The sequence below is a fragment of the Hyla sarda genome, chromosome 13 (genome assembly GCF_029499605.1).
Source record: "Hyla sarda isolate aHylSar1 chromosome 13, aHylSar1.hap1, whole genome shotgun sequence".
In the NCBI taxonomy this organism is placed as follows: domain Eukaryota; kingdom Metazoa; phylum Chordata; class Amphibia; order Anura; family Hylidae; genus Hyla; species Hyla sarda.
In genome coordinates, this window is record NC_079201.1 from 27,657,816 (window position 1) to 27,800,359 (window position 142,544).

The 142,544-nt window shown below is 44.2% G+C and overlaps 3 protein-coding genes across 4 annotated transcripts in view; 1 reads left to right on the forward strand and 2 right to left on the reverse strand.

Moving 5' to 3' along the window:
* Positions 1-23,428, reverse strand: part of LRRC45 (leucine rich repeat containing 45) — a 38,106-nt gene extending 14,678 nt beyond the window's left edge. Inside the window, exons 1-14 of one of the 2 annotated variants that reach the window (XM_056549919.1) lie at positions 23,239-23,428; positions 20,891-21,187; positions 19,055-19,116; positions 18,355-18,425; positions 16,630-16,808; positions 15,921-16,049; positions 8,601-8,713; positions 8,470-8,528; positions 8,184-8,261; positions 5,600-5,735; positions 3,550-3,627; positions 319-430; positions 161-231; positions 1-82 (exon numbers count right to left, since the gene is read on the reverse strand). The exon at positions 1-82 is cut by the window's left edge and continues 11 nt beyond it. In XM_056549919.1, coding sequence (XP_056405894.1) covers positions 1-82; positions 161-231; positions 319-430; positions 3,550-3,627; positions 5,600-5,735; positions 8,184-8,261; positions 8,470-8,528; positions 8,601-8,713; positions 15,921-16,049; positions 16,630-16,808; positions 18,355-18,425; positions 19,055-19,116; positions 20,891-21,122 — 1,402 coding nt within the window. In that variant the 5' untranslated portion in view covers positions 21,123-21,187; positions 23,239-23,428. The other variant, XM_056549920.1, reaches the window with a different exon arrangement.
* A 128-nt stretch (positions 23,429-23,556) lies between these two features.
* CENPX (centromere protein X) lies at positions 23,557-45,636 on the forward strand. The gene is made up of 5 exons (XM_056549921.1): positions 23,557-23,666; positions 26,746-26,794; positions 26,913-26,966; positions 44,459-44,547; positions 45,104-45,636. The coding sequence occupies exons 1-5, from the start codon at positions 23,631-23,633 to the stop codon at positions 45,116-45,118; spliced, it is 243 nt and encodes an 80-aa protein (XP_056405896.1). The 5' UTR covers positions 23,557-23,630; the 3' UTR covers positions 45,119-45,636.
* A 6,566-nt stretch (positions 45,637-52,202) lies between these two features.
* ASPSCR1 (ASPSCR1 tether for SLC2A4, UBX domain containing) lies at positions 52,203-115,740 on the reverse strand. Its single transcript, XM_056549789.1, has 16 exons — positions 115,499-115,740; positions 105,436-105,491; positions 101,910-102,024; positions 98,328-98,431; positions 94,368-94,428; positions 92,134-92,207; positions 90,430-90,913; positions 86,472-86,605; positions 85,175-85,256; positions 73,000-73,066; positions 72,851-72,913; positions 71,035-71,087; positions 56,447-56,498; positions 53,908-53,977; positions 53,646-53,824; positions 52,203-53,542 (listed from the first exon to the last, which is right to left on the reverse strand). The coding sequence occupies exons 1-16, from the start codon at positions 115,586-115,588 to the stop codon at positions 53,532-53,534; spliced, it is 1,695 nt and encodes a 564-aa protein (XP_056405764.1). The 5' UTR covers positions 115,589-115,740; the 3' UTR covers positions 52,203-53,531.
* Between the last annotated feature and the right edge of the window lie 26,804 nt (positions 115,741-142,544).

Genomic DNA, 142,544 nt, shown 5'->3' on the forward strand with positions numbered 1-142,544 from the left:
CCAGTTTTGTAGCTTCAAGACGTTGCATCCGTTCCTGCGCCACCCTCTCACTGTCCTCCATGTGACGTGTCATGTGCTCTACCTGTGATTATATAAGGGGTTAAGACCAGACATAAGGTGGTATCAGCCAACATTATTAATGGTGAGTCTATCTTCTTACTTCTTTCTGACGCAGCACGCTGGCTTCATCCTGTGTCTGCCGGAATCTTCTTTTCTCTGCTTCTAAGCGTTCTGTGAACAAGATCTCATGAGGACAAATACTAGTAATGGATGCCTGTATGTCATCCAGTGTAAGCTGCGAGATGGCTCAGTCCATACCTTCTGCCTGCACAGCCCGCAGCTTCAGCTCTGCACTCGTATTTGTGAGTTCTTGCTTCACATCAAACAGCTGCTCCTGCTGCATCTTACACTTTCTCTCCAGCTCATCCACCTTTAGGGTAGAAAGCAAAGGGAAGGAAAAAATTATATATATAACATACAAGTACTGAACACAGTGCTACAATATATAAGAGCCTTAAAGGGGTATTCCGGGCAAAAACATCTTATCCCCTATCGAAAGGATAGGGGATAAGATGTCTGATCACGGGGGGCCCGCTGCTGGGGGACCCCCCTCGCCCCCCGATCTCCCTGCAGCAGCCCGAAACTGCTACATCTGCAGTTTCGGAAACCGCCGGGCTTCCAAGACGGGGACGTCACGCCACGCCCCCTCCATTCATGTCTGTGGGAGGGGGTGTTGCGGCCGTTACGCCCCCTCCCATAGAAATTAATGGAGGGAGCATGGCGTGACGTCACATCCCCGTCTCGGAAGCCCGGCGGTTTCCGAAACTGCAGATGCCGCTACGCCGAGCTGCTGCAGGGAGATTGCGGGGGGGGGGGGGCTTTCCCAGCGGCGGGCCCCCCGCGATCAGACATCTTATCCCCTATCCTTTCGATAGGGGATAAGATGTTTTTGCCCGGAATACCCCTTTAATTTATTGCATTTCAACCTTTCAATTAACTGTGTAGAATAAATGGGGTACTCAAACAATGATTGCGGTGATACCCGGTGTTAACCCTTCAGACGCAGCGATCAAAGTTGACTGCCGCGTCTGAAGTGAAACCGAAAGCATCTCAGCAGCTCAGCCGGGCTGTTCGGGACCGCCACGGTCCTGAACAGCTTGCAGGACACCAAGACTACCTGCCTCCTGCTTGTCCGATCGTCGAATGACTGCTCCGTGCCTGAGATCCGGGCAGGAGCAGTCGAGCGGCAATAACACTGATCAATGGCATGTTAATGCATGGCAGTGATCAGTGTAGGAAACCATTGAGTGCAGTGTTATAGTCCCCTATGGTGGCTATAACATTGCAAAAAAAGGGGGAAAAAAAGTTAATAAACATGATTTAACCCTTCCCTAATAAAAGTCAGAACCACCCCCCTTTTCGAATAAAAAAAAAACCGATGTAAATAAAAATAAATATAAACATATGTGATATTACCGCGTGCGTAAAGGTCCAAACTAGAGATGAGCGAACTTACAGTAAATTCGATTCGTCACGAACTTCTCGGCTCGGCGGTTGCTGCCTTTTCCTGCATAAATTAGTTCAGCTTTCAGGTGCTCCGGTGGGCTGGAAAAGGTGGATACAGTCCTAGAAAAGAGTCTCCTAGGACTGTATCCACCTTTTCCAGCCCACTGGAGCACCTGAAAGCTGAACTCATTTATGCAGGAAAAGTCATCAACTGCCGAGCCGAGAAGTTCGTGACGAATCGAATTTACTGTAAGTTCGCTCATCTCTAGTCCAAACTATAAAAATATATAGTTAATTAAACCGCACGGTCAACGGCGTACACGTCAAAAAAATTCCAAAGTCCAAAATAGCGTATATTTGGTCACCTATTATACCATAAAAAAAATGAATAAAAAGCGATCAAAAAGTCCAATCAAAACAAAAATGGTACCGATAAAAACTTCAGATCACGGCGCAAAAAATGAGTCCTCATACCGCCCTGTATGTGGCAAAATTAAAAAGTTATAGGGGTCAGAAGATGACATTTTTAAACGTATAAATTTTCCTGCATGTAGTTATGATTTTTTCCAGAAGTGCGACAAAATCAAACCTATATAAGTAGGAGATCATTTTAACCGTATGGACCTACAGAATAATGATAAGTTGTCATTTTTACCGAAAAATTTACTGCATAGAAACGGAAACCCCCAAAAATTACAACATGGCGTTTTTTCTTCAATTTTGTTGCACAATGATTTTTTTTTTGGGTGAAATGACTAATGTCGCTGCAAAGTAGAATTGGTGGCGCAAAAAATAAGCCATAATATGGAATTTTAGGTTGAAAATTGAAAGAATTATGATTTTGAAAAGGTGAGGAGGAAAAAAGCGAAAATGCTAAAAGTGAAAAACCCTGAGTCCTTAAGGGGTTAAGCAACTTGCCCCTTATGTTAGTTTCTTGTAGCTTCCCATGGGAGACACAAAGTGGACCAATGATCTAGTGGGAAAACCTCTAACTACTGGGACCTGTTGGCCATGTGTCTCAGAACACATTTCAGCAATTTCCTATCACTAGAAATAGATCAGGTTTAAATGTGCTTTATATTTGACTTTGTTCCCCTCTTGTATGGAGCCACATTCTTCTATGAGACAGCAAAAGTAAATGCAGCTTTTATATCAATACAGGGCTTTAAAGGGGTACTCCGGTAGAAAACTTTTTTTTTTAATCAACTGATGCCAGACAGTTAAACAGATTTGTAAATGACTACTATTAAAACATCTTAATCCTTCCAGTACTTATTAGCACTGTATGCTTCTTTTTAATTTTGTTTTTGTCTTGTCCCCAGTGTTCTCTGCTGACACCTCTGTCCATGTCAGGAACGGTCTAGAGCAGCATAGGTTTGCTATGGGGATTTTCTCCTGCTCTGGACAGTTCCTGATATGGACAGAGGTAAAATGTAAAAAGAAAATAATTTCCTCTGTAGCATACAGCTACTAAAAAGTACGGGAAGGGTAAAGATTTTTTAATAGAAGTAATTAACAAATCTGTTTAACTTTCTGGCACCAGTTGTTTCAAAAAAAAAAAAAAAAGTTTTCCACCAGAGTACCCCTTTAAAGGGTTACTCCGCTCCCCAGCGTCTGGAACATTGTGTTTCTGAACGCTGTGTGCGGGCTTCCGTGGGGCTCACGAGGGGGCGGGCGTGAACACGGAAGTCTGCACACAGCGTTCAGGAACTCAATGTTCCGGACGCTGGGTATCGGAGTAACCCTTTAAGGGTTATTCTCACTTTTTCTGAGCCCGGCAGTGTTTAGAAGCCAAATAGAGAATGAAAGGAGTGGGGGCAGCGCATGCGCTTTCATTCAGGGGCACAATTTACCAGTGTTTTTGAGAAATGGAGGGGTGTCAGCAGTCGGCCCCACCAATTACATAGTTATCTAATTAGTCAGACGTTACTATATTAACACCTACACCAGTGTTTCCCAACCAGTGCGCCTCCAGCTGTTGCAAAACTACAACTCCCAGCATCCTAGACTTTGAGTACATTACAGAAGCTGACATAGTGATACCTTATTGCGGTACAGCAGAACTTTCTCATTAGACGCGGACAGTTCTTGTCTGAGTTTCGCTTCCCGCATTGCAGATTCCTAAAGTCAAGAAACAATTTAGAAAGATTAAATGTCATGAAAGGCAATTTGCCTGTTTCCTGCGACTAAACATATTTTACTACATGACCCCTGTCTAACTATGTACAAAGCCTTTAAAGGGGGACTCCACTGGAAAAAAAATTTTTTTAATCAAGTGGTTTAAAAATCTTAATCCTCCCAGTACTTATCAGCTGCTGTATACTACAGAGGAAGTTATATCCTTTTTGAATTTCCTTTCTGTCTGACCACAGTGCTCTCTGCTGACACCTCTGTCCATTTTAGGAAACCATAGCAAACCTCTCCTGCTCTGGACAGTTTCTGACATAGACAGAGTTGTCAGCAGAGAGCACTGTGGTCAGACAGAAATGGAATTCAAAAAGAAAACAACTTCCTCTGTAACATACAGCTGCTAATAAGTACTGAACGGATTAAGATTTTTTAATAGAAGTAATTTGCAAATCTGTTTAACTTTCTGGCACCAGTTGATTTAAAAGAAAATGTTTTTCCAGTGGAGTACCCCTTTAACAATGGAAGCCACTGCAGTGATCAGCTGATCGCAGGGAGATTCAAAGCAGGAGGACCCCACTCTATGACTCCACATTCCTGACTATGGGAAATGGACAAGGTTGTTCTGATCAGTGTCCTAGGACCCTCATGAACAAAACACACTGCTCTTCACAAACAGAGTACCGTCAGCACACGGCTTTATTTTCTTATCTGTTCATAAAAAATGATAGCTTGAATCTAAATAAAGCACCAAACTTGGCAGGACTGGCTATCTATCTATGTGAATGGGGGTCTTCTTGAAATAAACCACGTCAGTAGGTGTCTGGCCGCAGATTTTTGCCATGAAGAACACTTGTATCCTCGGCACTAAACTGTGTATGTGGAAATCGGACAGAATAGCATTTAGCTGACAGCTACTGAATGTGTATGAGCACATTAAAGGGGTATTCCAGGAAAAAAAAATGTTTTTTATATCAACTGGCTCCAGAAAGTTAAACAGATTTGTAAATTACTTCTATTAAAAAAATCTTAATCCTTCCAATAATTATCAGTTGCTGAAGTTGAGTTGTTCTTTTTTTGTCTGGCAACAGTGCTCTCTGCTGACATCTCTGCTTGTCTTGGGAACTGCACAGAATAGAAGAGGTTTGCTATGGGAATTTGCTTCTACTCTGGACAGTTCCCGAGACAGGTGTATTCAGAAAGTATTCAGAAAGCACAGAAAAGAACAACTCAACTTCAGCAGCTCATAAGTACTGAAAAGATTAAGATTTTTTAAATAGAAGTAATTTACAAATCTGTATAACTTTCTGGAGCCAGTTTATATATATATAAATATATATATATATATGTGTAAAAACTTTTCCTGGATAACCCCTTTAACATAAATGTGGGATATGGTGAGAGACAAGCTACTGCTGCTCCTATGGCACCACTCTTGTAGGGTTGCGGTGCACAGGCACTCCAAGGTGCAGATACAGAGTTGCGCCTTACAATTGTAGGATGCCAAATAGCTCCTAAGAATTGCCCATGTATCCTAACCCAAGGGGTATGTCGGGTTTATACATCTCATTCCCTATCTAAAGTATAAGTGATAAGATGTATGTTCACAGGGGTCCCGCCACTGGGGACCCCGAAATCTCAGTGCAGCCCCGGCATCCTGTGCCAGGCGCTGCCTCCGGGACAGGACGTGACTTCATGGCCACGCCCCCTACATTCATGTCTATGGGAGAGGGCGTGACGGCCATCACGCCCCCTTCCATAGACATGGAGGGGGCGTGACATTACTAGTGGCGTGGCCGTGACATCACAGCACTGCACTGAGATCCACAGGATAAGGGATAAGATGTATAAACCTGGAATACCCCTTTAAATGTACCTTTCTCCTACATAACAGTACCTGCTATCCACAATTCTGCCTGTCCTACAGCTCCCTTGATGCGCACCCTCCCCTCACACCTCTCCTGACCTCCTTCTCCCTCCTCAGTTCTTTGGCATGCAGTTCTCTCATGCTGGAGCTATCTCGCTTTGTTTGAGTCAGGATCACCCCAAGGTCTTGCACTTTCTGCTGTGATAAAGCCAAGGCCGCATCAGTCATGTGTAACCTGCAGAGAGATGGAAAGTGGAACAAAGTTGGGTATACAACATATCAGTCATGGTATGGATCACCAAATAAGCAATTTTGTAAATCTGCTTTATTGGAAAGTGAATTAAAGGGTTACTCCACTGCCGCAGCGTTCGGAAAATTTTGCTCCCAACGCTGGGTGCGGGTGTCGTGATGTCCCACCACGCCCCATCAATGCAAGTCTATGGGAGGGGGTGTGGCGGTCGCCACACCCCCTCCCATAGACTTGCATTGAGGGAGCGTGGTGTGACATCACAACCCCCGGTGCCTGCACCCATCGTTCTAAACAAATCGGGTGCTGCACAGAGATTGCGGGGGTCCCAGTGGCAGGACCCCCGCAATCCGACATCTTATCCCCTATACTTTGGATAGGGGATAAGATGTCTAGGGGCAAAGTACCCCTTTAAGCTGTACAAACAACAGTACACGAGAACCGTAACACATAATATACAAAAGTAAAACAGCATAAGACCTAGAATCACATAAAGGAGTAAGATAAGAATATGAAAGGTCAAAAGGTCAAGGAGAAAAGAGCAAGATAATAGTGAGGTGAAGGATGATGGAGAATATATAGTAGAGAAAGAACCACACCATCCCCCCCCCCCCTCCCCCCAACCTTTTCAAATTAAATGGGGCATTTCCTATATCCTAATATCCTAACCTCATGTTACTTTTTTGGGACACTGTGCGTCCAGTACAGGACCCTGAAGAAGCTCCTGTCCTCTACATTTCTTACTTTTATATGTAAGGATTTGCTTTATCTATATTAGTTATCTACTTATTTTTCTTTAATCCTCACTTTTTCCAATTTTTGGATGACATTTTGAGGCTTCAGAACCAAGTACCAGGTTTCCAGAGTTATGGTCCCAACATACAATGGTTTTAATATACAATGGTCGTCCTGGAACAGATAACTATTGTAACTTGAGGGACCCCTTGTATATAGAATAGACACAATTGCTCTTGGCCCTTGAGACCCCAATTAGTGGATTATCAGAAATAGGGGGCCTTGGGGAGGGGAACTGAGAATGCAGTGCATGGTGCGGTTGTAGGTAGAAAGACTCGCGCGCAAAGCAAAGTCAGCTTGCAGTTGTGAAATGGATCACCCCCCCACAGTGTGATTGCAGGGGGGCGGCTGGGGGGTGATTCACTGCTGAGGTAGCCTGAGGGCTTACCTCTCCTTCAATGTGGGCTCCTGCGCTGGGAATGATAAAGCCTGGTCCGTTAAGTGCAGAGCACACAGATCAATGTGGTTCTATGAAACTGCATTGATCTGTATGAGGAATCAAATGATTCCTCCTAACAGTCCCCTGACTAAAAGTGTTAACAAAATAGGTAAAAAAAAGTTTAAAAACACACTCATTAACCCCTTCCTTATTAAAAGTTTAAATCACCCCACTTTTCCCAAATTCAATATTAAAAATATATAAACCTTATAAAAATAAACGTGTGGTATCGCCACGTGCGTAAATGTCCGAAATATAAAAATATATTGTTAAAGTGTACCTCTCATCAAAAAAACTTTTGATATATTATAGATTAATGTATGCAGAATAACTTTACAATTGCATGTTATTAAAAAATATGCTTCTTTCTATTTAATTTTCCACTTTGAAGAAATGACCACTAGGGGTCTCCCTACCAGTCCAGGCAGCAAGCATTTCAGACTCATGCTGGAGTCCTAAACACTACGAGCTGCCAGTCTGCTTTGTTCACAAAGGAGAACACTCAGAGCTGCCAGCCTGCTTTGTTCACAGCCTGTTTGGCTGTGAACAAAGCAGGCTGGCAGCTCTGAGTGTTTAGGACTCCAGCATGAGTCTGAAATGCTTGCTGACAGGACTGATCGGGAAAAATACAATAGAAAGAAGCATATTTTTCATTTACATGCTATTGGAAAGTTATTCAACATTCATTAATCTAAAAGATATCAAAAGTTTATTTGATGAGAGGTACCTTTTAATTAAACCGCACGTTCAATGGTGTACGCGCAAAAAAATATTCCAAAGTCCAAAATAACGTCTTTTTTTTGTAAAAATGAAAAAATAATCAAAAAAAGTCTGATCAAAACAAAAATGGTACCGATAAAAACTTCAGATCATACAGCCCCGTATGCGAAAAAATTAAAAAGTTATAGGGGTCAGAAGAGGACAATTTTAAATGTATTAATTTTCGTGCATGTAGTTATGATTTTTTTCCCAGAAGTACGACAAAATCAAATCTATATAAGTAGGGTATCATTTTAACCGTATGGACCTACAGAATAAAGATAAGGTGTCATTTTTACCGAAAAATGTACTGCGTGGAAACGGAAGCCCCCAAAATTTACAAAATTAATTTTTTTCTTCAATTTTGTTGTACAATGGTACTGGTCAGTAAGAGTAAGATATTACAAAATTAATTACAAAATAAAGTAAAAATGACTCCTTACTTGGCGGTCAGTGAATTAACAACCGATTTCTTGTCATCCAACGCGTCTTGAAGTTTGCTGACTTGCAAAGTCGTAGTCCTGGTATAATGGAAGGGGAAGAATAAAACAAGATAAAAAACAGAGCAAAAAAATAGTTGAAGCTATCCTGTAGGTCGGTGTATCCTAACCATGGTTGCAAAACTACAACTCCCAGCATGCCCGGACAGCCTTCGGCTGTCCGGGCATGCTGGGAGTTGTAGTTTTGCAGCAACTAGAGGTTGGGAAACACTGCTGTAGGCTGACCAACCTGGTGCTGCGGCTGATCTCCTCCCTCTGTTTATCAATGGTTCCCATCAGGTCCAGGAACTATAGGAGAACCCACATAAGTTATCAAGAACCCAGACAGAAAACAGGAAGAAGCCTTTACAAATCACCTACCTGCTTATTCTTTTCTTGTGTTATATTCTGGACTTCCCTGGTAAGGATCTGCCTCTGATTCAGGTTGTCCGTCTTCACCGTCTTTCTATCCAGGTTATAATCTATGGCCTGTTCTGTAACACATAGATACAAAATACAGTTATTATTATTATTATTAATAAAATACAAAAATGTATGTTTAACTTGGAGGTTAAAAAGTACCTGTCACCAAACTAAACTTTTAATATATCGTTCCTTATGTAATTATAAGACACTTTGCTATTTACCTGCAGTTAAAATTCTCAACCTTTATATGTTTTTAATGTGATTGAAAAATTTGCCACTAGGTGGCTCTGTTCTGTTCCCTGCCATAAGTCAAATAGTTAGTTTGGTCTCCTCCCGGCCAGGCAGGAGACCAAACTCGGGAAGTGGGTGCAGGGCATGGCGAGGCACAGCTCTCGCAGGCTTCAGTGACGTCGCCCCTGCTGGGGAACACCCACTTTCTCCTGCCGGGAGCTCACACAATGTGAACAAGGGGAAAGGTATGATACACAGCTTTTTAAAGTTCGGAATTTTTTTTTAGGGCAGGAGGAGTGTTAGGAGTAGTTAGGAAATACGATCTGAGTTAGTTTAGAAAATATGGTTTGATGACAGGTACTCTTTAAAGGGGTACTTCTCCCCTAGACATCTTATCCCCTATCCAAGGATACGGGATAAGATGTCTGATCGCAGGGGTCCCGCTGCTGGGATCCCCCACGATCTCTCCTGCAGCCCCCCCCCCGAGTCAGCAGCTCTCCGGAGCTAGGTTTGCTCCATGGCTGATGACTCACGATACAGGGATCGGCGGTTTGTGACGTCAACAGCCCCGCCCCCTCATGACATCACACCCCGTACCCTTAATGCAGGTCTATGGGACTCTGCTGCACCAGAATGTACAAAAGTATTTCCTACGCGGAATTACACTCGGAAATTCTGTAGTATGAACCTATATAAATATCAATAGCATATACGGCTAACATTACTAGTACATTTTTATTTTCTGTTGGAACCACTGTCTATGGGATAATAAGGCTGCGGTGACCATCTTTGTTCATCATAAAGATTGTTGGCATTTTCCTTTTTCCATCACACAAGGCTGGTTCTAGGGTTACAATGCTGTAGCTCCAATGTTTGCATCTCATCATGGTATTCTAGTCCATCTTGGTTTAGAATCACATATATACCACGTAACAGGTAATTATATGGAGTTAGCACATGCAGCATTTTAATTGTAAACAGTCGCTGATGGATCAACATTTTAATATAGGACTTTTCCTTTTTAAATTATTTTTTGTTACATACAATGTTAATCCCTGAGGAACCGTAATTTTTAGCTACGAAGAAACACGTTGTATAGGATTTGCTGTATATCTTGGTTGTGTATTATATCAGAACACTACTAACATATTAATTGAATATGTATAGAGATATATATATATATATATGTATGTAACAAATGGATTTGCACTCATATTGTAATCATAATGGATTTGGTCATATTGTAGTCAGTCAGAGAGGATACTCTGTGAGACCTCTGTCTGACATATGAGGGTCAGCTCATTCTTACCTTATTACTAGGTGTTTTAACAAGTATCAGTAAAGATTATGCTTTAGGGTTTTTTTTTTTTTTTAGATTTTTAAGTAGTGTGAACCTAGCCTTTAACCCCTTAAGGACTCAGCGTTTTTCCATTTTTTTTCCTCATCACCTTCTAAAAATCATAACGATTTCAATTTTGCACATAAAATGCCATATGATGGATAATTTTTTGCGCCACCAATTCTACTTTGCAGTGACATCAGTCATTTTACCAAAAAATCCACGGCAAAATGGAAAAAAAAATTCATTGTGCAACAAAATTGACGAAAAAATGCAATTTTGTAAATTTTGGGGGCTTCTGTTTCTACAAAGTGTAAAAAATGACACCTTATCATTATTCTGTAGGTCCATACAATTAAAATGATACCCTACTTATATAGGTTTGATTTTGTTGGACTTCTGAAAAAAATCATAACTACATACAGGAAAATTTATACGTTTAAAATTGTCATCTTCTGACCACTATAACTTTTTTATTTTTCCGCGTACGGGGCGGTATGAGGGCTAATTTTTTTGTGCCGTGATCTGAAGTTTTTATCGGTACCATTTTTGTATTGATTTGACTTTTTGATAGCTTTTTATTCATTTTTTCATGATATAAAAAGTGACCAAAAATACACTATTTTGGGCTTTGGAATTTTTTTTGCGCGTACGCCGTTGACCGAGCGGTTTAATTAACGATATATTTTTATAATTCGGACATTTCCGCACGTGGTGATACCACATGTTTATTTTATTTACACTGTTGTTTTATTTTTATGGGAAAAGGGGGGTGATTCAAACCTTTATTAGTGAAGGGGTTAAGGACCTTTACTAAACTTTTTTTTTCCAATGTTATAGGTCCCATAGGGACCTATAACACTGCACACACTGATCTTATACACTGTTCACTGCAAAGCCATAGCGATTAGACATCTTATCCCCTATCCTTTGGAAAGAGAATAAGATGTCTAGAGGAGGAGTACCCCTTTAAGGGTAAGTTCTACAGTGAAATATCTGTGACAATTGCCAACCAGCAGATCTGACGATAAGCATCAAGGCCTGAATTCAGCTACATGTGGATGGGGTAGCAGTCTATTGATATTTGCACCAAAAGTCTGTGACATGTGAACTGACCCTAAATGTGTTCGGCATTTCTCTGAGATAGTGTGGTCAGCGAGTTTTCAATATGTTTGAACTCTAGATCCACTTCTCAGCTAGAAGTGTATAAGATAGCAGGTCTGGATGGAAGCATTGGTGTATTATAATAGTAAGGCTGGGGAATGGAGCAGAAGAGGAAATGACCCTGGCAGGAAGTGAGTACCGGTGAGTGCACAGTAGTCATCCTCGAGACCCCCTCCCTTTAAAGGGGTACTCCTGTGGGGAAAACTTTTTTATTTTAAATCAACTGGTGCCAGAAAGTTAAACAGATTTGTAAATTACTTCTATTAAAAAATCTTAATCCTTCCAGTAGTTATTAGCTGCTGGATACTACAGAGGAAATTATTTTCTTTTTGGAACACAGTGCTCTCTGCTGACATCACGAGCACAGTGCTCTCTGCTGACATCTCTGTCCATTTTAAGAACTGTCCAGAGTAGGAGAAAATCCCCATAGCAAACATATGCTGCTCTGGACAGTTCCTATAATGGACAGAGATGTCAGCAGAGAGCACTGTGGTCATGATGTCAGCAGAGAGCATTGTGTTCCAAAAAGAAAAGAATTTCCTCTGTAGTATGCAGCAGCTAATAAGTACTGGAAGGATAAATATTTTTTTAATAAAAGTAATTTACAAATCTGTTTAACTTTCTGGCACCAGTTGATTTAAAAATAAATAAATAAAAAAGTTTTCCTCCGGAGTACCCCCTTAACAAGAAAGAATTTCCAAGCAGAGTCTGGTAGAAAAATTCCGCAAGAAAATTCCATTGCAGCATGAACCCTTTAGAATTTCCTGGATTTCTGCATTGATTATTAATAAAATGTGGTCTGATTGTTCGCTATGACACAAGTTTAAATAAACACAATGTAACTGTTCATGTCCTTATCATTTTCAATGGGATTCTGCTGCACTGTGCACACGGCGGAATTTCTGCAGCAGATGTTGGTCTCCGCCAAAAGGATGAACGTGTTCATCCTTTCGTCAGAATATGCTCGGAAATGCATTGCCATCTATGGAGGTGGTGCATTTCCGAGTGGTCCTAGCACTAGCGGAACATGCTATTAGAATGTCTGCCCGTGTTTTTTCAGGCGGACATTCTGCAAAATTTCCGCCATGTGAACATGGCCTTATGCTTCTAATGGATTGAAAATTAATTAGTCCCCAATGTCTTTTTCTCACCAGCTGTTCGATGTATTTAGCTGTAAAGCATAACAACCCACAAGGGTGAGCGAGACATCTGACGCCTTCCACCAATTCCCATGTTTATGTATGGGACATGACATCTGATCCTGCTTCACCTAGTGGCACAATTATACAGAAACAGGAACCAGACCTATGGTCTATCCACATTTATATTCTATTATTATTGTGGTTGTTAAAGGGGTACTCTTTTTTTTTTTAAATCAACTGGTGCCAAAAAGGTAAACAGATTTGTAAATTACTTCCATTAAAAAATCTTAATCCTTCCAGTAACTATTAGCTGCTGTATACTAGAAAGGAAATTCTTTTCTTTTTGGATTTCTTTTCTGTCTGTCCACAGTGCTCTCTGCTGACACCTCGGTTCATTTTAGGAACTGTCCAGAGCAGCATATGTTTGCTATGGAGATTTTATCCTCCTCTGGACAGTTACAGACATGGACAGAGGTGTCAGCAGAGAGCACTGTGGTCAGACAGAAAAGAAATCCAAAAAGAAAAGTATTTTCTCTGTAGTTTACAGCAGCTGATAAGTACTGGAAGGATTAAGATTCTATTAAAAGAAACAGATTTGTAAATCACTTAACTTTCTGGAACCAGTTGATTTAAAAAAATAAAATAAAATAATAATAATAATTCCACCGGAGTACCAATTTAATATTATTATTATTAATAATAACAATAATAATAATAGTAATAAAAAAATATATAATAATAACAGTAATAATAATAATAATAATCAAAAATAAAAGAATTTGTAAATATTTAAAGAATGTGTATACAAGTAACATGATGTTAAAGGGGTACTCCGCCCCTAGACATCTTATCCCATATCCAAAGGATAGGGGATAAGATGTCAGATCGGCGCGGTCCCGCTGCTGGGGAGCCCCGGGATCCCTGCTGCAGCACCCCGCTTTCATTACAGCACAGAGCGAGTTCACTCTGCACGTAATGACGGGCAATACAGGGGCCGGAGCATCGTTACGTCACGGTTCCGCCCCTCGTGACGTCACGGCCCGCCCCTTTCAATACAAGTCTATGGGAGGGGGCGTGGCGGTTGTCACGCCCCCTGCCATAGACTTGCATTAAGGGGACGGGCCGTGATGTCATGAGGGGCGGGGCCATGACGTCACGCTGCTCCGTACCCTGTATTGCCCGTCATTACGCACAGAGCGAACTCACTCTGTGCTGTAATGATAGCGGGGTGCCGCAGTGGCGATCCCCGGGGTCCCCAGAAGCGGGACCGCGGTGATCTAACATCTTATCCCCTATCCTTTGGATATGGGATAAGATGTCTAGGGGCGCAGTACCCCTTTAATTACAACACAGTAAAATATATAAAAACAAATATAAGAGTATCCAAAAAGAAAAGAATTTCCTCTGCAGTATACAGCAGCTGATAAGAAGTAATTTACTAATCTGTTTAACTTTCTGGCACCAGTTGATTTAAAAAAAAAAATTTCCACTGGAGTACCCCTTTAACATTATTATTATTAATAATAATAATAACAATAATAAAACAAATTATATAATAATAATAATAAAAATTAAAGAATTTGTAAATATTTAAAGAATGTGAATACAAGTAACATGATGTTAATTACAAGACAGTAAAATATAGAAAAACAAATAAAAGCATAATGCTTCACAGACAAGCGTCACCAGTGGGATCTTTTGTATCCTCAAGGGATTGTACGTGATATTAGTAGACGATTAAACACACTACAGTATCAAGTGACAAGCCACCCCGACCCTGGGGATGAGGCAGTGCCATCATTTCATCATGACTCCACCATGTACCTCTAAAGCTACACTGCAGAAAATAGAAGGAAAATGCTCAAATCCCAATTTCCTTTTTGGGCCTTATTGCTTCTGATCTCTCAACAAGCCACAGCCCTAATTACTCTGCAAATTCATATATATATATATATATATATATATATATATATATATATATTTATCAATCATAGAAGGGGGTCATCACTAGGAGTGCCCTCCTGTAAGGCTGGGTTCACACCACACTTTTGCAATACAGTTCCCGTATGAGGTTTTAAAAAAAAATGGATTCCTCAAAACCAGACTAAACTGTATCAAAACGTGTGTAAAAATTATAATCCGTATACGGTTTGAAAATTGATGTCCGGTTGCATCAGTTTTTTTAAGAAAAAAAAAGTATACGTTTTTAAGTTTTCACTCCATTATGAATAAAGTTTCACTTGTTTGATTGAAATTCCAAGAAAAAAAAAAAAAAACTGTGTAAAGTTAAAAACTGTATGGTGAAAACCGGATGGAACCGTACGCACATATGGTTCTTTACGGTTCCTATTGACTCCCATGTTAAAAAAAAAAAGGTATACGGTTTCAATATGGTTTTTCACCTGGACCAAAAACCGTGGTAGGCTATGGTTTTGGGTACGGGAAAAAAAAAATGATAAAAACCGTACAAGACGCAAAACGGACACAACCTGATGCATCTTTTGACATACGGTTTTCAATGGAGAGTCAATGCAGACGGTTTTCAATACGGTTCCGTACGGTTTTCAAATTGAGAACGTATACGGGAACTGTATTGTAAAAACATGGTGTGAACCCGGCCTAAGGCTGCATTCACACCACGACTGCAGTCTCCAGTTACCGGATCCGGCTGGGGGAGGAGATAACCAGGCGCTCCCGTACCCTAGCAGGACCGGCGCTTTAATGAGCCGGTTGTAGTCAAACAGTGACTCCGGTTGGCTTATTTCTGCCCCGTATCCGGTTTTGTGACCGGACAATAGTATACTATGGTTTTAGGTCAGGTCACAAAACCGGATACGGGGCAGAAATGAGGCGACCAGTCGTTGTTTGACTCCGGTCGGCTCATTAAAGTGAATGGATTTCAGCGCGGTCCGGCTGGGGTACGGGAGCGCCTGGTTTTCCCCTCCCCCAGCTGGATCCGGCACTAATAGGCTGCAATCGTGGTGTGAATGCAGCCTAAGCCAGAGATAAGAGCAGCTGCAAACATTAAGGGCCCATTCACACTACAGAATTTCCGAGCAGAGAAATTCCGCTCAGAAATTCCATGTAGCACCCTCCCATTGTTTTCAATGGCATTCTGCAGAATGTCCGTAGTGTGAATGGGCCCTATCTCGCATTCTGGAGGGTGCGGAGCAGCAATGTATCCCATGATCTCTCGGGGTACATGTGTAGGCCGGTGTTCCTCCGCACGTAGCTGCGGCAAAACTACAATTCCCATCATGCCCGGACAGCCGAAGGCTGTCCGGGCATGATGGGAGTTGTAGTTTTGCAAGAGCTAAAGAGGAAATATGGAGTCACCCGCAAGGGTCAAGGGTCACTCAGGGTCAAACTCTGTACCATGGCTTGATGTGCTTTTCTTACCAATAGCCTTTAAGATGTCACTGGGGATGTTGTTTCCGGACAGATCCATCTTCATGATGATTTTATTGCTTTGAAGACAATCAAGAAGGGCTCGACCTCCCAGAAGACCAATGTTATTCCATCGCAGGTCTGTGGGAAGTTACACCAAGGAATCATAGATTGTCCGCAATGCAAAAAGTATAAGAGGACAGATGATAATCTACAGGATATATACAGAGACAATTGAATGTTGCATCATAAGGTCATATATACCAGGCTAAGGCTGGGTTCACACCACATTTTGTACTTACGGTTCCCGTATACGGCTGGGAGGAGGGGTGGGCGGGGTTTAATCGCGGCGCCCACACTCCGTATAGGGGAACCGTATTTAATGCATGTCTATGAGCCGACCGGAGTGAACCGCAGCCTCCGGTCGGCTGCGTTTTCGGCCGTATGCGGTTTCCCGACCGCAGGCAAAAACGTCGTCGACCGCGTTTTTGCCTACGGTCGGGAAACCGCATACGGCCGAAAACGCAGCCGACCGGAGGCTGCGGTTCACTCCGGTCGGCTCATAGACATGCATTAAATACGGTTCCCCTATACAGCTGAGTGCGGGCGCCGCGATTAAGCCCCGCCCCCCTCCTCCCAGTATGGGGGAACCGTAAGTACAAAACGTGGTGTGAACCCAGCCTTATTCTGGCACATCTGCTCACATTACTTAGATCCGTACCTAATTCTCGCAGGCCGAGGTTGTGTTTCAGCACAGTGGACAATTCTTCTGCTCCTTTATGGCTGATCTGGTTGTTGCGTAGGTCCAGTCTTTGAAGAGTTTGGTTGCAGCTAAGGCCATCACACAGATTAGAGAATCCGTCTTCCCACATGCCAAGGTTGTTCCACTCCAAGGTCAGACTGCAACGAGGAGTATACATTAACCATTCCTGCGGTAGATCACGGCAGTACATACAGTCTGTGGCATTGTGTAAAGAATTTGCTTATACAGGTTACTGTACCCTGTCACCCTCCCCCAGTACCCAACGTGCTGGAGCAGCTAAGTAGCAGGCCTTCCCCCAGATCACAAGGCCATACAAGGCCATTATGACTTTGCCTGCATCGATGTCACTACGTCATGCTGGGCTGGGGTGCAGTGTCAGTAGTGTGCAGCAGTGTAAGCAGCATCCTAGAGTAGCAGATGCAGGCAGGTAACCACAAGCCAGCCAGGAAGAGGAGAAGCAATGCTGTGGACTGTGCGGGATCTGACAGGGGAAGGCGAGTATGAATGTTTTTGATTTTTTTTGTTTTTTTAAATCATGGTGAGGGGCAACTATCTTCAGGGGACTACCTAAAGGGAGCTACTGTCTACAGGGGGCTACTACCTAAAGGGGTAGCTATCTACAGGCGACCTACTTGCAGGGACTACTACCTACAGGGGATACTATCTACAGGGCACTATTACCTAGAGGGGGGCTAATATCTACAGGGGACCCACCTACAGTGGGCTATGATCTACAGGGGACCTACTTGCAGGGACTATTACCTACAGGGGACCCATCTACAGGGGACTATTACCTAGAGGGGGGCAATTATCTACAGGGGACCCATCTACAGTGGACTACTACCTAAAGGAGTAGCTATCTACAGGGGACCCACTTGCAGGGATTACTATCTACAAGGGGATACTATCTACAGGAGACTCATCTACAGGGGACTATTACCTAGAGAGGGGCTACTATCTACAGGGGACCCATTTACAGTGGACTCCTACCTAAAGGGGCAGCTATCTACAGGGGACCCACCTGCGGGGACTACTACCTACAGAGGACCCATCTACAGGAGACTACTATCTAAAGGGGGGCTACTATCTACAGGAGACCCATCTACATGGGACTACTACCTAAAGGGGTAGCTATCTACAGGGGGCATACTTGCAGGGACTACTACCTACAGAGGACCCACCTGCGGGGACTACTACCTACAGGGGACCCATCTACAGGGGACTATTACCTACAGGGGGCTACTATCTGCAGGGGACCGCTATCTACAGAGGACCCATCTACCGGAGACTAATACCTAAAGGGGGGGGGGGCTACTTTCTACAGGGGACACAAATACAGAGGAAAGCTATCTACAGTGGGTAACTATCTACAAGGGAAACTACCTATAGGAGGGCAAATGTCTACGCGGGGGCAACTAACGATGGAAACTACCTGACCTGGTCTGAGGTGTTTATTTATATTACTTAGGGTAAGTGGTTTAGAGTTAGCGTTGTACTAGCTGTGTAAAATATAACTGGGAAAATAATGAAAAAACATATTTAAACAACCACATCTTAAAAACTGAAAAGTCGTGCTGATTGTCTAAACTATTTTTGCTGGCTCCTCCATTCATGTCCTGGTTTATAACATTAGGACACAATTACACGTCCCAATGATGACAGACAGAATAGGACATCACAGACCTGACCAGAGAGGTGTTGTGTCTCAAGAGTTTCCCCAATGCTTCTGCACCTTCACCACGCAGATTATTGCCCTGTAAGAATAAAGGCTATCTTACTCCAAGAGTATTTTCGTTTACTCATTAAAGGGGTACTCCGCTGGATAAATCAACTGGTGCCAGAAAGTTATACAGATTTGTAAATTACTTCTATTAAAAAAATCTTAATCCTTCCAGTACTTATTATCTGCTGAATACTACAGAGGAAATTCTTTTCTTTTTGGAACACAGAGCTGTCTGCTGAGATCACGAGCACAGTGCTCTCTGCTGACATCTCTGTCCATTTTAGGAACTGACCAGAGCAGCATATGTTTGCTATGGGGATTTTCTCCTACTCTGGACAGTTCTTAAAATGGACAGAGATGTCAGCAGAGAGCACTGTGCTCGTGATTCAGCAGAGAGCACTGTGTTCCAAAAAGAAAAGAATTTCCTCTTTAGTATTCAGCAGGTAATAAGTACTGGAAGGATTAAGATTTTTTTTTTATAGAAGTAATTTACAAATGTGTTTAACTTTCTGGCACCAGTTCATTAAAAAAAAAAAAAAAAAAAAAAAAAGGTTTCCACCGGAGTACCCCTGATGGCGCTAACATATTCCACAGCGCGTACAGGAGACATTGCTCCCATCACTACCTGTCACCTTTAAAAACATGTGAATTCACACTGACCTTCAAGTCCAGGTACTTTGCTACAGCGTTATTGCGGAGGCCTTGCAATATATGCTTCAAACCTGTCAACAGATAAGAGGACTATTATCTCTAAATTATCACCCCAAGACATAAGTGTATGGGCCAGTGTTTCCTAACCAGGGGGCCTCCAGCTGTTGCTAAACTACAACTCCCAGCATTGTAGTTTTGCAACAACTGGAGGCACTGTGGTTGGAAAAAACTGGCATAGGCACTAGTGGCCCAATCAACATACACTAACAAGGTAAGAATTAAAAAATATAGCCTTTATTAACACAAATTCAAAATATAAAATAATTCCAAATATACACATAAGTGGCACCAGCACACGTTGTGGACAATATACGTAAGTGGCACAGGCACACATTGTGCAGTAATGATCGCGCGGAGCCGCATCAGCGATCCCGGGGGTCCCCAGCAGCAGGACCGCAGCAATCTGTCATCTTATCCTCTATCCTTTGGATAGGGGATAAGATGTCTAGGGGCGGAGTACCCCTTTACGCAAACAATCGAGTTTGCAAGTTTTTATAGCCTTAGCTGTATGGCAGCAGTTTTTCCAATGGTTTACAGCTTCAGTCTTAAACTATTGACCCTCCATTCCCTTCACTTATACAAGCGTCTCTAGTCCCTTTATTTAAAGGGGTATTCCAGGCCAAAACTTTTTTTTTATATATATATATATATATCAACTGGCTCCGGAAAGTTAAACAGATTTGTAAATTACTTCTATTAAAAAATCTTAATCCTTCCAATAGTTATTAGCTTCTGAAGTTGAGTTGTTGTTTTCTGTCTAACTGCTCTCTGATGACTCACGTCCCGGGAGCTGTGCAGTTCCTATGGGGATATTCTCCCATCATGCACAGCTCCCGGGACGTGACATCATCATTGAGCAGTTAGACAGAAAACTTCAGAAGCTAATAACTATTGGAAGGATTAAGATTTTTTAATAGAAGTAATTTACAAGTCTGTTTAACTTTCCGGAGGCAGTTGATATATATAAAAAAAAGGTTTTGCCTGGAATACCCCTTTAATCCCTTATCAGTGAGAGGCTCGGTTACCCATGGGTTCCCTGTAACAGCAGAACACAACACTATGGAAAGTATAAGTATTGCCGCTCCTAATTGTGCGTTGCGTGCCATATAGTGAAGCACATGAAAAGCTTCTTCACGGTCACTTAACGTGTTCGTTTTGCGGTTACGTGAGGCACTGCATACATTGGTCTTTATTCTTAGGGTGTGTTACGGGCGGGAAAAATTATTTTATTTCCGCGTGAAATTTGCATGCAATTTGCGCGGAATTGTGCGCGGAAATGGGGGCGAAAGAAGTGAAGGGTTTTTCAGCCATTTCCGTGCGAATTCCGCGCGAAAACGATGTCGGGCGGAATTTTTTATTTACCATTGACGTCAATTGATTTCTACTTGCGGATTCCACTTGAAGAATGAACATGCTCATTCTTCAAGCGGAACGGAATTCAGCGTCGGAATTCCGCTAGCAGAATTTCCGCAGTGTGAACAGGACAGCGGAAATAACATTAAAGTCAATGGGCAGAGGAGATGAGTATTAATTTGGAGCGGAGAATTCAAGAGGAATTACTCGAGTAAATTCCTCTTGAATTACTCAATGTGAACGCGCCCTTACAGTAGAGAAGTCATTAATTATAACTTTTTGTGAATTGGGACATTTAAACTTGATTTTTTTTATTTTTTTATTCCAATCTAAACTTAGTAGGAGTCGGAGTCGGAGTCGGTGCATTGTTTGCCGACTCCAGGTACCAAAAATTTCGTCCGACTCCACAGCCCTGCACATGGTGGCACGTACCGTCTTCGCTGAGCATGCAGTCGCTGAGGATGACGTGGGAGAAAGTGACATCATTCTGCAGGAGGAGGCCCAGGACCTGACAGGACTCTATGGAAAGATTCTGGGTGGATAAATCCAGTTTCCCCTTTCCAGAAGACTCTCTCATCGCCTGTAGCTCCTTTAGCACTGCATCCTGGGGTTCTGCCCCCTTCTCCTGGCACAACCGGACATATAACCGTTTTAGCTCCTCCATCACTTGCGGGCCAAAAAGAGACGTTCCTCAGTGCCCAAATGCTGCCACCCACTGGAAGGTGGAATCTGAAAGAGAGAGAATATGTTTAAAGGGTACCTTTCATGAAAAAAACTTTTGATATATTATAGATTAATGTATGCAGAATAACTTTCCAATAGCATGTTATTAAAAAAATATGCTTCTTTCTATTTAATTTTCCACTTTAAAAAATGACCACTAGGGGTCTCCCTACCAGTCCTTTTTTTTTTTATAGATTTCAGACTCATGCAGGAGTCCTAAATCTCAGACTGCAGCCGGGACACAGACAAGCTCAGCACTGCTCACTGCCAGGGAGCAGTGGTGAGTTTTTCTGTATTCCAGCTGCAGTCTGAGGTTTAGGACTCCTGCATGAGTCTGAAATCTATAAAAAAGGACTGGTAGGGAGACCCCTAGTGGTCTTTTTTTAAATTGGAAAATTAAATAGAAAGAAGCATATTTTTTTATAACATGCAATTGGAAAGTTATTCTGCATACATTAATCTATAATATATCAAAAGTTTTTTTTCATGAAAGGTACCCTTTAAAACTGTTGCCCAAAGATGACTTTTACGATTTCTTTGTATGCATACCATACTAAATACAGTGCACAGTCCTCCCCTATCCAGTACATGCCCTGGGTGAAAGCTTTTTCTACCAGGATGCCCGCACCAGAGCTTAAAGGGGTACTCCGCTGGAAAACATTTTTTTTTTTTTAATCAACTGGTGCCAGAAAGTTAAACAGATTTGTAAATTATTTCTATTTGAAAATCCAAATCCTTCCAGTACTTATCAGCTGCTGTAGGCTCCACAGGAAGTTCTTTTCTTTTTTTAATTTATTTTCTGTCTGACCACAGTGCTCTCTGCTGACACCTCTGTCCACGTCAGGAACTGTCCAGAGTAGGAGCAAATCCCCATAGAAAACCTCTCCTGCTCTGGACAGTTCCTGATATGGACAGAGGTGTCAGTAGAGAGCAGTGCGGTCAGACTAGAATGGAAATTAAAAAAGAAAAGAACTTCCTGTGGTGCATACAGCAACGGATAAGTACTGGAAGGATTAAGATTTTTAAATAGAAGTAATTTACAAATCTGTTTTACTTTCTGTAGCTAGTTGATAAAAAAAAAAAAAAAAATTATATATATATGTTTTCCATTGGAGTACCCCTTTAAAAATATATATTAACACGCTTCACAAGAGCATGAAGATCCAGTGTGGGCACCTGATCTGCCCACTAGTTCAACTTTTACAGTGTTGTTACCCAGCTTTCCCAGAATCCTGGATTGCGCACCTATCTGGTGCGGACAAAACCAAAAACAATTTGTTTTTTTGGACTGTTCATACATCAGTGCTTCATGTGACATGTGGCATTCATGTCTATAGGTTAGATCAGTGTTTTCTAAACGGTGTGCCTCCAGCTGTTGCAAAATTACAACTCCGGGCATGCTGGAAGTTGTAGTTTTGCAACAGCTAGAGACACACAGGTTGGGGAGCACTGCTTTGAGACAAAGGGGTACCCTTTAAAGTAAGAATGGCGCACTCTACACCACAATGTGGAACACAAGTGTGAACTTGACCAGACAATGTACAACAGACAGTATGAATTATGCAATGACAGGTAGTCAGCCACTCACCTCTACCAGCTGCTTGTTTCTCCATGTACACTATGAACTATACAATGACAGGTAGTCAGCCACTCACCTCTACCAGCTGCTTGTTTCTCCATGTACACTATGAACTATACAATGACAGGTAGTCAGCCACTAACCTCTACCAGCTGCTTGTTTCTCCATGTACACTATGAACTATACAATGACAGGTAGTCAGCCACTCACCTCTATCAGCTGCTTGTTTCTCCATGTACACTATGAACTATACAATGACAGGTAGTCAGCCACTCATCTCTACCAGCTGCTTGTTACTCCATGTACACTATGAACTATACAATGACAGGTAGTCAGCCACTCACCTCTACCAGCTGCTTGTTTCTCCATGTACACTATGAACTATACAATGACATGTAGTCAGCCACTCACCTCTACCAGCTGCTTGTTTCTCCACGTACACTATGAACTATACAATGACAGGTAGTCAGCCACTCACCTCTACCAGCTGCTTGTTTCTCCATGTACACACAACACGTAACTAGGAACACACTGGGACCAATCGGTCATACCCCAGAAGAATGTACAAAATGGAAAAAAAAAATCACGTCCCGATCATAGGCGCCATTTTAGCAGAGCCACATGATAAAATTGAGAAGCCTTTTTGTCGTCGGAAAAATGGCCGCCCTCAGTGATGTCATATGGAGAACTGGAGACAAACTGCCATGACTGACTGTGGGCTCTTGTGTTTAGAATCTAGTTTTGAGAGCGCTTCATGGGCTCGCGTCCATGATTGACAGTCCCGTCCACCAATCAGAGGCCAGTATGGTGCCTTACCTTGAGTAGGGGCGGGAGGAGAGGAGGAGCGGAGCGGAGCGGCAGATAGGAAGGATGGAGCGGGAAGAGGAGTCGGTGGAGTTCAAAAAGGTGAGTGCCCAGCTGTGTGTGGCCCTAAGGGGTGTGGGACAGCGATAGCCACGACCCCCCCATAATAGTGACAGCCACAGATCCTCCCCCATAACAGTGACAGCCACAAATCCTCCCCCCATAATAGTGACAGCCACAAATCCTCCCCCCATAATAGTGACAGACACAAATCCTTCCCCATAACAGTGACAGCCACAAATCCTCCCCCCATAATAGTGACAGCCACAGATCCTCCCCCATAACAGTGACAGCCACAGATCCTCCCCCATAACAGTGACAGCCACAAATCCTTCCCCATAACAGTGACAGCCACAAATCCTCCCCCCATAATAGTGACAGACACAAATCCTTCCCCATAACAGTGACAGCCACAAATCCTCCCCCCATAATAGTGACAGCCACAAATCCTTCCCCATAACAGTGACAGCCACAAATCCTCCCCCCATAATAGTGACAGCCACAAATCCTCCCCCCATAATAGTGAAAGCCACATATCCTTCCCCCATAATAGTGACAGCCACAAATCCTTCCCCCATAATAGTGTCAGCCACATATCCTTCCCCATAATAGTGTCAGCCACATATCCTTCCCCATAATAGTGTCAGCCACATATCCTTCCCCATAATAGTGACAGCCACAGATCCTCCCCCATAACAGTGACAGACACAAATCCTTCCCCATAACAGTGACAGCCACAAATCCTCCCCCCATAATAGTGACAGCCACAGATCCTCCCCCATAACAGTGACAGCCACAAATCCTTCCCCATAACAGTGACAGCCACAAATCCTCCCCCCATAATAGTGACAGACACAAATCCTTCCCCATAACAGTGACAGCCACAAATCCTCCCCCCATAATAGTGACAGCCACAAATCCTTCCCCATAACAGTGACAGCCACAAATCCTCCCCCCATAATAGTGACAGCCACAAATCCTCCCCCCATAATAGTGAAAGCCACATATCCTTCCCCCATAATAGTGACAGCCACAAATCCTTCCCCCATAATAGTGTCAGCCACATATCCTTCCCCATAATAGTGTCAGCCACATATCCTTCCCCATAATAGTGTCAGCCACATATCCTTCCCCATAATAGTGACAGCCACAGATCCTTCCCCATAATAGTGACAGCCACAGATCCCTCCCCCATAATAGTGACAGCCACAGATCCCTCCCCCATAATAGTGACAGCCACAGATCCCTCCCCCATAATAGTGACAGCCACAGATCCCTCCCCCATAATAGTGACAGCCACAGATTCCTCCCCCATAATAGTGACAGCCACAGATTCCTCCCCCATAATAGTGACAGCCACAGATCCTTCCCCATAACAGTGACAGCCACAGATCCTTCCCCATAATAGTGACAGCCACAGATCCCTGCCCCCCCTAACAGTGACAGCCACAGATCCCTCCTACATAAGTAACAGCTACAGATCCCTCCCCACAACAGTGACGGCCACAGATCCCTCCCACATAAAGTAACAGCCACAGATCCCTGCCCCCCATAACAGTGACAGCCACAGATCCCTGCCCCCCATAACAGTGACAGCCACAGATCCCTGCCCCCCATAACAGTGACAGCCACAGATCCCTGCCCCCCCCCCATAACAGTGACGGCCACAGATCCCTGCCCCCCCATAACAGTGACGGCCACAGATCCCTGCCCCCCATAACAGTGACAGCCACAGATCCCTGCCTCCCATAACAGTGACAGCCACAGATCCCTGCCCCCCCCCATAACAGTGACGGCCACAGATCCCTGCCCCCCCCCCATAACAGTGAGGGCCACAGATCCCTGCCCCCCCCATAACAGTGAGGCCCACAGATCCCTGCCCCCCCCCCCCCCATAACAGTGAGGGCCACAGATCCCTGCCCCCCCCCCCATAACAGGGATGGCCACAGATCCCTGCCCCTCCCCCATAACAGGGACGGCCACAGATCCCTGCCCCCCCCCCCCCATAACAGGGACGGCCACAGATCCCTGCCCCCCCCATAACAGGGACGGCCACAGATCCCTGCCCCCCCCCCATAACAGGGACGGCCACAGATCCCTGCCCCCCCCCCATAACAGTGACGGCCACAGATCCCTGCCCCCCATAACAGTGACGGCCACAGATCCCTCCTACATAAGTAACAGCCAAAGATCCCTGCCCCCCCCATAACAGTGACGGCCACAGATCCCTGCCCCCCCCCCCATAACAGTGACGGCCACAGATCCCTGCCCCCCCCCCCATAACAGTGACGGCCACAGATCCCTGCCCCCCCCCCCCCATAACAGTGACTGCCACAGATCCCTGCCCCCCATAACAGTGACGGCCACAGATCCCTGCCCCCCCCCCATAACAGTGACGGCCACAGATCCCTGCCCCCCATAACAGTGACGGCCACAGTTCCCTGCCCCAAGAAGATATGTCCCTACATGTCGGACACAGTTATTCATTAGATCATTTCCAGGAGGAGTAATAGAACAGAGCTAGACAAATTCTAGGTGCCAGGTTACCATGGTGACTGAGATTCTTGCGCCTGTTATTTTGTCAGACTTGTGACCTGTGTGCGCCTGCAATGAAATTCATAAATATTTAAAGGCGGGCAGCACGCTCGACAGGCAGGATGACAGCGGGTACTCGTGCCCCACTAAACATGGAGGATTTTCTCTTGTGTCATCGGATTCAGCCAAAGGGCACTAGGTCATGTGTGAAGGGCGAGAGTCCAGAGAACTGGTACAGGAAGAGAGAGCCTGTGTCATACCTGGTGGGTACCGGCTGCTATCTGCAGCTGATACCTGCTGGTAATGACGTACATAGGATATCATTACAGTGTCCATCTTTTAACTGTTTAAAGGCCATTTAAACAGTTCTGGCACATGTACCTGGTGTGTGTGTGTGTGTGTGTATGTATGTGTTTATGTGTATATGTGTGTGTGTGTATATATATATATGTAGTGTGTGTGTGTGTGTGTGTGTGTGTGTATATATATATATATATATATATATATATATATATATATATATATATTATATTATATAAAGTGCATGATATTGCTGGTTTATTCACGGGAGCTTCTTGTCTTATAGGACCTGGTCTCCAAACTGCTGCGTATGCATCTGGAAGAGAAGACTAGAGGTGAGGCCCCTGCACTACATCTAATGGGGGAGCATATACCCCCTTTATTGTAGACTTACGTGGCTGTATAGGATGATACTGCACTTTATGTAACATGTTGTCTCTTCTTGTATTTCAGTCAGGGGTGATGCCTTACTGCTTCTAATGGAGCTGCTCAAAGTGTTTGTCCATGGTGAGTACAATGGCGACTACTCGTGAGGCTGGAGGGGAGCTTTTTTTTTTATATATTTTTTTTTTTTCATAAACTGGTGCCAGAAAGTTAAACAGATATGTAAATTACTTCTATTAAATAATCTTTACCCTTCCAGTACTTTTTAGTAGCTGTATACTACAGAGGAAATTTTTTTCTGTATGAATTTCTTTTTTGTCTTGTCCACAGTGCCTCTCTGCTGACACCTGATGCCCGTATCAGGAACTGTCCAGAGAAGGAGAAGATACCCATTGCAAACCTATGCTGCTCTGGACAGTTCCTGACATGGACAGAGGTGTCAGCAGAGAGCACTGTGGACAAGACAAAAAAGTAAGCATTTCCTCTGTAGTATATAGCCGCTAAAAAGTACTGGAAGGGTTAAGATTTTTTTAATAGAACTAATTTACAAATCTGTTTAACTTTCTGTCACCAGTTGATTTAAAAAAAAATAATTTCACCTGAATACCCCTTTAACCCCCTTCATGACCCAGCCCATTTTCACCTTCAGGACCTGGGCATTTTTTGAAAATAACCACTGTCACTTTAAACATTAATAACTCTGGGATGCTTTTACCTTTCATTCTGATTCCGAGATTGTTTTTTGGTGACATATTCTACTTTATGTTATTGGTAAAATCTCACTGATATTTGTATCCTTTCTTGGAAAAAAAATCTAAAAATTTCATGAAAATTTTGAAAATGTAGCATTTTTCTAACTTTGAAAGTCTCTGCTTGAAAGGAAAATGGATATTCCAAATAAATTACATATTGATTCACATATACAATATGTCTACTTTGTGTTTGCATTAAAAAATTGACAAGTTTTTACTTTTGGAAGACACCAGAGGGCTTCAAAGTTCCGCAGCAATTTTCCAATTTTTCTCAAGATTTTCAAAATTGTAATTTTTCAGGGACCAGTTCAGGTTGGAAGTGGATTTTAAGGGTCTTCATATTAGAAATACCCCATAAATGACCCCATTATAAAAACTGCACCCCCCAAAGTATACAAAATGACATTCAGTAAGTGTTTTAACCCTTTAGGTGTTTCACAGGAATAGCAGCAAAGTGAAGGAGAAAATTCTAAATCTTCATTTTTTACACTCTCATGTTCTTGAAGACCCAATTTTTGAATTTTTACAAGGGGTAAAAGGAGAGAAATCCCCCTAAAATTTGTAACCCAATTTCTCTCGAGTAAGGAAATACCTCATATGCGTATGTAAAGTGTTCGGCGGGCGCAGTAGAGGGCTCAGAAGGGAAGGAGCGACAATGGGATTTTGGAGAGTGAGTTTTTCTGAAAGGGTTTTTGGGGGCATGTCCCATTTAGGAAGCCCCTATGGTGCCAGAACAGTGGACCCCCCCACATGTTACCCCATTTTGGAAACTACACCCCTCATGGAATTTAATAAGAGGTGCATTGAGCATTTACACCCCACTGGCGTTTGACAGATATTTGAAACAGTGGACTGTGCAAATCAAAAATGTTATTTTTCATAATTAAATTCCCTGAGGGGTGTAGTTTCCAAAATGGGGTCACATATGGATATTTATTGTTTTGCGTTTATGTCAGAACCGCTGTAACAATCAGCCACCCCTGTGCAAATCGCCTCAAATGTACATGGTGCACTCTCCCTTCTGGGCCTTGTTGTGCGCCCCCAGAGGACTTTGCGCCCACATATGGGGTATCTCCGTACTCGGGAGAAATTGCATTACAAATTTACAGGGTATTTTTTCCCCTTTTACCTCTTGTGAAAATGAAAAGTAAAGGGCAACACCAGCATGTCAGTGTAAAAAAATAATTTTAACATGCTGGTGTAGACCCAAACTTCACCTTTTCATAAGGGGTTAAAGAAGAAAAAGCCCCCCAAAATTTGTTAGGCAATTTCTCCAGAGTACGGCGATACCCCGTATGTGTCCCAAAACTGTTGCCCTGAAATACGACAGGGCTCCAAAGTGAGAGAGCGCCATGCGCATTTGAGGCCTGAATTAGGGATTTGCATAGGGGTGGACATAGGGGTATTCTATGCCAATGATTCCCAAACAGGGTGCCTCCAGCTGTTGCAAAACTCCCAGCATGCCTGGACAGTCAATGGCTGTCCGGCAATACTGGGAGTTATTATTTTGCAACAGCTGGAGGCTCCGTTTTGGAAACAGTAGCGTACCAGACGTTTTTCATTTATTTGGGGAGGGGGGGGCTGTGTAGGGGTATGTGTATATGTAGTGTTTTTTACTTTTTATTTTAGGTTAGTGTTAGTGTAGTGTAGTGTTTTTAGGGTACAGTCACATGGGCAGAGGTTCACAGCAAGTTTGCCGCTGGGAGTTTGAGCTGCAGCGCAAAATTTGCGCCATCTCAAACTTGCAGCACTCACTGTAAACCTCCGCCCATGTGAGTGTACCCTGTACATTCACATTGGGGGGAGGGGGCAAACATCCAGCTGTTGCAAACTCCGAGCATGCCCTTTGGCTGTCCGTGCATGCTGGGAGTTGTAGTTTTGCAACAGCTGGAGGCACACTGGTTGGAAACACTAAGTTAAGTAATAAACTTTCAAGTGTTTTGCAACCAAACTTAGTGTTTCCAAACCAGTGTGCCTCCAGCTGTTGCAAAACTACAACTCCCAACATGCATGGTCTGTCAGTGCATGCTGGGAGTTATAGTTTTGCAACAATTGCAACAGCTGGAGGCACTGAGGTAGGAAACGGACAATGTTTCCCAACTAGTGTGCCTCCAGTTGTTGCAAAACTACAACTCCCAGCATGCCCAGACTACCCAGGCATGCTGGAAGTTGTAGTTCGGCAATATCTGAAGGATCAGATGTTGCCGAACTACAACTTCCAGCATGCTTGGGCAGTCTGGGCATGCTGGGAGTTGTAGTTTTGCAACATCTGGAGGTCCACAGTTTGGAGACCACTGTATAATGGTCTCCAATCTGTGCTGTTCCAGATGTTAGAGAACTACAACTTCCAGCATGCCTGGACAGACTGAGCATGCTGGGAGTTGTAGTTTTGCAACATCTGGAAGAGCACAGATTGGAGACCATTATACAGTGGTCTCCAAACTGTGGACCTCCAGATGTTGCAAAACTACAACTCCCAGCATGCCCAGAAAGCCAAAGGCTGTCTGGGCATGCTGGGAGTTGCCGTTTTGAAACTCCCAGAGGCAGCAGTGAGATCGCTTTACGGCGATCTCACTGCTGCCAATGAAGATGCCGCACTGCTGCTGGAAACTCACCTCCGGGACGCAGCGCCGCTGGGACCGCCTGGAGGACGTCGCTCGCGCCGGGACCGCTCGGGACACCGCATGGCCGGGTAAGTGACGCCGGGGGAAGGGTCAGGGACACTTAGCAGAGCGGTGTGTGTCCCGATCCCCGTGATCGGGACTCACACACCGCGCTGCTATCAGCTAGTCAGATTTGACCAGCTGATAGCAGCGATCGCTGGGGGGGGGGATGAAACCCCCCCGTGGTCGCATGGTAAGATGGCTGGCTATCAGTGATAGCCACCATCTTACCGGGCGCTGCGGGATGCCGCGAGTAGCTGCAAAAATGTTCATGACGTACCTGTATGTCATGGGTCGGGAACACCTTGCCACCCATGACGTACAGGTATGTCATAGGTCGGGAAGGGGTTAAAGGGGTACTCCGGTGAAAAACTTTATTTTAAATCAACTGGTGCCAGAAAGTTAAAAAGATTTGTAAATTACTTCTATTAAAAAATCTTAATCCTTCCAGTACTTATTAGCTGCTGAATACTACAGAAGAAATTATTTTCTTTTTGGAACACAGAGCTCTCGGCTGACATCACGAGCACAGTGCTCTCTGCTGCCATCTCTGTCCATTTTAGGAACCGTCCAGAGCAGGATATGTTTGCTAAGGAGATTTTCTCCTACTCTGGACAGTTCTTAAACTGGACAGAGATGCAAGCAGAGAGCACTGTGGTCATGATGTCAGCAGAGAGCTCTGTGTGCCAAAAAGAAAATAATTTTCTTCTGTAGTATTCAGCCGCTAATAAGTACTGGAAAGATTAAGATCTTTTTAATAGAAGTAATTTACAAATCTAAAAGTAAACAAGAAACAACAGTGGCACCGATACCTTAGGCCTCCTAAGACCACGAGATGGAGACGGCGTCCCGCTAGTCTGGAAATCCACCCTGGCAACGGAGGTGCTAGGACAATAAAGACCGTAGTCACCAAATAGTAGTAAATAAAGAACAAAGGTGTCCTGCACTCACCGACTCAGTCCAGGTAATCCTGCTCCCATCTCGGGTCACGACTCGAACACGGAGGACATGGATAGTGGAGCGCTCAGAGGCGACTGCCGGCGGTTTCACGCATAGGAATGCGCTTCATCCGGCCTCGTTAACGTCATCGCGCTGTGCGAATTATAAAGGTGCAGCTGGTGAGTCACATGATTCCAGGTGAACTCTCACCCCGTGTTGTATTAAGAAATACACGGAACAAAAACCACATAAGGAAGCAAAAAGCAAGTTAGGTAAGTACATCAATACTAATAGACCTAGAAATGCCCTGAACAAAGAGAAATTTATAAAAAAGGGGAAAAATCTAGTTTATCATTTAACCCTAACGGCCCCTGCGCGTCAAGGCGCAATATCCATCGCGCCTCAGCACGCAGGAGCAGACGGCGTCTATCTCCTCCAGAAGGGTGACAAGGGATTGTTTCAAGACCTCCAAATTTTAACGTGGTGCAATTTCCACCATGTATGGATTGCATATGCTGAACAAATCTTGGGGATCCGCCTCCTTTTCGAACTGAGTACATATGCTCTCGTACTCGGGCCCGGAGCTGTCTCTCGGTCTGAGGACGCTATCAGTTGGAGGACGCTGGAGCGTTTTTTTCATCCTGCAATTTGCAGGATGAATTGCAGCTTATTAGCACACGAGCACTTGAGCACAGAATTGTTTCACTCACTGAAAAGGAAGCAAGATCTTTTTGGTCTATTAATTCTTTGCAGGCTTATGTTGACTCAGGTAGAGCTCCTAGGGGTTTAAGGAATTCCCATCCCAATTTTTGGAAAGTAATGAGTTCATGCATGCTTGGAAATCTGCACATATGCAACATGCTTTGAAATTGGTAGAAATAGTCCTGGAACAACATCAGAGAGACTATGTTAAAATTACTGAAGATTTGGAAAAGTCTAAAAGCGAATTTCGCAAACGAGTATCTGAAATACAAGCAACCACTTTTTTTAAAAATCTTGAGAAAAAGATTGCCCTCCTCCAGATTGAGATAAAAGAAGTAAAACGCGACAAATTTGTGCGCGATAAGCGCGATTATGATAACGACAATGTATTTTCTTGGAGTACCAACAATAACAAAAATGGTAGACGAAATGCAGGTAGAAGATTTAGAAGAAGAAACTTCAAGGGTCGCAGAAGTCAAGACTTCTGGACCACTGAATCAGACACAAGCGCCTCAGATGAGGGTAATAGAGATTCTAGTCAGGGAAACTCCTCTACTCAGCAACCCCCTTTAGAAAGAAGACCAGAAGGGGGGGCAGAAAGAGGCACGCTCAGAGGAAAGTGGGCACAGAAACGCAAAGAGGTCACTTGGAGAGATTAGCAGGTGAGACTCTGGTGGAGAACCTGACAGATGTTGTCCTCCCCCAGAGTACTCTGACTGCTTTGTCTAAAGGTCTCAATTTTGGATTGGTTGAAGGTTTTGATTTTGTTTCCTTTGAAGTTGATTTGTTTAGGGCTGTTCGTAAAATTAACCTCAATAAGTTTTTTTCCAGCTCCATAAAAAAACCTCCTGTATTAATTGATTGCAATACACCTTGCCATATAGGCCCTTTAGGCTTTATTCCTGTTAAAGGTTTTGATGCTAATGACATGGAGTTTACGAACATGTTAGCTGACTTAGCGTCAGATGATACCACTCGGGTTCAGTGTGGAGGAGACTCCCCCCCTTTTTTTGGGGGGGTCCCCTCCACATTCAACCCCCCCTTAGCACCGGGTGGTCCTATTGATTTGTTCATGAAGGCAGTAAAAAATGACATGAAGGCACTCATTTACCCCCATCCACTGAGTAATTTATCTAACGATGAATTTGAAGGTCTGAGTTGGTTAGTTAAGAGAGAGGATCTTGTCACCTCAAGAGCAGATAAGGGAGGAAGTATTGTTGTTTGGTCTAGAGCTGACTATAACCAAGAGGCTCAGCGTCAATTATCGATGGTAGATACCTATGAAAAGTTGTCAGAGAATCCTACGGGCCGTATTAAAGAGAAGTTGAGATCGTTCCTCCGCCACTATGTAGAGGTTGGAGTGTTGGATTTAAAATTAGCAGAACGTCTTATACCTGTGGCCCCCAGTGACCCCAAGTGGTATTTGTTGCCCAAAGTTCATAAGTCCCGCACCCACCCCCCTGGGCGACCTATTGTAGCGGGGGTGGGTTCGGTGACCGAGTACTTATCTAAATATGTAGATTGGGCCCTTAGACCCCTCCTTACCTCCATTCCAACGTATCTTAAAGATACAGGAGATGTACTAAGGTTCATCCACGACTTTCATTGGGAACCCTCTTTCTCTCTGGCATCTATAGATGTTGAGGCGTTGTACACCCGCATTCCCCATAATGCGGGTGTGCAGGCCATCCAAAACATCCTGAGTAGGACTGACAAGTCACTTGGTTTTGTACAATTTATCTGTGATGCCCTCATGTTCATTCTTAACAACAATACTTTTCAACTCGACAATCAATGGTTCCGACAGAAAGTCGGAACCGCAATGGGGAGTCCCACCTCCTGTTCATACGCGAATCTGTTCTTAGCCGCGTTTGAACAGGAATACGTCTTCAGTACCTCCAATCTATTTTCTAGTCACATTCGGGCATTTTGGAGGTATATGGATGATATTCTGGTGGTGTGGGATGGGCCCCCCAGTGTGTTCGAGGATTTTGTAGCCTATCTTAATGTCAATGCCATGAACATGGTGTTTACGAGTGTCTTTGGGGGAGATAGTCTCGAATTTCTGGATCTTAAATTATACGTCGAGAATAACCAGCTTCTGGCACGAGGCTATAGGAAAGAAGTGGCAAGAAATACTCTTTTGCACTATAAGAGCTCCCACCCTATTGAAACTAAAAATTCTATTCCGTATAGCCAGCTTCTACGTCTAAAAAGAAATAATAGCAAGCAGTCTGATTATGAGGAACAAGCAGGACACTTACTTACACGCTTTAGACAGCGTCAGTATCCTAATGAAGTATTGGCACGAGCTTACAGGAGAGCTGCAACTAAAAACAGAGAGGATTTACTTATACATTCAAAAAATAAGAAAAAAGATTTTCAGTCTACTACTGAACAGAATTCAAGATTCATGTTTGCTTTTAAAAACAGCCCTTTGAATCATGTCATTAAATCTGCCATCACCAAGAACTGGCATCTACTCATGGCAGATCCAGATATTGTGAATACAGCCCAGAATAGACCCATAGTTACCTTCAGAAAAAACAAGACGATCGCTGATTTATTGAAGGGTCAGAAGTTTAATAGAGAAGCACATCCCAAGGAGACTTGGTTGTCTGGTATAGCCCCGAAAGGGAATAAGAAGTGCGGTTTCTGTCCTCAATGCCCTCACAACATTAATGCGATTTCTATTAAATTAGGGAGTTATGTTTTTGAAATAAAACACCTTCTTTTATATTGGAAAAACCGAGAGACAGCTCCGGGCCCGAGTACGAGAGCATATGTACTCAGTTCGAAAAGGAGGCGGATCCCCAAGATTTGTTCAGCATATGCAATCCATACATGGTGGAAATTGTACCTCTCTAAAATTTGGAGGTCTTGAAACAATCCCTTGTCACCCTTCTGGAGGAGATAGACGTCGTCTGCTCCTGCGTGCTGAGGCGCGATGGATATTGCGCCTTGACGCGCAGGGGCCGTTAGGGTTAAATGATAAACTAGATTTTTCCCCTTTTTTTATAAATTTCTCTTTGTTCAGGGCATTTCTAGGTCTATTAGTATTGATGTACTTACCTAACTTGCTTTTTGCTTCCTTATGTGGTTTTTGTTCCGTGTATTTCTTAATACAACACGGGGTGAGAGTTCACCTGGAATCATGTGACTCACCAGCTGCACCTTTATAATTCGCACAGCGCGATGACGTTAACGAGGCCGGATGAAGCGCATTCCTATGCGTGAAACCGCCGGCAGTCGCCTCTGAGCGCTCCACTATCCATGTCCTCCGTGTTCGAGTCGTGACCCAAGATGGGAGCAGGATTACCTGGACTGAGGCGGTGAGTGCAGGACACCTTTGTTCTTCATTTACTACTAATTTACAAATCTGTTTGACTTTCTGGCACCAGTTGATAAAAAAAAAAAATAAAAAAAGTTTTCCATCGGAGTACCCTTTTAAGACTGTCACCGTGACCATCACTAATCTTTTATAACCATATGGCAGTGTTTCCTAACCAGGGTGCCTCCAGCTGCTGCAAAACTACAACTCCCAGCATGCCCGGACAGCCGAAGGCTGTCCGGGCATGCTGGGAGTTGTAGTTTTGCAACAGCTGGAGGCCCCCTGGTTAGGAAACACTGGCCTATACACTTATGTCTTGGTTTGATAATTTAGAGATAATAGTCCTTTTATCTGTTGACAGGTTTGAAGCATATATCGCAATAACGCTGTAGCAAAGTACGGCTGTCCGGGCATGCTGGGAGTTGTAGTTTTGCAACAGCTGGAGGCACCCTGGTTGGGAAACACTGCCATATGGTATTAGCTGAGTGATCATGGCAGACACACACATTGGGGTTTATTTACTAACGTGATCCCGACTTTTGTCGGGTTTTGCGCCCAAATTGTGTCGCACGTTCCATACGATACAATTTGCAACCCCAAAAAACGAAAACCCTCCATTTTTCAAGAAAACCTGAAAAGGGGGCATGGAAAACTTAAAGGGGTATTCCAGGCAAAACCTTTTTTTATATATATATATATATATATATATATATATATATATAATATCAACTGGCTCCGGAAAGTTAAACAGATTTGTAAATTACTTCTATTAAAAAATCTTAATCCTTCCAATAGTTATTAGCTTCTGAAGTTTTCTGTCTAACTGCTCAATGATGATGTCACGTCCCGGGAGCTGTGCATGATGGGAGAATATCCCCATAGGAGCTGGACAGCTCCCGGGACGTGAGTCACCAGAGAGCAGTTAGACAGAAAACAGCAACTAAACTTCAGAAGCTAATAACTATTGGAAGGATTAACATTTTTTAATAGAAGTAATTTACAAATCTGTTTAACTTTCCGGAGCCAGTTGATATATATAAAAAAAAAGTTTTGGCCTGGAATACCTCTTTAATAAGTCCCTTGGGAAAATACCTGTCAGAAATCAAAACCCACAAAGAAAACTACATAACACTCTAAGTAAATTACCCCAATGTGAATTGTGAATGCTGCAATTCCATTATGCACCTTCCAGCAGGGGGCAGTATGTCACCATTAAAGGCAAAGTAATCTAGAGAGAAATTCATCATTTGCTCTTTTTATTTATTTATTTATTTTTATTCCACTTTTTCCGATTTACACTTTTTCTACAAAATATTCCAATATCAAATACACCAATTTTTTTGCGCGCTGTATGATGAATTTGGCGCACTCTTTTGCCTCTTGCATTTCTATGCCTCCGATCGAACTTAGTAAAGTCGCAGTGAATAAATTTGGCATGCGCTTTACTCCTGTCAGATCATGTGCCAAAACTGGTCGTGCAAAAATAAGAAAACAAGGTGCAGAAAATAAGGGAATGAGGTGTCGAGAGGTGCAACCGAAAAAATGTGGCACGGCGTAAAGCCACTCAAAAGAAATGGTAGATCCCCCTCTTGTTTATACGGCTGAATAAAGACGTTCTCCAAAATACTAATATATACATATATATATATATATATATATATATATATATATATATATATATATACGGAAAGGTCAATTTGGAATTTAGATTGTGAGCAACATTGGGGACAGTGACCCATGTGACTATCTCCATACAGTGCTGCAGAATATGTTGTTATTATTATTATATCATCCCTGTTTAGCCTATGACCCTGCAGTGCTGATCCAGAAGAAGGTGATATCAAACCCAATGAGGAAGAAGCCAAAAAAAAGATCCCTTCCTGATGTCAAAATAAATCCCTGGTTCAGCTTCCAACCTCCAGAATCTACTGACTATATCCTGTAATATTATTATCCTCCAGAATATACTGACTATATCCTGTAATATTATTACCCTCCAGAATATACTGACTATACCTTGTAATATTATTATCCTCCAGAATATACTGACTATACCCTGTAACATTATTATCCTCCAGAATCTACTGACTATACCGTGTAATATTATTACTCTCCAGAATCCACTGACTATACCCTGTAATATTATTACTCTCCAGAATATACTGATTATACCCTGTAATATTATTATCCTCTAGAATATACTGACTATATCCTGTAATATTATTACCCTCCAGAATATACTGACTATACCCTGTAATATTATTACCCTCCAGAATATACTGACTATACCCTGTAATATTATTACCCTCCAGAATCCACTGACTATACCCTGTAATATTATTACTCTCCAGAATATACTGACTATACCCTGTAATATTATTATCCTCTAGAATATACTGACTATATCCTGTAATATTATTACCCTCCAGAATATACTGACTATACCCTGTAATATTATTACCCTCCAGAATATACTGACTATACCCTGTAATATTATTACTCTACAGAATATACTGACTATACCCTGTAATATTATTACCCTCCAGAATATACTGACTATACCCTGTAATATTATTACTCTCCAGAATATACTGACTATACCCTGTAATATTATTACTCTCCAGAATATACTGACTATACCCTGTAATATTATTATCCTCCAGAATATACTGACTATACCCTGTAATATTATTATCCTCCAGAATATACTGACAATACCCTGTAATACTATTATCCTCCAGAATATACTGACTATACCCTGTAATATTATTACTCTCCAGAATATACTGACTATACCCTGTAATATTATTATCCTCCAGAATATACTGACAATACCCTGTAATACTATTATCCTCCAGAATATACTGACTATACTCTGTAATATTATTACTCTCCAGAATCTACTGACTATACCCTGTAATATAATTATCCTCCAGAATATAATTACTATACCCTGTAGTATTATTACCCTCCAGAATATACTGACTATATCCTGTAATATTATTACCCTCCAGAATATACTGACTATACCCTGTAATATTATTATCCTCTAGAATATACTGACTATACCCTGTAATATTATTATCCTCCAGAATCTACTGACTATACCCTGTAATATTATTATCCTCTAGAATATACTGACTATACCTTGTAATATTATTACCCTCCAGAATATACTGACTATACCCTGTAATATTATTACCCACCAGAATATACTGACTATATCCTGTAATATTATTACCCTCCAGAATATACTGACTATACCCTGTAATATTATTATCCTCTAGAATATACTGACTATACCCTGTAATATTATTATCCTCCAGAATATACTGACTATACCCTGTAGTATTATTACCCTCCAGAATATACAGACTATACCCTGTAACATTATTATCCTCCAGAATATACTGACTATACCGTGTAGTAGTATTACCCTCCAGAATATACTGACTATACCCTGTAATATTATTACTCTCCAGAATATACTGACTATACCCTGTAATATTATTATCCTCCAGAATCTACTGACTATACCGTGTAGTAGTATTACCCTCCAGAATATACTGACTATACCGTGTAGTAGTATTACCCTCCAGAATATACTGACTATACTCTGTAATATTATTACTCTCCAGAATATACTGACTATACCCTGTAATATTATTACTCTCCAGAATATACTGACTATACACTGTAATATTATTTTCCTCCAGAATATACTGAATATACCCTGTAATATTATTACCCTCCAGAATATACTGACTATACCCTGTAATATTATTACCCCCCCCAGAATATACTGACTATACCCTGTAATATTATTACCCTCCAGAATATACTGACTATACCCTGTAATATTATTACCCCCCCCCCAGAGTATACTGACTATACCCTGTAATATTATTACCCTCCAGAATATACTGACTATACCCTGTAATATTATTACCCTCCAGAATATACTGACTATACCCTGTAATATTATTACTCTCCAGAATATACTGACTATACCCTGTAATATTATTCCCCTCCAGAATATACTGACTATACCCTGTAATATTATTACTCTCCAGAATATACTGATTATACCCTGTAATATAATTATCCTCCAGAATATAATTACTATACCCTGTAGTATTATTACCCTCCAGAATATACTGACTATATCCTGTAATATTATTACCCTCCAGAATATACTGACTATACCCTGTAATATTATTATCCTCTAGAATATACTGACTATACCTTGTAATATTATTACCCTCCAGAATATACTGACTATACCCTGTAATATTATTACTCTCCAGAATATACTGACTATACACTGTAATATTATTTTCCTCCAGAATATACTGAATATACCCTGTAATATTATTACCCTCCAGAATATACTGACTATACCCTGTAATATTATTACCCCCCCCAGAATATACTGACTATACCCTGTAATATTATTACCCTCCAGAATATACTGACTATACCCTGTAATATTATTACCCCCCCCCCCAGAGTATACTGACTATACCCTGTAATATTATTACCCTCCAGAATATACTGACTATACCCTGTAATATTATTACCCTCCAGAATATACTGACTATACCCTGTAATATTATTCCCCTCCAGAATATACTGACTATACCCTGTAATATTATTACTCTCCAGAATATACTGATTATACCCTGTAATATAATTATCCTCCAGAATATAATTACTATACCCTGTAGTATTATTACTCTCCAGAATATACTGACTATACCCTGTAATATTATTATCCTCTAGAATATACTAACTATATCCTGTAATATTATTACCCTCCAGAATATACTGACTATACCCTGTAGTATTATTACCCTCCAGAATATACTGACTATACCTTGTAATATTATTACCCTCCAGAATATACTGACTATACCCTGTAATATTATTACCCTCCAGAATATACTGACTATACCCTGTAATATTATTACCCTCCAGAATCTACTGACTATATCCTGTAATATTATTACCCTCCAGAATATACTGACTATACCCTGTAATATTATTACTCTCCAGAATATACTGATTATACCCTGTAATATAATTATCCTCCAGAATATAATTACTATACCCTGTAGTATTATTACCCTCCAGAATATACTGACTATATCCTGTAATATTATTACCCTCCAGAATATACTGACTATACCCTGTAATATTATTACTCTCCAGAATATACTGATTATACCCTGTAATATAATTATCCTCCAGAATATAATTACTATACCCTGTAGTATTATTACCCTCCAGAATATACTGACTATATCCTGTAATATTATTACCCTCCAGAATATACTGACTATACCCTGTAATATTATTACTCTCCAGAATATACTGATTATACCCTGTAATATAATTATCCTCCAGAATATAATTACTATACCCTGTAGTATTATTACCCTCCAGAATATACTGACTATACCCTGTAGTATTATTACCCTCCAGAATATACTGACTATATCCTGTAATATTATTACCCTCCAGAATATACTGACTATACCTTGTAATATTATTACCCTCCAGAATATACTGACTATACCTTGTAATATTATTACCCTCCAGAATATACTGACTATATCCTGTAATATTATTACCCTCCAGAATATACTGACTATACCTTGTAATATTATTACCCTCCAGAATATACTGACTATACCTTGTAATATTATTACCCTCCAGAATATACTGACTATACCCTGTAATATTATTACCCACCAGAATATACTGACTATATCCTGTAATATTATTACCCTCCAGAATATACTGACTATACCCTGTAATATTATTACTCTCCAGAATATACTGATTATACCCTGTAATATAATTATCCTCCAGAATATAATTACTATACCCTGTAGTATTATTACCCTCCAGAATATACTGACTATACCCTGTAATATTATTATCCTCTAGAATATACTGACTATACCCTGTAATATTATTATCCTCCAGATTCTACTGACTATACCCTGTAATATTATTATCCTCTAGAATATACTGACTATACCTTGTAATATTATTACCCTCCAGAATATACTGACTATACCCTGTAATATTATTACCCACCAGAATATACTGACTATATCCTGTAATATTATTACCCTCCAGAATATACTGACTATACCCTGTAATATTATTATCCTCCAGAATATACTGACTATACCCTGTAGTATTATTACCCTCCAGAATATACTGACTATACCCTGTAACATTATTATCCTCCAGAATATACTGACTATACCGTGTAGTAGTATTACCCTCCAGAATATACTGACTATACCCTGTAATATTATTACTCTCCAGAATATACTGACTATACCCTGTAATATTATTATCCTCTAGAATATACTGACTATACCCTGTAATATTATTACCCACCAGAATATACTGACTATATCCTGTAATATTATTACCCTCCAGAATATACTGACTATACTCTGTAATATTATTATCCTCCAGAATATACTGACTATACCCTGTAATATTATTACCCTCCAGAATATACTGACTATACCCTGTAATATTATTACCCACCAGAATATACTGACTATATCCTGTAATATTATTACCCTCCAGAATATACTGACTATACCCTGTAATATTATTACCCTCCAGAATATACTGACTATACTCTGTAATTTTATTACCCTCCAGAATATACTGACTATACCCTGTAATATTATTACTCTCCAGAATATACTGGCCATACCCTGTAATATTATTACCCCCCCCCCCCCCCAGAATATACTGACTATATCCTGTAATATTATTACCATTACTATTATTACTAAATTATCTAATATTACTATTATCTAAATGCATCCAGTCCCCTCCTGACTGTTTTACAGAGATCACCTCCTCAGGCAGAGAATTCCACAGTCTCACTGCTTTTACAGTAAAGAACCCCCATCTGTGCTGGTGTAGAAACCTTCTTTCCTCTAGAAGTAGAGGATGCCCCCTTGTTATAGATACAGTCCTCGGTATAAATAGGTCATGGGAGCGATCTCTGTACTGTCCCCTGATGTACGGGTTGGGCCATTTATATGGATACACCTTAATAAAATGGGAATGGTTGGTGATATTAACTTCCTGTTTGTGGCACATTAGTATATGTGAGGGGGGGAAACTTTTCAAGATGGGTGGTGACCATGGCAGCCATTTTGAAGTCGGCCATTTTGAATCCAACTTTAGTTTTTTCAATTGGAAGAGGGTCATGTGACACATCAAACTTATTGGGAATTTCACAAGAAAAACTATGATGTGCTTGGTTTTATCTTTATTATTAACACTTTTCTGACCACTTATAAAATGTGTTCAATGTGCTGCCCATTGTGTTGGATTGTCAATGCAGCCCTCTTCTCCCACTCTTCACACACTGATAGCAACACCGCAGGAGAAATGCTAGCACAAGCTTCAAGTATCCGTATACACTGCTATATACTACTACATACACCGCAGGAGAAATGCTAGCACAGGCTTCCAGTATCCATATACACTGCTATATACTACTATATACACCGCAGGAGAAATGCTAGCACAGGCTTCCAGTATCTGTATACACTGCTATATACTACTATATACACCGCAGAAGAAATGCTAGCACAGGCTGCCAGTATCTGTATACACTGCTATATACTACTATATACACCGCAGGAGAAATGCTAGCACAGGCTTCCAGTATCCGTATACACTGCTATACACTGCTATATACACTGCAGGAGAAATGCTAGCACAGGCTTCCAGTATCCATATACACTGCTATATACTACTATATACACCGCAGGAGAAATGCTAGCACAGGCTTCCAGTATCCGTATATACTACTATATACACCGCAGGAGAAATGCTAGCACAGGCTTCCAGTATCCGTATACACTGCTATATACTACTATATACACCGCAGGAGAAATGCTAGCACAGGCTGCCAGTATCTGTATACACTGCAATATACTACTATATACACCGCAGGAGAAATGCTAGCACAGGCTTCCAGTATCCATAGTTTCATGTGCTGCACATCTCGTATCTTCACAGCATACAATTTATTTTCCATGGTATTTACTAAGGTTTCCCTACACTTTGCTTTTTTTCCACATGCTCTGATCTGTGGGGTTTTCATCAGCTCAAACCCACCACATTTTTTGTGGAAACCTTAGGAAATATGTAGTTTTTTTGTGAAAATGTCAGGGACACGCCCCCTTTCCAGACAGACACACCCTTTTTCTGTGACCCCATCCCTTTCACCCTGTGGCCACACCCCCTTTCCATGTTTTCACAGTAAATGGAGAGTTGGTCTGATTTTTTTCCATTTCTGGCGCAATGAGACAGAATTTTGGCGCACAACCCAACCAAACATGTCGGCTTTACAATAGTAAATCAGGGCCAGTAAGTGTGTGTATAGTTGGAACCTCAGGACTATTGTCTTTTTTTCAGCCTTGCTAACTATGTAACATAGAATACGAAGCCATAAAGTGGTATATCCTACGCATATGTGTGTATATAGTGCAGTGTTTCCCAACCAGGGTGCCTCCAGCTGTTGCAAAACTAAAACTCCCAGCATGCCTGGACAGCCTTCGGCTGTCCAGGCATGCTGGGAGTTGTAGTTTTGCAACAGCTGGAGGCACCCTGGTTGGGAAACATTGTCATAGTGAATGTACTGGTGATGTACTGCAGTATTACTTTATCCTTAAAGGGGTACTCCACTTTTATCAACTGGTGCCAGGGTGTTAAACAGATTTGTAAATTGCTTCTATTTAAAAATCTTAATCCTTCCAGTACTTATTAGCTTCTGTATGAGATGTATAAGTTCTTTTCTTTTTTTAATTTCCTTTCTGTCTGACCACAGTGCTCTCTGGTGACACCTCTGTTCATTTTAGGAACTGTCCAGAGTAAAAGCAAATCCCCATAGAAAACCTCTCCTGTTCTGGACAGTTCCTGATATGAACAGAGGTGTCTGCAGAGAGCACTGTGGTCAGACAGGAAGGAAATTCATAAGGAAAAGAACTTCCTGTTGAACATACAGAAGCTGATAAGTACTGGAAGGATTAAGTTATTGAGGCCTAAAAAATGTGAACCAGCCCATTACATTCCCTATAGATCTTTCCTTTTGTAAATAGGGGACATTAAATAGGAGATTTCTGTCTCCGGACCCTCTGTAATGACTGTTCTCTGTTCTCATTGGTTTTCCAGAGACGGCTCACCGAGCAGCACGTCAGGCCCAGTCTGAAGATGTGTCTGTGGTGAACATAGAACATGTAGAGAAGATCCTGCCTCAGCTGGTAAGTCACACCCCTTTAAAAGGGTATTCCAGGAAAAACCTTAATTGTTTAATATCTACTGGCTCCAGAAATTTAAACAGATTTGTAAGTAACTTCTATTAAAAAAATATTAATCCTTCCAGTAGTTGAGTTGTTCTTTTCTGTCTGACCACAGTGCTCTCTGCTGTCACCTCTGTCTGTCTCAGGAACTGTCCAGAGTAGAAGCAAATCCTCATAGCAAACCTCTAATGCTTCGGACAGTTCCTGAGACAAGCAGAGGTGTCAGCAGAGAGCACTGTTGTGAGAAAAAAAAAAGAACAACTCTACTTCAGCAGCTGGTAAGTACTAGAAGGATTAAGATATATATATATATATATATATATATATATATATATATATATATATATATATATATATATATATATATAATATAAAAATGTTTTAATAGAAGTAATTTACAAATCTGTTTAACTTTATGGAGCCAGTATAAAAAGTTTTTTTTTCCTGGAATACCCCTTTAAAACGCCTCGGAAGGTTGGTACCCAGCATCCTTACAGTATCCTCTTCCTCCTTCTAGCTGCTGGACTTCTAACCTGGACCCCCCGTGCCATCCTTGTGTACTGGGCGGCCATCCAAGATTTCTCTACAGTCCAACATGCCACTGAAGAAGCCACCAAGCCCGATCCTATTTTCTACAGGGCATAGACGTGTATATTCAGTTAAAGGGGTACTCTGCTGCTCAACGCTGGAGTTGGCAGCTCGTGACGTCATAGCCACGCCCCCTCCCATAAACTTGCATTGAGGGGACGGGGCATTATGTCATGAGGGGGCGAGGCTATGGCGTCACAAGCTGCCAACTCCAGCGTTCATAACTGCTTGCTCCAAACGCTGAGCAGCGGAGTACCCCTTTAAGAACAAGGCATGGGCAGAGGTGAAAAAGCTTTTCAAGAAAAACCCTTAACCAAGTGTCGTTCCAATTTTCTGGAAACCGCAAACCTTTGAAATGTATCTATTAAACCTGACAGCCAAAAGCTAATACCTTGTCATAAGTTTTCCCAGCTCCTCACAAACACCACCCTGGATCTAGTTAATAAACACACCATTACTGTGTCTGTGCCTCTTCCTTCAGCTCATCCCCGCTGCTGCCAAGACCAACATCCCCGGAGAAGTGTGGTTGTCACCCCCTGTGACTACCTTCTGAGCACCAGTCTGCTGGAGCTTGTCCTGGTAACTCCTTACCTGCCAGACATAAGGACTGACACACTTGGAGTCTCAATGTTTTCCTATAGTTATGTGCATTCTACATTCCCACCATTAGATGGCGATATTCTATTGTATTACTGAAGGAGCTCTACCTATTACCACAATACCGGTGCTGTAAGGTGGGCACTACTGACTTAACATAAGTGAAAATCCACTATAAATAAAAAATAATTTTTGCGTGTTATACATCTATGTGGAACTTTATCGGGACAATAATCTGGTAAGCATGTATCCTCTGGTCTGACAAAACATTAAAGGGTTACTCCGGTGAAAACCTTTTTTTCTTTTAAATCAACTGGTGGCAGAAAGTTAAACATATTTGTAAATTACTTTTATTAAAAAAATCTTAATCCTTCCAGTACTTATTAGCTACTGAATGCTACAGAGGAAATTCCTTTCTTTTTGGAACACTGATGACATCACGAGCACAGTGCTCTCTGCTGACATCTCTGTCCATTTTAGCAACCATGAATAGCAGATGTATGCTAAGGGCAGCATGGTGGCTCAGTAGTTAGCACTGCTGCCTTGCAGTGCTGGGGACTTGGGTTCAAATCCCACTAAGGCAACAATAAATTAAGCGTTGTTATTATTATTATAATAACGTCAGCAGAGAGAACTGTGCTCGTGATGTCATCAGAGACCATTCCAAAAAGAAAAGAATTTCCTCTGTAGTATTCAGCAGCTAAGTAGTACAGGAAGGATTAAGATTTTGTAATAGAAGTAATTTACAAATATGTTTAACTTTCTGCCACCAGTTGATTTAAAAGAAAAAAGGTTTTCACCGGAGTACCCCTTTAAAGTACCCCTTTTTAATCAACTGGTGCCAGAAAGTTAAACAGATTTGTAAATTACTTCTATTAAAAAATCTTAATCCTTCCAGTACTTAGCTGCTGTATGCTCCACAGGAATTTCTTTTCTGTCTGACCACAGTGCTCTCTGCTGACACCTCTGTCCATGTCAGGAACTGTCCAGAGCAGGAGAAAATCCCCAAAGCAAACCTATTCTGCTCTGGACAGTTCCTGACATGGACAGATGTGTCAGCAGAGAGCACTGTGGTCAGACTGAAAGAAATTCAAAACGAAAAGAACTTCCTGTGGAGCATATAGCAGCTGATAAGTAATGGAAGGATTACGAGTTTTAATTAGAAGTAATTTACAAATCTGTTTAACTGGCACCAGGTGGTTTAAAAAATAAGATTTCCAGTGAAGAACCCCTTTAAATTTTGTAGCGTGCATGGGCCCTAAGTTTCTGAGTCAGTGTAATTGCGTCCCAACTGTGATGTCAAGAGGATAGGGCATCTCCAAAACAGCAGATCTTGTGCGGTGTTCGTGGTTCTTACCTACCAAAGGACAACTGATAATGGGGTTCTAGGCTCACTGGTGCCCATGGGAAGTGAAGGCTAGGGCTTGTTCACACTATGGAAATTCAATGTGGAATATCCTTGCAGAAGCTTACCATTTATTTAATTAGGATTCTGCTGCTCAGTTTACACGTCGGAAGTAATTGGATTCCATGTTCAATCTTACAGTGGAGTCCGCAATAGAAGTCCCGTCTGTCAATGAGTCAGTGCTTATGTCCTTAGCAGATTGCGGCAGATATTAAAGGGGCACTGCAGCCAAAATGAACTTTTCCCCTATCCAGCTGGGACCCCCTGTGCTTAACAGGAACAGGACCCCATCTCGCTTAGTGAGGAGCGTGTGTCGTCTACCGCTAGACAGTACGCACTCCATTTCCATGGGAGTGCCGATGATGCCAGAGTGCTGGACCAGGGTCTCTTCGGAGCTCCCATAGAAATCAATGGAGTGCTCACCGCAGGGCCAGACTGGCCATCGGGCCGGTAGGCTGGGCCGTCCCCACAGCAGGCCGCTGCCGGTGTAATGAAGAAAACTATGGCACTCTGTTTGACAGAGTGAAGAGTAACCGGCTCTTCACCCTGTCAATCACTCTTGTGGCCGCCTGCAGGCAGACCCAAGAGGCAGAGTGTCTCATTCTCTCTGCTCCGGTACAGATGACTGACGTCATTGTGCGCTAAAGTGCAGAGGAGAGAAGGGGAGATGAGTGGCCGCACTGTGGATCTGTGCCGGATCCTCAATAAACGGTGAGTATAGGTGTCTTTTTTTTTTTTCTTTTGAATGGGGGCACTGTGTACAGGGGCGGAACCAGGGGAGGTGGGGGGTTTGGCAGATTGAGAGATGGGTTTTGGTCCACTTATCTGCTACTATATTTCTTTATATAGCGGCTATTCAGGGGGCTACTTACTACCTACAAGGGGGAGCAGCTGTATACAGGGGTGGGATTATTACCACGGGGGGGGGCTACTGTATACAGAGGGAGTGGCTGTATAGAGGGGGCTACTATATACAGGGGGTACTACTGTATACAGGGGTCTACTATATAAAAGGGGTCTACATACTACCTACATGGGTACTACTTTATACGGGGGCTGCTAATACAGCATGTGAAGGGACTACTGAATCACCCTAGCTACGTAATGTATGGGACCTACCTACTCTTCCCCAACCAGCTTATCGACCCACCCTACTGACACCAAGGAGGTTATTATTACTGTTTGAAAGATAGATGCTCGAGAAGTGCAGAGCCCAAAATGTTTGTCTTTCAGGTTCTATGGAGACAAGTTGTGGCTGGAAGAAATTGTCAAGACGGTCTGGGCAATATGGAGAAGAAAAAAGAAAGTGAATGACTCCAATCAGAGAAGACATCACCTGATGTAACTGTATGGAATCACTTATATAGTCTGCAGATCCTGTGAACAGCTGATATCTAACACTATATGGCCCATCAGGGGGGGGGGCGTGAATATTGGTATTTATTGGTAATATAGTTCTTGGTAAACAGGATTTGGTCAGTCATACAACAATATGATGGTAATATGTATGGTCACCATTGATACACAACTATGATACTGTTGCTGACCAAATCCTGTATACTGAGACCAATAATATCAGTATACAAGGTGGAATATTATCACTATACTATGATGAAAATATTCCTCCTTGTACAGTGGTCCCGCAGCATACGATGGTAATTGGTTCCAGGCGGACCATCATTTGTTGAGGGATTCATACCAATGATATGCGCAATGATACTCGCGTGTCCCCGCCGCTCCGGCCTGTCAGTGCGCCGCTCCTCTACTGCCCTGCGCCTTTGCTTTCCGTCGCCGTCATTACGTCGCTGTTCACGACACCCCTATTGGACGACGGGGCGGCGTGATCGGTGATGTGATGAGAGCAACAGCAGAGGAGTGACAGGGTCATGTAAATATCATTCAGCGGGGCACATTAAACAGCTATTCGGCAGCAGCTGAAGCAGTCATCGCTGCTAGATAGCTGTTTTTGCGATGGCCCCAACACACAGCAGCATCGTATATTGATGCTGACTTCAACATATGATAGCCTCTGAGAGGTCAGCATATGTTGAAATGACCACTGTATACTTGTATTATTGGTCTCTGTATACAAGATTTAGTCAGTAACAGTATGATGATATGTATGGTGATAATTTTCCTCCTTGTATTCTAGTGTTATTGGTCTCAGTATATAGTATTTGGTCAGTAACAGTATGGTGTGATGGTAATATGTATGGTACGGCGGTCAGACCCCCACGATCAGCTACTTATGACCTATCCTGTGGATAGGAAATAAGTTAAAGGGGTATTTTGATTTGAGAGTTGGTTGTTGGGGTTGAAGATGCATTTTACTGCAGCCAACGACATTAGATGTATTCCCGAGTAGTGAGTATACACAAAGAAATGGGGGCTCAATCTAAATACCAATTATGGGTGCTGATCAGTGTACCAAACAACATGCATCAAAGAAAAAAAGAAAGAAAAGGGGAACACTGAAAAAATATATCAGCACACCAATGTGTAATATAGCAACATGACAATTCTTTATTGAGTACATATAACTAAGTAGACAACTACACAAAGAATGGGGAGAAAGGACAATAAAACCATTTAAAAATAGTGGGCTGAAGAAATGTAAGCCCAAGCACAACCCTAGGGAGGGGCCATGAACCCCCTCTCCTAGATACAAGCACCCGTCCTACTTGAGTTAATATAATATCACTCCATACAGATCAAAATGATTTAAGTAATAGGCATACAGACTATGCAACAATGTAAATAATACTCTATGTACAACAATAAAGATGACTATAGATAACCATTGCATAACCCCTGTATACTTGCAAATACTAAGTGTGTGAAACAAGTGTTGCAAGACTGGAGGAAAAGACCAGTAGGATAGGAGTCAGCAAGAGGACGGGGCCACAGACGACCCCACGCGTTCCGTCGCTCCCAAGGCGACTTCCTCAGGGAACCAGTTATCCATATAGGACCCTGTCAGTCTGTTCCATAACGTTTCGTTCCTCATAGTTCACTATTTCTTAGTTACAGTAAAGCAACCAACCTTTTTAAAGGGGTATTCCGGGTTTATACATCTTATCCCCTATCTAAAGGATAGGGGATAAGACGTATGTTCGCAGGGGTCCCGCTGCTGGGGACCTCCGCGATCTTGGTGCAGCCCCTGGCATTCTGGGCCGGGCACTGCCTCCGAGACGGGGACGTGACACAACACCCCTGAGGAAGTCACCTTGGAGTGACGGAACGCGTGGGGTCCTGTCCTCCATCTGTGGTTTGCTACTATTGTATTATTTATTGTTTGATTATCATTTTCCATGCACTTTAGGTATTATTATAATGCTTTTTATGTATTGTTTGCACTGTGCACTTTGGAGTAGCAGCTTTATTGCAATTATTATATTGTAGGACAGGTTTGGGGTTAGGGGGGGTTCATGGCCCCTCCCCATGTTGTGCTTTGGTCTTCTATTAGCTTTTTTAATTGTGTTTATATCTCCTTGTTGTCACATAGATTTATACATGTGCCTGTTTCTATAATAAAGATATATTGTTCATTGATTCCTTTTTGGGTGTGCACTTCTTGCAGCGATCCTTTCTCTTGTGCTATATTACATGCTTTTGCGTCTAGTAGCCCCCCTATCATAATTATTGATAGGTCAAGCCCCCTTCTTCTTCTGTGAAGAATGAAACTCTAGCGTTGCAGAAGTTGACAGTCTAGTAGTATTGTCCTGGTATTTATCATGGTGGCTTTACTGTAACTAAGAATTAGTGAACTAACCTTTTAAAGGGGTATTCCGGGTTTATACATCTTATCCCCTCTCTAAAGAATCGGGGATAAAATGTATGATCGCAGGGGTCCCGCCGCTGGGGACCTCCGCAATCTCTGTGCAGCCCCCGGCATTCTGTGCCTGGCGCTGCCTCCAAGACAGGGACGTGACGTCACGGCCGCACCCAGGGGATAATATGTATGATCACTGTGACCTCCACGATCTCGGTACAGCCCCCGGCATTCTGTGCCAGGCTCTGCCTCTGAGACTGGGACGTCACGGCTGCGCCCCCTCCATTCATGTCTATGGGAGGGGCCGTGAATGGATAGGGTAATATGTATGATCACTGTGACCTCCACGATCTTGGTGCAGCCCCCGGCATTCTGTGCCAGGCGCTGCCTCTGAGACGGGGACGTGATGTCACGGCCGCGCCCCCTCCATTCATGTCTATTGGAAGGGGCGTGACTCATAGACATGAATGGATGGGGTGCGGCCGTGACGTCACGTCCCCTCTCGGAGGCAGCGCCCAGCACAGGGCTACACCAAGATTGCGAGGTCCCCAGTGATCATACATATTACCCTATCCATTCACGCTCCTTCCCATAGACATGAATGGAGGGGGTGTAACCGTAACGTCACGTCCCCTCTCTGAGGCAGCGCCCGGCGCAGGGCTGCACCGAGAGCGGAGGTCTCGAGCGATCATACATAACATCCCTATCCTTTAAATAGGGGATAAGATGTATAAACCCGGAATACCCCTTTAACATAATAGAAGGGAAGGACTGAAAAAGCTATTAGCATATTGCAGATTTGACCGTTCTTTGAGCTCTGCGTTGGCTGTCTGTCCCGGCAGATCACACTTACAGAACGAGCAGAGACACAATCCAGCCACATGGATTCATTCTCCTCTGATGAATCTGCAGCCGGATCACAAGTTGCTTATCTCATGTCCTAGAACATACTGCTCGTCATTTGCAATTTTGGCCGCTCTTCAAAGAATTTTATGGAGCAAATTGGGAAATGGGGGAGAAAAAAGAAAAAAAAACAACAAAACTTGTTTTCACGAGCATCTTGAGTAACACTTCCGAAAACAAACTGCGTCCTTCAGACAGGGTGACTCCTCTGTCCAAAAACGTTTTCTTTCCCCCTTTTTCTAAAACATCCCCTAAATTCTCTTTAAACTCAATCTGCCTCGGAATTCCAAGCCATCCCTTTGCGTCTGCTAAAACTATAGCTCCTCTTAACTTTCGCAGTCAACCCCCCCCCCCCCCCCCCCTCCGCTTGGCTGGAAGCATTTGGAAGTCATTAGGCATGAAGGAAAACATTCCCTGACTAGAGACAAAGACAGGTGTCTCTTTGATGCTGGCTCAATTGATATTAAGTTGTGTGCGTAGGGAGGGGAGTAGTGACAGTCACCAATGGAAAGGTGCAGGCCCCTGATGAACTTTCCATGTGCACCAGGGTGGTCACAATGTACACCCTCATAGCACACAAAGACCAGGGGTGTCATTATATATGCCGCTCTGTTTTCCGGGCTGCATCAGAGGAAAGAGAATGGTCTAGTTGTATAAAGAAACGACGCAAGAGATTACGAGGAACACTGAGTGCGCTTTATTCCCCGCTGGTTGTAAATGCCAAGGATTGTCCCTTTTATCAGCTCCGGCATCTCATGTGTGGCTCAGACGCAACCTCACTGAGGAAGTTGTGCCAACAAAGGACAATTTCAACCCAGGAAAAATACCAGCCAAGGAAAGCACGGGGTGGAGGAAACGGGGAGTGCAGACAAACTCTAGGTAGAAAGGCCCTTTTCAGTCTGGGTTCCTTGTTGTCGGAGGATGAGTAATTAGCAAAGTCAATATGGTGAAGTGGAAAGAGATCAGAGCCAAGGAGCTGACTTCAAAGACATCGGGACATTTTAAGTAGTCTCCTGCATCGTTCACACAAGGCCGTGTTGTGCCGTCCAAGGCATCATTCAGGATCATTATCCCCAGAACGCAGCTTCCAAAAGGACATGTTCATCCATTAGAAGTTATTTTTTCCACTTACCATCAATCTGGACGAGAGTCTCCGCGCGATACCTAATGTCAAGCTCGCCGGATTCACGCTACTGGCTCGCATGTTCGTAGCAAAAGGTTAGGGTGGTGTGGAACATAAAAAATAGAAGGAGGAAAAAATGGGCATAGCAAAAAAAGAACATTTTATTGAATTAGTTTAATGATGCAAACAACTTTTCCTTGTGCGTACCTACTTCAGCACCAGTGAAGCAAGACTCCATTCACATCTGTAAAGTTCAACCTTAAAGGGGTACTCCAGTGCTGAGCTTAAATGTTCCGAACGCTTAGAGCTGGCGTCACGAGCCCAGCCCCCTCAATCTAAGTCTATGGGAGGGGGCGTGACGACAGTAGACTTGCATTGAGGGGGCGAGGCTCGTGACGCCAGCTCTAAGCGTTAGGAACATTTTCTTCCAAACGCTCAGCACCGGAGTACCCCTTCAACTTGCGAGGTCCTATGATCAGCACAACACAATCCAGAACATGTTCAGCTGCAGAAATAACTGGTATCAGACGTCCTTATTTGTTAAAGTGGAATGTCACTCACTTCTTTCCTGAAGAAGAAATAACAAGCATTAGTGATAAGCAATGTTGGCGTATCAGGCTCATTTAGTCTAAATTCAGACCACGTGTAGCTCAGCCATGTGCGCACATTACCTGGTAGTTTCAGCCACTTTGGTACTTTGCCATGATCCCTTTGAAGTTGCTGATGTGAATCAGGGATTCCCGCCTGCTCTTCATAATCCTCTGGTGCTCTGTGAGCTACCACCGCGCTGGCTTCTGGATGGTCGTCCATCACAGGTGCTGCTGACCCGACCAGGACACGTGGCATGGCCCTGTCAAGGTAGAATGGAATTCCTGAGCACAAGAGGGCAGCAACGCGCCACGTCGTACTATAATAATATAGGGTCTCTGTTACCTGGCAACTAAGAGGTCGGCTTGGGAAGGAGACATTGGTTCACTCACAAGGTTGTGCCTCAGGAAATGTTCTGGTTGGGGGGGGTAAGTGTATAAACATTAAAAGATAGCCTTCACTTGTCTATAGATAGTGTAATACCATCTTGTTTAGAGCTAGTGACAACAATTCATGTATAGTGTCGGACTCTGTTCACACCACTGTAAGAGATTCCGTTTGGTACCTCTGTTGGCAGTTCAGTCAGATGTGATGCAAAAACGGTAAAGCATGCAACACTATTCTTCCAGTCAAAATGGCAGACAGCACACTGGAACCACCACTGGCTAATTAGAAGTCAAAATTTAGTGGGTCACCATGATGGGAGTGTGAGTAGAGACTTATGGTGTAACTGTCATTTAGATATGTTAGGGTCTGAGAGCGGAGACCCCCACTGATCACTAAATTAAGCTGGGAGATTGGCTCAGCCGAGCTCTCATCTTTTAATCTCTCTCCTCCCTGCAAAACACAGACTCCACAGACATGTTATTAAAGGAGAACTGTAGTGCATTATAACTTATCCCCTATCCGAAGGATAGGGGATAAGTTATTTTGCACTACAGTTCTCCTTTAAAGGGGTACTCCACTGGAAAACTTAATTTTTTTAAATCAACTGGTGCCAGAAAGTTAAACAGATTTGTAAATTACTTCTATTAAAAAATCTTAATCCTTCTAGTATTTATAAGCTGCTGTATGCTCCACAGGAAGTTCTTTTCTTTTTGAATTTCTTTTCTGTCTGACCACAGTGCTCTCTGCTGACACCTCTGTCCATGTGAGGAACTGTCCAGAGTAGGAGCAAATCCCCATAGCAAACCTCACTTGCTCTGGACAGTTCCTGACATGGACAGAGGTGTCAGCAGAGAGCACTACGGTCAGACAGAAAGGACATTCAAAAAGAAAAGAACTTCAGGTGGAGCATACAGAAGCTTCTAAGTATTAGAAGGATTAAGATTTTTTTTATAGAAGTAATTTGCAAATCTGTTTAACTTTCTGTCATCAGTTGACTTTAAAAACAAAAATGTTTTCCAGTGGAATACCCCTTTAAATTTGCCTCCTGCAGCGAGGAAAGAAGCACTTTTTCCTGTTCATTCTAGTGATCAGTAGGGGTCTCATCACTCAGACCTCGACTGTTCAAAACTATAACATTGTAAGCTGGTCATACACAGGACTGAAATTGGCTGATTCTGAAAATTGTACCAAGATCAGCTAACCATCTAATGTGTTTTGGGCCTCCTGACCCTCCCATCAACATCAAATGCCGCCCCAGAGAATGGTCAGGCATGCTTTATTGTTGGTGAGATAAATAGTGCCTATCGGCGGTTCTCTCCCCATTGAGACCACACGCATGCTCAACTAAACTGAGCGTGTTTATGGATATCTAGATAGTACGCTGACATCCGGACAATTGTGTACGGTCGGCTTAAAGGGGTACCCCGCCCCTAGACATGTTATCCCCTTTCCAAAGGATAGGGGATAACATGTCTGATCGCTGGGGTCCGGCCACTGTGGACACCTGCGATCTCCGCCGCGGCACTCCAGTCATCCGGTGCAGAGTGAACTCCGCTCCGTGCCAGATGACTGGCGACCACAGCCACTACCTCCCACAGTGGCCACATTACTAGTCCTCACTCCTCCTCCCATAGGCATGAATGGAGTGGGCGTGATGTCCCAGGCTTCCGTGTTCATAAATGCCGCAGCGCCGGCCCGGCACAGGGGGTCTCAGCAGCCGGAACACCCCCCCCCCCCTCCCCCCCCCACAAGATCAGACGGGATAATATGTCTAGGGGCAGAGTACCCTTTAAGTCCCTGTAGTTGTCTGTGCATACAATTTTCTTTAAAGGGGTGCTCCTTTGCTCAGCATTTGGAACAAAACTGTTCCAAACGCTGGAGCCAGGAGCTCGTGACTTCATAGCCCCGCCCCCTCATGATGTCACACCCCGCCTGCCTCAATGCAAGTCTGAGACTTGCATTGAGGGAGCAGGGCATGAAGTCATGAGGGGGCAGGGCTATGACGTCACAAGCTCCCGGCTCCAGCGTTCGGAACAGTTTGTTCCAAGCGCTGAGCAGCGGATTACCCCTTTAAAGCGCAGCCAGGGCCGATCGGATACGTCGGCACTAGGACAGCCTACGGAACTGATTAAAGGGGTACTCCGCTGCTCAGCGTTTGGAACAAACTGTTCCGAATGCTGGAGTCGGCGCTAGGAGCTTGTGACATCATAGCCCCACCCCCTCAATGCAAGTCTATGGGAGGGGGCATGACGGATGTCACGCCCCCTCCCATAGACTTACATTGAGGGGGTGGGTCCTGATGTAACGAGGGGGTGGGGCTATGATGTCACGAGCTCCCGACATCGGCTCCAGCGTTCGGAACAGATGTGAGAAGTGAAGTGCAGCTAGAAGGCAACAACATCCCACAGCATCACAGAGGATTTCAGGAGAAGCCATGTACAATGAGACGGTATTACAACAAGGCATTTCACGACAGATCAATAGCCTGAGATTTTACCTCTTGGTTTTGGTGACCCAAAATGAACAACAGCAGCAGGAAACAGCTGGGCCTAGGGGGGGGGAAAAAAACAACCAAGAACACACATCAATGTATGTGTAAAATATCACAATCAAAGATCAGCAAAGATCAGTGAAGATTAGACTCCGACATTTTGTACAGGTGCAGGTGAGTGACGTGCAAGAGCCATAGATGGTCCACAGGGCTGGTGCAAGGATTTTTGCCACCCTAGGGGTGACACACTGTAACAAGCCCCCTCCTCATGTAATCTTCTTACTACTTGGATGACACACTGTAACAAGCCTCCTCCCTCGTGTAATCTTCTTACTACTGGGGTGACACACTGTAACAAGCCTCCTCCTCATGTAATTTCCTTACTACTTGGGTGACACATTGTAACAAACCTCCTACTCATGTAATCTCCTTACAACTGGGGTGACACACTGTAACAAACCTCCTCCTCATGTAATCTCCTTACAACTGGGGTGACACACTGTAACAAGCCTTCTCCTCATGTAATCTTCTTACTACTGGGGTGACACACTGTAACAAGCCCCCTGCTCATGTAATCTGCTTACTACTGGGGTGACACACTGTAACAAGCCTCTTCCCTCGTGTAATCTTCTTATTACTGGGGTGACACACTGTAACAAACCTCCTCCTCATGTAATCTTCTTACTACTGGGGTGAAACACTGTAACAAGCCCCCTCCTTGTGTAATCTCCTTACTACTGTGATGACACACTGTAACAAATCCCTTTCCTCATGTAATCTGCTTACTACTGGGGTGACACACTGTAACAAACCTCCTCCTCATGTAATCTCCTTACCACTGGGGTGACACACTGTAACAAACCTCCTCATCATGTAATCTCCTTACTACTGGGGTGACACACTGTAACAAACCTCCTCCTCATGTAATCTCCTTACCACTGGGGTGACACACTGTAACAAACCTCATCATGTAATCTCCTTACTACTGGGGTAACACACTGTAACAAACCTCCTCCTCATGTAATTTCCCTACTACTGGGGTGACACACTGTAACAAGCTGTAAACACTGTAAATCAGAAATGACACAACTACCTTACTTTAGCCGACTAGTTCAGGTCACTAAAACATAAATACAGAACAGCTCCCTCTTGGCGGCAACGGCAGACAAGATTTTCACATGTGTGTTTGGAGGAGGGTTCTCAATAATTGGTAATAATTGTATATATATATATATATACACACACACACACACACACACACACACACAGATATACATATACTGCTCAAAAAAATAAAGGGAACACTTAAACAACACAATGTAACTCCAAGTCAATGACACTTCTGTGAAATCCCACTGTCCACTCAGGAAGAACACTGATTGACAATCAATTTCACATGCTGTTGTGCAAATGGAACAGACAACAGGTGGAAATTATAGGCAATTAGCAAGACACCCCCCAATAAAGGAGTGGTTCTGCAGGTAGTGACCACAGATCACTTCTCAGTTCCTATGCTTCCTGGCTGTTTTGGTCACTTTTCAATGCTGGCGGTGCTTTCACTCTAGTGGTAGCATGAGACGGAGTCTACAACCCACACAAGTGGCTCAGGTAGTGCAGCTCATCCAGGATGGCACATCAATGCGAGCTGTGGCAAGAAGGTTTGCTGTGTCTGTCAGCATAGTGTCCAGAGCATGGAGGCGCTACCAGGAGACAGGACAGTACATCAGGAGACGTGGAGGAGGCCATAGGAGGGCAACAACCTAGAAGCAGGACCGCTACCTCTGCCTTGGTGTAAGAAGGAGCAGGAGGAGCCCTGCCAGAGCCCTGCAAAATGACCTCCAGCAGGCCACAAATGTGCATGTGTCCACTCAGACTCCATGAGGGTGGTATGAGGGCCCAACGTCCACAGGTGGGAGTTGTGCTTACAGTCCAACACCGTGCAGGACATTTGGCATATGCCAAAGAACACAAGATTGGCAAATTCACCACTGGCGCCCTGTACTCTTCACAGATGAAAGCAGGTTCACACTGAGCACGTGACAGAGTCTGGAGACACCATGGAGAACTTTCTGCTGCCTGCAACATCCTCCAGCATGACCGGTTTGGCAGTGTGTCAGTAATGGTGTGGGGTGGCATTTCTTTAGGGGCTGCACAGCCCTCCATGTGCTTGCCAGAGGTAGCCTGACTGCCATTAGGTACCGAGACGAGATCCTCAGACCCCTTGTGAGACCATATGCTGGTGCGGTTGGCCCTGGGTTCCTCCTAATACAAGACAATGCTAGACCTCATGTGGCTGGAGTGTCTCAGCAGTTCCTGCAAGAGGAAGGCATTGATGCTATGGACTGGCCCACCCGTTCCCTAGACCTGGTCTACAGACCATAGAAAAATGTTCTCCTTTACAAATGAGCCTTTTCTCAAGTCAAGGCAACTGGTGTGAACTGGGAACTGCTGCCACTAGTGTGTAGAATGTACTGGAAACATGAATCTATGGACTCTGAGCTATCCAGATGGTCTTGCGTGCCAACTACACCTTATCCAGGAGTATCTGGATAAGGCGGAGTATGTGGCAGTATTATCGGCATGTATCTGGAAATAGGAAAACAGCACCACACCTGTCCTTAGGTTATATGTGGTATTACAACTTGTTGTGTTTTTAGAAAAAAAAAATCCGCCCTGCTGGCACACTGATGGGATCCCCTGCATTACTAAGAATGAAGATGTGGCAGTGGTTATGTAGTACTATGCACAACTATGTACAACATTGTTACCCTAACAGTAAGTCACAGGGTAAGATCAGCAACTAAAGTGTGGAGGATGCAAATGTTCCCTGTGTGACCTAAATACTGCCACACACTGTGCCTCTGAATATAATACTGCCACACACTGTGCCTCTGAATATAATACTGCCGCACAGCATGACCCTGAGCAGAATATTGCCACATACTGTGCCTCTGAATATAATACTGCCACACACTGTGCCTCTGAATATAATACTGCCACACACTGTGCCTCTGAATATAATACTGCCGCACAGCATGACCCTGAGCAGAATATTGCCACATACTGTGCCTCTGAATATAATACTGCCACACACTGTGCCTCTGAATATAATACCGCCGCACAGCATGACCCTGAGCAGAATATTGCCACATACTGTGCCTCTGAATATAATACTGCCACATACTGTGCCTCTGAATATTATACTGCCACATACTGTGCCTCTGAATATAATACTGCTGCACACTGCACCCCTGAAAATAATACTGCTGCACACTGCACCCCTGAAAATAATACTGCCGGATACTGTGCTCTCTGAATACAGTGGTCCCTCAACATACGATAGTAATTCATTCCAAACGACCCATCGTTTGTCGAATCCATCGTATGTTGAGGGATTTGTGCAATGTAAAAGTGCATTAAATACTCACCTGTCCCCGCCGCTCCAGACAGCGTCCTCACCGCTCCCGCTGGTCTTCCAGGGGCTCCCGATGGGGTCCCCCTGCAAAAGGCGTCTTCTGCATCTTCACCGGGGTCCGGGCCTCGCTTTCTGGTGACGTTATTACGTTTTTGTGCCAAGACGGCGTGCGCAGCTACGTAATAACGATGCCGGAAAGTGAGGCCCGGACCCCGGAGTGGACCCGGAGCAGCAGGGATAGGTAAGTGAACCTGCTGGGGCACATTACACTGCTATCTGACAGCAGCTTAAGCATTTTGCGCTGCCGGATAGCAGTTAATGCGATGGCCCCAAAATATAAAAGCATCGTATGTCGATGCTGACATCGACATGCGATGGCCATCGGGGCCATCGCATGTCGGGGGGGTTACTGTATAATACTGCCACATACTGTGCTCTCTGAATATAATACTGCCACATACTGTGCTCTCTGAATATAATACTGCCACATATTGTGCTCTCTGAATATAATACTGCCACATATTGTGCTCTCTGAATATAATACTGCCACATACTGTGCTCTCTGAATATAATACTGCCACATACTGTGCTCTCTGAATATAATACTGCCACATACTGTGCTCTCTGAATATAATACTGCCACATACTGTGCTCTCTGAATATAATACTGCCACATACTGTGCTCTCTGAATATAATTCTGCTGCACACTGTGCCACTAAATACAATACTGTTACATCCTGTGCCAAAGTATAATACTGCCACCTGATGTGCCCCAAATATAATATTGACTTTGCCCTGAGCCAAACAATTATACCTTTGTATTCCTTAAAACAATGAACAAGGTCTTTGCGCTCACCTCAGTGACTGATGCCACTCTGCCCCCATATAAAATGTGCAACCGTGCACACTCCAGCTGTTGCAAACTACATCGCCCATCATGCACAGACTGAGAAGCATGAGGAGAGCTGTAGTTTTGCAACAACTGTAAAGCTAAAGGTTGGGGGGGGGGGGGGGGGAACACTTGGAAATACTCACCGGTCCCAGCTCCTGCATTGTTTTTGTTGCTCTGGCCTCTTCTAGTCAGGCCTGGTCAGAGCAGAATGATGCAGGCAGTGCTAATAGTCTGCATTATAGAGGAAGTGCCGGGCAGACAGCAGTGTCCCCTCCCTCCGGGCTGCATTAGGCTATTCATTTGTATCGGTGTCTTAAAGGGGTACTCCGGTGTAAAACATTTTTTTTTTTAAATCAACTGGTGCCAGAAAGTTAAACAGATTTGTAAGTGACCTCTATTACAAAAATCTTTACCCTTCCAGTACTTTTTAGCAGCTGTTTGCTACAGAGGAAATTCTTTTCTTTCTGAATTTCTTTTTTGTCTTATCCACAGTGCTCTCTGCTGACACCTCTGTCCGTATCAGGAACTGTCCAGAGCAGAAGAAAATCCCCAATGCAAACCTATGCTGCTCTGGACAGTTCCCGACACGGACAGAGGTGTCGGCAGAGAGCACTGTGGACAAGACAAAAAAGAAATTCAAAAAGAAAACAATTTCCTCTGTAGCATACAGCTGCTAAAGAGTACTGGAAGGGAAAAGATTTTTTAATAGAAGTCATTTACAAATCTGTTTAACTTTCTGGCACCAGTTGATTTAAAAAAAAATAATTCCACCGGAGTACCCTTTTAAAGACACCGATACATATGAATGTGGGGAGAGGGAATATCTCCCCTTCTGGAGGTCCAGATGATCGTCGGTTATCAGTTAAGTGCCGGGAGGGTAATGCTAACACGTGCTTATTTTTTAATAGTCTGATGGGGTTTTGGTAGAGGGCGCATTGCCCATTTTCTATTCACTTTATAGCAGGTGACATCACATCATTCGAGACTGGATAACAATAAGGAAAAGCTAAAAAAGAAGCATGAAGACCTACACCAGTTTTTCCCAACCTGGGTGCCTCCAGCTGTTGCAACACTGACCTACACAAACACATTGGAAGCCTATTACTAGGCCGGAGCCTAGTATAACCCGGCCTCTACGCCTCTTGTAATTCCGAGAGGTGCGCTGATCAGTGCAGCGCTGCGGTGCGGACTCTTCTCAGGAGTGCTGCCCGTGTTATCGGGTCAGCTGGGAGCAGCACATGAAACAGGACAGCGACAGGACACAGTATGGGGCTTTTTAACATTTCCTCTTCAAATCTGCATTGTGTAAGGTTGCATGCCATCGGAAAACAAAGACAGCTTTCCGTAAACTTTAATTACAGAGTAGCAGACATGGTCAAAACTCCGAGAGGGAGAGAACACTCGCCAGCGCTTTGATGTTTCATCTGTAGGGATTTCACTATTTAGAGAAAGGACAGCTTAGAAAGGGCCCCTCGCTCCCCCTCGAAACGCAACTAGCCCCCTTTAAACACAACATTTCTTTTATGCACTTCGGGAGGCTGGAAAAATGAGGTTTGTGTAGCGTGTTAGTGCTGGAATTTTTTAATAACCTCCTCTCGCTCTTTACTCTTCCCCCCCAATTATCGTGCTGAATAATTAACATAGTGAAGGAGATAACTAAAGCCAGCATCTCCCCACTGAAAGATCTTTAGTTCAAAGCACGGCCCTTTTTTTTTTTTGTCCATTCCCCCTGGTGCCGCCACTAAAAACTTCCTTGTCAGTCAATCTCTGGGCAAACACTTCAAAGCCTCTGGAGGGAAAAAGGCCCCGAGGGTCACAGAGAATTCATTGCAGGGAGGAACAGGCCGCACATACACCCAGCAATAGGAACACAAAGACAACAGGGCTCGGCGACACTGAGCCACAGATATACAAAGAATAAAGTCATACAGTGAACAACAACAACAAAAAAATATAGAAAAGACAAATAATGGAGGGAGGGGAAAAATATATAAAACATTAATTAATTAATTAAAAGAAAAAAGTATACAGATAAATAATGGAGGGAGGGGAAAAAAATAAAAAAATTAATGAATTAAAAGAAGAAAAGAAAAAAAGTATGAAGATAAATAATGGAGGGAGGGAAAAAATATATAAAACATCAATTCAAAGAAAAAGAAAAAAGTATACAGATAAATAATGGAGGGAGGGAAAAAATATATAAAACATTAATTCAAAGAAAAAAGTATACAGATAAATAATGGAGGGAGGGAAAAAATATATAAAACATTAATTCAAAGAAAAAAGTATACAGATAAATAATGGAGGGAGGGAAAAAAATAAATGAATTCAAAGAAGAAAAGAAAAAAAAAGTATGAAGATAAATAATGGAAGGAGGGAAAAAATATATAAAAAATAAATGAATTAAAAGAAAAAAGTATAAAGATAAATAATGGAGGGAGGGAAAAAAATATAAGAAAAATAAATGAATTAAAAGAAGAAAAGAAAAAAAAAGTATGAAGATAAATAATGGAGGGAAAAAAAAAAAGAAAAATAAATGAAAAGAAAAAAAAAGTATAAAGACAAATAATGGAGGGAGGGAAAAATATATAAAAAATAAACAAGTAAATAGAAAAAAAAAGTATAGAGATAAATAATGGAGGGAGGGAAAAAAAATATAAAAAATAAATAAATTAAAAGAAAAAGAGATGGGGAGAACAGAGGGGAGGTGAGCGGTACATCTGTCAACAAATCTATGTTTGCTCCTTGAGACGTAAACAGCTCCTAACATAACAATGGAGTGTCCCCGAGCAGGGAAAGCTGGTTGCATGTGAAGCATTCCTTCCATCCCCGGGATGGTCGCTGATTAAAGTGCCACAGGTCTGTTTAGTTTGATGTTTGAAGATCAATGGAAGAGAGAGAGCACTTCAAAGGGGGCGAGCGGGGATGACTGGCGGAGTCCAGAGTGCAAACATTTACAGACACATAGGGACCAGAGCTTAAAGGCAAAGCCGCCTTTTTATTTTTTTTGGAAAATGACGTTTGAGGGTTGAGCGATGTCTTCACAGGGAAAGCAGATCAAAAGCTCCAGACAGGAAGGAACCACCGGCCAACGACCCCCGAGGAACCAGGCACCCAAAATAAGGAACAGTATAATTATGGGGGAATCCGAGTGCGACCCCTGACGAAATCCAAACTATCCTTAACTACTAGGATGTGACAAAAAACATCCTGTGGCTGTGATGGAGGAAGGATACAGGGACTAATGATCCATGAGATACACATGCCATCTCTTATGCCCGTGTTTCCCAAGGAGGGTGCCTCCAGCTGTTGCAAAACTACTACTCCCAGCATGCCCAGGAGTTCTTTACGAAAGGAGAACTCTGGAGCAATAAGTCCATATCTACGGTACTTTAACCTTGAAAAATAAAGCTGCTCACCGGACCATCTCAGAGAGCTGCTTAAATTACTTCTATTAAAAGATCTTAATCCTTCCAGTACTTATCAGCTGCTGTATGCTCCACAGGAAGTTATTTTCTTTTTGAATTTCTTTTCTGTCTGACCACAGTTCTCTCTGCTGACACCTCTGTCCATTTTAGGAACTGACCAGAGAAGAAGAGGTTTTCTATGGGGATTTGCTTCTACTCTGGACAGTTCCTGACATGGACAGAGGTGTCAGCAGAGAGCACTGTGGTCAGACAGAAAAGAAATTCAAAAAGAAAAGTACTTACTACTCTGTAGTAAGTACTGGAAGGATTAAGATTTCTTTAATAGAAGTCATTTACAAATCTGTTTAACTTTCTGGCACCAGATGATTTAAAATAAATTGTTTTCCACCGGAGTACCCCTTTAAAGAGGACCTGTCTGTTTTATTAAAGGGGACCTGTCATCACTTTCATGCTACCTGAACCTTGAGTTATCAGGAGGGTCCCTGGTGGCTTCTCCCTGAATTTATAGATCTCTCCCTATACTCAAGCAGGAAGAGATCCATCGATCAAGGCTGGTGGGACGGGGACCACACCAAGTACACAGGAATGACTGACTGGTCATAATAACTTAAAAGTGTACCTGTCAGATCCTAAAATAAAAATATGTTACTCAGTACCTAATCCAGACCATGTACATATAAATTATACGTCTCTAGCACCTTTATTTTTGTAACAAAGACCTATTTTCTGTAGCTCACTAGGTTTGAAATCCTCTCAAAGGGAGGAGGCGTGGCCTCAGCTTCCTCCCCGTAGCCCCACACTGCTCGCTCACATCTCACCTCATATTAGCAAAACTACAACTCTCAGCATGCCCTGACAGTGAGGACATGCTGGGTTGTAGTTTTGCTAATGCTAGGAAGGGGGATGGGGAAGGTATGGTAGAGTGATGTTAGCTGCCTCCGCCAGGTATACATTGGCAGAACTGCTGCCTGGACTCCGGTGCAACGCGGGGTTACGGAGGGAGGGGGTGGTGTCATGCAGCTTTGTCCATGAGTCATCTCTTGGACAAGCGCTGCTGTGGGACTCGTTGGTGTCCTACTAGTTATAGGGACCCCTAGTTGTGGTATTTTCAAGGGCCATTTTCTTTATTAAATAGTCAAAAAAGAATTAACAAGCATATTAGAAAGAGTCTTTATTTTTAATAATTTAAAACATATTAAAAGTTTTTTTCATCTGACAGTGCCCATTTAAGGGGTTATCTAGGAATTGTAAAGGTATCCTCAGGATAGGGAATAAGTGTCTGGTTTGGGGGGGTCCAGAACGGGCTCTCAGCCCTCCCTGCTGATCGATCCGGACCCCACCTTCCGAGACGTACTAGTCTTGGCAGTAATGGCGCACTCAGGCAATCACCAGCTGAATTGGGACATCGTTGTAGCCAGAGATTTGCTGAGCGGGCCGTCACTCCCAAGACAAGTCCATTGGTGGGGGCTGGAGAGGTCTGAAGGGCTCTGTCTTGGAAATTGCTGGAAGTCCCAGTGGTAAGAAAATTATCACCTATCCACAATGTTAAATAACCAGTTTACCCCTATAAGAAAACATCTGATGGGTCATAAATCTGAGTGTCACCCCAATCACCCATGAACAGAAGGACCTTTTAAATGGGCACTGTCAGATACAATATCATATGATAGGTTATAAAGCATGCAAAAACAATATGTTTTGCAATTGCTTTCATCAAAATATTGGCCACTAGGGGTCCCCCTGCCTCCTGGGACACATACCAGTCCTGCAGTGTCCAGTGGTCATCGACATGTCATGGACACCATGAGTGATTAAAAGGGCTGCAGGCAGGTCCAGAGCTGCTGTGCTTGCTTCCAGCCCTCTGTGAGTCAGAGCAGAGTGAGGGAGGAGTCATCACAGTGAGGAGAAGAGAGGGACACGCCCCATGCCTCTGAGTGAACAATGATGGCAAGTAAATAAAGGTCATTTTGAGAGAAATATAGGTTGGAGACAAATAAAAATTAGATGTACATGATCAGGATGAGGTACTGAACAACATATAACAGAATATACAGTTATTTGAGAGAAGGCTCAAAGGGTGTGCCAGCAGTTGGGTATCCCTGTGCAGTGGCCTCCATTTACATCACATGTATCTTCTCTGCTTCACTATCGCTTGGTCCTATAAGAGGAGGCTTGGCAGCTACAGATAGGAATGTCTTTTTGGGCAGAATACATGAATATGTTAGTCTAAATCAGTGTTTCCCAACCAAGCTGCCTCCAGCTGTTGCAAAACTACAATTCCAAGCTTGCCCGGACAGCCAAAGGCAGTCCGGGCATGCTCGGAGCTGTAGTTGTACAACAGCTTGAGGCAGAGTGGTTGGGGAACACTGATCTAAACACTGCAAAAACCTGCCAGATGCAATAAAATGTATGAGCTTGGTTTCCGCTCAGAGATTTATATGGGAGGAAATCTATACAACACTTCTTCTGATCAGAACATGGATAGGAGGCTGATAACTTTTCCACATGAGAAATAACCACTCGTCTGAAATCACGTGTCAGTCTACAGATTGGCGGTCCTCCTTCAGATCCAAGTACCCTCTTTCCCCAAACACACACAATCTTCATCACGACAGGATGTGTCTTATTGCCCTCTGAGCCCTGGGGAAGGACCTCCCTCCACCGGTGACACTTTTATTGAGTAGTTTAAGGTTCAGTGGAAGCGCCTCTATTAGGAACAGCAGTCATGGAAAGCCAGCCAAGAATAACAGGGCTGCCAGCAAGATGAAAGTCTGAGGCAGGAGAGGCTCCGCTGCCGGAACGTTACAGAGAAGAAAGACCCCTTCACAAGCTGCCAAGAGCTCAAAGCCCCCTCTCCTCCCAGGAACCTACTCCAGGCTGAACACACAAGCAGGGGGCTCAGGTTACTACTGTAGAGGAGGAAGGGAAGAAGACCCGCACAGCAAACTCATCATATAAAGAATGACCGGCAAGGTCTTGTATGGGATGCACAGGAAAGACCCTGCATCCAGAGCCCCATAGGAAAGAGAAGTACCAAGGCCTCCTATACAACAAGCACATTACTCTGGGTAGTAACGGTTATGCACACCTCTCTCTGATATCTATGCTATGGTATTGAAAGGGGTATTCCTTTATCGATCCTAGGTTATAGAGGGGTAATCTCCTTTATCGATCCTAGGTTATAGAGGGGTAATCACCATTATCCATCCTAGGTTATAGAGGGGTAATCTCCATTATCGATCCTAGGTTATAGAGGGGTAATCACCATTATCCATCCTAGGTTATAGAGGAGTAATCTCCATTATCCATCCTAGGTTATAGAGGGGTAATCTCCATTATCCATCCTAGGTTATAGAGGGGTAATCTCCATTATCCATCCTAGGTTATAGAGGAGTAATCTCCTTTATCGATCCTAGGTTATAGAGGGGTAATCTCCATTATCCATCCTAGGTTACAGAGGGGCAATCTCCATTATCCATCCTAGGTTATAGAGGAGTAATCTCCATTATCCATCCTAGGTTATAGAGGAGTAATCTCCATTATCCCTCCTAGGTTATAGAGGAGTAATCTCCATTATCCATCCTAGGTTATAGAGGAATCATCTCCATTATCCATCCTAGGTTATAGAGGAATAATCTCCATTATCCATCCTAGGTTATAGAGGGGTCATCTTCATTATCCATCCTAGGTTATAGAGGAATAATCTCCATTATCCATCCTAGGTTATAGAGGGGTAATCTCCATTATCCATCCTAGGTTATAGAGGGGTAATCTCCATTATCCATCCTAGGTTATAGAGGAATAATCTCCATTATCCATCCTAGGTTATAGAGGAATAATCTCCATTATCCATCCTAGGTTATAGAGGGGTAATCTCCATTATCCATCCTAGGTTATAGAGGAATAATCTCCATTATCCATCCTAGGTTATAGAGGGGTAATCTCCATTATCCATCCTAGGTTATAGAGGAGTCATCTCCATTATCCATCCTAGGTTATAGAGGGGTAATCTCCATTATCCATCCTAGGTTATAGAGGGGTAATCTCCATTATCCATCCTAGGTTATAGAGGAATAATCTCCATTATCCATCCTAGGTTATAGAGGGGTAATCTCCATTATCCATCCTAGGTTATAGAGTAGTAATCTCCATTATCCATCCTAGGTTATAGAGGAGTAATCTCCATTATGCATCCTATGTTATAGAGGAATAATCTCCATTATCCATCCTAGGTTATAGAGGGGTAATCTCCATTATCCATCCTAGGTTATAGAGTAGTAATCTCCATTATCCATCCTAGGTTATAGAGGGGTAATCTCCATTATCCATCCTAGGTTATAGAGGGGCAATCTCCATTATCCATCCTAGGTTATAGAGGGGTAATCTTCATTATCCATCCTAGGTTATAGAGGAGTAATCTCCATTATCCATCCTAGGTTATAGAGGGGTAATCACCATTATCCATCCTAGGTTATAGAGGAGTAATCTCCATTATCCATCCTAGGTTATAGAGGGGTAATCACCATTATCCATCCTAGGTTATAGAGGAGTAATCTCCATTATCCATCCTTGGTTATAGAGGAATAATCTCCATTATCGATCCTAGGTTATAGAGGGGTAATCTCCATTATCCATCCTAGGTTATAGAGTAGTAATCTCCATTATCCATCCTAGGTTATAGAGGAGTAATCTCCATAATCCATCCTAGGTTATAGAGGGGTAATCTCCATTATCGATCCTAGGTTATAGAGGAGTAATCTCCATTATCCATCCTAGGTTATAGAGGAGTAATCTCCATTATCCATCCTAGGTTATAGAGGGGTAATCTCCATTATCCATCCTAGGTTATAGAGGGGTAATCTCCATTATCCATCCTAGGTTATAGAGGGGTAATCTCCATTATCCATCCTAGGTTATAGAGGGGTAATCTCCATTATCCATCCTAGGTTATAGAGGAGTAATCTCCATTATCCATCCTAGGTTATAGAGGGGTAATCTCCATTATCCATCCTAGGTTATAGAGGGGTAATCACCATTATCCATCCTAGGTTATAGAGGGGTAATCTCCATTATCCATCCTAGGTTATAGAGGGGTAATCTCCATTATCCATCCTAGGTTATAGAGTACGTACAGTCTACATGCCTTCAGCTCTCAAACGGGAAAAAAAAGTAAAAAAAATAAAACTATTTAATAATAAGTATCCATTAAAAACAAAAGCAACAAAAAAAAGAAAAAAAAAAAGTGTATAAACTGAAATGCGTATATATGGTTCATATCACCATGACTAAGAACACTCTCTCTTCTTTTCTGTCTGACAACAGTGCTCTCTGCTGACATCTCTGCTTGTCTCAGGAACTGCACAGAGTAGAAGAGGTTTGCTATGGGGATTTGCTTCTACTCTGGACAGTTCTCGAGACAGGTGTCATCAGAGAGCACTTAGACAGAAAAGAACAACTCAACTTCAGCAGCTCATAAGTACTGAAAGGATTAATATTTTTTTTTTTTATAGAAGTCATTTACAAATCTGTTTAACTTTCTGGAGCCAGTTGATATATAAAAAAAACGTTTTTCCTGGATAACCCCTTTAAGATGGTTCATGCACGAACTGGCTTTCCTGCTCAGCCACCTTATTTGACAAACTACCGGCGTTGTCACTGGGGCAGCAAGTTGGTCAAAGTCCTGATGCTGCTATGAGTGATTTCCTTATCATCGGGAGCACAAGCCCAGGCCAGCAGTGGTGACATCATCAAAGCACTACTGGCCGAAGCGTCAATCAAATGAGAATGTCCCTCCCTCGTGTATCCAGGAAGTGAATGTGTGCGCGCAGTGCAGCACAGAGGATAAAAAGGCAGGTAGAAAAACCCCTTTACTATGCTAGGCAATCTAGGGGTTATTCATAGCAATTCTTTTACTTAGTGAAGAAGGCTATTCGGACCAGTAGGGTCTTGTATGGGAAGTGACCACTCCCTGACCGTAGCGGTAAACTACCTCAACTGGGTATCTACTTTTTAAGGGTTTTAAGATGGAGAACCGGAAGTGGTGAGCAGTGGGGAGAGGGACCTCTAGTAAAAGTAGCAAAAACATTGGTTTAATAGAGATCCCCTCTTATTATTGAAAACTTTCATTAGCACGGATGTGTATAGGCAGGTGAGGAGGAATGGCTGTTTACCAATGAAGCAATTAGCTGACCGCTATTCGTGATCTATAGTGCTGTTTACTTACCTGCTCCATGTACAGTTACATTTTTCACCAATGTAGTCAGATGTTACATGCTGATCTGAACATCTAAAGGCAGGGTGCCTCCAGCTGTTGCAAACTACAACTCCCAGCATGCCCACAAAGCCTTTGGCATGAAGACCTACACCAGTGTTTCCCAACCAGGGTGCCTCCAGCTATTGCAAAACTACAACTCCCAGCATGTCCACAAAGCCTTTGGCATGAAGACCTACACCAGTGTTTCCCAACCAGGGTGCCTCCAGCTATTGCAAAACTACAACTCCCAGCATGCCCACAAAGCCTTTGGCATGAAGACCTACACCAGTGTTTCCCAACCAGGGTGCCTCCAGCTATTGCAAAACTACAACTCCCAGCATGCCCGGACAGCCAAAGGCTGTCCGGGCATGCTGGGAGTTGTAGTTTTGCAACAGCTGTAAGCACCCCGGTTGGGAAACACTGGTCTAATAGATCATCAATAGCTAATTATCAAGCTGCAGTGATGTAAGAATGGATTTAGCAATGCTGGACACAATAGGGGTCATCTGGTTTGGTCATTCATGTGTATGACTGAATATTTGTTCTGAATGAAGAGGTAAAACCAGTTGGGGCTAGAACATCTTATGTCATGAAGTCTCACTCACCTGGAAAAGGGTAAGGGAGTCATCCTTCAGCTCGGTTCTTGGAGGAGTGATAACTTCAACAAAAACAGAAATAGTCTTATATTATTACAACAAAGGAGAAGAGGACAGTGATACTTAAAAAAAAAAAAAAAAAATTGGCAATAGTTTTTCTGCACTTCTCTCTGCCTTAGGCACAGGCCTAGTCTTCTCTCTGCCTTAGGCACAGGCCTAGTCTTCTCTCTGCCTTAGGCACAGGCCTAGTCTTCTCTCTTCCTTAGGCACAGGCCTAGTCTTCTCTCTGCCTTAGGCACAGGCCTAGTCTTCTCTCTGCCTTAGGCACAGGCCTAGTCTTCTCTCTGCCTTAGGCACAGGCCTAGTCTTCTCTCTGCCTTAGGCACAGGCCTAGTCTTCTCTCTGCCTTAGGCACAGGCCTAGTCTTCTCTCTGCCTTAGGCACAGGCCTAGTCTTCTCTCTGCCTTAGGCACAGGCCTAGTCTTCTCTCTGCCTTAGGCACAGGCCTAGTCTTCTCTCTGCCTTAGGCACAGGCCTAGTCTTCTCTCTGCCTTAGGCACAGGCCTAGTCTTCTCTCTGCCTTAGGCACAGGCCTAGTCTTCTCTCTGCCTTAGGCACAGGCCTAGTCTTCTCTCTGCCTTAGGCACAGGCCTACGAGTGTCTAATGCAGCCCTGTATAGATTACATAGATTACTCATTTCCCCCGCAGCGGTTTCTGTATTTATGGCTACACATATCAGTAGGAGCCAAATGCCAGTGTTAAAAGTTGTAGGGCCCACACTGATCAGCTGATCTCTGCACTGGCTACCATTTAAAGGGGTACTCCGGTGGAAAACTTTTTATTTTTTATTTTTTTTTTTAAATCATTTGGTGCCAGAAAGTTAAACAGATTTATAAATTACTTCTGTTAAAAAAATATTAATCCTTCCAGTACTTATTAGCTGCTGAATACTACAGAGGAAATTATTTTCTTTTTGGAACACAGAGCTGTCTGCTGACATCACGAGCACAGTGCTCTCTGCTGACATCTCTGTCCATTTTAAGAACTAGTTCAGAGTAGGAGAAAATCCCCATAGCAAACATATGCTGCTCTGGACAGTTCCTAAAATGGACAGAGATGTCAGCAGAGAGCACTGTGTTCCAAAAAGAAAAGAATATCCTCTGTAGTATTCAGCAGCTAATAAGTACTGGAAGGATTAAGATTTTTTAATAGAAGTAATTTACAAATCTGATTAACTTTCTTGCACCAGTTGATAAAAAAAAAAAAAAAAGTTTTCCCCCAGAGTACCCATTTAAAGGGGTTGTGCCATCTTGTAAACGTATCCCCTATTTACAGGATAACTATCTAATTGGAAGGGGGGGGGAAATTGTATGACCATTGGGGCCCCCCCACGATCCTAGAATAGGGACCTCAGGTGCCCCTTAGGATGGAGCGGTGGGTCGCACATGCGCACAGCTGATCCAATTATATTCTATGGGAGCTGCCCGAAATAAACTGAACACTGTACTTGGCTGTTTCTGCGGCTCTCATATAGAATAAATGGAGCAGTGGTGCGCATATGCAATCCTCACTAGCCACATTCTAACACAAGGCTGGGGTCCACATTGTTGAGACTGTGGGGGACTGTGGGAGACAGTTTCCAATGTTAGCAATGTGGTTAGTCAGAATAGAACTGATAAAGCTAAACTTCAGCTATCATAATAGTTCCTTTAGTAAGAAGAAGACAGGGGGAAGTCTGACAATCACATTTCCTGTGAAGAGATACGCCACCAAAAACAAAACAGTATACAACCAGATAGGGGCACACGTGATGCCATGACATACATAGATAGAATGGGATCTCAGGTTCTTCCAGGTGGCTCGACACAAACTCCCGCACTGCACCGACTGCATAAGAAAGAAAAGAACAATCAGAATATATATATATATATATAGATAAGGAGAGGACACAATAACAGGAGGCTGTCACATACTTGTCTCTGATAAACGGAAAAATCCCTGCAGGACATAGCGGTCCGGGAACAGGACACGGAGGACAACCTGGGAAAATAACCACAGAACAGTCAGGAGAAGTGCAACTGACGGAAGCAAAGGGGGAAACCATCCTACACTGTATATACCGTACAGCTTGTAAAACAGAACTCTTACAAAACTCAGTGATTAGTGGTCTTCTCTTCTAATCTGTGGGTGGAGAGGTGACATGGCCATTCGGGGAGCTCCATCGCAAACTCCGTTCTAGCGACCAACATCAGATCTGGACGGTCCATTGCACAATAGACACCAAAGAGCCTGACGGGTCCCATTGACTCTGAAAGGGCTCCATCAGGATTACTTTAGAGGCCCGTTGATTTGCAGGAGATATGTGGAGAAATAATGACTGTATTTTTTTTCTTTACTTAAAGGGGTACTCCATTGGAAATATCTTATCCCCTATTCAAAGGAAAGTGGATAAGATGTTAGATCGCGGCACCCCTGTCATTCGGTGCATGGAGCAAACTCCGCTCAGTGCCCGACCACTGGCGATGCAAACTGCCACAGCCCCTCCATTCACTTCTATGGGAGGAGGCGTAACGGCTATGTACTACCCGTCATGCCCCCTCCCATAGACATGAATGGAGGGGGCATGGTGTGACTTCATGAACGCAGAAGCTGCAAGCTTCAATGTTCCAGTCACTGCCGGCCCAGAGATCACGGGGGTCCCCAGCGGCAGGACCCCCGCGATCTAACATCTTAACCCTAAGGGTTTGACTTATGATCAGACAAACAAGCATGCTTATGTTGAAGTCAGAGGAATATAGCTCTTTATTTATTTATTTTCTATTATATATATATATATATATATAAATAAATATATATATATAAATAAATATATATATATATATATATATATATATATATATATATATATATATATATATATACAGTACAGACCAAAAGTTTGGACACACCTTCTCATTCAGAGTTTTCTTTATTTTCATGACTATGAAAATTGTAGATTCACATTGAAGGCATCAAAACTATGAATTAACACATGTGGAATTATAGACATAACAAAAAAGTGTGAAACAACTGAAAATATGTCCTATTCTAGGTTCTTCAGTAGCCACCTTTTGCTTTGATTACTGCTTTGCACACTCTTGGCATTCTCTTGTTGAGCTTCAAGAGGTAGTCACCTGAAATGGTTTTCACTTCACAGGTGTGATGGTGTGGAGGAGGAGGTGTGATGGTGTGGGGGGCTTTGCTGGTGACACTGTTGGGGATTTATCCAAAATTGAAGGCATACCGAACCAGCATGGCTACCACAGCATCTTGCAGTGGCATGCTATTCCATCCGGTTTGCGTTTAGTTGGACCATCATTTATTTTTCAACAGGACAATGACCCCAAACACCTCCAGGCTGTGTAAGGGCTATTTGACCAAGAAGGAGAGTGATGGGGTGCTGCGCCAGATGACCTGGCCTCCACAGTCACCGGACCTGAACCCAATCGAGATGGTTTGGGGTGAGCTGGACTGCAGAGTGAAGGCAAAAAGGGCCAACAAGTGCTGAGCATCTCTGGGAACTCCTTCAAAACTGTTGGAAGACCATTTCAGGTGACTACCTCTTGAAGCTCATCAAGAGAATGCCAAGAGTGTGCAAAGCAGTAATCAAAGAAAAAGGTGGCTAGAACCTAGAATATGACATATTTTCACACTTTTTTGTTATGTCTATAATTCCACATGTGTTAATTCATAGTTTTGATGCCTTCAGTGTGAATCTACAATTTTCATAGTTATGAAAATAAAGAAAACTCTGAATGAGAAGGTGTGTCCAAACTTTTGGTCTGTACTGTATATAGTAATATAATATTATTTTTTATCAAAAAATTATAAAATAAATAAATACATGCCCTATCTATCCATCTATATTTAAAGTCATTTAAACAACAGTATTTCTAGGACTTAAAAATAAATTGGTTAAAAAAAAAAAATAATAATAATAATAAATCCCAATAAGTCCCCCAAGTGTGTAACTGCATCTCATGTTACACAGGTGAATATTATATTGCCTCAGGCTGTTGCAAAACTACAACTCCCAGCATGCCCGGACAGCCGTTGGCTGTCCGGGCATGCTGGGAGTTGTAGTTTTGCAACAGCTGGAAGCACACTGGTTGGGAAATGAGATATGGTGATGAAAATCCTGCCCCAGTGTCAGATTGTCAGGACGTCACCGATACTAAAATGTGCGGGTTGGAGCAAGATTTAAAAAAAAACAGAAAGAAAAACCCCCACAACAATCTGTATAATTAGATAATCCAGACTATTAAGGATTGTCTGTGTTGGGATTAAATCCTTCCTATTTGGGTTCTATTCTCTTCCGTTTTGGACGCGACCCTTGCTGGAATCCATCATTATCTTCTTATGCCTTTGTCAAGGGAAGACTGCCGAGCTGTCTAGACGGAAACCCTTCACACCGAGAGCCGTGCCTTCTCAAATCCTACATGAAAGGATGGAGCGGGCAGGACCATGACGGGGTTATCGGCAGAAAACAAATCGCACCATTACAGGAAACTAAAAAACATAAATAAAGTGCCTGGTGGATATAATCCGATATCAGACCTATAGAGTGCTGTATCAAAATGTCATAGGTAGCCCATCATTCTACAAGTATTTTACCCCGAACCAAATTGTTCAACTTAAAAAAATAAAGACAGGGGGGAGATTTATCAAAACCTGTCCAGAGGAGAAGTGGCTGAGTTGCCCATAGCAACCAATCAGATCGCTTCTTTCATTTTTGAAAAGGCCTCTGAAAAATGAAAGTAGCGAGCTGATTGGTTGCTATGGGCAACTCAGCCACTTTTCCTCTGGGCAGGTTTGGATATATCTCCCCCACAGTGTTAGGCAGTATTCTCCAGATCCTGGGGGAGATTTATCAAAACCTGCCCAGAGGAAACGTTGCCCAGTTGCCCATAGCAACCAATCAGATCGCTTCTTTCTTTTCAAAAGTGAAAGAAGCGATCTGATTGGTTGCTATGGGCAACTCAGCAACGTTTCCTCTGGGCAGGTTTTGATAAATCTTCCCCAAGGATCTGGAGAATACTGCCTACACTGTGGGAGAGATACAGTATATCCAAACCTGCCCAGAGGAAAAGTTGCTGAGTTGCCCATAGCAACCAATCAGATCGCTTCTTTCATTTTTGGAAAGGCCTCTGAAAAATTAAAGAAGCAATCTGATTGGTTGTTAGGGGCAACTCAGCTACTTTTCCTCTGGACAGGTTTTGATAAATCTCCCCCTGTATGTACAACCATTTTTATTGAGCCAATGTATGTAGCTAAAGCAACTGCGCAAAATGCATATAGCTTGGGCTACAGCTCCTATGCAGATCTATGTGTCTCCATGGTTACAGACTACGGTGACACCCTGTGTGTAGTCAGCTCCGGCATTCTATCTCCTACTTCCTGCTGCTGCATGACTGCTGACTCAGACTTCACAGGACTTGTTTGTAGTCAGAGACTATGCTGTGGACCAGTGTTTCCCAGCCAGTTTGCCCCACCTAAACTCCCAGCATGCCCGGACAGCTGAAACCTTCTCACAATACATCATCTGCCATCACTTCAACACAAATCTCAGGGTAGGGAATGTATATTTTTTCCCAATCTGTTTTTATTTATTTATTTAATTTCTTATTAATTTAATTATTTTATACATTATCATGTGGGCTGCCATCCTGCCTGAGCTGTTTTTAACAGCATTTAGATATATGCTTTACGGCAGGACCCAGGGAACATAGACAGGAGAGGAGCTGTCCCATTCACAGGAATTGGAGATGTTACTGGACAGTCTCTGTGATCTTGTTAAAGATAATTCTACAGGGAGATGGGGTGTTGATCACTGCTGTGAATGGTGGTGGATCCAGTGTTATCTCTCTAATGGGGTCACCTTTCACTCTGCTCTTGGGAAGAAGGGCATTACTGGGAAGTGATCTGTACAGAACAGGAACTATCGGCTTAGTTTTAGACCAAGTGGCAAGAATGGGAACTGCAAGAATTCAGGATTGTCATAAAGTTTAAATGGAAAATAAAAAAATTAAAAAATTAAAATTCACAAAAACTCGTAAAAAAAATTTGTTTAACATAAAAATCTTGCTTAGGTGTCTAGGTTTTGGTACGCTTGCCATTCTATGTGATACTTTGAGACGGATTATAAGCCTAGTTACCGATCCATCCAAATTTATTGGGTATGCATTGGGTATTTTTCTTGTTTTTTTATGCTGTTCAATATATCTATGACATATTCCCCTTTTTTGGGGTTCTTGCTGTGTTTTGCATTTATCAATAGGATCATAAGTGATGATTTTATTTTCTCCCATATATATAAGCAGATATTGTACCATGTATATTTACTGCCATGATTAAGAAAGAACTATATATACATACACATACATATGTGTGTACATACACACACACACACACACACACACATGTAAAATATATATATATATAGTTATTTATTTATTTAATTTTTTTTAACTTGTTGCTGTTTCACTGTTCCTTTCATAGTTTTACCCAGATTTTTTGAAAGCGTACCCAATAAATTTGTAGTTTATAACTATATTATCGTCTAGGAGCTGGAGGTAATAAAAAATATTCATTAAATATGCTGGAACGTGGTACAAATTTGGCCCAGGCCCAGATCTGCTGTCCAGGTAACTTTGTTGTATGGCCTTATTACTGATTACTTATTTTTCACAGTTTTGTAGTTTGATAAAAAATAAAAATAAAAATTTAAAAAACTTTATTTAAAAAAATAAATAAAAACAACGGATTAAAAAAAAAAAAAAAAAAAAAAAAAAAGGTAATTTTCTAATGACACATTCTCCTCAAAGGAACAGACTGTAGAAAGTGCCCATCACTCTTTCATTCTCCCCGAATTGTCTCGCCCTGGAGAGGTTATTTATAGGACCCAGAACCTTCCTTTCTCTCTATAGCCATAGAGGAATGATCAGTGACTGTGTCAGTGATAGGAAGTGCCTAGGAGGTGAATACAGACTTTCCACTAATTCAGATGAAAGCATATTTGTGCTCCGGGAGGCTTCCTTCCCTGATGGTTACAGTCACACTTTCTTATTGCCTGATAAAACCTGTTTCACAATTCTGGAATTTGGATCGCATTACTGGCAAAAATGGACACATTACTGAGGGGCCGATAAAGGACAAATAAAAGTCGGCTCGGGGTGCGGAGAACGATAACTGGCACATGGCATGGATTGAGAATCCCAATGATATCCTTGTGACATTTAGGTGAATAGTATGCCACGCGCTAAAGGAGATTCTATATTGGTTTCATCTGAAAGTAGAAGAGGGGGGAGAAGGCGCTCTCATGGGTAGGACTCCAAGCAATCCCACAGGGAGGAGGGGGGAGGAAGATGGCCGCTTACCACAGTTTGTTGTGTAACATACACAACAATGGGAAGCGCAAATGCAATAGGTTCCGATTGGAGATAGTATCAAGTAGTAAAGGACTTCAGAGGAAGACAGGATCCACCGGCGCGCTGTCCGGAATAGGAAAAGCGGAGCCACAGGTACTTCAGGCGAGTAGCTTTATTGTATAAAACATGCAACGTGTTTCGCTGCGCATGGGAAACACAGCTCTTAAATACTGACTAACATATCATTTTGGAGCTCCTGACTGGACAGTCACTTTTCATGGGCACTGTCACTTTCAAACTTTTTTTCGCGCTGCGGGGGTCGGCCACACCCCCTCGTGACATCACAGCCATGCCCCTCTCAATGCAAGTCAATGGGAGGGGGCGTGACTGCCTCTGGCCAGTGGAGTACCCCTTTAAAAGTTTTGATCGGTCATGGTCTGAGTGTTTAGACCTAGAGCTAGAAAAAGCTGGGAGAAAAGTGCACTAAGCAAGACAAACTTACATTGTAAGTTTGACAGCTGGCCAAAACAATCCCATCGACTTACATTGTAAGTTTGTCAGCTGGCCAAAACAATCCCATAGACTTACATTGTAAGTCTATGGGATTGTTTTGGCCAGCTGACAAACTTACAATGTAAGTCGATGGGATTGTTTTGGTCAGCTGACAAACTTACAATGCAAGTCGATGGGATTGTTTTGGTCAGCTGTCAAACTTACAATGTAAGTCTATGGGATTGTTTTGGTCAGCTGACAAACTTACAATGTAAGTCTATGGGATTGTTTTGGTCAGCTGACAAACTTACAATGTAAGTCTATGGGATTGTTTTGGTCAGCTGACAAACTTACAATGTAAATCGATGGGATTGTTTTGGTCAGCTGTCAAACTTACAATGTAAGTCGATGGGATTGTTTTGGTCAGCTGTCAAACTTACAATGTAAGTAGATGGGATTGTTTTGGTCAGCTGTCAAACTTACAATGTAAGTAGATGGGATTGTTTTGGCCAGCTGACAAACTTACAATGTAAGTCTATGGGATTGTTTTGGTCAGCTGACAAACTTACAATGCAAGTCTATGGGATTGTTTTGGTCAGCTGTCAAACTTACAATGTAAGTCTATGGGATTGTTTTGGTCAGCTGACAAACTTACAATGTAAGTCTATGGGATTGTTTTGGTCAGCTGTCAAACTTACAATGTAAGTCGATGGGATTGTTTTGGTCAGCTGTCAAACTTACAATGTAAGTCGATGGGATTGTTTTGGTCAGCTGTCAAACTTACAATGTAAGTAGATGGGATTGTTTTGGCCAGCTGACAAACTTACAATGTAAGTCGATGGGATTGTTTTGGCCAGCTGACAAACTTACAATATAAGTCTATGGGATTGTTTTGGTCAGCTGACAAACTTACAATGTAAGTCGATGGGATTGTTTTGGTCAGCTGTCAAACTTACAATATAAGTCTATGGGATTGTTTTGTCAGATGACAAACTTACAATGTAAGTCGATGGGATTGTTTTGGTCAGCTGACAAACTTACAATGTAAGTCGATGGGATTGTTTTGGCCAGCTGTCAAGCTTACAATGTAAGTTTATGGGATTGTTTTGGCCAGCTGACAAACTTACAATGTAAGTCGATGGGATTGTTTTGGTCAGCTGTCAAACTTACAATGTAAGTCGATGGGATTGTTTTGGTCAGCTGTCAAACTTACAATGTAAGTCGATGGGATTGTTTTGGTCAGCTGTCAAGCTTACAATGTAAGTTGATGGGATTGCTTTGGTCAGCTAACAAACTTACAATTTAAGTCGATGGGATTGATTTTGTTCTGAACACTCAGACCCCGACCAATCAAAAATTTTGACATGTTTCTACAACATGTCAACAGTTTGTTTTTTTTAAAGCGACAGGAACACTTTAAGAAGTTGCTTAACTTTTCATTATCTACTAAAACCTAATAACATAAACCTAATAACAGTAAAGTCATTAGACAAAATCTTTTAATAGTAAAACAAAAAGGGGAGATTTGCCCTGAACTTCATTTGCCCACGTTCAGAAAAACAAACCGCTTATCGCCAGGTAACCTGTGTTTATTACAATGAGACCTAGACGCGTTCCTAACTATGAAGAAAATGCAGCTTAATATCCGCACGCTTCTTTTCCAGCGCTTTATAGAGGAAACATCTGTATCTCACATTTGATTGTAACAGCTACAGCTGAATGCTATAAACCCAGCCTGACAGGAATACAGCGTCGTGTATAGGAATACCCTTCGGGATGGCCAGAAAAGGAGCTATTTTTGGTCCCGCGCAATGATTTGGCTAATCATCAAGCTGGGTACGGGGGAGAAAAGAAAGGACAAAGGTCTTTGCGATGATATCAACCTTATCCCTCATACTTTACACTGGCATGGATGGCGCAGGGTGGGGAGATCCTCAACAGGTGCCAAGAATGAAGTCTAAGAAATGGAATCTCTATGGGAAAAAACATAAGTAGTAGAGGACTGGCAGCTCGGCAATGTCATGTGACCTTTCCAAGAAGAGGGTATTACAAATGTCTGCCCTTTAGAGATGCGCTGGTTTTGTGAAATGGAAACTACCAAGAACCACAAGTGATCCATCGTGTACAGATAGGATTGCCACCTGGCCGGTATTTTTATATAAAAAATACCGGCAATGCAATGGACGGTATTTATCCAACCAATCCTCCAACTCCCGGAATGTTACACCATATGCTATACCAGTGTTTCCTAACCAGAACCCCTCCAGCTGTTGGAAAACTACAACTCACAGCATGCTGGGAGTTGTAGTTTTCCAACAGCTGGAGGCACCCCTTGTTGGGAAACACTTACCTATACTATATACTACTATACAGTTCCACATGCTGGGAGTTGTAGTTTTCGTTCAGGGCAGCTACTGAGCCACAGGCTGTATCAGGACATGCTGGGAGTTGCAGTTTTCCAACAGCTGGAGGCACCCCTGGTTGGGGAAACACTTACCTATACTATATACTACTATATAGTTCCACATGCTGGGAGTTGTAGTTTTCCAACAGCTGGAGGAACCCCTTGTTGGGAAACACTTACCTATACTATATACTACTACTATATAGTTCCACATGCTGGGAGTTGTAGTTTTTGTTCGGGGCAGCTACTGAGCCACAGGCTGTATCAGGGAATTCTGGGAGTTGTAGTTAGCTAACTACCTGCACATCCCGAATTTAATTAAAAAAAGCAAACAAAAAGTCTCATGAAAACAAAAATGGTCCTGTTAAAAACTACTAAAATATTATACGCATAGATAGTACTGTCCCATCTCTCCCAATAGATTATAGCAGTGCACTTAGTACTGCCCCCTTGTCTCCCCCTTAAAGGGGTACTCCACTGGCCAACGTTCGGAAGTAAATGTTCCAAACGCTGTTTTCGCGCTGCGGGGGATCGTGACATCAAGGCCACGCCCCCTCAAAGCAAGTCTATGGGAGGGGGGCGTGACGGTCATGACTCCCCCTCCCAGAGACTTGCATTGAGGGGACGTGGAAATTCCAGACCCTAGACTTTGTCGAAAGAATAAACCTGTTGATTTTTCTGGTGGAATGGTCTCGGAAATGTATTGCCAGCTATGGAGAAGGTGCATTTTGCTGGTGCCCACTATAAATGGAATATCCCTGGACAGAGATTTCGTAGTGTGAATGAGCCCTTAAAGGGGTATTCCAGGAAAAAACTTTTTTATATATATATATATATATATATATATATATATATATCTCAACTGACTCCAGAAAGTTAAACAGATTTGTAAATTACTTCTATTAAAAAATCTTAATCCTTTCAGTACTTATGAGCTTCTGAAGTTAAGGTTGTTCTTTTCTGTCTAAATCCTCTCTGATGACACCTGTCTCGGGAAACGCCCAGTTTAGAAGAGGTTTGCTATGGGGATTTGCTTCTAAACTGGGCGTTTCCCGAGACAGGTGTCATCAGACAGGATTTAGACAGAAAAGAACAACCTTAACTTCAGAAGCTCATAAGTACTGAAAGGATTAAGATTTTTTTAATAGAAGTAATTTACAAATCTGAATTCAGGTAGAAGACAGACATGGTGCACATCTACAATCTTGCACAATGATCTAATTGCTTTTCAGCATAATTTCAAAAACTAACAGGTTGTTAGTATATACGTTTTGATCAAAAAGTACAAGCCCACTCGCCACGTCAAGGCCACCTATTTAGAGTGGGTCCCTAACGTCCCTACATAAAATGGTGTAGCACTGGCCGCTGCGACACCAGTGCCCACAGGGGGAACGAACCACCGGCAGAGCGGCCCCAATGCCACTCAAACCAGTCCATGGGTCGCACCTCCCCGCAGACACGGCGCCACGGCAGCAACAGACGCCGCACAGCACCACACCAGTGTGAACAGGGTGCTACAGCTAACTTACCATGCTCTCCCAGTCAGACTGGGAGGCTGCTAGGAAAGAAATGGCCCTTGTGTAGCTAACTACTACTTATATAGGGTTGGGCTGAGGGGGTGGGGAAGAGTGCAGACACTTCTTCAAAAAAAAAAAAAAGAGGGGATAGAAAACACAGTGTGAATTCAGGTAGAAGAGAGACATGGTCGCACATCTACAATCTTGCACAATGATCTGGTTGCTTCTCAGCATAATTTCAAAAACTAACAGGTTGTTAGTATATAAGTTTATTTTTATTTTTTTGTTTGAACATGAGGTGCGACCCATGGACTGGTTTGAGTGGCCAGTGGGTCGTTCCCCCTGTGGGCACTGGTGTCGCGGCGGTGGTGGTTCGCCGCTCAGTGCTACGCCATTTTATGCTAGGGACGTTAGGGACCCACTCTAAATAGGTGGCCTTGACGTGGCGAGTGGGCTTTGTACTTTTTGATCAAAACGCATATACTAACAACCTGTTAGTTTTTGATATTATGCTGAGAAGCAATCAGATCATTATACAAGATTGTAGATGTGCGACCATGTCTGTCTTCTACCTGAATTTTAATTTACAAATCTGTTTAACTTTCTGGAGCCAGTTGATATAGAAAAAAAAAGTTTTTTCCTGGATAACCCCTTTAACTATATATAGATACAGATAATACTTCTTCCTTTCCTTTCGCTATTAGTACTGTAGGCAAAGATGGATATAGTGACACTACTGTGTGTCCAACCTATTATACTCAATGAGCCCGCCGCAAGTACGGAGTAGAAGTCAGTATACCATAGTATGCCAACGTACACCTTGGCCGTACTGTAAAATCAAGCGTGAATGGGGCCTGCAGCTTCTCTCATTCATTGTCACTAAGCAATAAACACAGCGACTTCATAATAAAAAACAGCTTTTCTGTTGTCCCTAATATATCATTTTTACTGCATCTATTGGTTTATATCAGTATTTTCCCACCAGGGTGCCTCCAGCTGTTGCAAAACTACAACTCCCAGCATGCCCGGACAGCCGAAGGCTGTCCGGGCGTGCTGGGAGTTGTAGTTTTGCAACAGCTGGAGGCACCCTGGTTGGGACACACTGCTTTGTATTATTATGTTTGTGTTAAAATTAATTAAAAAATATTAGAAACCAGTGAGGAAAAGAGAGGGCTACGTAGTTAAAAAAAAAAAGTAGGTAGTTAAAAGAAGATTATAAAGTAAGTGGATTTTCCTATTAAAAAAAATTCTAAATCGTTCTGTTAAATGGCAGGATTAAAGGGGTATTCCAGGAAAAATGTTTTTTTTTTTTTTTTTTTTTTTTTTTTTTTTTTAATATCAACTGCCTCCAGAAAGTTAAACAGATTTGTAAATTACTTCTATTAAAAATATTGTAATCCTTCCAGTACTTATCAGCTGCTGAAGTTGAGTAGTTTTTTCCCCCAGTCTGGCAACAGTGCTCTCTGCTGACATCTCTGCTTGTCTCGGGAACTGCACAGAGTAGAAGAGGATTGCTATGGGGGTTTGCGTCTACTCTGGACAGTTCCCGAGACAGGTGTCATCAGAGAACACAGAAAAGAAGAACTCAACTTCAGCAGCTCATAAGTACTGAAAGGATTAAGATTTTTTAATAGAAGTGATTTACAAATCTGTTTAACTTTCTGGAGCCAGCTGATATATATATATATATATATATATATATATATATATATGATATAAAAAAAAAGGTTTGTGTTTTGTTTTTATGGATAACCCCTTTAAGTAAAGGGCAGGTTCCCAAGATAAAAAGTTGCCCTGTCCACAAGATAGCCCCATTTCTTTCAAAATGATAACCCAAGAGATTCCATCAGGGGGCATCCTATTACCCAACAAATGCCCTAACAGATAAAGAACAACTAAATTGCCAGCTTAAAAGTGGAGCCCTTCCTGTAAATGCCAATCACAACTACGGGTCACCCATGGTCAATATTGCCCCCGTGTGTACAATCTGGAAGGCACGCTGTCCCAGGGATCACCGATTCTTATCACAACCACATTGAAAGCTTTAGATAAGGAACTAGGGATAAACAAGTCTGGACCATGCAAGTTTAAAGCGGCACTCCACTGGCCAGCGTTCGAAAGTAAATGTTCCGAACACTGTTTTCACGCTGTGGGGGGGTCCGGCCACGCCCCTCGTGACATCCCAACCACGCCCCCTCAATGCAAGTCTATGGGAGGGGGCATGGCTGTGATGTCATGAGGGGCGTGTCCGACCACGCAGCGCGAAAACAGAATTCGGAACATTTACTTTCGAACGCTGGCCAGTGGAGTACCCCTTTAAGGACCTTACCTTTGGGTACCGTTCCATTTTCTCCTTCAGCTGTGCCTCCCTCAGGGCTTTCGTCATTAGAGGAGCTTCTTCAATCCGCTTCCTGTTGAAAGAAATTATGTTAAAGGGGGATTCTAGTTGCCTCAATATTAGAGTCTTAGCGGTGGATCACTCGGCTCGATGAAGAACGCAGCTAGCCCGAGAATTAGTGTGAATTGCACATTGATCATGGACACTTGCGGCCCCGGGTTCCTCCAGGGGCTACGCCTGTCTGAGGGGCCTCAATATACATATGTTGAAAAGTGGAATCAAACGGCAGCTAATATTTAGTGGGGGAATTATAGGTGTAACCCAAATATAGTATACATCTTAAGTGTCATTAAAGGGGTACTCCGGTGGAATTTTTATTTATTTATTTATTTATTTTTTAAATCCACTGGTGCCAGAAAGTTAAACAGATTTGTAAATGACTTCTATTAAAAAAAAAAATCTTAATCCTTCCAGTACTTATCAGCTGCTGAATACTACAGAGGAAATTCTTTTCTTTTTGGAACACAGAGCTCTCTGCTGACATCCCAAGCACAGTGCTCTCTGCTTACATCTCTGTCCATTTCAGGAACTGTCCAGAGCAGCATATGTTTTCTATGGGGATTTTCTCCTACTGTGGACAGTTCTTAAAATGGACAGAGATGTCAGCAGAGAGCACTGTGGTCGTGATGTCAGCAGAGAGCTCTGTGTTCCAAAAAGAAAAGAATTTCCTCTGTAGTATTCAGCAGCTGATAAGTACTAGAAGGATTAAGATTTTTTTTAATAGAAGTAATTTACAAATCTGTTTAACTTTCTGGCACCAGTTGATTTTGAAAAATAAGTTTTCCACTGGAGTACCCCTTTAAAGGGGTATTCCGGCTTTAAACATCTTATCCCCTATCCAAAGCTGTGCCGGGCGCTGCCTCTGAAACGGGGACATGATGTCACGACCACGCCCCCTAGTGACATCACACTACACCCCCTCCATTCATGACAGCCGTCACGCCCCCTCCCATAGACATGAATGGAGGGTGTGTGGTGTGACGTCACTAGGGGGCGTGGTCGTGACATCATGTCCCCGTTTCAGAGGCAGCGCCCGACACAGAATGTCGGGGGCTGCACTGAGATCGCGGGGGTCCCCTGTGATCATACATCTTATCCCCTAGCTAAAGGAAAATATGTATAAAGCCGGAATACTCCTTTAAATGGGGCAAAATTGCCCTGGCTAAACACTGAGACCTTCTCATGACTTGCTGACAGACCAGCATAAAAAAAAACACGGCAAGTTCACCTTTCACTTCTGAGCTCAGCAAATCTTCTTCGTACATCATCCACTGTGACCTCAAAAAAGTCATCTGGGAGCTCCTGGAAACTGGCACTTTCTTCCAAATCCAAATGGCACACCAGGGTCTCTCTGTCTATGGGCTAAAAAAGAAAGGAACGAGATCAGAGGGTTCAGAGTACGTCATGAGCTTAAATGCTTAAAGGGGTACTCCGGTGAAAACCTTTTTTCTTTTAAATCAACTGGTGGCAGAAAGTTAAACATATTTGTAAATTACTTCTATTAAAAAAAATCTTAATTCTTTCAGTACTTATTAGCTGCTGAATGCTACAGAGGAAATTCCTTTCTTTTTGGAACACTGATGACATCACGAGCACAGTGCTCTCTGCTGACATCTCTGTCCATTTTAGCAACCATGCATAGCAGATGAATGCTAAGGGCAGCATGGTGGCTCAGTGGTTAGCACTGCTGCCTTGCAATGCTGGGGACTTGGGTTCAAATCCCACTAAGGACAACAATAAATAAAGAGTTATTATTATTTTAATAACGTCAGCAGAGAGAACTGTGCTCGTGATGTAATCAGAGAGCATTCCAAAAAGAAAAGAATTTCCTCTGTAGTACTCAGCAGCTAATAAGTAAGTACAGGAAGAATTAAGATTTTTTTAATAGAAGTCATTTACAAATATGTTTAACTTTCTGCCACCAGTTGATTTAAAAGAAAAAAAGGTTTTCACCGGAGTATCCCTTTAATGTGGATAGAATATGATGGGTAAAGCTTAGTTCTCTGGTTCTTGTTCTTTAGTATATTTATATAATTTTAGCACTCAGATGATACCAGGTTCACTATACTAGGTGCAATATTGAGGGGGCCGGATGAAGAGACTTTCTTTTTGGTTGCCTTGTTGTGAGTAAGTGACACCAGGAAGAAAGATCACCTCCTGTTACTGTCTAAAGAGATTCCTTTCTACATGTTATCACCTCTCTTCCATGATATGTGCCCTCTGACTGTCACATTTTGGGAAGTAGGGGGGGTAGGGGATATTTTCAGTTCTACTTAAAGGGGTACTCCACTGGAAAACTTTTTTTTTTAAATCAACTGGTGCCAGAAAGTTAAACAGATTTGTAAATTACAGTGATCCCTCAACTTACAATGGCCTCAACATACAATGGTCTTTTCTGGACCATTGTAACTTGAAACCAGACTCAACATACACTGCTATGGAATCTGCAAAACATGTCAATGGCTGGAAGAACTGACCAATCAGAATGAATATTTCACTGGTAAAACCCCTGTATTACTGAAGCGTATGCACTGACTGTTGTCTGGTAGCGCCCCCTACAGTACAGGGAGGTATTACATGTTCTGTACTATTTACCTGTGCCACAGTTAGCTTCTCCTTTGGTCACCAGGTGAGGGCGGCTCCATTTTACTTTTTTATTTTTAGGACATAGTGTGTTCTGTACAGGACCCTGAAGAAGCTTCTGTACTCTATATAGACCAGTGTTTCCCAAAGAGGGTGCCTCCAGCTGTTGCAAAACTACAACTCCCAGCATGCCCGGACAGCCGAAGGCTGTCCGGGCATGCTGGGAGTTGTAGTTTTGCAACAGCTGGAGGCACCCTCTTTGGGAAACACTGACAGACAGTGATTACAGCTCCCAGCAGATCTTTATTACTTTTATATGTAAGGATTTGCTTTATCTATATTAGTTATCTACTTATATTTCTTTAATTCTCACTTTTTCCTATTTTCGGATGACATTTTGGAGGCTTCAGAACCAATTACCAGGTTTCCATAGAGTTCTGGTCTCAACATACAATGGTTTCAACATACAATGGTCGTCCCAGAACCAATTAATATTGTAACTTGAGGGACCACTGTACTTCTAATAAAAAATCTTTACTCTTCCAGTAGTGTTTAACAGCTCTATGCTACAGAGGAAATTATTTTCTTTTTGAATTTCTTTTTTGTCTTGTACACAGTGCTCTCTGCTGACACCTGATGCCCGTATCAGGAACTCTCCAGAGCAGGAGAAAAATCCCCATAGCAAACCTATGGCTGCTCTGGACAGTTCCTAACACGGACAGAGGTGTCAGCAGAGAGCACTGTGGACAAGACAAAAAAGAAATTCAAAATTAAAAGAATTTCCTGCTAAAAGGTACTGGAAGGATTAAGATTTTTTAATAGAAGTAATTTACAAATCTGTTTAACTTTCTGGCACCAGTTGATTTAAAAAAAAAAAAAAAAAAATTTTTTCCACCGGAGTACCCCTTTAAGTAGTGAGACGAGCGGAGGGAAATCTAATCCTCCCCTGTGCTTGATAAGGACATTTTCCGACTCTACGGCATGAATGTCTACTGACATCTGGACCGTGTAGATTCTATGTTTATATACACGTAGACAATTACTAAAGCAGAACCCGAGACCCAATACTTCCTCTTACATGTCAGGGTATAAGAGCTCATACATGCCAATTATGTCTGACACATTGGGGGAGATTTATCCAAACCTGTGCAAAAGGAAAAGTTGCCCAGTTGCCCATAGCAACCAATCAGATCGCTTCTTTCATTTTTAACAAGGCCTCTGCAAAATGAAAGAAGCGATCGGATTGGTTGCTATGGGCAACAGTGCAACCTTTCCTTTGCACAGGTTTTGATATATCTCCCCCACAATGCTCAGATGTAAAATGGCATGAAGTGCTGGGCAGCATTTTCGCTAGCTGCCAGGTGCCTATTCTGAGAAGAAATATGGTTATAGGGTGTAATACTATATATTTATTTTATATTTAAAGGGTACTCCGCCCCTGGCATCTTATCCCCTATCCAAAGGATAGGGGATAAGATGTTAGATCACCGCGGTCCCGCTGCTGGGGACCCCGGGGATCCCCGCTGCGGCACCCCGCCATCATTACTGCGCAGAGCGAGTTCGCTCTGTGCGTAATGACGGGCGATACAGGGGCCGGAGCATCGTTACGTCATGGCTCCGCCCCTCATGACATCACGGTCCGCCCCCTTAATGCATGTCTATGGCAGGGGGCGTGACGACCGCCACGCCCCCTCCCATAGACTTGTATTGACGGGGCGGGCCGTGACGTCACGAGGGGCGGAGCCATAACGTAACGTAACAATGCTCTGGCCCCTGTATTGCCCGTCATTACGTGCAGAGCGATCTCACTCTGCGCAGTAATGATAGCGGGGTGCTGCAGCAGCGATCGCCGGGGTCCCCAGCAGCGGGACCCCGGCGATCTGACATCTTATCCCCATCTTATCCTTTGGATAGGGGATAAGATGTCTAGGGGTGGAGTACCCCTTTAAAGAGGTACCCCCCCCCCAGACATCTTATCCTCTAGTCAAAGGATAAGATGTCTGATCGTGGGGGGTCCAGCTGCTGGGGACCTCCGCTATCTCAGCTGCGGCACCCCAGACATCCGATGCATGGAGCGAACTTCGCTACGTGCCGGATGACTGGCGATGCAGGGCGGAGGCTCGTGATGTCACGGTCACGCCCCCCCAATGCAAGTCTATGGGAGGTGGCGTGACAGCCGTCACGCCCCCTCCCATAGACTTGCATTGAGGGGGGAGTGGCAGTGACGTCACGAGCCTCCGGCACTGCACCCGACGCTCTATGAAAGCTGGGAGTAGCAGGAAGATCGGACATCTTATCCCCTAAGATGTCTAGGGGCGGAGTACCCCTTTAAGGTTCTGTGTTGTTGCATAGCACTGTACATTTAGTAGTGGCTGTGCCTAGTATTGCAGCCCCCAATCCCAATAAGTTGCATGGGACCGAGCTGCAGTACCAGAAGGTGGGGAGCTCTGCTTGGTAAACAATAAAACAGAGGTGTTTCAGTAGGGATGCTGGAATCCAGACTCGCACCAATATAATACTTATGGCCTATCCTAATAAGGTAGCATTAGCATAATGATATTACAGTGATGAAACAATCCCAAAAACTATCCAGCCATGCTCACCCCTGCAGCACTTTCCTCTCCGTCAGTCTTGGACTTCTTTGGCTTAGAAGGGCCTGGACTATGAGAAGGCTCTTGGGCTGTGGCAGTCAGCATGTTCGCTTCTGTAGGAACATTGGCACCACCTAAACGATGGCCGCCTCCTTGAAAAGGCATAAATGAAGTCACCTGAGGCTGAGTAGAAGCTTCACCTAAGCCTCTAGAGGAAGGTCCAGGCATGTTGCACTCCAAATCTGGTAATACATCTGCCACATGGTGTTGGTTGATGGACTCTGCTGATGATAACCCGGCGTCCCGCAGAAGAGTGGCTCTGGGGTCATCTAGCTTAGTAGTGTCAATAGACTGCTGCTCTTTCTGAATTGCTGCAGAAGGTTTCTCTACTGCTTTCTCAGTAGTCTTGTGGGCATCAATGTCCTTCTTTTTTGTTTCCTCTTGGGGTATTACAAGCTGCCTGTCCTCCGATGGCTCATTCTTCCGCACTACAAACCTTGGAGAGATAGAAGTTAGAATTCCATTTTATTTAGTCCATTTCAAATGTGAATACCGTATATACTCGAGTAAAAGCAGAGTTTTTCAGCACGATTTTTCGTGCTGAAAACGCCCCCCCCCCCCCCCTCGGCTTATACTCCAGTGAACAAAAAAAACTTTTCGGGCTTTGGCTGTGAGGGGATGGTCCCGGACATCCATCTCCGCCTGTCAATCCCTTCTCAGTGGTCTTCAACCTGCGGACCTCCAGATGTTGCAAAACTACAACTCCCAGCATGCTATTGGCTGTCCGGGCAAGCTGGGAGTTGTAGTTTTGAAACATCCGTCCTTCATCATCATCCAGACCCCCCTTTTGTTTTCTACTCACCTCCCTTGGTGGGAAGGAAGGGTGAGCTGGTCCGGGCCGTCCATATTTGACCACCTATGCTGCAGGGACCGTCCAGTGGGGATGGATAGTCGTTCCAGGCTGTCCATCATCCCCGGGAGGCCCTCTTCTCCGCTCCGGGCCGCCCCGAACTAGTGATGCTGCCTTGACGCCACTGCGCAGGGACGTCACGGATGTCTGCTGCGCATAGATGTCCCTGCGCGTCGTCGTCAAGGCAACGTCACTAGTCCGGGGCCGTCCCGGAGCGGAGAAGAGGTCCTCCCGGTGAAGATGGACAGCCTGGAACGACTAGCCCTCCCCACCAGACAGTCCCTGCAGCATAGGTGGTCAAATATGGACGGCCCGGACCAGCTCACCCTTCCTTCCCACCGAGAGGAGGGGAGTAGAAAACAAAAGGGGGGTCTGGATGATGATGAAGGCCGCAGTGGTCTTCAACCTGCGGACCTACAGATGTTTCAAAACTACAACTCCCAGCATGCTCGGACAGGCGATGGCTGTTCGGGCATGCTGGGAGTTGTAGTTTTGCAACATCTGGAGGTCAGCAGGTTGAAGACCACCGAGAAGGGATTGACAGGCGGAGATGGTGAAGGGGGGTGGGTGAGGATGACAGGGGGTGAGGATGACAGGGGGTGAGGATGACATGGGGGGTTGATGACATGGGGGGTTGATGACATGGGGGGGGATGATGTATTTCCCTCCCTAGGCTTATAGTCGAGTCAATAACTTTTCCTGGGTTTTTGGGGTGAAATTAGGGGCCTCGGCTTATATTCGGGACGGCTTATACTCAAGTATATACGGTAGTAACCAGGCATTAGATAGGACTGCATAATACTCACCTGAATATGGCACTTCCACTTGTAAGGCCCAAAGACTGAAGTGTTGTCTGTTTCAAAGCCTGCTCACCTGAAACCTGAGGGGTGGTATATGATCAGGACTAGAAGACAATGACACAATTCCATCTATAAATGTATTCGGTTCCCTATCATTACCCTGTTAAATATGGACTTAAAGGGGTATTCCGGGTTTATACATCTTATCCCCTATCCAAAGAATAGCCCCTTAAGGACTCAGCCCATTTGGGCCTTAAGGACTCAGACAATTTTATTTTTACGTTTTCGTTTTTTCCTCCTCGCCTTCTAAAAATCATAACTTTTATATTTTCATCCACAGACTAGTATGAGGGCTTGTTTTTTGTGCGACCAGTTGTTCTTTGTAATGACATCACTCATTATATCATAAAATGTATGGCGCAACCAAAAAAATACTATTTGTGTGGGGAAATTGATAAGAAAACCACAATTTTCACAGTTTTCATGCTGGTAAAATAGACCTGTTTTCTTTATTCTGTGGGTCAATATGATTAAAATGATACCCATGATTACATACTTTTCTATTATACCGCCTAAAAAAAAATTTAAATAAAACAAATCGCAAACTTTTTAACCAAATTAGTGTGTTTAAAATCCCTCTATTTTGCTGACCTATACCTTTTTAATTTTTCTGTATAAGCAGCTGTATGAGGGCTCAATTTTTGCGCCGTGATCTGTACTTTTTTTTATACCACATTTGCATATATGAAACTTTTAATACATTTTTTTATAAATTTTTTGGGGAATAAAGTGTTATAAAAAAGCAGCAATCTTGGACTTATTTTTTTATCGTTCACCATACGGGATAATTAACATTATATTTTAATAGTTCAGATATTTACGCTCGTGGCGATACCAAATATGTTTATTAAAAAAAAAAACATTTTCTTACACTTTTTGGGGGTAAAATGGGGACTATTTATAGGGGACTATTTATAGCAATCACTTGATTGCTAATACTGTTCAGGGCCATGCATAGTGCATAGCACTGATCAGTGTCATCGGCTATCTTTTGCTCTGGTCTGCTCGATCTCAGACCAGAGCAGAAGACGCCGGGAGATGGACGGAGGCAGGTGAGGAGACCTCCGTCCACCATTACAGATGAGCGGATCGCTGCGGGCGATCCGATCATGCATTTTTCTGCCCGCACTCCCGCAGATGCTGTGATCTGAATTGATCGCGGCATCTGAGGGATTAATGGCAGACATTCACGCAATTGTGGAGGTTGGCCATTACCGGCGGGTTCCTGGCTGTTATCAGCAGCCGGGAACTGCCGCGCATGACCCGAGCATCGCTCCAATGCTCGCGGTCATGTACGGGACGTAATTGTACGTCCTGGTGCATTAAGTACCACCGCACCAGGACGTACATTTATGTTCTGCGTCATTAAGGGGATAGGGGAAAAGATGTATGATCGCAGGGGTCTTGCCGCTGGGAACCGCCGCAATCTCGCTGCAGCCCCCGGCATTCTGTGTCGGCCGCTGCTTCCGAGACGGGGACGTGACGTCATGGCAACACGCCCCCTCCCATAGACATGAATGGAGGGGACATGGCCTGACGTCAATAGGGGTGTGATCGTGATGTCACGTCCCCGTCTTGGAAGCAGCGCAGGGGGGCTGCACCGAGATTGCCGGGGTCCTCAGTGGCAGGACCCCTGCGACCATACATCTTATCCCCTATCCTTTGGATAGGGGATAAGATGTATAAACCCGGAATACCCCTTTAACACAAATTATCTATGCTGTTTTTATGGACAGTAAGCTGAATTCGCATTCCTATAATGCAGCAATATAAAAAAAACGAAAGCTAGTTCCAATGTGGCCGACCGCACATATTTAAGAAATTGATGATCAAAGCAGAAAACACTGAAAATACTGATAAAACATAACACTGGCGTCCAGAGATACAAGCGGCTTTCATCTCATCTAACTTGAGCTATGTCCTTTTAAGCGATGTGGGGAACAAACAGTGCAATGCCAAGTATATAATGAAGTCATCTGTGTTCCTTTTAAGCCCATTTTAATGATGCACTTTTATTAGGACTTCAAAGCCTGTGGACGGCACTCTCTCTGGCCACTGTGGTACATGGGTTCTTCAGTACTGAGGACACAGAGAGGTGCGAGCTGGAAGCACAGGAGTAAATGAATCACTCACTAACAGGCTGTCTGGGTCTGTATTCTTCTTCTCGTGCAGTATCTTACCTCATCACGCATATAAACGCAAACCGCAACACTTCCCGGAGCAAACCCTTCCAAACACTCCCTGAAAGAGAGAAACAACATCACTTAAAATCCACCTAAAAAGCAGATAGAATTCTCCCCTCTATGCGGTTAACTGGACCTCCCAGACAGAACAGAACCAGGTTTAGGGGGAATGTACACGAACTGTATCCTGCACATATTTGAAGCTGCAGAGTCCGATGTAAACTAAATTACTGAACACAGCTTCAAATCCTGTGAGATACTGTATGTGTGAATAGACCGTAAGGGGGGATTTGCACACAGAATATTTAGATATTTCTTGGAAAAGAACATCACCATTGCAGTTTTGCAGCGAAAGCAAAGAGCGAATAGGAAATATACAGGAAGGATGTATATACTATATACAGGAGGGACGTATATATAAGGATGTGTATACTATATACAGCAAGGACGTGTATACTATATACAGCAAGGACGTGTATACTATATACAGGAAGAACGTATACTATATACAGGAAGGATGTATATACTATATACAGGAAGGACGTATATACTATTCACGTTACTGTTACTGTTTGGGACAAAAATTAGTGAATGCACCGTCAAAAATAACGGACGTTAGTCATAATGGGACATAACCGATGCTGAAGGATGGTCATAATGGGACATAACCGATGCTGAAGGATGGTCATAATGGGACATAACTGATGCTGAAGGATGGTCATAATGGGACATAACCGATGCTGAAGGATGGTCATAATGGGACATAACCGATGCTGAAGGATGGTCATAATGGGACATAACCGATGCTGAAGGATGGTCATAATGGGACATAACTGATGCTGAAGGATGGTCATAATGGGACATAACCGATGCTGAAGGATGGTCATAATGGGACATAACCGATGCTGAAGGATGGTCATAATGGGACATAACCGATGCTGAAGGATGGTCATAATGGGACATAACCGATGCTGAAGGATGGTCATAATGGGACATAACCGATGCTGAAGGATGGTCATAATGGGACATAACCGATGCTGAAGGATGGTCATAATGGGACATAACCGATGCTGAAGGATGGTCATAATGGGACATAACTGATGCTGAAGGATGGTCATAATGGGACATAACTGATGCTGAAGGATGGTCATAATGGGACATAATCGATGCTGAAGGATGGTCATAATGGGACATAACCGATGCTGAAGGATGGTCATAATGGGACATAACCGATGCTGAAGGATGGTCATGATGGGACATAACCGATGCTGAAGGATGGTCATAATGGGACATAACTGATGCTGAAGGATGGTCATAAGAAATCCCAGTGACATGAATAGGATTTTTTTTAAAGGCGTTTTATGAACTTTTTAATAGGAGTTTTTACAGGAACATAACGGTAATGTGAATGGGGCCTTAGACGTATTTCTATAAAAAGTATTAAATTCCTGTCATTTTTTAAATTATCTTCATTTTGAAATAGTCGCCTCCCTGTAGCTTATAGCTGTGCAAAATATATGGCCAGCACGTGACCCAGTGCCATAGAATCCCACTACGCCGGGCCTTGAGCTCATGACGGACTTGACACACCTACAAGCTGCAGAAAGCAGGTACAGGGGACCCTGTTAACACATTTAGGTGCCGAATTCAAACTGATGATCATTTACAAAAATATGGTGCACACTGCTTATCCGCGCTGGAGTTACACTTTAATCTAGATCTAGTTATTTAAGACTCCATTCAGCTCTTTCTTAGCTAACTTTTCCTCTTCCACTTCTGTGCTCGCTATTTTTTGGCAGGTTTAAAGGGGTACTCCACTGGAAAAATTTTCTTTGAAATCAACTGGTGCCAGAAAGTTAAATGGATTTGTAAATTACTTCTATTAAAAAAAATCTTGATCCTTCCAGTACTTATTAGCAGCTGTATAGCTGTATACTACAGAGAAAGTTCTTTTCTTTTTTAATTTCCTTTCTGTCTGACCACAGTGCTCTCTGCTGATACCTCTGTCCATGTCAGGAACTGTCCAGAGCAGGAGAGGTTTGCTATGGGGATTTTCTCTTGCTCTGGACAGTTCCTGATACGGACAGAGGTGTCAGCAGAGAGCACTGTGGTCAGCCAAAAAGAAATTCAAAAAGTAGCTAAGTACTGAAAGTTTTTTTTTTATAAAGAAGTAATTTACATATCTAGTAAAACAGAAAAAGATGCAGTCCTACTAGGTATAGGGGAAACAGGAAAAAATAGAAGGAATAAGAAGAAGTGTCTAAAATATAAATAAATAAATTGTATTTATTGAATAATAGTCTCAATGATGTTCTATAGTCTGGGCAGGGCCCTTGCCAAAGACTGAACAAAATATATTAAGACATGTATTGTACATAACAGATACATAAAATATGCACTGTTGCGGGAAATAGATTGTCAAAAAGTCTTGAGAATAAAATATATTCGGGCTAGTGGGTTAACAAGGTCAAATAGCAGTTTTGGGAGCGCTGGAGGCTCCTAAATAAATGACCACTGTAACAGTTTGTGCGCGTATTAGCGCTGATGCAAGAAGAACAATAATCCTCTATATATATATATATATATATATATATATATATATAGCAAATAGATAGAGACAGCACTTCAATAGTCCAAAGTAGCAAAAGGAGACGGGGTGCCCGCATTCCTGGAACCTGGGTCCACTGGTTCCTTAATCCAGATAAATAAAGATGTTGCAGCACTCCACAAGTATGCAAAAGGTGGTTGTTTATTCCATCATGTGCAAAGACAAAGATGCACATGATGGAATAAACAACCACCTTTTGCATACTTGTGGAGTGCTGCAACATCTTTATTTATTTATTTATATATATATATATATATATATATATATATATTTTTTTATTATTTTTTTTTTTTTTATTTATTTTTTTTTTTTTTTATTTTTTTTTTTTCTGCAGGATAACAAAGCGTGCAGTAAGAATTTTTTTTATTATATAATAATAAATATATATATTTATTATTATATAATAAAAAAATTCTTACTGCATGCTTTATTATAATGCAGAAAAAAAGAATTATATAATAATATTAATAATAAAATAAATATATATATATATATATATATATTTTTTTTTTTATTTTTATTTATTTTATTAATATTATTATATAAAAAAATGTTTTCTTACTGCACGCTTTATCACCCTGCAGAAAATGCTTCCGCAATGGAACCATGTAGGGAGTTGTAGTTTTGCAACAGCTGGAGGCACCCTGGTTGGGAACCAATGTACAGTGGTCCCTCAAGTTACAATATTAATTGGTTCCAGGACGACCATTGTATGTTGAAACCATTGTATGTTGAGACCAGAACTCTATGGAAACCTGGTAATTGGTTCTAAAGGCACAAAATGTCATCCAAAAATAGGAAAAAGTGAGAATTAAAGAAAAAGGAGTAGATACGGTAACTAATACAGATAAAGCAAATCCTTACATATAAAAGTAATAAAGATCTGCTGGGAGCTGTAATCACTGTCTATGCCGTTGGCTGTCCGCGCATGCTGGGAGTTGTAGTTTTGCAACAGCTGGAGGCACCCTGGTTGGGAAACAATGGTTTATGTAGAGGACAGGAGCTTCTTCAGGGTCCTGTACAGTACACAGTGTCCCAAATGGAGCCGCCCTTACTTGGTGTCCAAAGGAGCAGCTAACCCTGGCACAGGTAAGGAGTAGTGCCAGTCAGTGCATGCACTTCAGTAATACAGGTGATTTACCAGTAAATTGCCCATTCTGATTGGTCAGTTCCTCCAGTTGTGACACGTTTCACAGATCTGGACTTTCTGTAGCATTGTATGTTGAGTCTGGTTTCAAGTTACAATGGTCCAGAAAAAAACATTGTATGTTGAAACAATTGTATGTTGAGGCCATTGTAAGTTGAGGGATCACTGTACCAAGAGAACGGATATAGATCCTGCATCTTACCTAATCTGGGAGAAATGGGTCAGGACTTCCCATAGATTTTGGCTGCTGAAGAATTCGTCCTGTAACCTCGCTCCTTCCTCCAACTGCAACGCTACCCGAACTTTCTGGGACAGGATTACAGAAAATGAAAGTCAGCCATTTATTTCATATAAAAGGAGGAATAAAGATCAATTTAATTACGGTAAGTGCTGTTACTGTCACTTTAAATAACTTATGACATGTAACACAAATGTAAAAGAGTCTGGGTGCTAAATATAGCCGGGAAAAGCTATTAATTCGTCGTCGTCTTCAGCCACATGGGAAATCATCAGGTAGCTGCTTTTTGTCAGGGAATTTTGGGAGTTCCCAAATTAAAGGAGTCGCCCGTAATGAGATAACCCCTTTAAGAAAAAAGGCGATTGGTGAAAGGGAACACTCATTTCCCTGCCAGGCCGTCCGGCACTTCCGCTAAGATGCAGATGGCACGATTGGCGCTGCCTGCATCATCTGCTCTGGCCAGGCCTGACTAGAAGATGACAGAGCAGAGGAACAGTGCAGGACTTGGGACAAGAAGCCTTGTCAGGTGAACAGCTGCCCATGTTCCAACATTTGGTGCAGAACTACAGCTCCCATCATGATATTCCGTCTGTGCGTGATGGAAGTTGTAGTTTGCAACAGCTGGAGAGTCACAGGAAATGATGTATGGTCAATATGAGGGTACGGTGGCACGGTCAATGTGGGGGCACGGTGGCACAGTCAATGTGGGGGCACGGTGGCACAGTTCATGCTGGGGGGGCAGGGTGGAACAGTTCATGGCGGGGGGGACACAGTAGCACAGTTTGTGCAGGGGGTGGGGCACAGTTCATGCAGGGGGTGGGGCACAGTTCATGCAGGGGGTGGGGCACAGTTCATGCAGGGGGGGGCACAGTTCATGCAGGGGGGGGCACAGTTCATGCAGGGGGGGGCACAGTTCATGCAGGGGGGGGCACAGTTCATGCAGGGGGGCACAGTTCATGCAGGGGGGCACAGTTCATGCAGGGGGGGGCACAGTTCATGCAGGGGGGGGCACAGTTCATGCAGGGGGGGGCACAGTTCATGCAGGGGGGGGCACAGTTCATGCAGGGGGGGGCACAGTTCATGCAGGGGGGGCACAGTTCATGCAGGGGGGCACAGTTCATGCAGGGGGGGCACAGTTCATGCAGGGGGGGCACAGTTCATGCAGGGGGGGCACAGTTCATGCAGGGGGGGCACAGTTCATGCAGGGGGGGCACAGTTCATGCAGGGGGGGCACAGTTCATGCAGGGGGGCACAGTTCATGCAGGGGGGCACAGTTCATGCAGGGGGACACAGTTCATGCAGGGGGGGGGCACAGTTCATGCAGGGGGGGGGCACAGTTCATGCAGGGGGGGCACAGTTCATGCAGGGGGGGCACAGTTCATGCAGGGGGGGGCACAGTTCATGCGGGGGGGGGGCGGCACAGTTCATGCGGGGGGGGGGCACAGTTCATGCGGGGGGGGGCACAGTTCATGCGGGGGGGGGGCACAGTTCATGCGGGGGGGGGGCACAGTTCATGCGGGGGGGGGGGGCACAGTTCATGCGGGGGGGGGGGGCACAGTTCATGCGGGGGGGGGGGCACAGTTCATGCAGGGGGGGCACAGTTCATGCAGGGGGGGCACAGTTCATGCAGGGGGGGCACAGTTCATGCAGGGGGGGCACAGTTCATGCAGGGGGGGCACAGTTCATGCAGGGGGGGCACAGTTCATGCAGGGGGGGCACAGTTCATGCAGGGGGGGCACAGTTCATGCAGGGGGGGCACAGTTCATGCAGGGGGGGCACAGTTCATGCAGGGGGGGCACAGTTCATGCAGGGGGGGCACAGTTCATGCAGGGGGGGCACAGTTCATGCAGGGGGGGCACAGTTCATGCAGGGGGGGCACAGTTCATGCAGGGGGGGCACAGTTCATGCAGGGGGGGCACAGTTCATGCAGGGGGGGCACAGTTCATGCAGGGGGGGCACAGTTCATGCAGGGGGGGCACAGTTCATGCAGGGGGGGCACAGTTCATGCAGGGGGGGCACAGTTCATGCAGGGGGGGGCACAGTTCATGCAGGGGGGGGCACAGTTCATGCAGGGGGGGGCACAGTTCATGCAGGGGGGGGGCACAGTTAATGCAGGGGGGGCACAGTTCATGCAGGGGGGGCACAGTTCATGCAGGGGGGGGGCACAGTTCATGCAGGGGGGGCACAGTTCATGCAGGGGGGGCACAGTTCATGCAGGGGGGGCACAGTTCATTGAGGGGGCTAAGACACCTCATTCATTGTCTTAAGGGACACAGAGGTATAATTATTTGGTTCAGGGCAAAGTGTTTGGTAACATTATATTCAGAGGCATTTATCCAACCTGTGTAGAGGAAAAGTTGCTGAGTTGTCCACAGCAACCAATCAGATCGCTTCTTTCTGTTTTAAGAGGTCATTTCAAAAATGAAAGAAGGGACCTGATTGGTTGCTATGGGCAACTTAGCAACTTTTCCTCTCCCCATAATGTGTGGCAGTATTATAGTCACAGGCAAACTGTGTGACAGCTTAGTACATAAATTGGTCAGCACTTTCATTTGGGATGGTGCACATGGTGGATCAGGTCCAGAAACAGTGTAAATAAAGTCCAAGCACTCACCAAGTATATTCAGGAATAAAGACCTTTTAAAAAAAATGTTCTTCAAATCAAACAGGATGCGTTTTAGCAGTAGCCTTCCTCTGCTGACAGCTTCTGCCAAAATGCGTCCTGTTTGATTTGAAGGCTATTTTAAAAAAGGTCTTTATTCCTGAATATACTTGGTGAGTGCTTGGACCTTATTTACACAGTTATATACCAGGGGCACAATGTGTGACAGTCATTTATTCAGGGGCACATAAGGTCTTAGTGTTAAAGGAGTACTCCGCTGCTCAGCGTTTGGAAAAAACAGGTTCCGAATGCTGGAGTCCGTGCCGGGAGCTCGGGATGTCATAGCCCTGCCCCCTCATAATGTCACGCCCCGCCCCCTCAATGCAAGTCTATGGGAGGGGCGTGGCAGCTGTCACGCCCTCTCCCCTAGACTTGCATTGAGGGGGCCGGGCGTGACGTCATGAGGGGGCCGGGTGTGACGTCACGAGCTCCCGGCACGGACTCCAGCATTCGGAAAAGTTTGTTCCAAACGCTGAGCAGGGGAGTACCCCTTTAAGCTCAGACCTTTACTAGATGGCAGCCCCTCACTAAATAAATAGTTGAGTACCCCTGTTTTTATTATATATGTGTGTGTAAAATGCATGTTATACAGCCCTGTTGGCCATTGGGGGCCTTTACAATAGCAGATCGCAGCCAAGTCCATGTAGTCCCTAGGGAAAGATCCCACTTTTTGAGTGATTTACTATGTCTGGCTATTCTTAGATCCAGGATGATGTAATGTTCACGTGTAATACCAGGCAGACGGCACATAAAAGAAAGGCTCCCCGCAGGGTGCACGTGCGACAGCCCGGGATCGTGCTTGTAAATGTAATATGCGCTTTAACCACAAATATTCCTCATCACCTGAAAGAGACAGAATTCCTGGAAGCAGGCGACTAACTCACCGCGCTCTCCGCTCCAGAACGCTGCTGACAGCCGCTCACCATCTCCAGTTTGGCATTATTGGGAAGGTTGGCAAAGCGCCACTGCAGAGAAAGATCCAGCAGCGTCCTCTGAAATCTGTAGATGAATGAAATGGGCACCATTAATAAGAATGTGCAGCTCAGACAGAATGATCCGAACACAGACGCTTACATCAACATACACAGGGAACATATGGTCTTAGTAAGAGAATTCCTGTCACATTCAGCTATGGGCACCGGAGACGGGTTGGATCTTCTCTTATTCTTAACTTCTCTTTGTTAGAAGGGACGGATGACAATAAGGTCATGACCGGGCGACCTGCTACATAATATCAGTGGAAAACGCCACCAGCAAGGGTTTACTTTTTATACAGAACCGCCAGCAGTACCCAGGCCATTAATGTACGACACAGGTGCACCAGGTCCTTAACCCCTTACAGGGGTACTCCGCCCCTGGCATCTTATCCCCTATCCAAAGAAACGGGATAAGATGTTAGATCGCCGCGGTCCCACTGCTGGGGACCCCGGGGATCGCTGCTGCAGCACCCCGTCATCATTACTGCGCAGAGCGAGATCGGGATCGGGATAAGATGTCTAGGGGCGGAGTACCCCTTTAACGACATTAGGACATAAATGTACGTCCTGGTGCCCTGGTACTTAACTCACCAGGATGTACATTTACGTCTTGTACATGACCGCCAGAGTGGTGCTCGTGTCATGCTATCAGCAGCCTGGGACCCGCCGGTAATGGCACACATCAGCGATCACGGCATCTGTGGCAGTACGGTCACTAAAATAGATGATTGGATCGCCCGCAGTGCTGCCGCGGGGATCCGATCATCCACAATGGCGGACAGAGGTTCCCTCACCTGCCTCTTTCCGTCTTCAGGGGCTTCAGCTCTGGTCTGAGATCGAGCAGACCAGAGCAGAAGATCGCCGATAATACTGATCAGCGCTGTGTCCTATACATAGCACTGAACAGTATTAGCAATCAAGTGATTGCTATAAATAGTCCTCTATGGGGACTAATAAAGTGTAAAAAAAAAAAAATAATAATAAGGGAAAAAATTTGAAAACTCCCCTCCCCCATTTTAACTCCCCAGAAAGTGTAAAAAAAATTAATAAACATATTTGGTATCACCGCGTGCGTAAAAGTACAAATTATCATAATATAATGTTATTGGTCTTGTACAGTGAATGGCGTAAACATTAAATTATGTTTTAAAAATAATTAAATAAAAGTTTCATATATACAAATGCAGTATAAAAAAAAAAAGTACAGATCACGGCGCAAAAAATTTGCCCTCATACCGCCGCTTATGTGGAAAAATGAAAACATTATAGGTCGTCAAAATAGAGGGATTTTAAAACGCACTAATTTGGTGAAACAGTTTGCCATTTTTTTAAAGCGCAACAATAATAGAAAAGCATATAATCATGGGGATCATTTTAATCGTATTGACCCAGAGAATAAAGAACACACGTCATTTTTACTGTAAATTGTACAGCGCGAAAACAAAACCTTAAAAAATGTGCAAAATTGCGGTTATCTTTTCAATTTCCCCACACAAATAGTATTTTTTTGGTTGCGCCATAAATTTTATGGTAAAGTGAGTGATATCATTACAAAGGACAACTGTTCATGCAAAAAACAAGCCCCCATACTAGTCTGTGGATGGAAATAAAAAAGTTATAAAAACAAAAGTGCAAAAATAAAATTAGCTGAGTCCTTAAAGGGGTACTATGCTGCTCAGCGTTTGAAACAAACTGTTCCGAACGCTGGAGCCGGCAGCTCATGACGTCATAGCCCCGCCCCCTCAATGCAAGTCTATGGGAGGGGGCGTGAAGTGTATATAGCCTAAGTGTAACTCAACATATACCTCCACAATGTATGTTTCAGATTGAAGGGGTTATCCAGGAAAAAAAAAACTTTTTTTTATATATCAACTGGCTCAAGAAAGATTTGTAAATTAAAAAATCTTAATCCTTTCAATACTTATGAGCTGCTGAAGTTGAGTCGTTCTTTTCTGTCTAATTGCTCTCTGATGACACCTGTCTCGGGAACTGTCCAGAGTAGAAGCAAATTCCCATAGCAAACCTCTTCTACTCTGTGCAGTTCCCGAGACAAGCAGAAAGTTAAACAGATTTGTAAATTACTTCTATTAAAAAAATCTTAATCCTTCCAATACTTATCAGCTGCTGAAGTTGAGTTGTTCTTTTCTGTCTGGCAACAGTGCTCTCTGCTGACATCTCTGCTTGTCTCGGGAACTGCACAGAGTAGAAGAGGTTTGCTATGGGGATTTGCTTCCACTCTGGACAGTTTCAGAGACAGGTGTCATCAGAGAGCACTTAGACAGAAAATAACAACTCAACTTCACCAGCTCATAAGTACTGAAAGGATTAAGATTTTTTTAATAGAAGTAATTTACAAATCTGTTTAACTTTCTGGAGCCAGTTCATATACATATACAAAAAAGTTTTTTTTCCTGGATAACCCAGGGGTACTCCGGTGGAAAACATTTTTTTCCCCTAAATTAACTGGTGCCAGAAAGTTAAAAAGATTTTGTAAATGAATTCCACAAAAAAAATCTTAAGCCTTCCAGTACTTATCAGCTGCTGTATACTACAGAGGAAATTTATTTCTTTTAGAATTTCCTTTCTGACCACAGTGCTCTCTGCTGACACCTCTGTCCATTTTAGGAACTGTCCGGAGTAGGAGCAAATCCCCATAGCAAACCTATCCTGTTCTGGACAGTTTCTAAAATGGACAGAGGTGTCAGCAGAGAGCACTGTGGTCAGACAGAAAAGAATTCCAAAAAGAGAAGAACTTCCTCTGTACTATTCAGCAACTAATAAGTACTGGAAGGCTTAAGATTTTTTAATAGAATTCATTTAAAAATCTGTCCAACTTACTGGCACCAGTTGATTTAAAAAAATAAAATAAAAAAATAAAAAAAGTTTGCCACCGGAGTACCCCTTTAAGTTTGGAGAAAAGCTGTCTTAGGGGCGATCTGATCACAATGTATAAATATATAAATGGACAGTAAAGAGATCTTTTTATACCCAGGCTGGTCCTCTACGTCTAGAGAATAGAAGGTTTCACCATCATAACAGACAGGGATTCTTTACTGTAAGAGCAGTGAGATTATAGAACTCTCTGCCACATGATGTTGTGATGTCTGACTCAAACAAGTTCGATGGGGACGTGGAGGTTTTTCTGGGAAACTATAATATTACAGGTTATGGATTCTAGATTTCTGGACACAGGGTGTCGGGACTGAATTTTTCCTCTGTCATGGGACAAATGGCATCAGTGTTTTCCAACCAGGGGGCATCCAGCTGTTGCAAAACTACAACTCCCAGCATGCCCGGACAGCCAACGGCTGTCCGGGCATGCTGGAAGTTATAGTTTTGCAACAGCTGGAGGCCCCCTGGTTGGGAAACACTGCATTAGGGTTTTAGATAGAACTTGATGGACTCTTGTAACATGAAAGTGCAGATAACTCACTTCAGGTTATATTCTCGGGGATTAAAATTCTGTTTCTTGCAAACTTCTTCCAGGACCTGGAAATAGATAAAGGGAACAATATACAAAAATTCTATAAATACATATATACATTTCCAGGGACAACCCCATCATGGCTGATTTTCCAGCTGATCGCTCTTTTTATGGATGGGAACGTTATAGTTAAATGTGGTACACAGCATTAGAGAGCCTTTGTTGCTTTCTTTCAGGAAACACATCTAAGCCAGTGTTTCCCAACCAGGGTGCCTCCAGATGTTGCAAAACTACGACTATGCCGTTGGCTGTCCGGGCATGCTGGGAGTCTTAGTTTTTCAACAGCTGGAGGCACCCTGGTTGGGAAATACTGATCAAAGCTACAAACAGGTTGTGTCTGGTAGAGCCCCTGCCATTACCGCCTGCTCCCATGTGCCCAATCCGACCTGCTTCCGCAAACAGTCTGGGCTAGTAAAGGAGGCTGTGTAGTGTACATGGTCCTTCAGTGTACACCCCTAAGGAGACTGTGTAGTGTACATGGTCCTTCAGTGTACACCCCTAAGGAGACTGTGTAGTGTACATGGTCCTTCAGTGTACACCCCTAAGGAGACTGTGTAGTGTACATGGTCCTTCAGTGTACACCCCTAAGGAGACTGTGTAGTGTACATGATCCTTCAGTGTACACCCCTAAGGAGACTGTGTAGTGTACATGGTCCTTCAGTGTACACCCCTAAGGAGACTGTGTAGTGTACATGATCCTTCAGTGTACACCCCTAAGGAGACTGTGTAGTGTACATGATCCTTCAGTGTACACCCCTAAGGAGACTGTGTAGTGTACATGATCCTTCAGTGTACACCCCTATGGAGGCTGTGTAGTGTACATGGTCCTTCAGTGTACACCCCTAAGGAGACTGTGTAGTGTACATGGTCCTTCAGTGTACACCCCTAGGGAGACTGTGTAGTGTACATGGTCCTTCAGTGTACACCCCTAAGGAGACTGTGTAGTGTACATGATCCTTCAGTGTACACCCCTAAGGACACTGTGTAGTGTACATGGTCCTTCAGTGTACACCCCTAAGGACACTGTGTAGTGTACATGGTCCTTCAGTGTACACCCCTAAGGAGACTGTGTAGTGTACATGGTCCTTCAGTGTACACCCCTAAGGAGACTGTGTAGTGTACATGGTCCTTCAGTGTACACCCCTAAGGAGACTGTGTAGTGTACCTGATCCTTCAGTGTACACCCCTAAGGAGACTGTGTAGTGTACCTGATCCTTCAGTGTACACCCCTAAGGAGACTGTGTAGTGTACCTGATCCTTCAGTGTACACCCCTAAGGAGACTGTGTAGTGTACATGGTCCTTCAGTGTACACCCCTAAGGAGACTGTGTAGTGTACATGGTCCTTCAGTGTACACCCCTAAGGAGACTGTGTAGTGTACATGGTCCTTCAGTGTACACCCCTAAGGAGACTGTGTAGTGTACCTGGTCCTTCAGTGTACACCCCTAAGGAGACTGTGTAGTGTACCTGGTCCTTCAGTGTACACCCCTAAGGAGACTGTGTAGTGTGCATGATCCTTCAGTGTACACCCCTAAGGAGGCTGTGTAGTGTACATGGTCCTTCAGCGTACACCCCTAAGGAGACTGTGTAGTGTACATGGTCCTTCAGCGTACACCCCTAAGGAGACTGTGTAGTGTACATGATCCTTCAGTATACACCCCTAAGGAGGCTGTGTAGTGTACATGGTCCTTCAGTGTACACCCCTAAGGAGACTGTGTAGTGTACATAGTCCTTCAGTGTACACCCCTAAGGCGACTGTGTAGTGTACATGGTCCTTCAGTGTACACCCCTAAGGCGACTGTGTAGTGTACCTGATCCTTCAGTGTACACCCCTATGGAGACTGTGTAGTGTACCTGATCCTTCAGTGTACACCCCTAAGGAGACTGTGTAGTGTACATGGTCCTTCAGTGTACACCCCTAAGGAGACTGTGTAGTGTACCTGATCCTTCAGTGTACACCCCTAAGGAGACTGTGTAGTGTACATGGTCCTTCAGTGTACACCCCTAAGGAGACTGTGTAGTGTACATGGTCCTTCAGTGTACACCCCTAAGGAGGCTGTGTAGTGTACCTGATCCTTCAGTGTACATCCCTAAGGAGGCTGTGTAGTGTACCTGGTCCTTCAGTGTACACCCCTAAGGAGGCTGTGTAGTGTACCTGGTCCTTCAGTGTACACCCCTAAGGAGGCTGTGTAGTGTACCTGGTCCTTCAGTGTACACCCCTAAGGAGGCTGTGTAGTGTACCTGGTCCTTCAGTGTACACCCCTAAGGAGGTTGTGTAGTGTACCTGATCCTTCAGTGTACACCCCTAAGGAGGTTGTGTAGTGTACCTGGTCCTTCAGTGTACACCCCTAAGGAGGTTGTGTAGTGTACCTGATCCTTCAGTGTACACCCCTAAGGAGGTTGTGTAGTGTACCTGATCCTTCAGTGTACATCCCTAAGGAGGCTGTGAAGTGTACCTGGTCCTTCAGTGTACACCCCTAAGGAGACTGTGTAGTTTACCTGGTCCTTCAGTGTTCACCCCTATGGAGACTGTGTAGTGTACCTGGTCCTTCAGTGTACACCCCTAAGGAGACTGTGTAGTGTACCTGATCCTTCAGTGTACACCCCTAAGGAGACTGTGTAGTGTACATGGTCCTTCAGTGTACACCCCTAAGGAGACTGTGTAGTGTACCTGGTCCTTCAGTGTACACCCCTAAGGAGACTGTGTAGTGTACATGATCCTTCAGTGTACACCCCTAAGGAGACTGTGTAGTGTACATGATCCTTCAGTGTACACCCCTAAGGAGACTGTGTAGTGTACCTGGTCCTTCAGTGTACACCCCTAAGGAGACTGTGTAGTGTACCTGGTCCTTCAGTGTACACCCCTAAGGAGACTGTGTAGTGTACATGGTCCTTCAGTGTACACCCCTAAGGAGACTGTGTAGTGTACGTGGTCCTTCAGTGTACACCCCTAAGGAGACTGTGTAGTGTACCTGGTCCTTCAGTGTACACCCCTAAGGAGACTGTGTAGTGTACCTGGTCCTTCAGTGTACACCCCTAAGGAGGCTGTGTAGTGTACATGGTCCTTCAGTGTACACCCCTAAGGAGACTGTGTAGTGTACATGGTCCTTCAGTGTACACCCCTAAGGAGACTGTGTAGTGTACATGGTCCTTCAGTGTACACCCCTAAGGAGGCTGTGTAGTGTACATGGTCCTTCAGTGTACACCCCTAAGGAGGCTGTGTAGTGTACATGATCCTTCAGTATACACCCCTAAGGAGGCTGTGTAGTGTACATGGTCCTTCAGTGTACACCCCTAAGGAGACTGTGTAGTGTACATGGTCCTTCAGTGTACACCCCTAAGGAGGCTGTGTAGTGTACCTGATCCTTCAGTGTACACCCCTATGGAGACTGTGTAGTGTACCTGATCCTTCAGTGAACACCCCTAAGGAGACTGTGTAGTGTACATGGTCCTTCAGTGTACACCCCTAAGGAGACTGTGTAGTGTACCTGATCCTTCAGTGTACACCCCTAAGGAGACTGTGTAGTGTACATGGTCCTTCAGTGTACACCCCTAAGGAGACTGTGTAGTGTACATGGTCCTTCAGTGTACACCCCTAAGGAGACTGTGTAGTGTACGTGGTCCTTCAGTGTACACCCTAAGGAGACTGTGTAGTGTACATGATCCTTCAGTGTACACCCCTAAGGAGACTGTGTAGTGTACATGATCCTTCAGTGTACACCCCTAAGGAGACTGTGTAGTGTGCATGATCCTTCAGTGTACACCCCTAAGGAGACTGTGTAGTGTACATGGTCCTTCAGTGTACACCCCTAAGGAGACTGTGTAGTGTACATGGTCCTTCAGTGTACACCCCTAAGGAGACTGTGTAGTGTACATGGTCCTTCAGTGTACACCCCTTAGGAGGCTGTGTAGTGTACATGGTCCTTCAGTGTACACCCCTAAGGAGGCTGTGTAGTGTACATGGTCCTTCAGTGTACACCCCTAAGGAGACTGTGTAGTGTACATGGTCCTTCAGTGTACACCCCTAAGGAGGCTGTGTAGTGTACATGGTCCTTCAGTGTACACCCCTAAGGAGACTGTGTAGTGTACATGGTCCTTCAGTGTACACCCCTAAGGAGGCTGTGTAGTGTACCTGATCCTTCAGTGTACATCCCTAAGGAGACTGTGTAGTGTACCTGGTCCTTCAGTGTACACCCCTAAGGAGACTGTGTAGTGTACCTGGTCCTTCAGTGTACACCCCTAAGGAGGCTGTGTAGTGTACCTGGTCCTTCAGTGTACACCCCTAAGGAGGCTGTGTAGTGTACCTGGTCCATCAGTGTACACCCCTAAGGAGGTTGTGTAGTGTACCTGATCCTTCAGTGTACACCCCTAAGGAGGTTGTGTAGTGTACCTGGTCCTTCAGTGTACACCCCTAAGGAGGTTGTGTAGTGTGCCTGATCCTTCAGTGTACACCCCTAAGGAGGTTGTGTAGTGTACCTGATCCTTCAGTGTACATCCCTAAGGAGGCTGTGAAGTGTACCTGGTCCTTCAGTGTACACCCCTAAGGAGACTGTGTAGTGTACATGGTCCTTCAGTGTTCACCCCTATGGAGACTGTGTAGTGTACCTGGTCCTTCAGTGTACACCCCTAAGGAGGCTGTGTAGTGTACCTGGTCCTTCAGTGTACACCCCTAAGGAGGCTGTGTAGTGTACCTGGTCCTTCAGTATACACCCCTAAGGAGACTGTGTAGTGTACATGGTCCTTCAGTGTACACCCCTAAGGAGACTGTGTAGTGTACATGGTCCTTCAGTGTACACCCCTAAGGAGACTGTGTAGTGTACATGGTCCTTCAGTGTACACCCCTAAGGAGACTGTGTAGTGTACGTGGTCCTTCAGTGTACACCCCTAAGGAGGCTGTGTAGTGTACCTGGTCCTTCAGTGTACACCCCTATGGAGGCTGTGTAGTGTACCTGGTCCTTCAGTGTACACCCCTATGGAGGCTGTGTAGTGTACATGGTCCTTCAGTGTACACCCCTATGGAGACTGTGTAGTGTACCTGGTCCTTCAGTGTACACCCCTAAGGAGGCTGCGTAGTGTACATGGTCCTTCAGTGTACACCCCTAAGGAGACTGTGTAGTGTGCATGATCCTTCAGTGTACACCCCTAAGGAGGCTGTATAGTGTACATGATCCTTCAGTGTACACCCCTATGGAGGCTGTGTAGTGTACATGGTCCTTCAGTGTACACCCCTAAGGAGGCTGTGTAGTGTACATGGTCCTTCAGTGTACACCCCTAAGGAGGCTGTGTAGTGTACATGATCCTTCAGTGTACACCCCTAAGGAGGCTGTGAAGTGTACGTGGTCCTTCAGTGTACATCCCTAAGGAGACTGTGTAGTGTACCTGGTCCTTGAGTTGACTGATGTAGGATACTAGAGGCTGCACACAGCATGACTCCGAATCCTCCCAATGAGCTTCACCACACACCGTACATCGGATTACATGAGTTTTAGTGAAACTGACTTCAGGTCTCTATATAACACTATCCCTATGGAGCCCATGTGATGGAGATGTAATACACAGCTGATCTCTATATAACAATATCCCTATGGAGCCCATGTGATGGAGATGCTGATCTCTATATAACACTATCCCTATGGAGCCCATGTGATGAGATGTATTACACAGCTGATCTCTATATAACACTATCCCTATGGAGCCCATGTGATGGAGATGTAATACACAGCTGATCTCTATATAACACTATCCCTATGGAGCCCATGTGATGGAGATGCTGATCTCTATATAACACTATCCCTATGGAGCCCATGTGATGAGATGTATTACACAGCTGATCTCTATATAACACTATCCCTATGGAGCCCATGTGATGAGATGTAATACACAGCTGATCTCTATATAACACTATCCCTATGGAGCCCATGTGATGAGATGTATTACACAGCTGATCTGTATATAACACTATCCCTATGGACCCCATGTGATGGAGATGCTGATCTCTATATAACACTATCCCTATGGAGCCCATGTGATGAGATGTATTACACAGCTGATCTCTATATAACACTATCCCTATGGAGCCCATGTGATGGAGATGCTGATCTCTATATAACACTATCCCTATGGAGCCCATGTGATGAGATGTATTACACAGCTGATCTCTATATAACACTATCCCTATGGAGCCCATGTGATGAGATGTATTACACAGCTGATCTCTATATAACACTATCCCTATGGAGCCCATGTGATGGAGATGCTGATCTCTATATAACACTATCCCTATGGAGCCCATGTGATGAGATGTATTACACAGTTGATCTCTATATAACACTATCCCTATGGAGCCCATGTGATGGAGATGCTGATCTCTATATAACACTATCCCTATGGAGCCCATGTGATGAGATGTATTACACAGTTGATCTCTATATAACACTATCCCTATGGAGCCCATGTGATGAGATGCTGATCTCTATATAACACTATCCCTATGGAGCCCATGTGATGAGATGTATTACACAGCTGATCTCTATATAACACTATCCCTATGGAGCCCATGTGATGGAGATGCTGATCTCTATATAACACTATCCCTATGGAGCCCATGTGATGAGATGTATTACACAGTTGATCTCTATATAACACTATCCCTATGGAGCCCATGTGATGGAGATGCTGATCTCTATATAACACTATCCCTATGGAGCCCATGTGATGAGATGTATTACACAGTTGATCTCTATATAACACTATCCCTATGGAGCCCATGTGATGAGATGCTGATCTCTATATAACACTATCCCTATGGAGCCCATGTGATGAGATGTATTACACAGTTGATCTCTATATAACACTATCCCTATGGAGCCCATGTGATGGAGATGCTGATCTCTATTTAACACTATCCCTATGGAGCCCATGTGATGAGATGTATTACACAGCTGATCTCTATATAACACTATCCCTATGGAGCCCATGTGATGAGATGTATTACACAGCTGATCTCTATATAACACTATCCCTATGGAGCCCATGTGATGAGATGTATTACACAGCTGATCTCTATATAACACTATCCCTATGGAGCCCATGTGATGGAGATGTAATACACAGCTGATCTCTATATAACACTATCCCTATGGACCCCATGTTATGGAGATGCTGATCTCTATATAACACTATCCCTATGGAGCCCATGTGATGAGATGTATTACACAGCTGATCTTTATATAACACAATCCCTATAATGACCATGTGATGGAGATGTATTACACAGCTGATCTCTATATAACACTATCCCTATGGACCCCATGTGATGGAGATGCTGATCTCTATATAACACTATCCCTATGGGGCCCATGTGAAGAGATGTATTACACAGCTGATCTCTATATAACACTATCCCTATGGAGCCCATGTGATGGAGATGCTGATCTCTATATAACACTATCCCTATGGACCCCATGTGATGAGATGTATTACACAGCTGATCTCTATATAACACTATCCCTATGGAGCCCATGTGATGGAGATGTAATACACAGCTGATCTCTATATAACACTATCCCTATGGAGCCCATGTGATGAGATGTATTACACAGCTGATCTCTATATAACACTATCCCTATAATGACCATGTGATGGAGATGTATTACACAGCTGATCTCTATATAACACTATCCCTATGGAGCCCATGTGATGAGATGTATTACACAGCTGATCTCTATATAACACAATCCCTATAATGACCATGTGATGGAGATGTATTACACAGCTGATCTCTATATAACACTATCCCTATGGACCCCATGTGATGGAGATGCTGATCTCTATATAACACTATCCCTATGGGGCCCATGTGAAGAGATGTATTACACAGCTGATCTCTATATAACACTATCCCTATGGAGCCCATGTGATGGAGATGCTGATCTCTATATAACACTATCCCTATGGAGCCCATGTGATGAGATGTATTACACAGCTGATCTCTATATAACACTATCCCTATGGAGCCCATGTGATGAGTTGTATTACACAGCTGATCTCTATATAACACTATCCCTATGGAGCCCATGTGATGAGATGCTGATCCTATATAACACTATCCCTATGGAGCCCATGTGATGAGATGTATTACACAGCTGATCTCTATATAACACTATCCCTATGGAGCCCATGTGATGAGATGTATTACACAGCTGATCTCTATATAACACTATCCCTATGGAGCCCATGTGATGAGATGTAATACACAGCTGATCTCTATATAACAATATCCCTATGGGGCCCATGTGATGAGATGTATTACACAGCTGATCTCTATATAACACTATCCCTATGGGGCCCATGTGAAGAGATGTATTACACAGCTGATCTCTATATAACACTATCCCTATGGAGCCCATGTGATGGAGATGCTGATCTCTATATAACACTATCCCTATGGACCCCATGTGATGAGATGTATTACACAGCTGATCTCTATATAACACTATCCCTATGGAGCCCATGTGATGAGTTGTATTACACAGCTGATCTCTATATAACACTATCCCTATGGAGCCCATGTGATGAGATGCTGATCCTATATAACACTATCCCTATGGAGCCCATGTGATGAGATGTATTACACAGCTGATCTCTATATAACACTATCCCTATGGAGCCCATGTGATGAGATGTAATACACAGCTGATCTCTATATAACACTATCCCTATGGAGCCCATGTGATGAGATGTATTACACAGCTGATCTCTATATAACACTATCCCTATGGAGCCCATGTGATGAGTTGTATTACACAGCTGATCTCTATATAACACTATCCCTATGGAGCCCATGTGATGAGATGCTGATCCTATATAACACTATCCCTATGGAGCCCATGTGATGAGATGTATTACACAGCTGATCTCTATATAACACTATCCCTATGGAGCCCATGTGATGAGATGTAATACACAGCTGATCTCTATATAACAATATCCCTATGGGGCCCATGTGATGAGATGTATTACACAGCTGATCTCTATATAACACTATCCCTATGGGGCCCATGTGATGAGATGTATTACACAGCTGATCTCTATATAACAATATCCCTATGGGGCCCATGTGATGGAGATGTAATACACAGCTGATCTCTATATAACACTATCCCTATGGAGCCCATGTGATGAGATGCTGATCTATATATAACACTATCCCTATGGAGCCCATGTGATGAGATGTATTACACAGCTGATCTCTATATAACACTATCCCTATGGAGCCCATGTGATGAGATGTAATACACAGCTGATCTCTATATAACACTATCCCTATGGAGCCCATGTGAAGAGATGTATTACACAGCTGATCTCTATATAACACTATCCCTATGGAGCCCATGTGATGAGATGTATTACACAGCTGATCTCTATATAACACTATCCCTATGGGGCCCATGTGATGAGATGTATTACACAGCTGATCTCTATATAACAATATCCCTATGGGGCCCATGTGATGGAGATGTAATACACAGCTGATCTCTATATAACACTATCCCTATGGAGCCCATGTGATGAGATGTAATACACAGCTGATCTCTATATAACACTATCCCTATGGAGCCCATGTGAAGAGATGTATTACACAGCTGATCTCTATATAACACTATCCCTATGGAGCCCATGTGATGGAGATGCTGATCTCTATATAAAACACTATCCCTATGGAGCCCATGACATTACTGAACTGACACACTATGATTTCCTGACAATCTGTGGTGAATATCTCCACTATGGGTTACACAATGACACAGCTATAGGCCGTAAGACCGTGGGAACTACAACTCCCAGCAGGCTGCTACACCTTGTAGTGCGAGAAAGTAGAAGCTCGGCTGTGATGACCCGTCACGTGACCTGAGGCTGTGTCATGTGAATGGGCCCCTGGGGGGGGATTGGGGCGGGATAACCGGGTGTTAATACGTCATGGCTGCCGGTGTGTATCCCGTAGGGGGGATTACCTGAAGAAGCGGGGTCCCTGCGGTCACCTTTACGGTCTGTCGCCGTCCGTTGGGAGCCAAGACCGACACTGCAGCTCCGCTGGCTGCCATGTTGCCTGACGTCGCAGAATCTTTCAACTAAACTTTATTAAAACGCCGCCTGGCGGACAAAGCCTCGTGCAGCGCTGTCAGCGCTATCTCCGGGGGACGGCGGCGCCTCATACACTGCGCTCTCAGCCCTCACCTGTCCTGTCCTTACTGTCCCTGCTCTCCATCATGTCACCTGTCCTGTCCTGTCCTTACTGTCCCTGCTCTCCATCATGTCACCTGTCCTGTCCTTACTGTCACTGCTCTCCATCATGTCACCTGTCCTGTCCTTACTGTCACTGCTCTCCATCATGTCACCTGTCCTGTCCTTACTGTCCCTGCTCTCCATCATGTCACCTGTCCTGTCCTTACTGTCCCTGCTCTCCATCATGTCACCTGTCCTGTCCTTACTGTCACTGCTCTCCATCATGTCACCTGTCCTGTCCTTACTGTCCCTGCTCTCCATCATGTCACCTGTCCTGTCCTTACTGTTCCTGCTCTCCATCATGTCACCTGTCCTGTCCTTTCTGTCCCTGCTCTCCATCATGTCACCTGTCCTGTCCTTACTGTCACTGCTCTCCATCATGTCACCTGTCCTGTCCTTACTGTTCCTGCTCTCCATCATGTCACCTGTCCTGTCCTTACTGTCCCTGCTCTCCATCATGTCACCTGTCCTGTCCTTACTGTCCCTGCTCTCCATCATGTCACCTGTCCTGTCCTTACTGTCCCTGCTCTCCATCATGTCACCTGTCCTGTCCTTACTGTCCCTGCTCTCCATCATGTCACCTGTCCTGTCCTTACTGTCACTGCTCTCCATCATGTTACCTGTCCTGTCCTTTCTGTCCCTGCTCTCCATCATGTCACCTGTCCTGTCCTTACTGTCACTGCTCTCCATCATGTCACCTGTCCTGTCCTTACTGTCCCTGCTCTCCATCATATCACCTGTCCTGTCCTGTCCTTACTGTCCCTGCTCTCCATCATGTCACCTGTCCTGTCCTTACTGTCACTGCTCTCCATCATATCACCTGTCCTTACTGTCCCTGCTCTCCATCATGTCACCTGTCCTGTCCTTACTGTCACTGCTCTCCATCATGTCACCTGTCCTTACTGTCCCTGCTCTCCATCATGTCACCTGTCCTGTCCTTACTGTCCCTGCTCTCCATCATATCACCTGTCCTGTCCTTCTTATTCCTGCTCTCCATCATGTCACCTGTCCTTATTGTCACTGCTCTCCATCATGTCACCTGTCCTGTCCTTACTGTCCCTGCTCTCCATCATGTCACCTGTCCTGTCCTTACTGTCACTGCTCTCCATCATGTCACCTGTCCTGTCCTGTCCTGTCCTTACTGTCCCTGCTCTCCATCATGTCACCTGTCCTGTCCTTACTGTCACTGCTCTCCATCATGTCACCTGTCCTGTCCTGTCCTTACTGTCCCTGCTCTCCATCATGTCACCTGTCCTGTCCTTACTGTCACTGCTCTCCATCATGTCACCTGTCCTGTCCTTACTGTCCCTGCTCTCCATCATGTCACCTGTCCTGTCCTTACTGTCCCTGCTCTCCATTATGTCACCTGTCCTGTCCTTACTGTCACTGCTCTCCATCATGTCACCTGTCCTGTCCTTACTGTCACTGCTCTCCATCATGTCACCTGTCCTGTCCTTACTGTCACTGCTCTCCATCATGTCACCTGTCCTGTCCTTACTGTCCCTGCTCTCCATCATATCACCTGTCCTGTCCTGTCCTTACTGTCCCTGCTCTCCATCATGTCACCTGTCCTTCTTATCCCTGCTCTCCATCATGTCACCTGTCCTGTCCTTACTGTCCCTGCTCTCCATCATGTCACCTGTCCTGTCCTTACTGTCCCTGCTCTCCATCATGTCACCTGTCCTGTCCTTACTGTCACTGCTCTCCATCATGTCACCTGTCCTGTCCTTACTGTCACTGCTCTCCATCATATCACCTGTCCTGTCCTGTCCTTACTGTCCCTGCTCTCCATCATGTCACCTGTCCTGTCCTTACTGTCACTGCTCTCCATCATATCACCTGTCCTTACTGTCCCTGCTCTCCATCATGTCACCTGTCCTGTCCTTACTGTCACTGCTCTCCATCATGTCACCTGTCCTTACTGTCCCTGCTCTCCATCATGTCACCTGTCCTGTCCTTACTGTCCCTGCTCTCCATCATATCACCTGTCCTGTCCTTCTTATTCCTGCTCTCCATCATGTCACCTGTCCTTATTGTCACTGCTCTCCATCATGTCACCTGTCCTGTCCTTACTGTCCCTGCTCTCCATCATGTCACCTGTCCTGTCCTTACTGTCACTGCTCTCCATCATGTCACCTGTCCTGTCCTGTCCTTACTGTCCCTGCTCTCCATCATGTCACCTGTCCTGTCCTTACTGTCACTGCTCTCCATCATGTCACCTGTCCTGTCCTGTCCTTACTGTCCCTGCTCTCCATCATGTCACCTGTCCTGTCCTTACTGTCACTGCTCTCCATCATGTCACCTGTCCTGTCCTTACTGTCCCTGCTCTCCATCATGTCACCTGTCCTGTCCTTACTGTCCCTGCTCTCCATTATGTCACCTGTCCTGTCCTTACTGTCACTGCTCTCCATCATGTCACCTGTCCTGTCCTTACTGTCACTGCTCTCCATCATGTCACCTGTCCTGTCCTTACTGTCCCTGCTCTCCATCATGTCACCTGTCCTGTCCTTACTGTCACTGCTCTCCATCATGTCACCTGTCCTGTCCTTACTGTCACTGCTCTCCATCATGTCACCTGTCCTGTCCTTACTGTCCCTGCTCTCCATCATGTCACCTGTCCTGTCCTTACTGTCCCTGCTCTCCATCATGTCACCTGTCCTGTCCTTACTGTTCCTGCTCTCCATCATGTCACCTGTCCTGTCCTTACTGTCACTGCTCTCCATCATGTCACCTGTCCTGTCCTTACTGTCCCTGCTCTCCATCATGTCACCTGTCCTGTCCTTACTGTCCCTGCTCTCCATCATGTCACCTGTCCTGTCCTTCTTATCCCTGCTCTCCATCATGTCACCTGTCCTGTCCTTACTGTCACTGCTCTCCATCATGTCACCTGTCCTGTCCTTACTGTCCCTGCTCTCCATCATGTCACCTGTCCTGTCCTTACTGTCACTGCTCTCCATCATGTCACCTGTCCTTACTGTCACTGCTCTCCATCATGTCACCTGTCCTGTCCTTCTTATCCCTGCTCTCCATCATGTCACCTGTCCTGTCCTTACTGTCCCTGCTCTCCATCATGTCACCTGTCCTGTCCTTACTGTTCCTGCTCTCCATCATGTCACCTGTCCTGTGCTTCTTCTCCCTGCTCTCCATCATGTCACCTGTCCTGTCCTTACTGTCCCTGCTCTCCATCATGTCACCTGTCCTGTCCTTACTGTCCCTGCTCTCCATCATGTCACCTGTCCTGTCCTTCTTATCCCTGCTCTCCATCATGTCACCTGTCCTTACTGTCCCTGCTCTCCATCATGTCACCTGTCCTGTCCTTCTTCTCCCTGCTCTCCATCATGTCACCTGTCCTGTCCTTCTTCTCCCTGCTCTCCATCATGTCACCTGTCCTGTCCTTACTGTCCCTGCTCTCCATCATGTCACCTGTCCTTCTTATCCCTGCTGTCCATCATGTCACCTGTCCTTACTGTCCCTGCTCTCCATCATGTCACCTGTCCTGTCCTTCTTATCCCTGCTCTCCATCATGTCACCTGTCCTTACTGTCCCTGGTTTCCATCATGTCACCTGTCCTGTCCTTCTTATCCCTGGTTTCCATCATGTCACCTGTCCTGTCCTTCTTATCCATGGTTTCCATCATGTCACCTGTCCTTATTGTCACTGCTCTCCATCATGTCACCTGTCCTGTCCTTCTTATCCCTGGTTTCCATCATGTCACCTGTCCTGTCCTTCTTATCCCTGCTCTCCATCATGTCACCTGTCCTTATTGTCACTGCTCTCCATCATGTCACCTGTCCTGTCCTTCCTGTCCCTGCTCTCCATCATGTCACCTATCCTGTCCTTCCTGTCCCTGCTCTCCATCATGTCACCTGTCCTGTCCTTCTTATCCCTGCTCTCCATCATGTCACCTGTCCTGTCCTTCTTATCCCTGCTCTCCATCATGTCACCTGTCCCGTCCTTCTTATCCCTGGTCTCCATTATGTCACCTGTCAGGTTCTCCTGTCCCTGCTCTCCATCATGTCACCTGTCCTGTCCTTATTGTCACTACTCTCCATCATGTCACCTGTCCTTTCTGTCACTGCTCTCCATCATGTCACCTGTCCTGTCCTTCTTATCCCTGGTCTCCATCATGTCACCTGTCCTTTCTGTCACTGCTCTCCATCATGTCACCTGTCCTGTCCTTCTTATCCCTGCTCTCCATCATGTCACCTGTCCTGTCCTTCTTATCCCTGGTCTCCATCATGTCACCTGTCCTTTCTGTCACTGCTCTCCATCATGTCACCTGTCCTGTCCTTCTTATCCCTGCGCTCCATCATGTCACCTGTCCTGTCCTTCTTATCCCTGCTCTCCATCATGTCACCTGTCCTGTCCTTCTTATCCCTGCGCTCCATCATATCACCTGTCCTGTCCTTCTTATCCCTGGTCTCCATCATGTCACCTGTCCTGTCCTTCTTATCCCTGCTCTCCATCAGGTGACCTGTCCTGTCCTTCTTATTCCTGCTCTACATCATGTCACCTGTCCTGTCCTTCTTATCCCTGCTCTCCATCATATCACCTGTCCTTCTTATCCCTGGTCTCCATCATGTCACCTGTCCTGTCCTTCTTATTCCTGCTCTCCATCATGTCACCTGTCCTTCTTATCCCTGCTCTCCATCATATCACCTGTCCTGTCCTTCTTATTCCTGCTCTCCATCATGTCACCTGTCCTGTCCTTCTTATCCCTGGTCTCCATCATGTCACCTGTCCTGTCCTTCTTATCCCTGGTCTCCATCATGTCACCTGTCCTTTCTGTCACTGCTCTCCATCATGTCGCCTGTCCTGTCCTTCTTATCCCTGCTCTACATCATGTCTCCTGTCCTTCTTATCCCTGCTCTCCATCATATCACCTGTCCTGTCCTTCTTATTCCTGCTCTCCATCATGTCACCTGTCCTGTCCTTCTTATCCCTGGTCTCCATCATGTCACCTGTCCTTATTGTCACTGCTCTCCATCATGTCACCTGTCCTGTCCTTCCTGTCCCTGCTCTCCATCATGTCACCTATCCTGTCCTTCCTGTCCCTGCTCTCCATCATGTCACCTGTCCTGTCCTTCTTATCCCTGCTCTCCATCATGTCACCTGTCCTGTCCTTCTTATCCCTGCTCTCCATCATGTCACCTGTCCTGTCCTTCTTATCCCTGCTCTCCATCATGTCACCTGTCCTGTCCTTCTTATCCCTGCTCTCCATCATGTCACCTGTCCCGTCCTTCTTATCCCTGGTCTCCATTATGTCACCTGTCAGGTTCTCCTGTCCCTGCTCTCCATCATGTCACCTGTCCTGTCCTTATTGTCACTACTCTCCATCATGTCACCTGTCCTTTCTGTCACTGCTCTCCATCATGTCACCTGTCCTTTCCTTCTTATCCCTGGTCTCCATCATGTCACCTGTCCTTTCTGTCACTGCTCTCCATCATGTCACCTGTCCTTCTTATCCCTGGTCTCCATCATGTCACCTGTCCTTTCTGTCACTGCTCTCCATTATGTCACCTGTCCTGTCCTTCTTATCCCTGGTCTCCATCATGTCACCTGTCCTGTCCTTCTTATTCCTGCTCTCCATCATGTCACCTGTCCTTCTTATCCCTGCTCTCCATCATGTCACCTGTCCTGTCCTTCTTATCCCTGGTCTCCATCATGTCACCTGTCCTTTCTGTCACTGCTCTCCATCATGTCACCTGTCCTGTCCTTCTTATCCCTGCGCTCCATCATATCACCTGTCCTGTCCTTCTTATCCCTGGTCTCAATCATGTCACCTGTCCTGTCCTTCTTATCCCTGCTCTCCATCAGGTCACCTGTCCTGTCCTTCTTATTCCTGCTCTACATCATGTCACCTGTCCTGTCCTTCTTATCCCTGCTCTCCATCATATCACCTGTCCTGTCCTTCTTATCCCTGGTCTCCATCATATCACCTGTCCTGTCCTTCTTATCCCTGCTCTCCATCATATCACCTGTCCTGTCCTTCTTATTCCTGCTCTCCATCATGTCACCTGTCCTGTCCTTCTTATCCCTGGTCTCCATCATGTCACCTGTCCTTTCTGTCACTGCTCTCCATCATGTCACCTGTCCTGTCCTTCTTATCCCTGCTCTCCATCATGTCACCTGTCCTGTCCTTCTTATCCCTGGTTTCCATCATGTCACCTGTCCTGTCCTTCTTATCCCTGCTCTCCATCATGTCACCTGTCCTTATTGTCACTGCTCTCCATCATGTCACCTGTCCTGTCCTTCCTGTCCCTGCTCTCCATCATGTCACCTATCCTGTCCTTCCTGTCCCTGCTCTCCATCATGTCACCTGTCCTGTCCTTCTTATCCCTGCTCTCCATCATGTCACCTGTCCTGTCCTTCTTATCCCTGCTCTCCATCATGTCACCTGTCCCGTCCTTCTTATCCCTGCTCTCCATCATGTCACCTGTCAGGTTCTCCTGTCCCTGCTCTCCATCATGTCACCTGTCCTGTCCTTATTGTCACTACTCTCCATCATGTCACCTGTCCTGTCCTTCTTATCCCTGCTCTCCATCATGTCACCTGTCCTGTCCTTCTTATCCCTGCTCTCCATCATGTCACCTGTCCCGTCCTTCTTATCCCTGGTCTCCATTATGTCACCTGTCAGGTTCTCCTGTCCCTGCTCTCCATCATGTCACCTGTCCTGTCCTTATTGTCACTACTCTCCATCATGTCACCTGTCCTGTCCTTCTTATCCCTGCTCTCCATCATGTCACCTGTCCTGTCCTTCTTATCACTGCTCTCCATCATGTCACCTGTCCTTCTTATCCCTGCTCTCCATCATGTCACCTGTCCTGTCCTTCTTATCCCTGCTCTCCATCATGTCACCTGTCCCGTCCTTCTTATCCCTGCTCTCCATCATGTCACCTGTCCTGTCCTTCCTGTCCCTGCACTCCATCATGTCACCTGTCCTTCTTATTCCTGCTCTCCATCATGTTACCTGTCCTGTCCTTCTTATCCCTGCTCTCCATCATGTCACCTGTCCTGTCCTTCTTATCCCTGCTCTCCATCATGTCACCTGTCCTGTCCTTCTTATCCCTGCTCTCCATCATGTCACCTGTCCTGTCCTTCTTATCCCTGCTCTCCATCATGTCACCTGTCCTTATCCCTGCTCTCCATCATGTCACCTGTCCTGTCCTTCTTATCCCTGGTCTCCATTATGTCACCTGTCAGGTTCTCCTGTCCCTGCTCTCCATCATGTCACCTGTCAGGTTCTCCTGATCCTGCTCTCCATCATGTCATCTGTACTTTTTGTCCCTGGTCTCCATCATGTCACCTGTCAGGTTCCCATGTCCCTGGTCTCCATTGTGTCACCAGCCATATACTTATTGTTCCTGCTCTACATCAAGTCACCTTTCAGGTCCCCATGTCACTTCTCTCCATCAGGTCAGAAGTCATGTCCCTGCTCTCAATCATATCACCTGTCATGTCCTTCTTGTCCCTCCTCTCTATCGTCACCAATCATGTCCTTCTTGTCCCTGCACTTCATCAGGTCACCTATCATGTCTTTGCTCTCGATCATGTCACCTGTCCTGTCCTTCTTGTCACTGTTCTCCATCGTGTCACCTGTTGGGTCCCCATGTCCCTGCCCCCATCAGGTCACCAGTCATGTCCCTTTTGTCCATTCTCTTCATGAGGTCACCTGTTGCACTTGTGGTTGGGAAAAAGGAAATGCGTGAGAGGAATAGCTGAGAATAATATGAAGACAATATACACTGCTCAAAAAAATATACACAGCTCAAAAAAAGGGGAAACTTAAACGACACAATATAACTCCAAGTCAATAACACTTCTGTGAAATCACACTGTCCACTAAGGAAGCAACACTGATTGACAATCAATTTCACATGCTGTTGTGCAAATGGAACAGACAACAGGTGGAAATTATAGGCAATTAGCAGGACACCCCCAATAAAGGAGTGGTTCTGCAGGTGGTGACCACAGACCTTATCTCAGTTCCTATGCTTCCTGGCTGCTGTTTTGGTCACTTTTGAATGCTGGCGGTGCTTTCACTCTAGTGGTAGCATGAGACGGAGTCTACAACCCCCACAAGTGGCTTAGGGTAGCGCAGCTCATCCAGGATGGCACATCAATGTGTGCTGTGGCAAGAAGGTTTGCTATGTCTGTCAGCGTAGTGTCCAGAGCATGGAGGCGGCACCAGAAGACAGGCCAGTATATCAGGAGACGTGGAGGAGGCTGTAGGAGGGCAACAACCCAGCAGCAGGACTGCTACCTCCGCCTTGTGAAAGGAGGAGCAGGAGGAACACTGCCCTGCAAAATGACCTCCAGCAGGCCACAAATGTGCATGTGTCCACTCAAATGGTCAGAAACAGACTCCATGAAAGTGGTATGAGGGCCGACGTCCACAGATGGGAGATGTGCTTACAGTCCAACACTGTGCAGGATGTTTGGCATTTGCCAGAGAACACCAAGATTGGCCATGTGCTTGCCTGACAGCCATTAGGTACCGAGATGAGATCCTCAGACCCCTTGTGAGACCACATGCTGGTGCGGTTGGCCCTGGGTTCCTCCTAATACAAGACAATGCTAGACCTCATGTGGCTGGCATGTGTAAGCAGTTCCTGCAAGAGGAAGGCATTGATGCTATGGACTGGCCCGCCCGTTCCCCAGACCTGAATCCGATTGAGCACATCTGGGACATCATGTCTCACTCCATCCGCCACTGACTGTCCAGGAGTTGGCGGATGCTTTAGTCCAGGTCTGGGAGGACATCCCTCAGGAGACCATCCTCCACCTCATCAGGAGCATACCCAGGCATTGTAGGGCGGTCATACAGATACGTGGAGGCCGCACACACTACTGAGGCTCATTGTGACTTGTTTTAAGGACATTACATCAAAGTTGGATCAGCCTGTATTGGGGTTTTCCACTTTCATTTTGAGTGTGACTCCATATCCAGACCTCCATGGGTTGATAAATTTGATTTCCATTGATAATTTTTGTGTGATTTTGTTGTCAGCACATTCAACTATATAAAGACAAAAGTATTTCATACGATTAGTTCATTCATTCAGATCTAGGATGTGTTATTAGTGTTCCCTTTATTTTTTTTGAGCAGTGTATAATATGGTGGCTTCTAATCCTGTTACCACTCTAGAATGAAGGGTTATGGTGAAAGACCATAGTCTTCTCACCATGCCTCTAAGTCTAGGAGTAGATCTCACCAACTTGTGGCACCACAGAATTACAACCCTCAACAACCAAAAGCTCTCTAGCTGTTGCAAAACTAAAGACTCCCATCATTCCTAGTACATGGATTTTAAAATGATTTACAAATACAAATCGCAAAAGTGTTAAGTGCATATGTATTCACCCCCTTTACTGTGAAGCCCCCAACAAAGATCTGGTGTGATAAGTTGCCGTCACAAGCTACATTTGTAAATAGGGTCCATCTGTCAGCAATTTAATCTCTGTAACAATACACCAGTTCTGTATGGGCCTCAGAGTTTGTTAGAGAACATTACTGAACAAACAGCAGCATGAAGACCAAGGAGCTCACAAAACAGGCCAGGGATAAAGTTGTGGAAAAGTACAAAGCAGGGTTAGGTTGTTAAAAAATATAAGAAGCTTTGAACACCTCACAGAGCACCATCAAATCAGGTTATGGTTGTATGGAGGAGGCTCAGGTCTTAAGCCATCTCTATACCCAGCACCACCTGGATGCTTTCAGGCACAATCACTGTTGCTGGCTATTTTAACTGTTTGGTGGCCACTGTCAAGACTGACAGCGACATTTAACCAGTAGTATGTTACATCACTGTTGTTCAGGGGGTTGGATCAGCTCCCCACAATGAGATCAAAAGGAGCTGATCCATTATTATAGCAGCCCGGGGCCTTCAGGTTTCTGTTGTTGCACAGATCTAGCAGGGTATAGTAGCAGATCACAGATAAATCAAGTCAATGCATTTATTTGAATAAACCAAATGATTGCTTCTAGAAGTCCTTTAGTTTAAAAGAAATTTTACAAATTTTTTTTCAAAACTATCATAAAAATCTACACCATAATATAAATTCAAATCACCTCCCTTTTCCCCCCCCAAAAAAGACAAAAAACAAACAAACATATTTGGTATCAATGCATGTAGTAATGATAAAAAATATATATATTTTTTAAGTTTGCCATTTTTAGTAGCAAAACAAATGTGGTGACCCACAGTGTATGGTGGGACCATGGGGTGTAGCGGTGTAGGTGGAGGGGCAAGATGGTATTAACCCCCAGGGCAAGGTGTTGTTGACGCCAGAGTGGTTAAGCATTGAAAGGAGAGTCCACAACCAAGTTATGGTTTAACAAAGGCTTTTCTGAGTTAAGACAGGTGTTATCAATTTCACAGCTAGGTCAGAACCCCAGAGAGGTGGCCAGGAATACAGAAGGATCTCGCAGCTTGCTGGGACCATTTAGACTTGTAATAGACTTTAGAATCTTGACTTTAGGCTAGACTTGACTATAGGTAGTAGTGACAGCAGACTTAGACTTACTGGAATGACTGTAGATTTGAGGCCTTCCTGGTGCAGGACACTAGCACTGAGATCCCTGGAGTTTGCAGGTCTCAGTAAAGAGCACAAGCGCTAAGAGAAAAAGAGACAGAATTGTAATGGCCACCCCCTTATATACAGGGGGGCTGAGCCAAAGCCCATTGGTCAAGCTGCGGGTCATGTGTTAAACTGATGCCCTCTGGGTAACATGTGACATCTCACAGGTCCTTTATACTAACTATACAATAATACGCTGACTACAATTCTATGACAATAAATGACACCATTGTAACAGCAGGGGAGACACTGCAGGAGAGCCTCAGGTCACTGAGGGACTCAACCTGACAGGGCCTAAGTGTAGTGCAGGACCATTTCCTGTACTGGGACATCACACAAGGAAAAATAAAAACTATACAAAACTATTAGTTATCGTAATCATATTGAACTGACATATACAATAGGTAACTCAATTCTACTGCACAGTGAACAGCATTTTGTTTCAATTTTACCTCACAAACAAGCCATAAAGCTTCTGGGAGATTGTCTTTTGGAGAAAACTGTGGCTTTTTGGCACATAACATCAGCTCTATATTCACAGACACACAAAATGAAGGCTGGATGAGGCTCAGTTATGTTTGGGGCTACTTTGCTGCATCAAACACAGGGTACAATAAAATCTCAAAACTATCAAGGCATTCTGGAGTGAGACCTTATCAAGGCATTCTGGAGTGAGACCTTCACAAGACAGCTGGAGTGAGACCTTAACAAGGCATTCTGGACTGAGACCTTCACAAGACAGCTGGAGTGAGACCTTAACAAGGCATTCTGGAGTGAGACCTTCACAAGACAGCTGGAGCAGTATTTTATGAATGCATCTGGCCCCCAGGTAAATATGTTTAGTATGTATTATACTGTGTAATGTGGGGATAAAGCGTTGTTCCTTTAAGACTGTTCACCATGTGAATTGTCATGTGATTGTTACCCAGGAGGTCAAGTCAAGTCTTGCCTAAGTGTGTGTCCAGAGTCCCAGCAAGCCCTTAAAGTTTCTGAGTCACTGGTCAACTCCGTGGGCCTGGCTGAACTGTAACCGTTAACTTGGCCTCGGGGTCATTATTGCCCCGTGCCTAGCCCAGGATCCAGCGGTATACCTTCGGGTGGTATTGAGGATAAACCATGCCCTGGCATCACGAATACAAGGGGTTAATGCCATATGCCTCCAGGGTAATTCCATCTGCCCTTTGCATCATACACCATACCACACCTGCAGTCTGGAGAAGACATTACACACCTGAGACAGCTGGAGCAGTATCTTATGAGGAGTGGGCCAAGATACCTGCAGTCTGGAGAAGACATCTTCACACCTGAGACAGCTGGATCAGGATCTAATAAGGAGTGGGCCAAAATACCTGCAGTCTGGAGAAGATACCTTCACACCTGAGACAGCTGGAGCAGTATCTTATGAGGAGTGGGCCAAGATACCTGACATCTAAAAAAGACACCTTCACACCTGAGACATCTGGAGCAGGATCTTATGAGGAGTGGGCCAAGATACCTGCAGTCTGGAGAAGACACCATCACACCTGAGACATCTGGAGCAGGATCTAATAAGGAGTGGGCCAAGATACCTGGAGTCTGGAGAAGACACCTTCACACCTGAGACAGCTGGAGCAGTATCTTATAAGGAGTGGGCCAAGATACCTGCAGTCTGGAGAAGACACCTTAACATCTGAGACAGCTGGAGCAGTATCTTATGAGGAGTGGGCCAAGATACCTGCAGTCTGGAGAAGACACCTTCACACCTGAGACAGCTGGAGCAGGATCTTATGAGGAGTCGGCCAAGATACCTGGAGTCTGGAGAAGACACCTTCACACCTTAGACAGCTGGAGCAGTATCTTCTGAGGAGTGGGCCAAGATACCTGCAGTCTGGAGAAGACACCTTCACACCTGAGACAGCTGGAGCAGGATCTTATGAGGAGTCGGCCAAGATACCTGGAGTCTGGAGAAGACACCTTCACACCTTAGACAGCTGGAGCAGTATCTTATGAGGAGTGGGCCAAGATACCTGCAGTCTGGAGAAGACACATTAACACCTGAGACAGCTGGAGCAGGATCTTATGAGGAGGGGGACAAGATACCTGCAGTCTGGAGAAGACACCATCACACCTGAGACAGCTGGAGCAGGATCTTATGAGGAGTGGGCCAAGATACCTGCAGTCTGGAGAAGACACCTTAACATCTGAGACAGCTGGAGCAGTATCTTATGAGGAGTGGGCCAAGATACCTGCAGTCTGGAGAAGACACCTTCACACCTGAGACAGCTGGAGCAGGATCTTATGAGGAGTCGGCCAAGATACCTGGAGTCTGGAGAAGACACCTTCACACCTTAGACAGCTGGAGCAGTATCTTCTAAGGAGTGGGCCAAGATACCTGCAGTCTGGAGAAGACACCTTCACACCTGAGACAGCTGGAGCAGGATCTAATAAGGAGGATCTAACTGAGGGACTCAACCTGACAGGGCCTAAGTGTAGTGCAGGACCATTTCCTGTACTGGGACATCACACAAGGAAAAATAAAAACTATACAAAACTATTAGTTATCGTAATCATATTGAACTGACATATACAATAGGTAACTCAATTCTACTGCACAGTGAACAGCATTTTGTTTCAATTTTACCTCACAAACAAGCCATAAAGCTTCTGGGAGATTGTCTTTTGGAGAAAACTGTGGCTTTTTGGCACATAACATCAGCTCTATATTCACAGACACACAAAATGAAGGCTGGATGAGGCTCAGTTATGTTTGGGGCTACTTTGCTGCATCAAACACAGGGTACAATAAAATCTCAAAACTATCAAGGCATTCTGGAGTGAGACCTTATCAAGGCATTCTGGAGTGAGACCTTCACAAGACAGCTGGAGTGAGACCTTAACAAGGCATTCTGGACTGAGACCTTCACAAGACAGCTGGAGTGAGACCTTAACAAGGCATTCTGGAGTGAGACCTTCACAAGACAGCTGGAGCAGTATTTTATGAATGCATCTGGCCCCCAGGTAAATATGTTTAGTATGTATTATACTGTGTAATGTGGGGAGAAAGCGTTGTTCCTTTAAGACTGTTCACCATGTGAATTGTCATGTGATTGTTACCCAGGAGGTCAAGTCAAGTCTTGCCTAAGTGTGTGTCCAGAGTCCCAGCAAGCCCTTAAAGTTTCTGAGTCACTGGTCAACTCCGTGGGCCTGGCTGAACTGTAACCGTTAACTTGGCCTCGGGGTCATTATTGCCCCGTGCCTAGCCCAGGATCCAGCGGTATACCTTCGGGTGGTATTGAGGATAAACCATGCCCTGGCATCACGAATACAAGGGGTTAATGCCATATGCCTCCAGGGTAATTCCATCTGCCCTTTGCATCATACACCATACCACACCTGCAGTCTGGAGAAGACATTACACACCTGAGACAGCTGGAGCAGTATCTTATGAGGAGTGGGCCAAGATACCTGCAGTCTGGAGAAGACATCTTCACACCTGAGACAGCTGGATCAGGATCTAATAAGGAGTGGGCCAAAATACCTGCAGTCTGGAGAAGATACCTTCACACCTGAGACATCTGGAGCAGGATCTTATGAGGAGTGGGCCAAGATACCTGCAGTCTGGAGAAGACACCATCACACCTGAGACATCTGGAGCAGGATCTAATAAGGAGTGGGCCAAGATACCTGGAGTCTGGAGAAAACACCTTCACACCTGAGACAGCTGGAGCAGTATCTTATGAGGAGTGGGCCAAGATACCTGCAGTCTGGAGAAGACACCTTAACATCTGAGACAGCTGGAGCAGTATCTTATGAGGAGTGGGCCAAGATACCTGCAGTCTGGAGAAGACACCTTCACACCTGAGACAGCTGGAGCAGGATCTTATGAGGAGTCGGCCAAGATACCTGGAGTCTGGAGAAGACACCTTCACATCTTAGACAGCTGGAGCAGTATCTTCTGAGGAGTGGGCCAAGATACCTGCAGTCTGGAGAAGACACCTTCACACCTGAGACAGCTGGAGCAGGATCTAATAAGGAGGGGGCCAAGATACCTGGAGTCTGGAGAAGACACCTTCACACCTGAGACAGCTGGAGCAGTATCTTATGAGGAGTGGGCCAAGATACCTGCAGTCTGGAGAAGACACCTTAACACCTGAGACAGCTGGGGCAGTATCTTATGAGGAGTGGGCCAAGATACCTGCAGTCTGGAGAAGACACCTTCACACCTGAGACAGCTGGAGCAGGATCTTATGAGGAGTCGGCCAAGATACCTGGAGTCTGGAGAAGACACCTTCACACCTGAGACAGCTGGAGCAGTATCTTCTGAGGAGTGGGCCAAGATACCTGCAGTCTGGAGAAGACACCTTTTACACCTGAGACAGCTGGAGCAGTATCTTATGAGGAGTGGACCAAGATACCTGCAGTCTGGAGAAGACACCTTAACACCTGAGACAGCTGGAGCAGTATGTTATGAGGAGTGGGCCAAGATACCTGCAGTCTGGAGAAGACACCTTCACACCTGAGACAGCTGGAGCAGTATCTTATGAGGAGTGGGCCAAGATACCTGCAGTCTTTAGAAGACACCTTAACACCTGAGACAGCTGGAGCAGGATCTTATGAGGAGTGGGCCAAGATACCTGCAGTCTGGAGAAGACACCTTCACACCTGAGACAGCTGGAGCAGGATCTTATGAGAAGTGTGCCAAGATACCTGCCGTCTGGAGAAGACTCCTTCACACCTGAGACAGCTGTAGCAGGATCTTATGAGGAGTGGGTAAAGATACCTGCAGTCTGGAGAAGACACCTTCACACCTGAGACAGCTGGAGCAGGATCTTATGAGGAGTGGGCCAAGATACCTGCAGTCTGGAGAAGACACCTTTACACCTGAGACAGCTGGAGCAGGATCTTATGAGGAGGGGGCCAAGATACCTGCAGTCTGGAGAAGACACCTTCACACCTGAGACAGCTGGAGCAGGATCTTATGAGGAGGGGGCCAAGATACCTGCAGTCTGGAGAAGACACCTTCACACCTGAGACAGCTGGAGCAGGATCTTATGAGGAGGGGGCCAAGATACCTGCAGTCTGGAGAAGACACCTTCACACCTGAGACAGCTGGAGCAGGATCTTATGAGGCGTGGGACAAGATACCTGCAGTCTGGAGAAGACACCTTTACACCTGAGACAGCTGGAGCAGGATCTTATGAGGAGGGGGCCAAGATACCTGCAGTCTGGAGAAGACACCTTTACACCTGAGACAGCTGGAGCAGGATCTTATGAGGCGTGGGCCAAGATACCTGCAGTCTGGAGAAGACACCTTTACACCTGAGACAGCTGGAGCAGGATCTTATGAGGAGTGGGCCAAGATACCTGCAGTCTGGAGAAGACACCTTTACACCTGAGACAGCTGGAGCAGGATCTTATGAGGAGTGGGCCAAGATACCTGCAGTCTGGAGAAGACACCTTCACACCTGAGACAGATGGAGCAGTATCTTATGAGGAGTGGGCCAAGATACCTGAAGTCTGGAGAAGACACCTTTACACCTGAGACAGCTGGAGCAGGATCTTATGAGGAGTGGGCCAAGATACCTGCAGTCTGGAGAAGACACCATCACACCTGAGACATCTGGAGCAGGATCTAATAAGGAGTGGGCCAAGATACCTGGAGTCTGGAGAAGACACCTTCACACCTGAGACAGCTGGAGCAGGATCTTATGAGGAGTGGGCCAAGATACCTGGAGATAAGTGCAGAAGTCTCATTGAGAGTTACAGAAATTGCTGGATTGTAGTGACTGCCTCAAAAGGTTGCGCAGAAAATATTAAGTTCAGGGACCATCATTTTTGTCCAGTTTCAATATTTTTATTTTCAAAATGATTCTGTTGAATTACAATACAAAAGCAATGTTTTTTCTTCAGCTTGCAGTCAATAAAGATAAAACTCTGGCAACCCCTATGGCCTACAGGTGATCTATAAATGGCTACAGAACAGTAGTAATACGTGCACATGCTTCTGTATTTCAGTGCAACAAGAATGGCTTTACATTGGACATGATGGATAGTAGCTGGTTAGTCAAGGAGATTGAGAACATAGGGATTCCACTTATTGCTGTGGGGACCAGGCATGAGGGTTCCTTACATATTTCCATTCATCCATGTAGAATCCTAACTCTAAAGCCTTCTTGCAGGGATTTGAAGAATTAATCCCGATTCATCTTACTAAAGATCAAGGCAAGTGATATCTGATCTTTCCGAGCTGTTGGATACATTATAGAGGTTCACATTTCTGGTTCTGGTTATGGTGACAGCCAATAAATTAACAAATATAAATTCCTTCTTCCTTACTTATCAGTCAACCTTTCAACAAATTACTGGGTTTCATGTTGACCTAAATCTTGGGTTGGAGTAATTTAGGGGAATACATTGATGACAGTTCATAATCTCTACATAGTTGGTTGCTCATGTCTTAAAATTGTGGGTGGACCGTCTGCGATCTTACAGAATGCTCAGTTCTTGCATCGTGTATTTTCCACTATATTATGAGGCCGGTGGTCAAATGATAAATAGAAGATAGACTGGTAATAATTTCTCATGCTAAACATTGACCTTAAAGGGGTACTCCGGCCCTATGGATAGGGGATAAGGTGTCTGATTGCGGGGGTCCCGCCACTGGGGACCCCCACAATCTAGCATGCAGCACCCACCTATGAACACTGCAGGAAGCGCCGGAGGCTCCAAGTCTTATGTCTCCCGACCATGGGGACAGAGTATCATGACGTCACGACTCCACCCCATGTGATGTCACGCCACGCCCCCTCAATGCAAGTCTATGGGAGGGGGCGTGAAGGCTGTCACGCTCCCTCCCATAGACTTGCATTGAGGGGGCAGGGCGTGATGTCACATGGGGAGGAGTCGTGATGTCACACCCTCTCCCATTGACTTGACTCCACCTCTTCAATGCAAGTCTATGGGAGGGGGCGTGACGTCACCACTCTTTCCCCCGTGTGACGTCACAACCTGCCCCCTCTATGCAAGTCTATGGGATGGGGTGTGAAGTCACAACCCCGCCCCAGTGTGATGTCATGCCCCGCCCCCTCAATGCAAGTCTATGGGAGGGGGCATCACGCCCCCTCCCATAGACTTGCATTGAGGGGATGGGGCGTGATGTCACACGGGGCGGAGTCGTGACGTCACGATACTCCATCCCCGCAGTTGGGAGGCATAAGACTTGGAGCCTCCAGCGCTTCCTGCAGTGCTCACAGGTGGGTGCTGCATGCTAGATTGTGGGGGTCCCCAGTGGCGGGACCTCCGCGATCAGACATCCAAAGGATAGGGGATAAGATGTCTTAGGGCCAGAGTACCCCTTTAATATCCCCTGTCCATCAGACAAGCACTCCCTAATACATACGCCTACAGTAATACGGTCAGTACAATGATAAAGTGCACTTTTATAGTTCAGTTCTTGTGAAGGTCACTAAACATGCAGGAAAAGCCAATCTTTAGCAATGGATGTTATTGGCTTTTTCTGAACCTACCAACATTTTTTATTTTTTATTTTACATTCAGGTTGAACAGTAAAAAAAATTAAAGAGACAGCATACAATCACAGCATATACACAAAACGACAGTATCCCTCGCAGGGATTTCAGAACAGCAGTCTCCTAAACCAGTAACTATACAACATAAAATAAACGGTATGCACCAAAAAGTCAAATGGGCACAAGGGCGTTTTGTACTGGTAAGGAAATAGTTGAAGGACCTCTCTGAACCTCATATCTACAGCGGACAGTAAATCTGTGGTATCCCAGTACCGGAGTGCGTCCTGTCAGGTAAACATTGCTTCAGGTGCCTAACCTAGGCCCTGCTGCTCAGGTGATGCCGTGATATTCATTGTAATATTTGTTCTGTTAATCTATATTATGTTGCACTATACCTCTTAAGGAATGTACTGGATATCTGTGAGGAGGCATGATGTAGAGTACCCACGTGACCCTGATTTTCCAATGGGAACCCCCATATTGCCCTGAATATAGAGTAGGGGGAGAGGAGCTATTCAGTTTAGTATCCTTTTCTGCTGTATGCAGAGCTCCATGTGAGCTGCAGTGTGGAAAGGAGTTGGAATAAGTGTGAGGTGATTCCAAGGGAAGCCTAAAGAACCCCTCTTATCAAATCAACCCCACCATTCTGCAAGTGTTCCCCACACAGGAATTGGTGAGTTCATACCCTGGCGGTGTCAGTGAAATTGGACCTTAACAGAGTCCTAGTCAGCATGGTATATCTCCAAGTCTCAGGTCTGTCATATCTAATAGGAAGTCAATACAAGTGGGTGAAAAGCACCATAAGCCCCAGCAAGGCCACAGGGCTCCCACAGGTTACACTGCATCCCTTCTACTCAGCTCTGTACTGCGAGTATTGTACCATCTGCTCCTGCCTCGGTAAAAAGACAGTTATCCGTAACCTGGCATCGGTGTGTTTCTTGCCCCGTGCCTGGCCCAGGAGAAGCTGTCTCCACTTTGGACTGTGTAGGTTAATGGTGGCCTGGCATCATGATTTGACAAGTATATCTTGAACCATCGTGTCACCACAAGTCCATGGGGGATAGAGTGAAAGAGTATTCAAGTAGTAAGGTGAGCAACCATGGCGTCCCTAGCTGTACAGAATGCTGGAACTGTATATTTTTTAATAGAGAATTACACCACCCTCCCCAGACTTCTCAAAGTTCCCAGGGTATCCTCGATTCCTTTAAACAATAACAGATTTTACTTTTCCATCTAGATAGGGTAGGAGGACAGGGGTCCATCTAGGGGAGAGCTATAGTTTTCCTTGCCAGAAATGTCTCCCTGAGGAACACCCTGGTGTGATGTGGCCATTTCTTCTCCGGTAAAACCCCTAAAAGATAGGGTAACGGCTCCAACAGCACAGGCACCAATGGTACAGAGGACAACAATGCAACCACTTCCTGCCAGGATGACAATAGATGTGGTCAATTCCTGTTGGGGATCCCTATGAATAATTACCCCAAGATACTTAAAGAGTACCTGTCACCAAATAAAACGTTTAATATAGTGTTCCTTGTGTAAGTAGCAGACACTTTCACAATCACTTTCTTTTAAAATTCTTAAAATAAATATGTTTAAAATGTAATAGAAAAGATGGCCACTAGGTGGCTCTGTTCTGTTCCCTGCCACAATTAATACAGTGAGTTTGGTCTCCTCCTGGCCTGGCAGGAGTCCAAACTCAGGAAGTGCATCTCTGCACAAAGCCTCACTGAAAGCTGCACAGAGCCTGAGATCTTCTATTCATTACTGCTCTGCAAAAGATGTGAGGGTGGAAGTGGTCCCCCAGCAGGCTTCAGTGTTGTCATGCTTGCTGGGAAACGCCCCCTTTCTCCTGCTGGGAGATTGCACTATGTGAGCAAGAAGAACAGTAAGATACACAGCTTTTTAAAGCTCTGAAATTTTTCTTAAGGGTGGGAGGGGGGTTAGGAGTAGTTAGGGAACATAGCCTGAGTTCGTTTAGAAAAGTTTATTTGGTGACAGGTAGCCTTTAAAGGGGTTATCCAGGAAAAAACTTTTTTATATATATCAACTGGCTCCAGAAAGTTAAACAGATTTGTAAATTACTTCTATTAAAAAATCCTTTCAGTACTTATGAGCTTCTGAAGTTAAGGTTGTTCTTTTCTGTCTAAGTGCTCTCTGATGAGACCTGTCTCGGGAAACGCCCAGTTTAGAAGAGGTGTGCTATGGGGATTTGCTTCTAAACTGGGCATTTACCGAGACAGATGTCATCAGAGAGGACTTAGACAGAAAAGAACAACCTTAACTTCAGAAGCTCATAAGTACTGAAAGGATTAAGATTTTTTAATAGAAGTAATTTACAAATCTGTTTAACTTTCTGGAGCCAGTTGATATATATAAAGAAACTTTTTTCCTGGAATACCCCTTTGAATTTCTCCGCTACCCGAAGTTCACACATGGGAAGTCACAAAAGGCATAAAGACTGACTTAGACCAATTAATTTATAATCCAGAAAAATTGCCGAAGCTTTCTATAATAGAGATCACCCTACGCAAGGCAGAGCTGGTATTATGCATAAGAATCAAATTATGGGCATACAGTCTCAGTATATCCTTCCTTTTGCCCAAAGTTACCAGTAACTGTGACATACTGGCGTAGCACCAGGGGCTCCACCGCCACGGTTTTGGGCAGTTTTTGATACCAGAAAGTATCTTAAAAAGTGGGCACCAGTTTTATAAATGGTTGAGGTTGAGACATCTGAATTTTTGTATACATACAATCCCATCGAATATGTAAGACTTAAAATAAGGGTAAATCAGTAAACTAAAAGAAACACAGAAGCAGCAGAGGCTATTAGAGAACAATGTAGAGGTTCTTGTGTATGCCTTGTGCTTACCTGTTTTAGCTGATGTGGCAGACATGGGTGTTTAGCTAAATTGATTTCAGCACTGAAATGATTTCCTAATGTTGCCTACATTTCTCAAGAATCCACTGACTTCACAGAGAGGGTGTTTAGTCTGAAGGTCTGGAGTTCACCCAGGTAAACTGCTGGGACTCATAAGTGGGTTGGGGGTACGTTCACATTGAGGGCATCTTTGATGCATTTTTTTTTTTTTTTTAAATATTGCCATGAGATTAAAGTGATTTGAGCTAAACTCACAATTGAGGTGTTTTATGAAGATTTGAGGTCCTCGGGCTGTGTTTACATGTTAAGTTTTGAAGGCATTTTCACATGTTTTCATTGTGTATTTCCAAAAGCCTGTGATTTCAGAAACAAAAAAATACCTTAAAAACACAATGTGTGAATTCTGTGGGTCACGCTGGTGATCACCTGACCCAGTTACAGGGATGACACGCATGGATGCAGCTGCGCTGGAATGAAACACATGGCACAGTGGTAAGTGTGTGTACTGTATATGGGTAAAAAAAACATATATATATATTAATTGAAGCCAGAAAGTTAAACAGATTTGTAAATTATGTAGAATATGTAATGTGTGTAGCTCACCTAGGATAGAGATAGTACTTGAGGTTAACGGTGTTACCTTCACCCAAAAGGCCTATAACTATGTGATGTATGTGTTATAAATATAGAATATATTTATAGATACCAGTCCTCAAAAGAACTATAGCTCTCCCCTAGATGGACCCCTGTCCTCCCACCCTATCTAGATCGAAAAGTAAAATCTGTTATTTGTGTGTTATAAATATAGAATATATTTATAGATACCAGTCCTCAAAAGTACTGCAGAGTACAGATAAAGAGATAGAACAATAGTAAAATAGTAAAATGATAGTAAAATGAATGCAATAGAACAATAAAGAGATATTTTGCATTCATTTTACTATTGTTCTATCTCTTTATCTGTTTATTCTTCGCTATTATCCCTCTATTTCACACTGTACCTGCAGTACTTTTGAGGACTGGTATCTATAAATATATTCTATATTTATAACACATACATCACAGATTTGTAAATTACTTAAATTTTTTTTTAAACTTAACCCTTCCAGTACTTATCAGCGGCTGTATGCTACACAGGAAGTTCTTTTCTGTCTGACCACAGTGCTCTCTGCTGACACCTCTGTCTGTCTCAGGAACTGTCAAGAGCAGAAGAGGTTTACTATGGGGATTTGTTCCTACTCTGCACAGTACCTGGGACAGACAGAGGTGTCAGCAGAGAGCACTGTGGTCAGACAGAAAATAAATTTAAAAAGAAAAGAACTTCCTCTGGAGCATACAGCAGCTGATAAGTACTGGAAGGGTTAAGATTTTTAAATAGAAGTTATTTACAAATCAGTTTAACGTTCTGACACCAGTTGATTTAAAAATATATATATTTTTCACCGAAGTACCCCTTTAAATTACAATTCAGCGTATGGTACACAAAACGGAAATCAGAACAGTAGTCTTATAAACCAGTAACTATACAACATAAAAAAAACTATGCACAGTTATATACCAATATACTTATACAGGGAGATTTATCAAAACGCGCAGAGGAAAAGTTGACCAGTTGCCCATAGCAACCAATCAGATTGCTTCTTTCATCATCATAGTCCCTACATACCAACCAAGAATTACTAGTGATAATTTCTGATCGTTGCATAGAATACCGGGTTCATACTTCGTAAAAATTCACAGCATATTTTATTTTCCATTTTTAAATTTAACTGGAAAAACTTTTTAAAAAAAAATTCTGATTACAGACAAAAATTAGAGCGTAAGATAAAATATGCAGCAAAAGTGTGAACCCAGCCTAACCTGTTGTGAAGGACAGATAAGGTTAAAAAGGGGTTAAATGATCAGTTATAAAGGATAAATCAGCTGGGAATGACCACTAGGAGCGATGATGTTTGGTTGGCAGTCTCCATACTTTACAGAACTGTATGTGGGTCACTTCTGTCCGTAAACAAATGATAGGAAAACTTTTTCAAACTTATTTAGTTGATGTGCCATAAAAGTCTATAATAGGAAAATGGTTTTAATTTTACTGTAATAAAATCAGAACAATATTGATAAAGAATTATCTAGATGTTTTTCGGACTGTGGAGCACATACTTAGGAATAAAAGTCCAAATAGAGTTACTACTTGGCACTGCCCACGTGTAATCTGCGGGTATGGGTGGCGTTGTGGCTAAACGGGGGTAGTGTGGATGGCAATCAGGGACCTTGTAAGGTGCTACACGAATAATAAGCTACAAAACATAACTTCAAATAGAAGAAGGAAAGATGGGAGCACTCACCATGGAATCCTGATGCATTGATTTATTCAAAGTTCAAGGGCGGAACATTTAGAAAAACACAAATTACCCCTGTGTCACGAGCAGTGCTCAGATGGCAGGAGCGTGCACCCGGACTTGTCCTTTGCCATGAGGCGCAAGTGGACAAGGGTGAAAGGGGGTAACAGAGGGGTTAAAAAGGGGGGGGGGGGTGGACAGGGGTGACAGAGGGGAGAGGGTGCACTACCTTATTTAAGCGGAGCTGAGCCGTCCTTCTACAGGGGGCCGGGTAGAATCAGGCAGGTGGGCAGAAACCGGGGGGGCCGGGAACAGTCCTCCTGGGGACAGGGAACAATCCTCCTTGGAGCGGGAAACAGTCCTCCGGGGGGGGGGGGGGGGGGTGCGGGAACAATACGCGCACTACCCCCCATTGCATTCATCCCCTTCTCTTCCCCCCTGCGCCTCTGTGATTCACAGGCCTGTATTGCCGGGCGGGAGATTAAAAAAAAAAAAAAAATTGCCTGCTGAAGCCCGTGGAACCCCGGCAGTTTTTGACCAAACCCCAAGGTTGGGAATCACTGGTCTATACAGTGTAACCGGGCCCACGGAGGTGACCAGTGACTTCCAAGACCCCCCCAATTCAGACCAACGATTTGCGGTTTTTCCGGGTCAATCGGGTGACCTGGAAAAAAAGGGTGAATGGGGCTGTCGAAGACAGCCCCCATTCACCCTTACCCAGCAGGAGTGAGGTGGCACAGGTGCCGCCTCACGATCATGTGATTGATTGGTGGGAACGACCAATCAATCACGACCCTGCTGGGCAGCGATTGGGACAGCGAAGATGGCGGAGATCGGCGTCGGCAGGGGTCTCCTACCTTGCCCTGGTCTGGCGGGGGTCCCCTCGGGATCGGTGGCAGTGACAAGAGCAGCAGGAGCGGCGGCAGCAACGGTGGCGGTCCCAGCGGAAGGATACAGCAGGAGGTAAGGCCTGATCACTTCCTGCTGTTGCTTAGCAACAAATCGCAGCATGCACAGGCAAAGGGCATGCTGGGAGTTGTAGTTTTGCAACAGCTGGAGTCCCAAATACAACTCCCAGCATGCCCTTTGGTAGTCTGTGCATGCTGGGGGTTGTAGTTTTGCAACAGGTGGAGGCACTTTTTTTCTATGAAAAAGTGTGCAGCCAGCTGTTGCAAAACTACAACTCCCACCATGCAGAGACTACCAAAGGGCATGCTGGGAGTTGTAGCAATGTGCCTCCAGCTGTTGAAAAACTACAACTCCCAGCATGGCCTACGGCTGTCAATGCATGCTGATTGTTGCAGTTTTGCAACAGCTGGACACACATTGGTTGTGAAACTGAGTTTGTTAGCTAACTCAGTGTTTTGCAACCAGTGTGCCTCCAGCTGTTGCAAAAATACAACTCCAAGCATGCACTGAGAGACTGTACATGCTGGGTGTTCTAGTTTTGCAACAGCTGGAGGCACACTGCTTGTGAAACACTGAGTTAAGTAACAAACTCTGTGTTTTGCAACCAATGTGCCTCCATCTATTGCATAACTACAACTCCCAGCATGTATGGTCTGTAAGTGCATGCTGGGAGTTGTAGTTTTGCAACAGCTGGAGGTTTGCCCCCCCCCCATGTGAATGTACAGGGTACATTCACACAGGTGGGTTTATAGCGAGTTCTGCTGCAAGTTTGAGATGCGGAAAATTTTCCGCCGCAGCTCAAACTCCCAGTGAGAAACTCATTGTAAACCTCCGCCCGTGTGAATGTATCCTAAAAACACTTCACTAACACATAATAAAGGGTAAAACACTTCATATACACATACCCCAAGTCCCCCTCCCCGCCACTGCAATAAAAAAAAAAAAAACGTATTGTAAGGCAGTGTTTCCAAAACGGAGCCTCCAGCTGTTGAAAAACAACAACTCACAGTATTGCCGACAGCCTCTGACTGGCAAGGCATGCTGGGAGTTTTGCAACAGCTGGAGACACCCCGTTTGGGAAACACTGCCATAGGATATTTTTGTGGCGGATTCAAATACTATTCAAAAGTCAAATACAATTTAGTTCTCAAATGTGCATGGTGCTCTCTCACTTCGGAGCCCTGTCGTATTTCAAGGAAAGAGTTTAGGGCCACATATGGGGTATCTCCGTACTCGGGAGAAATTGCGTTACAAATTTTGAGGTTTTTTTTCTCCTTTTACCCCTTATGAAAATGAAAAGTTGGGGTCTACACCAGCATGTTAGAGTAAAAAAAAATGTTTTTTACACTAACATGCTGGTATTGCCCCATACTTTTAATTTTCAGAAGCGGTAGGCCCCGTTCACACTACGGAATTCTCGCGGCTGAATTCCGCGAGTGGAGATTCCGCTTGGTGGCCGCCACCGAAGATACTTCGGCGCTAGGGCCGCGGGGCACTGAGCCGTCACCATTGATGGCTATGGTCCGCTCGCGGAATCTGCGCAAAGAATGAACATGTTCTTTCTTTGCGCTGAACACTTTCAGCGGCGGAAATGTCCGCCACTGAAATTCCGCAGTGTAAACGGGTCTCGCGAAGACCCATTCACACTAATGTTAAAGTTCACACCACGGAATTCCGCCCGCGGAATTCCGCCCGAAAATTCTGCGGCAATTCTGTAGTGTGAACGGGGCCGTAAAAGGAAAAAAAGACCCCCAAAATTTGTAACACAATTTCTCCTGAGTACAGAACTACCCCATATGTGGGCGTTAAGTGCTCTGCGAGCGCACAACAAGGCTCAGGAGTGAGGGCGTGCCATGTACATTTGAGGTCTAAATTGGTGATGTGCACAGGGGTGGCTGATTTTACAGTGGTTCTGACATAAACGCAAAACAATAAATACCCAGATGTGACCCAATTTTGGAAACTACACCCCTCACGTAATGTAATAAGGGGTACTGTGAGCATTTACGCCCCACAGGTGTCTGACAGATTTTTGGAAAAGTGGTCTGTGAAAATGAAAAATTTAATTTTTCATTTGCACAGCCTACTGTTCCAAAGATTTGTCAAATGCCAGTGGGGTGTAAATGTTCACTGCACCCCTTATTAAATTCTGTGAGGGGTGTAGTTTCCAAAATGGGGTCACATGTGGGGGGGGGGGTCCACTGTTCTGACACCACGGGGGGCTTTGTAAACGCACATGGCTCCGGACTTCCATTCCAAACAAATTCTCTCGCCATGAGCTCAATGGCGCTCCTTCTCTTCTGAGCATTGTAGTTCGCCCGCAGAACACTTTACATCCATATATGGGGTATTTCCATAATCAGAAGAAATGGGGTTACAAATTTTGGGAGGCTTTTTCTCCAATTACCCCTTGTGAAAATCAAAAATTTGATGTAAAACCAGCATTTCAGTGAAAAAAATAAATTTTTTCATTTTCACGTCCAACTTTAGCAGAAATTTATCAAGCACCTGTGGGGTGTTAAGGCTCACTGTACCCCTTGTTACATTCCTTGAGGGG

What these genes read in the sequence shown, in the direction of transcription:
- CENPX (XM_056549921.1), top strand. Translation starts at nt 23,631, where the DNA reads ATGGAGCGGGAAGAGGAGTCGGTGGAGTTCAAAAAG. An exon ending in AGTCGGTGGAGTTCAAAAAG is followed by an intron (nt 23,667 to 26,745) that starts GTGAGTGCCCAG and finishes CTTGTCTTATAG; the next exon opens with GACCTGGTCTCCAAACTGCT. An exon ending in TCTGGAAGAGAAGACTAGAG is followed by an intron (nt 26,795 to 26,912) that starts GTGAGGCCCCTG and finishes CTTGTATTTCAG; the next exon opens with TCAGGGGTGATGCCTTACTG.
- ASPSCR1 (XM_056549789.1), bottom strand. Translation starts at nt 115,588, where the DNA reads ATGGCAGCCAGCGGAGCTGCAGTGTCGGTCTTGGCTCCCAACGGACGG. An exon ending in TTTCCGTTTATCAGAGACAA is followed by an intron (nt 72,914 to 72,999) that starts GTATGTGACAGC and finishes TTTCTTATGCAG; the next exon opens with TCGGTGCAGTGCGGGAGTTT. An exon ending in TGAGATCCCATTCTATCTAT is followed by an intron (nt 71,088 to 72,850) that starts GTATGTCATGGC and finishes TTTTTGTTGAAG; the next exon opens with TTATCACTCCTCCAAGAACC.